General features: G+C 37.4%; 2 protein-coding genes and 1 pseudogene across 5 annotated transcripts; 2 read left to right on the top strand and 1 right to left on the bottom strand.

Moving 5' to 3' along the window:
• Positions 1–45,428: 45,428 nt before the first annotated feature.
• On the top strand, positions 45,429–46,469 carry LOC139125740 (tripartite motif-containing protein 2-like). Its single transcript, XM_070691838.1, has one exon. The coding sequence runs from the start codon at positions 45,429–45,431 to the stop codon at positions 46,467–46,469; it is 1,041 nt and encodes a 346-aa protein (XP_070547939.1).
• Positions 46,470–48,459: 1,990 nt separating this feature from the next.
• On the bottom strand, positions 48,460–53,820 carry LOC139125692 (protein AAR2 homolog pseudogene; annotated as a pseudogene).
• Positions 53,821–54,168: 348 nt separating this feature from the next.
• LOC139125691 (pleckstrin homology-like domain family B member 1) lies at positions 54,169–136,018 on the top strand. Of its 4 annotated transcripts, none has more exons than XM_070691790.1 (15): positions 54,169–54,353; positions 99,780–99,845; positions 103,702–103,825; positions 104,421–104,600; positions 107,427–107,552; positions 107,916–108,928; positions 112,476–112,595; positions 117,921–118,058; positions 121,753–122,037; positions 122,676–122,723; positions 124,090–124,200; positions 125,180–125,281; positions 125,870–126,096; positions 129,821–129,871; positions 135,862–135,956. In XM_070691790.1, exons 2-14 carry the CDS (start codon positions 99,837–99,839, stop codon positions 129,828–129,830), a joined length of 2,493 nt encoding a protein of 830 aa, XP_070547891.1. In that variant the 5' UTR covers positions 54,169–54,353; positions 99,780–99,836; the 3' UTR covers positions 129,831–129,871; positions 135,862–135,956. The 4 variants fall into 4 exon arrangements, with proteins under 4 accessions (XP_070547891.1, XP_070547893.1, XP_070547894.1 ...); XM_070691791.1 differs by lacking the exon at positions 54,169–54,353 and adding an exon at positions 91,033–91,051; XM_070691792.1 differs by lacking the exon at positions 129,821–129,871 and having other exon boundaries at positions 135,862–136,018.
• Positions 136,019–144,179: the final 8,161 nt, after the last annotated feature.

The raw sequence follows: 144,179 nt of genomic DNA, 5'->3' as shown, positions 1-144,179 counted from the left end.
AGAAACCCATTTCTGTGTCTATGAACCATATTTTTGTGTTCATAGTTTGTTTTTATGTTCATGAATCTCATGTTTGTGCTCCTGAAAACAAATTATTTTCATAAATTCGATGTTTATGTTCATTGAAAAATATTCATATGTTCATAGATTTTGTTTTTGTTCATGAAAAACAATTTGTGTTCATAGATTTCACATTTACATGTATGAACCACATTTTTTTCCGTAAAATCATTTGTGCGTTCTAAAAAACATGTTTATGTGATGCACTTTTTCAGCGCTAGGTGGCGCTCTGCAGTTTTCAGAGGTGGCCAATATGACAAAATCATATCGCCAAAACAGCGGCAACTCTGAAGTGCACTGTAAGTGGTGCAGAAATTGTTAACGTGCCACTGCAGAACGGGGTTTTGCGGCGTACTACTTTGCTAAGCCAATTTCCTGGAGCGGTTTGCATTAGATATGATTCAAATGGGGCACAAGTAGCTTGTGCTTATGATTCCCAAAATGACGTCTTTCTTACCAGCGGTTGACTCGGGTTGGGACACAACCAGTACAATTTACACAGTTGTTATACCAAACCAGCAAAACAAGCAGACGGGAATACTGAGTAAGTAAACTTTGTCAGACAGTCCACAAATACTTATAGATGTTATTACAAATCAAAAGCAGCTTGGATGTGTAGGCCATTGGTAGAAGACAGGTGATGAAATCAACCAGTGATCGCGAAGCCCTAGTATAGCGCAGTAGTGATTTGAGTGCCTTTGATAGTGTAGAAGACAGCAAGCATGTCATACTCGTTGTTGGACATAGTCAAGTCTGATGCATGTACACCTGCCTAAAATATCAGTCAGTCGGGTTGTTGTTATACCGAGAAAATAAATCAATTTTATTTGATTCTGTGAAACAAAATGACCTGTTAAAACGTCATGCTGCTAACACTTGCTCAGAGTCATTGTAGGCCTACCAGTAGATCAAGTGTGCATGTAAGCTATCTCCCTTAGATTATCTTCTGTGTAAGGCAGTTATTCTATATCTTGTATTATTATTGTTTTGTGAAAGATATTAGTGGTGGTCAATTGTGCTCAATATACCATCTACTAAAGAGTGACTTGCATATGGATCTGCAGCCATTGGAACTTCACTACGGTACTTCAAAATAAACAGTGCTCTACAGGGATGTAGTCCAAAGTACTTTTGTTTTCAAATATTTCAGTAATCCCCTTTCTATGCTTTTTCCTACACCAGACCGAGCTCGATCTGCTCTTGGAGAGCCCTCTGATTTGGCACAGGCAGTGACAAGCACGTTCAACCCACGCAGAGCATTAATATACGCTTCACACCCCAAAGAGGAAAAAAGTCACGAGAAATTGCAAGGCTTACAATTAATAAAAAACGAAGAGTTCTCAGTAAGCCCTTCAGGGTTGTTTTTGTCGTGGACTGTGATATACCAGTTTATTATAGCAAGAGCATCATTATTGCAGAAGCACAAATTGATATAAATCCAGAAGATCGTGAAATTGCCATCAGAAGTAAACTGAGAGATGTTATAAGAGTAGTGATTTCCATAATTTTCCAGGTAATTGAACTTCTGTTAGTAATCATTTTAGCCCCTTTTTAAATAAAACATGCATTTACTAACAGCAGCAAATAAAATGCATGTGTGCATATTACGGTATGTATGTTCAGAGTTCTCCCTAGGGTATTTTCACAAGAGGGCTCATATGTTGTGAATTAAGCACTGCAAACCAAAGCAGTCACACACAGAGGAAGAGATTTTAGGGATTGTTTGTTGCAAAGCATTTTCACAGAGGGGTCTCAGAATTTACAAAATTAGAGGGCTCCATGCCCTTGTTACCGTATATACAGGGAGAACTCTATATGTACCTTTGGCCAAAAAAAAAATTGAGAAAATTGATTCTGATCATTGACATGTGGCAAAAATGATGTGGTGATGCAATTTTTGTTTTCATTTTTTTATTTTTTGATGGAATTTGATATATTTTTCCTTTTTTCCAAAAGAGCAAGTGAAAAAAGGACTGACACACACATTGAAGTGATGCATGTGATGACCAGAAATGATTCGTTTTTTGCCTATAATGCCTGTATGTATGTGTGTGTACATATAAGAGCCATGGATGTATAGATGTCTGTACACTGTAAAACTTATAGGGAGTAACATCAGATGTACTTCATATTGTGTGTGGATATAGAATGTGATGCAAGTTTTATTGCTGTTGGTTTGTTGAACGGAATATATCAACAAGTATACATTACATCTATCTGCATTATGTACTCTACACATGTTGTGTCACATTTGTTCATTCATAATCAAATGATTTATTCCCATGCAAAATATTATCAATTTTGGCATAACTATATGTAATATCCTTATATTTTCAGTGGCCAACCTGAATCCTTCAGACTTGGGATCCTAGTTATGAATAACAGATATTTGAGTGTTCCTGTTCTTACTCCTGGTTATGAGTTGAATGGAAAAAGATTGAAGAACTTGGTTGGTCAGGGACGACGATATGTACAAGTTAGAGGGTTCAAGGCAAGTACATGCCAGGCTTGAAAATTGTCATAACTGAATAGAAGCAGTGGTTATGTAACAGCTGTCAGGTTCACATTACACCAAATAGTATGGGTACCACCATGGGCTGTTGACTGTTTAAAATGGTGTGCAGGGTTCTCCCCAGGAAAAAATCATAAAGTAGTGATTAATTTGCATAACAATACATGTAATTTATATGGTAGTGAGTTTATTGTTTGCCAAAAACATTAAAAGTGAAAGCCACCTCTCTAAAGTGCTCTAGGGAGAACACTGGACTTGGAATGGCATTATCCTTTCCAACGTCAAGGGATGAAATGTCATAAAAGACTTAAAGTTGTCTGGTCACTGTCTTGAGTATGAACAACTTTAAAGCCCCAGTAGCTGTATCTTTTCACTATATACTGTAAACTGGAAAAAAATTGCAAACTTTGGGCAACCAAGAAAAACACAAAAATTTTTAAAGAACAATGTGAAATGTAACACAGCTCTCAGCTCTATTCAATCTCTGACAAACACACACACACACACACACACACACACACACACACACACACACATGTATGCTTACTAGTTTTGGTTTATTGATTTCACTGTAAACTGCAACAGTTCTGTCAAATTAAAAGTTTAAGTTTGTAGATCTAAACTTTGATTTTGTCAATGGCAGCTGTGAGATTGAAGAACCTGTTCTGTCGAATTAAATTTCAGTTTGTTCATTTAAACTTGAATTTCTGCCTGCAGATACTAGTCAAACACACTCACAATAAAATTTTTTCAGTTTTGAAAGTGCAGTTAAACAATGAAAAATGGTTATGGTTTTATAGATAAACATGATTTTGCTACACATTGTGCAACTAAGTCACAAGTTACTTGTTTTAACATCATGGATTGTGGCTAAGAATCCTGCTACAAATGCGACAAGTAAGCGTACAACAGAATGTTGTGTGGAAATAACAATGTAGTTATTGATAAAATAGAAAAAAAATTGATGAAAATCTATAGAGAAATGAGAGATCGTCGTAAAATATTTTCCTCTATTGATATCATGAAAATTTCTCATCGGGAAATTATCCCGGTTTACAGTATTTAATTTTAAATTAAAAGCAACTAAGGCAAAAGCCATTACGAAAGTGTGACCTCAGATAGCTTCAATGCATCGGCTATGAACATATAACTTTATCAAGTCTAAGTGTTATAGGGTCAACAGAGCTGAAACCGTACCCGTAGCAACAATGGTTTGCTCTTGATCATGTGATACAAAGCTCCATTTAGCTTTGTAGTTTTCCCCCACACACTATGAAGCCCTAAGGAAACAGTTTTTTCCTCTGGATTTTTGTGAAAGCACGGAACTCTTAGTTGGCCAAAATGGCTTGTATTTTATAACCACCTCTTAGGAGACATAGATGTTAAAATCACACTTGCCCACTCATCCCTTTAAGTCCCAAGTATCAGGCCAATAACTTTAGCAGGTATAATCCTAGTATAGTCGGTACATTCCACTTGTTTGGTTTACTAGGGCATCAGATTATTTATTCATGCAGTACTGTGCAATCAAGCATGTTGGTCTCCCTAGCTTGACTTCACTCTGTGACATCTGTAGATCATTCTTGTCAGCAAATCACATGTATTCAAAACTACTAGCTTGTTTTCATAGCTGTGCCCATGAATAGTAAGATTTTTGGGTTTTAGCAAAGTGATAGAAAGTGACTCAGTGTGACTTGTTAAAACATTCAGACAAAGTTGTTTTTGCTGGAAATTTGGGAGACGTAGATTTTAATGCCTTTTTTATACAAACAATCACTTGTGTGCACATTACATTGGAAAAACTCTAAAATATTCAAATATTTTCACATGCTTACAGAATTCTGATGAAGATCAAAGTTCAGAAGGTGAAAATGATGGTGGACAAGATTGTAAAGGAAAAAATAACAGGTTTGTACGGTAATCTACTTTAGTGTAGAAAATGCATTAGAGTACTTTCTTTTCCTTGATTATAGCAAAAGAGTAATTCTTCACACACCAAAATTTGAATGTGTTTTATAGGGAAACAATACTGGAAATGTCACAACAGTAAATGTTTTTCAAAGGCTAATTTTAAAACCATGTTGAGGTGTGTATAACAAAATGTGTACTGTAATTACTGTAAAATCTTGATGGTTATGTTGTTTGTAGTTATGGTACAGAATTTGTTTAATCCTTGTTTTGTCATCAAACTTATACATTTGCCTACAGATTAACATGATACAATACTAGACGACATTCCAGCAGTCACCATCATACCAGGCCTGGCATCTGCCAGTATGTCAGTTCCTACTAATGGTGAAAGCCGATCAGTGGATCCCTTGACAAGTGAAGATATAATAATAATAATAATAATAATAATAATAGTAATGGAAGATTTGTGATACACGTAATCTCTGGTTAACAAAGCTCAAGGCACAGAATTATTGAAGGGGACTTGCACTGGCAGATGCAGTCTACTCATATCATTGCGTTGATCTCAATCAGGGTTCTCCCCAGGGCAAAAATAGAGTAGTGACTAATTTGCATAACAATACATGTAATTGTTATGGTAATGAGTTTACATTGTTTGCCAAAAATTGAAAAGTAGAAGCCACTACTCTATAGTGCTCTTGGGAGATTGATTATTTGCTAGTAGGTGCCAATTATGTCAAGAGAGGATGAAAAATACATGTGTGTTAACAAAAATCAATGTTAATATGGGCAAGCACTGATGGTATTTCTTTTCTTTGTATCACTGTAATGAGCATAAAAAATTGATTTTCCTTTGTGCAGATCATATGTCGACCTTGATATAATTCCTTTGAGTGATTCTAGTGATGAAGATGATGATGCAGCTCTGCAAACTGCCATAAGAAATAGCTTGATGGATGATCCTAATATTAACCTGTAAGTAATGCTTTATTGTGATGTTTTTTGTTCAGATCTACTGTATCAATGAAGTCAGAGAAATTTTTCCATATGTACCTCTTACAACATGTAGAGTCTTGTATTGGTATTATAATATACCTCATGCTCATGCTGTGTCATGATTCACAGTCATATGATAGGAAAATTGAATAATGACTATTTCCCTAGGGAAATAGTCACATCAACATGCAGTCACATGAACAACGTGAGTTCACAGCAGGTCTGTCATTCAGTGTCGTCAGACAAAATTGCTGCCACTGACAATGTTGTCTGCCAGCCTCAAGAGAAGTTAAGAGTAGAGTTGGTCATGGTTATCCATTATTACTACCTCGATGAGTTGGTGGAGATGAAAAAAGATAAAAGATCCAAATGTACACTTTCCAGTACTTTTCAAGCTTAGTTCATTGACAAACTAGTAAAAGATACAGGTGCTGCGTATTAGAACAGCCGCTGACATCACTAGCCTCGATGATGGATTTGTCGTGCAACTCTGAATGAACTGAATATTAAACAGGTTCAAAACTACAACAGGATATGCATGAAGTTCATTCTAAAACATATTGCCCGGCCAATGTTTGGCTATAGCACCTGTTCATTACCCCTTCATGACTGTGAGTTACCAGAATCACATACTATTTCCCTCTGCCTGTGGCCGTGGGAAATAGCATTCTTCTGGTAACTCAGTCCCTTGGGTGTAATAAATGGGTATAATCCCTCATGGCCAGCCAATATGTTTTCAATATATGACACTGATACACCAGTGTATGTACAGCGCTGTGTCAGTGTTGAATTTACAGGGCATTAAGCTGATACAAGTCTGAAAATTTGCAGGATTTCAGGGGTGTAAATTATCTGTAAAATGGGTCAATTCTGATCATAGAAGCGAATAGAAGCATTATTGTGTGAACTTTGAAAAAAATCAGACCCTGCCACAGGCCTGTGTCCACAGCACTGAAGTACAGTCCTATAATAGAGGTGCTGTAACAGGCAGAAATTTCAGGCCCTGTCACAGGTCTGTCTACAGCACTGCTATACAGCCATGTCATCACAGCACTGACCACACACCTGTATATCAGCCCCTGTCACAGCAATGGGACGTCTTTGCTGACACAGACCTGTACCACAGGGTTTTGTCAGGACCTGCACAGGGCCTAGCTGTCACATAGTAATTGAGGCTACCCACTATTCCCCTTGATTTATGCACTCAGACATTATTTGCTAAAGGCTTTTTCAATTTTATCAGTTTCTGAACAATTTGAAACTTAGAATTTAATTTAAGGATTATTTGTTAAACTGTCTGTGTTCGCGCTGCCCATTCGCCACGTTCGCAAATGCGAATTGAAATCAGCAGTGGCGAAGAAAAATGATCCTAATTCGCCACAGTGGCGAAGATGATTTTTGTTGAAAAAAATTCCGCAAAATAAGCAAAAACGTGGGGTTTTTTAGTCTTTTGTTGATCTGCGCTTCTCTTTCGGCGATTCGCGAAAAAACTATATCCACTTCCCGTATTGTTCTCTCCGACGTACGCAATTGCAATCGAGCCAAGTCTCGCGAGAGATCTTACGTCAATTTGTATAGTGTACAGCATGCACATAAATGACTATCGCGAGAATTGAAAATGCAGGCAGACGCAATCAAGCCCTAGTCTCGCGATAAATTTGACGTCATTTTGTCTAGTGTACAGCAAGCAAAGCGAACACTCGCGAGAATTGAAACTTTTGCTACAGCAGACACACGCATTTTAATCGTGGTCACAAAGTTCGGTGTTGAAATTTATTTGCATCGTGGTCTAGACGTTCCGTGTTGCGCATTTTAATCGAGGTCTTATTTTAATGGTGGTCGATTTGCATCGCGGTCCTCATGGTCCCCTATTGATGTTAATTAAAATTGCCATCCCAGCGACGCATTCCGTGTTGTTGTCGATTTGCATCGCGGTCTCGACGTTCCGTTCCGTTCCGTTTTCGATGTTCCGCGTATCCATGCTCAGTTGTAATTTTTTTGGTTGATTTTGCCGTATTGTTTTTTCAGAAACATACGAAATTCGTATTTTAAGAAACAATTAATTTCTCTAGGCGAGGACTATTCAAGCTCGTTGTATCCTCGCATTAAATTTACCGCTTTTCTGTAATACAGTTATTTATGTGGTTTACGGAAATTTTTGTGACAGCTTCAGGTAAAAAGGTGAATTGGACAACATTTCATTTCTGTCAGGAAATCTTAGCGCGTACGTCTTGTGCAGGTGAACTCTACGGAATTTTCTGATATCAAAGATGTTTGCTAATTTACAATGATACTCATACTAGTACTTAACGAGATTTCCCGTCTAAATTCCTGCAAATCACCATGAAAATCTAAAAATTACTACACGGAATTAAGACTACATGTGGAAGTGTCGTTTAATGACGTTCCGAATGTCTGTGCCACATTTAAGCTACGTCTTGTATGACGTGACAAAGACGCTACGTGTACTGATGGAACGTAATTACGTGTAACCAAACTTCTATTTTAATCGCAGTCCGAACGTTCAGTGTTGCTGTCATGCTGTTGATTTGCATCGCGGTCCCAACCTTCTGTGTTGCAGTTCATTTTAATCGTGGTCTCAACGTTGCGTGCTGCTTTCGATTTGCATCAGGGTCTAGCCCTGCGTACGATGCTGTGTGTTCCACTACAGCTAATTGCCACGCTCACGGGCGATTAGCTGTAGCGGAACACACAGCATCGTATGCAGGGCTACATCGGGTTCCAGAATCAAGCAATTTCCAGTGTTAAAATGAAGACAATTGGATACAAGGTTGATGTGTTGATAGTTTATTCTTGTGCATGCAACCGACATTGGAGATTATAGCATTATAGAAAGCTTTGTTTTCGTAAAAAATGTGTGGCTAATAAAATTTGTCTGTGGCTAATAAAATTTGAAACTATTCGCCACAGTGGCTAACAGCTTTCCAAACCCAGCGCTAACACAGACTGTGTTCCAAAATTATCGATTATGTTTAAAATTCAAGAGTAAATTGAATAAGAAGTCGATGTTTGGAGGGGCTAAAAATTGTACACTTGTCAAGCTAAAGTTATCAGCTACTAAGATGGTCTCATCATACCACCTGTCAGACATGCAAATTTCCTCTGTCACGAACATTAAAAAAATCAATACCCTTTCTTTTGCCAACACAGATGCAACTTATTCCCTTAGTTTCCTTGAAAATATTGTGTATGGCTGTCAAAAATCTATGTCGACAAAATTACAAAATTGCTATCTCCTCCGCGGAAAAGGGGTTATTCTTCTCATTATTCACAGTGAGAAATCAGAAAATTATGATTGTCAAAACTATGTTGCCAGAATTTTGAAATATGGACTGAGCTGTTCTGTGTACAGAAGAAATTTGCTTCAGTTCAGTGAGTGATCTCCGTGTGTACGGATCATGGAGAATTGTGGGTAGCCTCACTTACTGTGTGTCACAGGGGCGAATTTTTTTGCTGTGTATGCGCCCACTGTCTTCATGATAAAAAACTTCAAAATGCTGCCATAACTCCTCTATGTAATGTACTGTCTCATAATTGGATAGGCTGAATCATATTTACAAGTTATAAATGGTGGCGATAGAAATATGCAAACAAATATTGAGGGAAAGAGTTGTTTTGGCCAACCGGAAATGTGCTGTGACACACACACGCAGAACTCTGCGCAAAATTCCAAAATAACCAAGGTGTAATAGACCTTAAGGCTCACTTTGATCTCATTATGGTTAATTGCTTTGTTTCATGTATCTGGAAGTATTGCTACTGTAAAATACTTTAAATAAAATTTCATAGTTATTAGATTGTAGCTCTATATACAGAACTTGAGTATGATTAAAGCAAAGATTTAAGAAGTAAACTAGGGTTGTACTGTTTGGACAAGTATTAGTTCAACTGTCATGCAAAACATGTATGGTTTAATTTTCTCAATTAAAACTATTTGACAGTTTATACAGTTTTTAAATCTCAACTTTCCATTTTTAACAAAAATTACTTCTATAAGTATAGCTATGCAAATAGTAATAAAATCATCACCAGCGATACTTCACTTTGTGTATTTTTATAAGGCTACTAATCATTGCCACAATTCATCTTCTATTCATTGTACAGGAAAATTCACAAGGAAATGAGACTTCTTCAGCAACACATATATTGGAAAAGCTTGTGGAGAAAGTAGATTATGGAGAAAGTGCAGACAGTTGCTGTAAATTTAACATTAACAGATCTAATGTATGGGATTGGGCGGTCAGAGGATTTCAAACGAAAATCCTATAGTCCTTTCAACAGAATGTATGTAAGGTTTACTGATGATGCTGGAAGGGATGAGGGGGCTGTTGATACTGGCGGTCCGACACGAGAGTTCCTTAGATTACTCATGAGACATCTTCAACACTCAGTCATCTTTGAAGGGCCAGATAACTCAAAGAATTTATCAATGCACTCATTTGGTGAGTAATAACACATTTTATTTAGAAAGTTGTGAGGTTGTGACAACCCTCATGTTCTCCTAGATTTATTGTCTCACAAGCTTGTCACAAGGATATATTACAAGGATAAAATGGCCAGAACTTTTTCCAATGTAGTCAGGAGCTGGTAGACTCAAACTCTACCCAGCTTATACATATGGTGTATATAGTGTAGGCTCTGGTTACTGTATATTTATCTTTGTTGACATCCTCCATCAATGGGAATAGCCCTTGCCATTAAGCATTAGGAGTATTCAGCCCAAATTATCCCTTTAATATACTTTTTAGTGATAGTGCACCAAAAATGTGAAATGTGCATTCAAATCAACATTTTACATCTCCTAAACTGTAAAAAGACTCTCCTAAAACACCAATTGAATGCATACCAGTGTTGGTTTTACTTTGTTTAATGTTCATATATTTGTGACCTACCATAATTGCCATTTACATCTGTAACAAGATAAGCACTGTACAGTTACAGAAATGAATAATATCTCCAAACACAGTTTTTTGAACTAGCATAAGCAAACAGTGCAAAGTCAGAATTCGAAATTTTGAAACAAAGACATTTCTGAGAACTTTCCAGAACAAAGTGATCCAGAACTTTTATACACAAAAGAAAGCTGAAAAAATTGGCAAAAGTTACAGCTATAACGTTCTTTTAAAACTGAAATGTTTCATCAGTGACCTGCATCTGTATGTACACTGCTTTTACCATTTTTACTTGTTCTGTTATCTCTGTAGCTTTTAAGGATGACCTGTACTATTTATCTGGGAGGATGATATCAGTTTCACTGATACATGGAGGACCAGGACCATGTTTTATTTCACAGACGCTATATGACAGTCTTGTGTTTGGCCTGGAAAGAGTAACTCCAAATATATCTGATATTGCAGATTATGAAATAAGAGAACAGCTTTTGGCAGTAAGTGTAGTTGCATTATTCCACCATTACTGCTGACAGTGAACAAGTTTAAGAATGACTGAATACTGTATATAGCTCAGAGAGTATACACACAAGCAAATGCATGTAAGTTATTGAATCACTGATTTAATAATAATTGACAACATATAAGTCCTGTCAAGTCAAACTTTTCTTCTTTTTGTTTTTTTGTACATGCATGCTTATCCATGAATAATTTAAAAAACCCAGACCAAACCTGGTCTGGGTTTTTAAATCTGAAAGTGGCACTTTTATTTATTAACCATATCAAATGCCATTGTTATCCATGTAGTTGGTAACGAAACTTATTTACTCTGCTATCAGCAATGCAGAGCTTATCAGATAGATACTGGTAGACTGTCTGTCATCATCTGTCCATCCGTCCGGCGTCCGGCAACATTTGTCTTCATTTGTCTTCTTCTCTGAAACTGCTGGTCTAATGATTTCTGAAATGTCTAAAAATGAAAGCACGTCAGGGTTAATTCACCTGTGAGGGCACTGTTGGTGGGCTTGACTTTACTGCAACCTGTGTGTAACGGCTTTGTTCTGCAGCTACAAGACACATTTGTTGACAGCAGTGATGTTGTAATTTGATAGCAATGACATGCTGAGGTTAAAGCCTGAATTGTATAAATGTTCTATATAGCTGCAGACAGTGTAACCCCACTACTAATAAAGTAACAGCGCCCTCTGAAGGGAAGTTGCCCTGATATATTTTTGTTTTCAGATATTTCAGAAATCATTTATTGCTTTGAAATTTTGTATGCAGCTTCCTTGGGTTGACCTTAGTCAATTTTGTTCAAATTGTGGTACAATTTTCATATTTGTATTTTTGGGGCAATTTTTTCCTATTTTTTGGTCAAAAGGTCATTTTCTGTGAAACTGTAAAGCAGATTTCTTTCAAATTTTTCTTGCAGTTTCTTAGGAATCGTAATTGTAAGATATAGTCAAATTGTCTTGATATAAAACATTTAAAGACCTCAAGACATCTAAATGTTGCTTGACACACATGTCAGTTAGGTGTAGATATTCAGCTTGTCATCACAACCTGCTATACATTCCTGCTTACCTGTTACCTCACCATTTCTGGAACATATTACAGTGGAGCTCTTCTGATCTAAATTCCACAAAGCTTGCTACAGCTGTTTTTTAGCTCCGCTGTCAGCGACGTGGAGCTTATCAAATAGGTTGATTTTCCGTCTCCGTCGTCGTCCGTCAACAATTGCCTTCTCCTCTGAAACCACAAGTCCAATTGCTGTGAAATTTTATATGCAGTTCACTTGAGGTGACCTCACTTCAGTTTCTTCAAATCGTGGTGAAATTTGCATATTTGTATTTTTGGGGCATTTTTTGGTGTTTTTGGTAAAAAAATCTTCTTCTCTGAAATCCCTTGTCCGATTGCTTTGAAATTTGATATGCAGTTTGCTTAGGGTGACTTCAGTCAGATTTGTTCAAATCGTGGTGAAATTTGCATATGTGTATTTTTAAGGCAATTTTTGTCATTTTTGGTAAAAAATCTTTAAAAATCTTCTTCTTCAAAACTACTAGTCAGATCACTTTGATATTTGGTACAAAGGTCCCTAGGAATAGTCATTTTCAGATTTGTTCAAATTGGGCAGAAATATGCAAATTAGCATTTTAAGGCAATTTTTACCATTTTTGGTCAAAAAATGTGTTTCTCAAAAAGTATGGTCTGATAGCTTGGTATTTTGTATGCAGGTTTCTACAGATGAGCTAAGTAATATATATTGAATTTCTGATGAAATGTGTAATTTTGTATTTTTGGGGCAATTTTTGCCATTTTGGTCAAAAAATGTGTATTTCCAAAACGGCTCCTCTTATAGTTTTGAAATTTGTTGTACAGGTTCCTACAGATGAACTAAATGATATTTATTGAAATTATGATGAAATCTGCAATTTTGTATTTTTGGGGGAATTTTTGCCATTTTTGGTCAAAAAATGCGTTTATCAAAAAGTACTTGTCTAACAGCTTTGAAATTTGGTATACAGGTTTCTATAGATGAACAAAATTTGATCTTTTGAAATTATGATGAAATCTACAATTTTTATTTTTGGGGGCAATTGTTGCCATTTTTGGTCAAAAAATTTATTCTAAAAAATTACTCATCAGATATCTTTGGTTGACATGTTCTTAGGAATGATCCTATGTGATACATTCAAAGTATGATGAAATCTTCAATTGTGTATTTTTGCAGCTTATTTTAGCCACTTTTTTTCTGGCCACTGCATTGAGCTATCAAAGATTTCCACCTTCTTCAACAACATGTGTCTAAAATAGTTATTCTCAACATAAACACGGCGGAGCTATATCAGCCTCTAGGTCGCTTGTTTCATGAAGAGACTGACACTTGCATTTTCTAAGCAACATATTTAAGTTTTGTAATTTAGTGATGCAGTTTTGAAATAATTACCATCTGACTGTACTGTTAAACATGTAGCAATTATCTGAGTTAAATTACCATTCGATTTGCATATTTAGAAATCTTGTACAATCAACATTATGAATTCAGAGTTTCTTCTGTCTTTGATTTTTGTACCATTGCTATGTTGTGAACTGTTCTGAACCATGTCAACATATTCAGTTCATATTTGTTTGGTAATATTTTCATCAGGGGTCATATGCGTGGGAAAAACAGAAGTTTTTGAGTTCACAATTTTTTTTTTTCATTTTACAGATTTACTGTGTACTAAGTTTGATCAAATGCAAGCAACAGTGTAACATCCTTAGTTTTGCCCAATTTTTAATTTAAAAGATCATCCCTGAAACTGCTTTCCCACTGATTTGAAATTTGGAATATACGTTCGGGGGGGGGGGGGGGGGGGGGGGGGGGGGGTGTATTGTTTTTCAGCATAGCATACCAGCTGAACTATGTTGGCCAATAGGTTGCTTGATTTATACACCTTCTTACACCTCACGTATGATTCTGTACTCATGATTGGCTGAGTCTGTGTCACATGGCATGAAAAAAACGCAATAAAGCCCATTACGGTAACTGATAGTGCTCATTGCGAAGTGATAGTGCCCGTTGTGAAGTGATAGTGCCCGCTGGGCTGTCTCGAGCTTGTTCTATATGCGCTCGCCTTTTGTCTCTGGAACGCACACTCCAAACTTTCTACTTCAATGTGCACTCCATACTTTGAACTTTGGTAAATTTCCAAGTGAACTGCACGTGCAATCTACATAGAAGAAAGATGTGTTTTGTACGCATTTTCAATGTTCGGTGTAATAAAAATAATAACACATGATGCTCACGCAGGCACCAAATCATGATATTGCCCTCGCTTTCATGTGTTATTATTTAAATTATAACCCTTGGCCATAACAGATACTTCTCACATTCTTAAAAGTGAGTTTATGTAGCTTACACACAAAATCTGTCCAAATATATACGGAATTGACATTTTTGCACATGATCATTCAGGCTACACAGTGAAAAAATGCAACACAAACATACAAATTATCAATGAGATAATGAAGCTGTTTTTGTAACAAGTAGCTTTAAGATCGGAATTGCCTTTTTTACAGATTGCTAATTCTGGTTCTGCAACAGAGTTGGCCACAGCCATTGACAAAGCAAGTGCTCTGATCAGCATAGCCGGTGCTGATCATATTATGCCAACATTGGATAATAAGGATAATCTTGTTGATGGAATCCTAAGATTTCTTGTACTTGACAGAACAAGATCTGCATTTGAAAGGTAAAACGTATGTCTTGTATGTTGACCCTAACAGAATTTATTTTCTTCTGAACTTTAAGAATTTAAAAATGACACTAGTTTCATTAATTAACCACATGTCTACACTACATTCCTGCCCAGTGTATCACAGTAAGTGAGGCTTACCCACAACTCCCCTTGATTTGTTCACTCAGACATTTTTTGCTAAAGGCTTTTTTCAATTTTATCAGTTTCTTAACAATTTTTAACTTACAATTTAAGTTCAGGATTATTTGTTTAAAATATGTTCCCAAATTATTGAATATGTTTAAAATTCAAGAGAAAATTAAATGAGAATTCGATGTTTGGAGGAGCTAAAAATTGTACACTAGTCAAGATAAAGTTATCAGCAACTAAGATGGTCTCATCATACCACCTGTTAGACATGCAAATTTCCTTTGTTACGAACATTTAAAAAAATCAATACCCTTTCTTTTGCCAACACAGATGCAACTTATTCCCTTAGTTTCCTCGAAAATATCGTGTATGGCTGTCAAAAATCTATGTCAACAAAATTACAAAATTGCTATCTCCTCCGCGGAAAAGGGTTGATCTTCTCATTATTCACAGTGAGAAATCAGAAAATTATGATTGTCAAAACTATGTTGCCAGAATTTTGAAATATGGACCGAGTTGTTCTGTGTACAGAAGAAATTTGCTTCAGTTCAGTGAGTGATCTCCGTGTGTACAGATCATGGAGAATTGTGGGTAGCCTCACTTACTGTGTGTATGAGGAGCATTATCAGTGCCATCTGCTCTGTATCATGCTGTGTTAAATTTGTTCTCATCAGATTCAAAGATGGACTGTCAACACTTGTGTACTTGAACAAGTGATCTCACATCCAACAGCTTTTTGTGAAGTATTCACATATACTGAGAAAATATTAAGAGCCAAATATGTGGAGGATATATTTCAAATTAAATACAGCGAGGAAGGCTCCAACACCAGAAATGATGAAATGGCAGTAGTTAGTTTCTGGAGAGACTACCTAATAGATGTTGAAGGTAAACTATGTTTACCTCTCATTTGGTATGTAAAATAATAGAGAGAGCAGATGGGTTTGGGTGTGTGTGTGTGTGATGTACACACAATTGTGCAAATAAGCTCAGAAAATGTTAAAAATTAAAACTTCTTCAGTACCTAAGTTTGTCTTGTTTAGCTCTGCTGTCAGTGAAGTGGAGTTTATTAGGTAGCAGTATTCTCCCCAATTTTTCCACTTTTTGTCAAATGTCAAAAACTGCTGTCTGGTTGCTTTGAAATTTGATATGTGGGTTCCTAAGGATTACCTGAGTCAGGTTTTATTCAAATTGAGATGGAATTTCCTTATTTGAAATTTTTTGGGCAATTTGCTTTTATTTTTTGTCAAAAACACTTTTCTCGGAACTTAGTTTGCAGGTTCCTAGAGATGACTCAGTTTCTTAAAAACTTAATGTAGGTTTACTTAAATAGATTTATGATAGACTCAAAACAAGTCTAATAGTAAAATATGCATTTTCAAGCCTAGGGATTTGCTCTGGTTCAGTTTTACTAAACTTTGATCAACATTAGCAAAAGTCTCAGTTTTACTAATTGACATGCAAACCCTGATATTTAATTTTAAGCAGTATATAACAGCAGAGTTCTATTGGCCACTAGGTTGCTTGTAAAGTCTTTGTAATATCATTACTGTTTCAGTTGTTATGAAAAATACCTCAGGAGACATGTATAAATGTTTCCCCACTTTTAGAAAAATTTAGATGCTTCTTGTTCACATATGATGTTAAAAATAACAAATAAATCATATGTGTCAATTGATTTTGTCATTCTTTTAGTCCCCGCGGACGAAGTCCGGCGGGGACTTATAGATTGGGTCCCGTCCGTGTGTCCGTCCGTCCGTCCGTCCGTCCGTCATCAACAGTTTCTCAGACACTGCTGAACCAATTTTGTTCAAACTTGGCACAAAGGCATAGCACTATGACCTACAGATGCACATCGATTTATTTTGCGATACGATCCAATATGGCCGCCAGACGGCCATTTTATTACAAATTTTTCATGTACGGAGCCATAACTCAGACAAGTTTCAACCGATTTTATTCAAAGTTGGTACAAGGACATTGACCAATGTCATAGATATGCACGTCAATTTGTTTTGTGATATGATCCAATATGGCCGCCAGGCGGCCATTTTGTTTTGATTTTTTCATGTACAGAGCCATAACTCAGGCATGTTTCACCGATTTTATTCAAAGTTGGTATGAGGACAATGACCAATGTCATACATATGGCACAAGATCACTAATTCACTTCCGGGTTCGTTACCCACGAAGATAGTTCGGCAGAAAAATAGTGCAGACCTTGAAGTTTTGATATCTGCATGGATGCTTGTTTAGTTTGAACTTTAACGTCAAGAATTTTTGTAAAGATATTTTTCTGCCTGAATTAAAATGCAGACTGTTGTGAATAATGGCTGAAGCATTTGGTGGTAATATGAGGAGTTCTAGGGCTAATAGAAATCATAACAATAAGCCTGAAATTTGTCAAAAACACCACTGAGGGCGCTATTTTCATCGCTATCTCAAAATTTCCGTGGACTTGCCCACACGAAAAATTAATCAGTAGTTAAGCTGACATTGACCTAACACCTGTTAAGAGGATTCGTGCTGCTGAATGTTTTAAAATAGGAAAATCGAGCTCAACGCTACTGTGGTGGCCTATGGGAAATGAATTAGTGGTCTTGTGCCTAATTGACAGCCCATAGGAAGCCCTATAGGGGGACATATTTCAGTACGTATGATGTCCTATGCTGGAAAATAACAACCTTTTGCACTTTCTATTACTCCGAACAATACTTGGAAATATGAAGGTATGTGGAAACCAGCTCAGACACTAATTTTGATATACTTGGGGGGCCCAAATCCCTGCTGGCGGCCATATTGGACTCAGTCAGGAATAGGGGTATGGCATAGCTTTTTGTCAATTTCTCCCCTAATTCAACTTAATTTGTCAAACCAGTACTTTTATTGTTTAGACATACAATTTCTTTCTTTTATATCAAAAATTCGTGCAAATCCATTCATAGCGGTTTTCTACAGAGAAATTTATTATTCAAAATTTCCGTAAAAAGTCAATGAAATAGGCCTGGCCCCTGAAACCGGGGTTTAATTTCGGGGAGAGATACTATTTGTGAAATCATTATCTTTCTTGGGAAGAACACAACTAAGCAATTGTAAAAGTATTCTGATATGAGTGTTTGGGACACAAATTTGTTTGCCAGGAATGTGTTTTATGTCATATGGTGTCATATGGCTTGGTACAGAGGTGACGCAAATTGCTGCCATAGGGCCGATGAATGTATGTCTTGAGGTAGGTGTAGCAATTGAGTGTAAGGTTAAATTTTCTTTTATTTTAGTATTTGAGTCATGTCCACCAGTACTTTGATTGGTGTTAAAATTGTGCACTTTTGTCAATTTAAGGTTCACTATATTGGCACAAGATCACTAATTCACTTCCGGGTTCGTTACCCACGAAGATAGTTCGGCAGAAAAATAGTGCAGACCTTGAAGTTTTGATATCTGCATGGATGCTTGTTTAGTTTGAACTTTAACGTCAAGAATTTTTGTAAAGATATTTTTCTGCCTGAATCAAAATGCAGACTGTTGTGAATAATGGCTGAAGCATTTGGTGGTAATATGAGGAGTTCTAGGGCTAATAGAAATCATAACAATAAGCCTGAAATTTGTCAAAAACACCACTGAGGGCGCTATTTTCATCGCTATCTCAAAATTTCCGTGGACTTGCCCACACGAAAAATTAATCAGTAGTTAAGCTGACATTGACCTAACACCTGTTAAGAGGATTCGTGCCGCTGAATGTTTTAAAATAGGAAAATCGAGCTCAACGCTACTGTGGTGGCCTATGGGAAATGAATTAGTGGTCTTTTGCCATATGCACATTGATTTGTTTTGTGATACGATCCAATATGGCCGCCAGGCGGCCATTTTGTTTTGATTTTTTCATATACAGAGCCATAACTCAGGCATATCTCAACCGATTTTATTCAAAGTTAGTACAAGGACATTGACCTATGTCATATATATGCATGTCGATTTGTTTTGTGATACGATCCAATATGGCCTCCAGGCGGCCATTTTATTACGATTTTTTTCATGTACAGCGCCATAACTCAGACATGTTTCAACCGATTTTATTCAAAGTTGGTACAAGGACATTGACCAATATCATAGATATGCACGTCAATTTGTTTTGTGATATGATCCAATATGGCTGCTGTGCAGCCATTTTGTTATGATTTTTTTTCGTGTACAGAGCCATAATTCAGGCATATCTCAACTGATTTTATTCAAAGTTGGTACAAGGACATTGACCTATGTCATACATATACACATTGATTTGTTTTGTGATACGATCCAATATGGCCGCCTTGTTGCCGTTTTTTTTTATGATTTTCCATATCCTGAACCATAACTCAGACATGTATCAAGCAAATTTATTCAAAGTTGGTACAAGGACATGGTAGTATACATATGTACCTCGATATAAATATGTACTTTGATTTGTTTCTCGATATGGTCCGATATGGCCACATGGTACGTGGCAATTTTGTTATGTTTTTTTTTCATGTCGAGAGCCATAACTCTGGCAAGTCTCAACTGCATTAAACTTTATGAAATATGGTACCGGTGATAATCTATTAGTGTTAGGATAGTATGAAAAAATGTTTGGCAACATCCTTTCAACTAATTCCCAGTTGACTCATTTAATGACCTTTAGGATAGTGGCCTACATTGGTTTTATGTTTTTCATCACCATGGAACTCATTCTTGGCCATTGAGTGCCATCTGTATCAAAGTATTTTTATCACAGGACCTGTAATCAAAGTACCCATTAGCAATCGGGGACTGTGTCATCAACGATGACTTGTTCTTTGTAGAAAGGGATGCAGAAGTTACATTACAAGACATAATGGTGTTTGCCACTGGCCTAGAAAGAATCCCACCACTAGGATTCTGCCCACCCCCTGCATTAGAATTTCTTACAGGACCTGGGGATGGAAGAACAAAGAATTTTCCAGTAGCAAATACATGTAGCAATATTCTTAGGTTACCAATTGTAAAGTCATATGATGACTTTAAATTCTCAATGGAATTCGGTGTCAGAAACAGTCATGGTTTCGGCCGTGTTTAAAGTACACTGTAGTTGCTGTACTTGCACTGAACAAATGTGGTGCTAATTATGAAGTTTAAGTTAATGAGCAGCTAGTGTGTATGTGTGTCTAGCTTAAGTTTTGAATTAGTTTTGTACCAGTTAACTACAGGTTAGAACAACCAAGGGATACCTGCACACTGGTTACAGTTACTTTAATACTGAAAAGTGTTGGCCACAATGTTCACCCTTACAAAAAAGTCCTACAGGATCCCTGTAGGACCCAATGATCCCTGCAGGAGTCCTATAGGGCTACCTCCATCCTATAGCACTCGTCCTATAGGACAACGCCTGTGCTGAAGGATTTATGTGTCATGTCTTATGGGTTCGTACTAGTCCTATAGGCTCATATTTGTGCCCTATAAGATACCCTACAAGATGATTCTGCGTGACTTTTAGGACTGTAAAACTGAACAGGTAATGTTTGAGTAATGTTTATAATTATAATTATTCCCTTACGAAAATAGTCTGTAGAATTTCACTCTTTCTCATATGCCCTTTCTCAAAAGCTATTTCCATTTACACACACATGCCAGGAACATACCATATTCCTTTTGCCATTTGTACATGTCATGGCTGTACACAGACAAAGACTCTCTTTGTTAGATCCAAGGTCAAGTGAGCTGACCTGTGCCTTAAATTTGCTTTGTTATGTAAATAATTTCCTGCATTTACAATGGGCTGATTACATAATAGTACAGCCAAGCATTATTCATTTGCACTTGAGGCAGTGCACATGCATGGCTCTTGTTAATGTAAAGTACTAAAGTTATCAACTCCAAATTGCATGGAACATTAGGATCCAAGGTCCATTAGCAAGATTGTAACAGTGTTATGGAGAAGGGAGCTCACTAATATGTCACAACTGTAAGGATCGACGTTGCAGCATCAACTAACTGACCTCTTAATTACGTGAGTTAAGATACACATCTATTCAGTTAATAATGCACTTGGCTGAGGTGACAAGTCAAAGGTAGGCCTTGCATTCATATGTGTAGGTTGCTTTATATTTTGTAGTCCCTGTATGTTGCATTGATTTCTGTTTTGATTGATTGTTAATCTTAATTCCTTTAGAAATAAACTACATGTTTATAATTACTTGTTTTGTAAGTTGACTGACTTTTTGTGAGTTTTGCAGTTATTCATTGCATTGGTACCTAAAGCAAAATCAGGAGTTATTCCTTACTTAACAAAATTCCTGCACTCTTTTACAGAAGTTTGTTTGCCTTGTGCGAGTTCAATCTCTTAGAAAGTATGATAACAATATGTAAAGCATATTCTGTACCCTATAGGGCTCCCTACAAGACCCCCTATAGCGTTCCCTATAAGACCCCCTATAGGGCTGCCTACAAGACCCCCTATAGGGCTCCCTGTAAGACCACTATAGGGTTCCCTATAGGACCCCCTATAGGGTTCCCTGTAGGACTGCGTTCCAAAATCCTGTAAGACTACTACTGATTGATATCCTATAAGACCCTACATGCCTCTACCCTATAGGACTGGTATAGGATATTTTTGTAAGGGATGTTAAGAGTTAACTCCATCTGTCTGTCTGTCTGTCTGTCTGTCTGTGTCCATACATCCATTCCATCCGTCAGTGTCATGCATGCACCCACTCCATCTGTCTGTGTCCATGCACCCACTCCATCTGTCTGTCTGTATGTCTGTGTCCATGCACCCACTCCATCTGTCTGTCTGTCTGTCTGTCTGTGTCCATACATTCATTCCATCCGTCAGTGTGATGCATACACCCACTCCATCTGTCTGTGTCCATGCATCCACTCCATCTGTCTGTCTGCATGCCTGTTTCCAATTGCACCCCATCTGTACCCACCCTCTGCATCTGTCTATCTGCATGTCCAATCCAAACAATCCATATGGCCACATTTGACCATTTTTTTGTCCCCACGGACACAGTCCAAGGGGACTTATAGGTTCGGTCATGTCCGTGCGTTCGTTCGTTCACGCACATATCTCATAGATGCCTGGAGCAATTTCATTCAAACTCGGTACAAGGATTACTTCATAAGTCATACATATGCACGTTGATTTGTTTTGTGAGACAATCCAAAATGGCCGCATGGCGGCCATTTTATTATGATTTTTCATGTAAGGAGCCATAACTCAGGCACATCTCAACCGATTTTATTCAAAGTTGGTACAAGGACATTGACCTCTATCATACATATGCACATGAATTTGTTTCATGATATGATCCAATATGGCCGCATGGCGGCCATTTTGTTTCAATTTTTTCGTGTATGGAGCCATAAATTAGGCATGTTTCAACCGATTTTTTTCAGAGTCGGTACAAGGACATTGACACATGTCATGCATATCCACATTGATTTGTTTTGTGAGACAATCCAATATGGCCCCATGGCGGCCATTTTATTACGATTTTTTCATGTACGGAGCCATAACTCAGGCAATTCTCAACCAATTTTATTAAAAGTTGGTACAAGGACATTGACCTATGTCATGCATATCCACATTGGTTTGTTTTGTGATACGATCCAATATGGCCAACGTGCGGCCATTATGTTACATTTTTTTCATGTACAGAGGCATAACTCAGGCACATCTCAACAGATTTTATTCAAAGTTGGTACAAAGACATTGACCTATAGGATAGGATATATAGGATGCAAAAATGTTGGCAGCATTCTGTCGATGAAGTATTAATTGATTCATTTTGATGACCTTTTGTAATCTGAGTATGGCGGTTTACATTGGTTTTCTGTTTTCACCACCATGGAACTAATTTTTGGCCATTAAACCCCATCTGTACCACAGTATTTTTAATCACAGACCTAATTAATGAAGAGGACTCTTTCCTCTCAGAGGACTTGTAATCAAAGTACAAGTGGGGACTGTGTCATTGTCAATGACTTGTTGTGACTTACTACTTGAGCTTCAGCTATGTCCAAGCCAATTCTGCTCTAATTTGGCTGTTGGCAAATTAACCTGTGCAGGTTAGCTAATTTATTTTGCAGTACATATATACAGTTGCCTGTGACCTTAGTGGTGACTTTTGTTAGTTTTTTTCTTAGCTTTGTTAGACTTCCCTGAATTGATTTTGTCCAGGGTTAGGAGAAATTTAAGATATACTGTGATAATTATTTTCAGTAACCATTTATTATTTGAACTTGGAAGAAAAATAATGTGTTACAGTAACCAATATACCATTATCTGTCCAATGAATGTACTTAATAATGTTATCCAATATGGCTGCCAAGTTTCCATTTTTTTCCATTTCAATTAACAATTACCAAACTGTAGATTATTGACCACATTCCATTGAAAGAGGAAATGTACCATATGTGCAATCACAGTACACTCAGTGTGACAGTTTTCGGACAGGGTAGTGAATTTCGCCCAAAGTCGTTTCATAAATGACCAGCAATACAAAATCTTATTACCATACCTTTCGAAACTTTATTGTGGTTATCCTCAAACTCAGTTGACACGACGGGAGTGGTATTTCGGGGTCAAAGTTGCCAAAGTTTTGACCCCATGTTGAAGGCGTAATAATCGGACTGCAATCCCAGTAATCGGACGTCGTGTTTGGAATGTGATTAGGAGCTAAGTATTGATAATTTGAAACTTCAAACCACCGATTTTTAATTTCGATGTGTTTAGAAAACTGTATATAAGAACATTTCATGATAATATAGTTATGTTTAATCCATGGACGACTCAACTATATTTCGACGTGTATAGCGCTTAGATATCGGACACGGGCTGTCTCTATGTGTGTTGCTTTCGGCACCTTGTATCGTACGGTGTGGCTAACTTCGCTAAGTTTGTTCAGTGAGTATTACTTATAATTGTTTCCATTGCATATTTTGTTTGTATTAGAATCGCACTGGCATTATTTAATAAAAATAGCGAGTATATTTCATCGTATGGCATTATTTACCTGTCATGGTTTTACGCGGTAAGTCACTTACTACGTTTACACATGCTAAATATTGTCTGTCCGAAAACTTGTACACTTCTTACGTTCATTAAATGTACTTTTTTCTCGAAACAACTGCGCAGTTTTCGTTAAAACTACATGCAATTGTAGCGAACAATGGAAAGAATATTTTCAAAAATATTATTCACCCCCACATTCAAAATTCAATGCTAAATCAGGACTTTAGTCAAAATTTCAGTTACTTTGACCTGACGGCAGTATGTTGACAGTATCACTGACGCGGTGTCAGACGACAGTTTATGACCGCCGCTCTTAGCGAACTCAATAGCTTCTACCAAAAAATCTATCGAAAACAGGACAACAATGTCACCTGACTTAATATGAGGTCACATGACCTGTAAAACGCTATCGATACGGAGCGAAGTGAGTGTAACTAACAGCATGTCACTAAATGTCCGAAAACTGAGGTCGTCCGAAAACTGTCACACTGAGTGTACAGTCCAACATCACTGCAGCCAGGCAAGCAATATGGGGGAACTTAAAATGACTATAGTTAACCTTTATAATGTGTTTTCTTGTTCATATTTGGCATTGTTTATTTGTTCAACAGAATCATGATATACAATTGTAAAAAAATTAGAAATGCATACCTGATGGACAGATATCTGAGACAGCTAGGTGCTCATCAAAATATAGCAGATAATGAAAAAGCCTCATGGCTGTGATACTAAAAACAATGTTTGGCAAAGAACAAAGCAACCTCTACTGTTCACTGTTTTTGCGTTAATTGCAGTTTTTAACAAGAATGTGTATTTTATTCTGTGTTTTGCAAGCAAACGGACTTTTATGCATTTTATTGTTATGAGAAAGAATTATATTTAACATGTTGAGATGATACTGTAGAACTTAGAGTTCACACAGTTACTTATGCTAGCAACTGTGCAGCACCATATAGGATCTGCAGGGTTCAAAGTGAAACCATTATTAACCGATTCTGTAGTTATTTTACGGAATTGCAAATTTTTGGTGTTGCTTGTTTGTTTGTTTGTTTACAATAAAGAAATAAATAAAAATAATTGTTGACAAGCTTTGATACAATCAAGAAGACCCATGAAGATAGAAGGCAGGCTCTTATGTTGCTATATGTAGTAAAGACTGCTCTGTCCACCACTCTATTACATACTAGTAATACTGTAGACATATCTGCCTTCTACCTTCATGGGTCAACCTCCTCTATTGCACCAAAACTCAGAGCCCTCTGTGATAACATATGAGCAAATAATATGTGGTTGCAAGGGACTACTCTTTTTACTGTAGCTGTTATTTACTGTAGCTGTTAATCATGTTACAGTTTTATCAGTAGTTAATTGTAGCATATTTCGACCCCATGATCATTCACTGTAATAACACCAAAAGGTATACCCATCATTTATCTCATGGAAATATCACTTAAGGACTGTTTTCAAGCTCAAGCAGATTGTATACAAAATGCCTTACAGCAATATATATTGAAATACCATAGTCACTGCATTCTTCTGTAGGGTTAATGGAATCATACAGTTCTTCAAGGACATTGTCCGGTATATTTAAAGCCACATCTAGAACTGTAATTTCATAGTCTTCTTCTTCTAGAACTGGTGCATGAGGGTCCAAGCCATACTGTTCATACTGTTGTGGTCCACCTTCCATGATATCACATACTGCAGTCTGGTGTCTGTTATTTACATTTACCATACCATTCACCCAGATTTGAAATGGGGACCAACCTCTCTCTGTCTGTAAGCTGTGTTGGTTGTATGCACCTGAAAATTCATTCAGTGCTGTGTTCACTCTTGGAACAAACACATAGTGAAGACAAAAAAGATCAACTTCACTATCTACATCAAGGATATCCTGTGCTTCCATGTGGTAGAATAGAGCATAATATGTTTGGATGACAGCATAGTATACATCTCTCCAGAGGCGTTCAATTCGAGAATTATGGACTGAACGACCACCAATGAAGCTCCCGCTATCAAGACCCCTTTGTTGTTCCATGAACTCGCACACTCCAACATTTTCAGTCCCATAATCTGCCCGAACTCTTGAAGGAAGTCCATACTGGCCAACAGCATGTACAAACAGATCAGTCACAGTAGGTGCCCTGTTGTTTGTTGAACAATGAAGGTAAACAATCATTCGACTGTGGCCATCAATACCACCATGTGTTACTCCATCTTATCAGTGCCTGATGGCCATCAATATGCCACAGGCTGTTAGGCCCTGGGACACAGTACACCCGTCGTTGTGCCATGAGACCCCATCTTAGAGCACTATTGGCAGGATCAATCCTCCGTAATGATGACCGAACTCGCTCCCGTTGTACCTCTTGATCGCAGATGCCCTAGCATCATGGTGACGCCCGTGTGTGGATGATTTTGGTAAACTTCTGATACTATCTGATCAAGTTGAACATCATTCAGGATGTCATATCGTCTGTATTCAACAGGTGACTCTCTTATCCTTCGCCACAACGTGGTTCTATTTACAAGTAACATGGCTGCAATTGTTTTGAATGTGAATCCGGTAGAAAGAAGAAAATCCACTTGTTCTAAATCTATGTAAACTCGAGGTCGTCCAGGTTCATTAGTTATTATTATCTGTCTCTCACCAATTAATCCTGGGATGGTGCATCTTCGCTGCAATAATGTATGCAATTTTTCAGTCCAGATATCTAGCAGACAACGTAAACTGTAGATGAGCATGTCAATTCGGATCTTAATATCATCATCCAACAAGTTGTAAATTTGATAATCTAAAAGGATCGTCAGGGTTTGAAGACATTTTTTCATGTGGTCAACAACAGACTTTACCAAATCAACATCTTCACTCAGACAATTCTGGTCACATGAATCTATCAAGTGTCTAACCTCAGTTAGCAAAACTCAGTGGTTCTGTATCCCCAGCTGCAGCCATTTTGAATCGTAAAATCAACAATACAGAGTGCCCTCTTGTGTTTTGTTACGTGCAGAGGATACGAACAAAAGGGTGAACTCAGCAGTTAACGTTTAAACAAAATTTATTACAAAAAATAAAACTAATTGCTAAGTCAGGGATAGAGTACAAGCTTTAAAAGTGTACAGACTACTTATCTCAGCTGGGACGGCAAAGCTCCAGTCTCAGAGTTGTAACAGTCAGTTGGATGAATGAACAGTCCTTGCAGGCTTGAAGCTGCACAAAGTCCACAGTATAAATCCAGCGTTGGCAGTGAAGGTCTTGAAAAGTCTTGAGAATGACTACTGCTGGAGTTTAGTAACACACAAGAGACACGATCCCAAAAGTCTGACTGGAAGCTGTGCACGTCCCTTTTATAAAGGCATATAAGAACAATCTAGAACTTTTATTGACATGCTAATTACTGTTCTAAAATTATCTCCCTTACACAACTAATCACTTTCCAGAACATTCCAAACATGACTAATTGAATTCAAGGTTGTGAGGTCATCAAGGGCAGTGACCTTGAGAATGTTCTAGACTAATTGAACTCAGGTCATGATGAGTGTGGGGGAAATGACCTACATAACACACCCCCTCTTCAAAAAAAGAAAATTTTTCAAAGAAAATCTTTCTTTTACAAATGTAATCTTGAAAAGGATTTAAGTACTCAAATTTGTTTTACTCTAAAGTAAATTTCTTGAAAGTGAACAACAATAAAATTTCTTGAAAGTGAACAACAATAAACTCTAAATACGAGAGAGACAGTCTGCAATTAAATTGTCTCTGCCTTTGATATGTCTAATATCAAGATTAAACTCCTGTAACATTAAACTCCATCTTAGCAATCTCTGATTTTTGCCTTTAAATTTCTGCAGAAAAACAAGAGGGTTGTGATCAATATAAACCACTATTGGCTGATTTGAAGAAGTAACATAAACTTCAAATGCTGTAAAGCTAATATCAAAGATAAACACTCTTTTTCAATTGTAGAGTAGTTTCTCTGGGATTTGTTAAATTTGCGTGAAAAATAGCAAACAGGATGATCTACACCATGACTATCCTCTTGCAATAAACAGCACCAGCAGCCGTATCACTAGCATCTACAGCTAATTTGAATGGCAAAGTGAAATCTGGTGCAGACAACACTGGGGCACTTTGCAGTATGGCTTTAAGTGTATGAAATGCCTGTTGGCATTGCTCTGACCAAACAAACTTTACTTTCTTTTTAAGTAAGTTAGTCAAAGGCTCAGTAATTGTGGAGAAATTTGGACAGAATTTTCTGTAGTAACCAGCCATACCGAGAAAGCGCATCAGTTGTCGTTTGCAGTTTGGTATGGGAAAACTTGAAATGGCACTGATTTTAGCATCAACAGGTTTTACCTCACCCTGTCCTACAGTATGTCCGAGGTAAGTTACCCTTGCCCAACCAAACTCAGATTTGGCAAGGTTGACAGTCAACATTGCTTTGCTCAGTCTCTCAAAGAACTTCCGCATGAGCTTGATGTGTTCCTCCCAGGTGTCACTATACAGGACGACGTCGTCAACGTAGGCTGCACACCCGTCTAGCCCGGATATGACGTCGTTGATCATCCGTTGGAACGTTGCCGGAGAGTTCTTCATTCCGAATGGCATCACCTTGTACTGGAACAATCCGTCTGGTGTAACAAAGGCGGATATTTCACGAGCACGAGCCGTCAGAGGGACTTGCCAAAATCCCTTCAGTAGGTCAAATTTCGTCACATACTTGGCTTTTCCCACTCGGTCGATGCAGTCATCAATCCTCGGGATTGGGAAAGTGTCTGTCTTTGTTAAAGTGTTGACCTTCCTAAAGTCTGTGCACATACGATAACTGTGATCTGATTTGGGAACAAGTATGCATGGCGAACTCCAGTTACTTTTACTGGGTTCAATAAAGTCATTGTCCAGTAGGTATTTGACTTCTTCCTGGAGATATTTTGCTTTTGTGGATTCAGTCTGTATGGATGTTGTTTTACAGGCTTACTGTCCCCAACATCAACGTCGTGGTAGATGACGTTTGTCCTCGTTGGAACATCTTGAAACAGGTGTTTATATTCATGGAGCAGTTCTTTCACCTGTTGTTGTTGTTCTGGCTGGAGGTGTGCCAACTTTGTAGACTCCAGCTTCTCCAGGATTTCTGAGTTCTGAAGCTTGACCGAGCCCAGCTTTGAGTTTAGAGTATTTTCACTCAAGTCAGTTTCAGTATCACTATCTTCATAATGGTTTGAACTGACTGCACTGACAGGCTGAGTTATAGTAGGATTATCCCTATCCAAATATGGCTTAAGCATATTTATGTGACATAGCTGTTTTTGTTTTCGCCTGTCAGGTGTTATTATGATGTAATTTAAATCACTCAATTTCTTATCAATTAGGTATGGCCCAAAGTAACGAGCATGGAGTGGTTTGCCAGGAATTGGAAGTAGAACAAGAACTTTTTGACCTGGTTCAAACTTCCGTTTTGAGGTGCCTTTATCATATTGGTTTTCATTGACTGCTGAGATGACTCAAGATTTACTCTGGCTAATTCACATGCTTTAGAGAGTTTCGTACGAAAATCTGACACATATTGCAAAATATTCAGACAATCATCATCGTCTGATAGGAATTTCTCTTTAACGAGCTTAAGTGGGCCACGGACTGTATGTCCAAATACAAGCTCAAATGGGCTAAAACCAAGAGACTCTTGAATTGACTCTCTAACAGCAAAGAGCAGAAAATGAATTCCTTCATCCCACTGTTTCTCTGTGTCAAACAGTAGGTCCTAATCATGTTTTTCAAAGTTTGATGAAATCGCTCAAGAGCACCCTGACTTTCTGGATGATAGGCGGATGACGTATACTGTTTAATGCCTAGCTGATCCATTACTTGTTGAAAAATTCCAGACATAAAGTTGGAGCCTTGATCGGACTGGACACATTTAGGGAGGCCAAATAAAGTGAAAAATTTGACTAAAGCTTTCACTATAGTCTTTGTCTTTATATTTCTCAGTGGTATGGCTTCTGGGAACCGAGTTGATGTACACATTATTGTCAGCATGTACTCATTTCCTGATCTTGTTTTTGGTAGGGGCCCAACACAGTCTATTAGTATCCTACTAAATGGTTCTTGAAATGCAGGAATTGGCTGTAAAGGGGCCTTTGGAATGGTCTGATTCGGCTTTCCTACCATTTGACATGTGTGACAAGTTTTACAGAAATGTGCTACATCCTGCCTGAGATTAGGCCAATAAAAGTGACTGAGAATTTTGTGATAAGTTTTCCTGACTCCTAAGTGACCAGCCCAGGGGGTTTCATGGGCCAGGCGCAATATTTCAGCACGGTAGGGCTTTGGAACCACAATTTGATGTTTTATAGCCCAATCGTCATCAACCAAAACATCTGGAGGTCTCCATTTACGCATGAGAATACCAGATTTTGTATAATAGGAAACAGAGCTATCTGAAGTTTTACCTTCATCATCTACCCTGTCAAACAAAGACAAAATATCTGGGTCTTTGTGTTGTTCTGCAATGAGATTTGATCGAGAAAATGTCTGACTTTTGTCAGCAGAAGTTTTACTGGAAGTTTCAAATCCACGAGGGATAACGGAATGATCCGTGTCAAACACCTGACTGAGAAAGGTGTCATTTAAGTCAACATCTGTGACATTATTTTTGAGAGTATTTTGATTCTCGGAAGTTTTCTTTGACATGGCTCGAGTAATGGCACATGAAGGAAATAAATCGGGTATCTCTTGTTCAATTGGCTCTGGATCCTGATCTAAACTAGGATTATCAGTCACAAGTGGATTAGTAATGACCTTGTCCCCAGCAAGGTCGTTTCCAAGAAGAAGGTGAATCCCTTCAAAAGGCAAAAAAGGCCTAACACCTAAAGCCACAGGTCCAGAAACAAAGTCCGAAGACAAATAGACATTATGGAGAGGAACAGGAATGTAGTCATACAATCTACCCCTTAATAAGAACTTTAGAACCTGAAAATGACTTTTCAGAAAACGGCAGGGTATCTGCCAACAAAAGAGACTGGGAAGCCCCGGTATCTCTTAAAATTTTGACAGGGGTAGCGGAAGAAAAATCACTAGAAAGTGATATAAAACCATTATGAATAAATGGCTCGAAAATACCCATAATGCTATCTTGAGAAGAATTGACCTTGACCTCATTAATTGGGGATAAGAGGGATTTAACCTCAGAAAATGTGTTGCACACATTATTAGACTCTAATTGAGTTGATGAAGAAATAAAGCCGGTGGGCTTAGATCCACTTTGACCACTTTGACCTTCACGTTTTCTTCTCAATTTGAAACACTCTGACATTAAATGGCCGTCTTTCTTACAATAATTACAAGAAAGTGTACCGAACTGTTTGTCAGAAGGAGATTGAGACTTGGCATCTGATGATGTGGGAGTGTTACTTGAACTCTGTGAACTGTTGTCATTTGATTTTCTACTGTCCTTTGAAAAATTCTTGGATGAAAAGGAGGAGTTAAATTTACCTGCTTTGTTTCTGTATGAAAGGACTGGGATGGTTTGCTGAGAAATGAAGATTTGTGGGTCAATGAATAATCATCGGCCAAACGTGAAGCAACCTCCAACGTATCTGCCTTTTGTTCATTGATAAATGTTTTGATGTCACTCCGGATGCACCTTTTAAATTCCTCAATCAAAACAAGCTGTCGTAATTTGTCATAATTCTGACTGACCTTTTCAGAAGAACACCAACGATCAAACAGTTGTTCTTTTGTTCGAGCAAATTCAACGTAAGTTTGATCTTTCACCTTCTCACAATCCCTAAATTTCTGACGGTAACGCTTCAGGCACCAACTCATAACCCTTGAGAATTAATTCCTTCACAGAATCATAATTTGAAGCCTGCTCTACTGACAACTGAATGTAAATTTCTCTGGCTTTACCCACCAAAGCACTCTGCAAAAGCATAGACCAGACTCCTTAGGCCAATTCAGACTCTGAGCAATTTTCTCAAAATGGAGAAAATATTTGTCAACATCCTTTTCTTGGAAAGGGGGAACTAACCTGAAATGCTTAGTGATGTCAAACTTGTCTGAAGGGAAGAATTTTCCTGACTGTCCAAGCTCTAAACGTTTTATTTCTACCTGTAATCGCTGTTCTTCTAATCGCAATTCTTTTTCTCTCTGTCTTTCTTCCATTTCTAATCTTTCCTGCCTTTCTTTTTCTTTCTGTCTTTCTTCCATTTGCAATTCTTTTTCTTTCATTTCCTTTTCTAATTCCAATTTCTTAAGCTCCAAATCTGCCTGTATTTCTAATTCTAATTTTTTGAGTTCGAAGGAGGACTCAGGCTCATAATCTTTTAAGGCAGACTCCTCAAAATGGCCAGAATTAACTAAATGTTTTGCAATCTTGAACTGTATTTCCCGCTTGCGCATAGATCTTTTGACATCTACTTTAAGGAAATTTGCCAGTGCTATGAGGTTGTCTTTTCTGAGGGAATTAAATGTGTCCTGATCGAGGTCATCCATAAATTCGTCTGGCTTGAATTCCGCCATGATTGAATTTCGCTGAGTTCACAGTGTAAAGTAGTTTTGAAAAGGTAGGCAAAATGTTGTCAAACGGCTCAAAATATTCGTCTCCCGGACGAGCCCCCAATTTTGTTACGTGCAGAGGAACGAACAAAAGGGTGAACTCAGCAGTTTACGTTTAAACAAAATTTATTACAAAAATAAAACTAATTGCTAAGTCAGGGATAGAGTACAAGCTTTAAAAGTGTACAGACTACTTATCTCAGCTGGGACGGCAAAGCTCCAGTCTCAGAGTTGTAACAGTCAGTTGGATGAATGAACAGTCCTTGCAGGCTTGAAGCTGCACAAAGTCCACAGTATAAATCCAGCGTTGGCAGTGAAGGTCTTGAAAAGTCTTGAGAATGACTACTGCTGGAGTTTAGTAACACACAAGAGACACGATCCCAAAAGTCTGACTGGAAGCTGTGCACGTCCCTTTTATAAAGGCATATAAGAACAATCTAGAACTTTTATTGACATGCTAATTACTGTTCTAAAATTATCTCCCTTACACAACTAATCCACTTTCCAGAACATTCCAAACATGACTAATTGAATTCAAGGTTGTGAGGTCATCAAGGGCAGTGACCTTGAGAATGTTCTAGACTAATTGAACTCAGGTCATGATGAGTGTGGGGGAAATGACCTACATAACAGTTTGCATACAGTTATGGACATAAAATTGTCTATTTATGAACATAAACATAAAAATCATGAACAAAAAAATACTTTTTACGAACACAAAAATGATTTTCATGAACACAAAAAAGGTTTTCATGAACACAAAAATAGTTTTATGAACATAAAAATGGTTTTTCTGAACATAAACATAAAATTCATGAACACAAATATAGCTTTCATGAACAAAAAAATGGTTTTTATGAACACAAAATAGTTTTTATGAACAAAAATGTTTTTTATGGACATAAACATGAAATTCATGAACACAAAAATAGTTTTTATGAACATAAAAATGTTTTTTACGAACATTAACGTGGATTTCATGAACACAAAAATAGCTTTTATGAACCCAAAAATAGTTTTGATGAACATAAACATAAAATTCATGAACACAAATATGGTTTTCATGAACATAAAAATGGTTTTTATGAACACAAACATGGAATTTTTGTACACAAAAATAGCTTTTATGAACCCAAAAATGGTTTTTATGAACATAAACGTGGATTTCATGAACACAAAAATAGCTTTTATGAACACAAAAATGGTTTTCATGGACATAAACATAAAATTCATGAACACAAAAATGGTTTTGATGAACATAAACATGGAATTCATGAACACAAAAATGGCTTTTATGAACACAAAAATGGTTTTGATGACCACAAAAATATGGTTCATAGACACAAAAATGGTTTTGATGAACATAAACATTGAATTCATGAACACAAAAATGATTTTTATGAACACAAAAAATAGTTTTCATGAACATAAACATGGAATTCATGAACACAAAAATGATTTTTATGAACACAAAAATAGTTTTCATGAACATAAACATGGAATTCATGAACACAAAAATGATTTTTATGAACACAAAAATAGTTTTCATGAACATAAACATGGAATTTATGAACATAAAAATAGTTTTCATGAATTTTGCAACACCTGGCTTGCCATAACTGGATGCCAAATGACTAGTAGGTACCTTCCCTGCCATGGGATCAGGTAACTTACCTTTAATAAATGACATCAAATTGTACAAGGTATTTCTTCGTGAACTCACAGTAAAAGACTCGTAGCTTTCTCTAATTTCAGACATGAAAGAGCTTTTCATGCAGTAAGGGACTGGAGCATCAATAAACTGAGCTATAGTAAATTGTTGTATTTAAAGTTTGATCAGAGTGGGTTTGTTCTTAAATATAACTTCATAAATAGTCGATTTACCTTTGAAATAAGAAAAAGAGACAACCATGGCCAAATTGAGGATTTATATGTGATGTAAAGCTTTCATGCTATAACCCAAGTCTCTTCACTCATAATTTAAGTCTCGGAGTAAAAAGTCGAGCTATCAAATATGCCTGCTCAACCACAATGAAATAACACGGAAAAATGATTTTGTAATTATGTATAAGAATTCTGTCATATATATGTGGAAGTGATAAGAGTGTCCAAACTAATGTGTACACCACAACTTATGGAAAGCCAAACCGTAACTCTGAAGTAACACAATCAGGATCCCAAACATTTATTTTAATTGTGTTTGACAAGCTACGAGATCATCAAAAGATATAAACATTCTTTCAAGTTAAAAGTTGACATGGTTTATTATTTTTGTAGATATTGTATCGGATCATTGGTGTATTTTTCAGCAACTGTCAACAACCAATGAATTCAGTAAATTCTCAATCAGATTTGAACACCAGAGAGACGTCTGATAGCATGTCCACTTCAACACCACTAACTTTCCACCTTTTCTGTGACCTCTGATTTCTATCAAGTAATATGCAGATCATTTTTTAACTGCATGTTGGCATTTGAATTTATTTCTTGATAGTGTTTTTTTTTGCTTGCTGTCAGTAATTTTTGTGTCTTTCCTTTACATATTAAGAAAAGTGACTGAACACTTGGTCTGTATGTTTCTTAGTTGGTCACAATTAGGACACAATGCTTTGACTAAAGTTCATGTCAATTCGCAGACTGAAAGATCTGTCGCTCGAGGGTACTCTCTACGCCTCCACTCTTATGTAGAGAGTGCCCTCTGGTGACGGATTGTAGAGAGTGCCCTCTGGTGACGGATCTTTCAGTCTAATAATTCCGTCGTCATACAATGCCAGCGCATTTCATTTGTTACTTCCTTAATGCTTATGCCACTAACAGAATTACCAACAAGTACTTTTCAAATTATCACTGAAATGTAGAATTGATTGACAATTAATTGCATTTTGTGCATTGGTACAATCCAATATTGCTACTACATGGAAAGATTGTTTCAAGTCTTCATTATGCCCAGAAACCACTATGCCCAGATATATTTATCATTTCACTATAAGCAACTACAATAGTCCCTTCAACTGTGCTGTATGACTTCCCAACAAATATTTAAACACAGAATTTATTAGCTCTGCTTGGCAGGGCTGTGTGTTACCGGCGTTATATGTCGTATAACGCCGGTAACACAGCCCTGCCATGCAGAGCTAAGTATTTTTATGCAGCAGGAAATAAATACAAAGATTCTTTGCCGTGTAGAAACTATTTTATATATATATATATATATATATGTAGTAAAAAACTAGAGTCCTAATATGTAATGTCATGATCATCATTATTTTCCATTCAGAATCTCCAACAAGTGAATTTTTCTAAGGTCAAGATTTTCTTCTCATTGAAATCAGTTGAAGTACTGAATTATCTCTGGACTGTGTCTGAAAGCTATCAAATATGGCCTGCTCAACCACAATGAAATAACACGGAAAAATGATTTTGTAATTATGTAATAAGAATTCTGTCATATATATGTGGAATTATCTATCATGTTTATGTAAGGCAAACCAGCATGTACTGTGCGATGAGAGACTATTTATTAACCAGTTGTTTTAGACTGCATTTTAAGAAATAGAAGGGATACTGAGGCAGTGGTTGGTTGTCTGTTTGCAATGACGATATTGAATATTTTTATCTTACATACACTAGTTTTGATGGCAAAACTAGAACTAACCAGATGAAACAGATGATAATATATTTTTTTATCCAGCTAATCTTGTCAAAGCTTTTGTCAATTGGACAAATTAGTATATCATCTTCAACTGTCGGATGATATTGACTATATTATTCGAGCTTGTACGTACAAGGTGAAACTAGTTTAAACTGGTTCCAGCCTACTGCACATTAATGATTATTTACTGGTTATTAACCAAGATATCAGTGTACACTTTTTGGTAGCTATACCTGTACAAATTGTAATGATAGTTTACTCAAGCTTAGCATATCACCTAACTTAACCACCTGTAAAACAAAAATTATTTTTGGAAAATCTTCAATCTTGACACCAATAAATTCAACTATGACATTATAGATTTTTATTGTCTTGGTTGTCTTTCAGTGTCTGATGGTGTATGCCTGCCAGTACATGGATGTGTGTATACCTTTTGTGGGAGTTTGGTGCCCAAATATCATGCTCTGGCTTCGTTGTTATAATATGTAGCAGTATATTTATGGATGTTCATTAAATCAGGTGTATAGGTTAAAGGCCCAGTAGCTGTCATAACATTTTATGATTTTTTCACTGTATTTGTTTGTAATGTTAGCAGCAGTTTCTTGTTGTACTCCTCAAGGCATGTTGAGATACACAGTATTCAGCTTGTCAACTCAGCCTGTAAATGTAAATACAGACTGCATTATTACTGTTGATAACTGAATTCTAGTCTACACTAGAATTCAATGTACACAGTGCATATTTTACATTATGGGCACAGGCCTGCACTGTATTGAAAAATTATAGTAATGGGTGCTTAACATGACTTTGGGAGTAGAACAAGAACAGTGAAACAAATAAAAGTTCCAGTTACTGGCCATTTAGGAGAGGGTCATGTACTTTTCAAACAGGACAGAGACGGGTCACTTTATTTTCATAAGTATCTGCCCCGTCAAAAAGGAGTTTCGGTGTTGAAAGACATTCTAATGGAAGAAAAATGATTCGCTGCATGATTTCATTCTCAGAAGTCAATTCTAGATAAAATATTACCTTGACAACTCTGTGGCTTGTCTTATTGTAAATCGAGCTCACTGAGGGCAATGAACAATTCCAATTACGTACATACTAGAGATATGGCAAGTTTTGTCAGGAAAATATTTAATGAAAAGTGAAATAACACTTTTACATGAAATTCCAGTATCATAATTGTTGTCTGCATCTGAACATTTGTACACCCTATTCGAATCAAGTACATTTTTATCAATTATCAAACACCTATAATAGCTTAATAGACTCTGATGTACAGTGAATCAACATTTTGGTGAAATTTCAAATTCAAATTTCTTGCACAAACATCAACTTTTAAGCTCCCTAGTCCAATCAAGTACTTTGAAATGAATTATCAAACATCTATAAATACACAGATTTAGCTGGTTTTGTATGAGAAAAAATTATAAATAGTTTCCTCATAGACTACCATGTATAGTGAATCAACATGATTTTCGGCGAAATGTAAAAATCAAATTTCTTGCACACACATCCATTTGAAATTACCCTAGTCTAATCAAGTACATCAATACCAATAATCAAGAATACTTGAATACACAAATTTACCTAGTTTTGTATTTGAAAAAAATATTCATAGTTTCCTCATAGACTTCCATGTATAGTGAATTAAACATTTTGGCGAAATTCCAAAATTACCTCCCTAGTGTAATCAAGTACAATAACGTCCATTATCAAATGTCTATATATACACAAGTATAGCAAGTTTTTCACTTAAGGTAGTATGCACCTCGAAAGTAAAAGACTTAAACTTTTGCTCTAACTTTCCTCAATTAATCTTCCAATCATTTTCTTTCATAATCAAGAATAAAAATAGGGGGTCACCGCGCAAAATTTGGTACTAGAGAACAAATTACCCAAGATTTACCGATATTAGAAATTCAAAATGGCCGCCATCCCTGTGTAAACTCTATGGAGAAAAAAAAAAAATTCGAATTTCGAAAAACTAAGCCGGTAAAAAGTTTTCTTGTACGCTGTGCATTCCCTGTGTGCGTTCCTAACACAGCGTACACTGCGTACGTACGCAGGGCTAGCGAGAGAGTTGCCGACATCGACGGTTATTTACGAAAAAAGAATAAAAGACTGGCATTTTGGAAGCGATCGAGTAGCTGAGGTAGGCAGGGATACGACTTGGGCCCAAGAACGCTGAATTTCGGCAGTAATTTGGCTTTTTACGTCAAGTCCAAAAATGGATTTGAAGTCACCAACTCTACGTACGGGTCTTTGCAGGGCTGTGGTGAGCGGGGCTATTAGCTGTAGCGGACACACAGCATCGTACGCAGGGCTAATACGTTCTCTACCTAGCCTCATGGCATGGAAGTGCTGATGAATAATAACTTTGGGTCAAAGGTATTGAAGTGTCCAATCAGGTTCGTGCACAGAGTCCAAGGCCATGACCTACTTCATGTACTTCTGCACTGTTTTGATTTTGCTTCGCCAAGAAACGTATTCGTCATTGTCCATAGAAGTATGTTTGCTCTCCTTTGAGGTTGTTTGTGAAACAAATTCCGGGATAGGCCTTTGAATGCATACGATCGGCATCGCGGCAGTGCATGTAGCTAGCCCTACGAGTATGGCGAGAGTGTCCGGCTTTGGCTACGCCGCCTCCCACCTCCGGTAGGCGGCGTAGCCCCCGGCGTAGCCAAAGCCGGACACTGTCGCCATACTCGTAGGGCTATGCATGTAGCGTACCATGCTTGTGTAACTGCCGAGCTCAACGTGCATTCACGGTTGATACTCGTGTACAATCATGATGTGTTCAATTCTGATGAAGATTCATAAGTCTTACTTTTGCAGTCTTTTTTCCGTACGATAATCCCAACAATACGTTTACTGTTAGACGAGGTGGCCATTTTATGATAAGTTTCAATACTGCACAGCTACATAGCGTCACTATCGTGTGATCGAGGTACAGCGTTGTTGAACGGGATACAGAAACTCTGCAGAGGGAGAAACGATCGTTGACATGAACAGTCAATGTACTTCAGCACGTAGTCCGCAGATAGCGGATCGAGAAAATAAACGTGTCCCAGTAAATAACGGAATATTTATGTACATTAACTCGATATTAATCAATTTCCAGCTCATCGCAAAAAAAATGTATTGCAAAGATTAATTTGTCACTGACAAATACTGCACTGTATGGAAAAAACAGTCTGTAGAATAGTTCAACTTCAAGTGGTATTACCCGAGACAAACACTTGTGTTGTCAATTTTGATTTCATTTCATAAACTTCATACTTCATCGAGTATCGTGTATTTCAGCCTTTGTGAAGCCATTTTATTGATATTTTCAATTTTTGTCTTGGCTTTGTTGTGGAACATGTTGAATCGTCTCCGTGGACATGTAGGCAAAAGTGTGACGGGGTCAAAGTGACTTGGGTACCTGGGGCCGACCAAAACCAGTGTGAATTACTGGGGTCAAAGCGGACAGCGGCCGGGATGACGTGTTCCCCAAGCGAGCTACTATACCTTCAGAAGTCTGTTTCATCGCAAAAAACGTCAACTTTTAAAACCCGTCATTTATTTACTGATGTTATTCTCAGCATCACAAACATATACGCCTCTGCTATGTATCACAGCAAATAGTTATATTTATGGGATCCTCGTTTTTTTGCGAACCCGGAAGTGTGTCTTGCTCAATGCATTTCCTACCCATAGCGAGGGAAACTGCCCGCGTTCCCATGCTCCCATGCACCCTTTTCAATGCCAGTGCAACGCCATCTGTGCAAAATTTGTGGTGGTATGCTCCCGTGTTATGGAAAACCTCTCTTATTCTAACAATGACGTAGTTGACTTTGGACTTCGATTTCGTAAATGTGATGTCCATGCAGTGAGTTTGGGTTGGCGCGCTTATAATGCAATCTTCGCCCGCCTGCGGTCCGATATCCCGCATTTATTAGCGATATTTATCTGTTTTGACTTGACCAAAGTTGGCAAAACTTGCTATGTACATTAAAGATACTATGATACAAGATTATTGAAAGTCATTTGACATTTTTTCAGCCAATTCCCAATATGCATATTTAATGAACCTTCCAAATTAGGGATATATACTGGCATTTACTTGATAAAATTTGGCGAAACATGCTGTGTACATTGATCATTATACCAGGTTATAACAGTATTGAAAGTCATTTTGCATTTTCATGTCAGCTAATTCATAATTTGCATAAATAGCTAACAAGCTTTCACGGTTTGGCATATAGAGCTTGAAGGACTTGACCAAAGGTAATTACACATGCTATATTGTGATACAATGACAGTACTCAAAGAAATTAATTATTTTTATTTCAGCTAATTACATATTTGAATACTTAATGACCTTTAGAATTGATCTGTGGTGAAATTCATTGTGTTGATCATAACACTTTAAATGTAGCAAAGCATGTAGACAAAGGTTCAAACTTGCACATAAATGCAATATATAATGAAACACGTGAGCATTTTCAGTTCATATCTGGTTAGTAGGTGATAGCGCTATTTTATAGAGGTGACAAATAGGTGACAAGAGGTGAAAGTTTTGTGTACAGAGCTTTATTTCCAAGTGAAACAATGGATATCTACTTGAAATCTACCTACACCTATTACAAAACTACAAGCTAACAAGTAGGTCTATCATAGGCGATAAGTAGTAATTTCAGCGAAATATTTATGAGATGCAAATTAAGTCATTTAAATATCTACGAAAATCTACTGCACACCTACCACTTGCCTCATCTGTAAAAAAGGGTTTCAACCTACATGATACCTACAGAAATCTACTAGTCACCTACTGAGACACCTACCTTGTACCTAGTACAGACCTACGACAGACCTACTAACATGCCTACATAAATCTGCAACACACCTACTAAGATACAACTAGCACCTATTAGTGACCTATGATAGACCTATGTATGTGACCACAGTAACTACATTCTAAAAAGCACGGAAATGCACATTTGATCAAGTAACATTACAATTTATGAATTGAGAATTTTAGCAATCTTTGGTTCGAAAATTTTACAAGAAATTTATTTTTTTTATGTGCTTTTGGTTAGACTCCAGTTAACTTACATACTTGGCTTGTTTCTGTGGAATAATATCGTCCCTTGAACTTGACCATGGTTACGTCCACAGACAAACATCGCTCAGAATTTGCTTAGATTATAGTATACCAGTGATCATGGTCATGTTCCACAAATTCGACGAATTTTCCAAAGCTTGTCAATTGCAGGATCACCTCTTTTATGTATTACTCTGTCACTGTCAACAAAGTTAATTAACATGTCATGATAGGTCATGATAGGTCTATGTAGGTGTGCTTTACCTACACAAATCTATTTGTCACCTACAGTTGATCTAATACAGAAGTAGGTGTAAGATAGGTGTTATTAGGTACTGAGGAGATGCATAACAAGACTTATTCCTGAAGACCTACAAGTAAACTGACACCTATTTAACACCTCTTGAGACCTACCATAAACTCCTAAGAACCTACAGAAATAGCGCTATATCTACTATAAATAGCGCTATCTTTTTGGTAAGGGAGTTTATTTAAGTGACACACCTATGCAGAATGGCTGTTGCTTCTGAACGAAAAATTTTGAAAGAAATCAGCGAAGATTTCCTGCGTTGTACCTTCTGTCTGGAGCAGTTCAAGTCTCCTTAAAAATTCTACCACGTCTGCACACATTCTGTGAGCAGTATTTAGTCAAGCTGGTTAAGAAGAAAATAATAATGCATAATGTAGTTTTCCCATAGACTACCATGTTTAGTGAATCAACATTATCAATTTATTCAAATATCAATTTTTGTACACACACACTTTTTCTCCTACCACTGCAAGCAAAGTACATTTACATCAATCTTCAAACATGTGAAATTGTACAGATACTGCTTTTTTATATTGGCAAATGTTAATAGTTTGCCAATACACTCCCATGTATTGTGATTTGATATTTTAGGATGAAGCACTATATATCAGCCACATTTTGCCTTCTAATAGTTGCCAAAAAAATGGTGACTGAGACTCCCCTAGAGGCATGCATGAAATTTGATGACCCTTCAAAAATGCTTGCACAAAATCCCTTTGAGGGGTGAATAACGGTATAGCAATTACGTCAGAAGGGAGATTTGAATGTTTACAATTGTGTGTTGTTAGGAGGTCACTTGAAAAAATCTCAGAAACTTTTTATGGATTCTATCGCACCCTCCTCCTCCAGGCGTCTTTGTGTGTGCAGTTTTATTCAAGCAATTGAGGGTGGGGATGGGGTCATGAAATTTTTGTCATCTTAAAAGGGATCATCAATTTTTCGCTGTAATGGGTAGGGGGTTCACTTATTTTGACTGATGCATAGGAAGAATATGCTGGCCAACCCCGGCTATAATAGCTGAATGCTCCCTTATAACTCCTAAACAAATAAATATGGCCGTGATGAAAAGCTGTGTTAGAATAATACTGATGGTGTCACACTGAATTTTAGCTTTCATCAGCACAAAATTCAATTGATGGCTTGTCAGTGTAATGATATTTCAGGGCTCGAAATTAACATTTGCCCTGGTAGTCCACTTGGGCTACCATTTTCTGAAGTTGGTAGTCCAGTGACAACGGCTGGTAGTCCATGCATATTTAGTTTAGGGATATTTTTCATTAACCAGACAAGAAAAAGCAATTTTTCAAGATTCTGCCCATGAAGTGAAGTTTCTAGTCATTTGTAGTGGATATTACACACCTAGTACCAAAAGGAAACAGGTATAACCGCCCCCCCCTCCCTAAAAAAATGTTTCTGGCACTTTACAGTGATGCAAAGTGACGCGGTTTTCTTTTTTTCCCTTTGTTCCTTAACAATGCTGGTCTAGCACTATTGATGCAACAGTTATTGTCTCTTATCACTGGCTGCATAATACTTCGTTTTCTGTTTAGCATTTTTGGACATGCAAACAGGGATATCAAGGATAGCTGTACTGATCAGTATGTAACCCAAGAAAAACTGCCATGACACGCAGGTTCTTAAATGACGCATGCGGTGACCTGACACAATCTTTTTAGCCTAATGGACAACAGTGATACTAAAAAGTTTGGTGATCTATTGGCAACTTGTTTCATCATCAGAGTTGTATGAAATTTTGATAGTCGTCATGACAACGACAACGACCTTCGAAGCACACGAGACTTGACATACTGTAGCAGGGCTTAAAATAGGCCTTCTGTAGGGAGGAGGCATATTGCCCGTGATTGATACATTATGATCAAAATGCAATGAAAATGCGTTTTCATTGACCATCACTTCCAGTGCCTGTCATTCAAGTACGTCAGTTCAGATATTTGCCATTGCACGCCAAGTACTGACTGAATTTTATGTCCCGGTCTTTGGTAGTCCGTGTGGGCTACCATTTCATGGATTTTGGTAGCCCCAGGGAAAAGATGGTAGTCTGTGGATGCGGGACTACCGCTAATTTCGAGCCCTGTATTTTACACCAACAAGAGTTACTTACATACTGTATACTTGTCATTCCCTTATACCTTATAAAGGAAACATATGTCAGTAGTGGCACATAGTATTTGCAGTGCTCTCAGACTCAATAATTGGTGCATGACAAAATCAGGTGAAATTCTGTCAGGCAGGTATGAACCCCTTTCCTGAAGGAAACAGAGATACGGTCTCTTGCGAGGACATTGCAAATTGTACTCAAACATCACAATGCCACAGCTTATCTAAATGAAATAATTAGAAGATTTTGAACTAACCACACACAAGCACACACATACATACAGAACATAAAGTACTCCCAAGGCTTCAATGTTATAATATCTGCAGCAATCCTTTCATCTTTCTCTACCCAAGGAAACAAAGAAGCTATAGGTATTCAAATTGGTACACTCTAAATAAACCACAAATTTTAGTTTTTACTAAACTTAAATTTTGAGTTATGTTTGTAAGCAGGCATTATCAGCCCATATTAATAACGCAATGTTTGTTGCACGTAGGCAAGAATTTATGACACTACTTTTTATATGATCCTTGGCCGCGTTCCTGTCACAACAACAAAGTACACCTGAAGAAAACTGATAACAGAAGTAGGTCCTTGGTTAGCATTACCATATATGTACAGTATATGACAGGTGACATTTAATTCAACCAATTGGCTCATGACATCTCAACATATCAGTTTGTGCAATACTAATTAACCAAGGGAGCCTTCTCTGCTACCAATACTCAACAGAAGTGTTTGTAGTTTATTTAAGTGACACACCTATGCAGAATGGCTGCTGCTTCTGAACGAAAAATTTTGAAAGAAATCAGTGAAGATTTCCTGCGTTGTACCATCTGTCTGGAGCACTTCAAGTATCCTAAAATTCTACGATGTCTGCACACATTCTGTGAGCAGTGTCTAGTAAAGCTGGTTACGAAAACTCGATCTCTAAAGTGTCCAGAATGTCAGCAGAAATATCGGCTTCCTGTTGGAGGAGTGCCAGCGATAAAAGGCAACTTTTTTATGAGCAGTCTTGTTGAGGTATTCGGCAACGACTTATGCAGGTAGCTGAGATCAGCTGTGATGGTTGCCAAGAGAATACAGCAAAACACAGGTGTATGGAGTGCAAACAATACTTTTGCCGTAGTTGTACCAAGGTACATAGAAATGTTCTTCTCACTCGGAGGCACAAACTTATGACCATTGAAGAATATGAAACATCGAAATCAACAAGTCCAGTAACACTGCGAGCAGTGGATATTGCAGTGACCACAACCAGAATGAACTCAAATTCTACTGTGAAACCTGTCAGGTACCTGTCTGTTCAGATTGTATTATAGTCAAACATCGCTTACCAGAACATGTACACAGAGAGTTGAAAGACGCAGCAGATGAGTATCGTATAGAATTGAAAGCCATGGTTGACAAACTGAAAGTGAAAGAACAGGAAGCTGAAAAGAACAAAACCCTGGCTAAGCAGATACACAGTGATCTTACAGAGCAGTGCAGCAGAGAGGAAACAAAGGTGAGAATGAAAGCAGAAGAAATCATCAAGAAAATAAAGAGAGAAGAGCAGAGACTAATAGATGAACTGAACACAAAATGAAATTAAACATGCAGCAGTTGAAGTTGATGAGATGGAATTAAAACATGGTAACATTAAGAGTACATGCAGTTACATTGAAATGCTGATGCATCATGGGAATGCCGCTCAACTTCTCCCACAAAGGGTGATGCTGGAAATCGTATCAAGCAACTACTAACCTCAGAATCTGAACCCCACATGCAACATGATGAAGTTGTATTCACATCTGGTTGTGACTTTAATGAACACGGAATTCTGGGAATTCTTAGAGCTGATGTTTGTACATCAAAGTGCACTGTTGACAACATTCCAAACAACTTGTGAAAGGTGATTCTGCACACCTACTGGTAACAACCAGAGATTCCATGGGAAATCAAGTAGTCCCAAATCAACCAGTGAAAGCTAAGGTAAGAAAACCACATGAATCATGGGAAGACATCAATGTCTTGGACAACAAAGATGGTACACACAAAGTTACTGTCTTTGGACAAGTGGATGGAAAATGCAAAGTTACCATGACTGTGGGAGATCAACCAATACCAGGCTGTCCTGTCATCATACCTGTAGTAAACAGATCGATTACGACCATTGGCAGTGAAGGAATTGGTGAGGGTCAGTACAATGCCCCCTTGAGTGTAGCAATAAACAAAAATGGAGAGATTGTCGCTGCTGATACTGATAATGAGAGATTACAAATGACCACAAGAGATGGCACATTTGAGAAAATTTTGAACTTTCCGCAATTTGAAATGCCTTTCTCACCATATGACATAGCTGTATGTAATGACAATGAATACTATAGTTTAGATAACAACAATAAGCAAGTAGTTGTCAGTGATGAAGACGGAAATGTCATCAGAAACTTTGGACAAACTGAGTTGACAGATCCATATGGCATAGCTATCAGCCCTTTAGATGATAATGTCTATGTAACAGAGCATTGTGATGATTGTGTCAGGATTTATACAAAACATGGTAAATACCTTAGGTCATTTGGGTCAGCTGGTAACAGCGAAGTGGCATTCAATGGGCCCTGGGGTGTAGTTGTAGGAAGTAATGGAGTTGCATTTGTAGCAGACAGATACAACAATTGTATCCATGTATTCAATAAAGATGACAAGTATTTGTATTCTTTTGAATGTAAGAGTAAAGCTGGTGAGTTACTACTCCCAATGGGAATAACAATTGAAAATGATAAGTACATTTATGTGACTGCTACTACAGATGATGATTCAGAGGATGGTTTGATACTTAAGTTTAGGAGAGGTGGTAAGTTTGTTTGTCGCAATGACAGTGATAGCGATAGGCTAGGTCATCCCAGTGGTATTGCACTGACAGATGATGTACCTAGCAGGGTGGTTGTTGCTGATAGAGGCAACCACTGCATCAAAGTGTTTGTACAATGATACAAAAATATCAGATGCAGGCAACTTTGTGTAAGATGTTGACTGCAGTTACACATTGTTAGAAGTTTCACATGGTAAAATTAATTATGTGGAAACAGTCACTCTTCATTTCAAAAGTAAATTCACTTCTGGAAAAATCCTGTAGATTTCCTGAAAGAGATCACAAAAAAAACTATTTACAACACTGGAAATTTCAACATCTTTCTCACTCATGTTTGTTAAGATTTTTTCCTTCTTATGTAACAATTTTGTGCTAAATGAAATATAATAAAACTAAGTACATACAGGTAGGAATTGATATGTAAGATTTCAACTACCGGTACATATTTACCGCTATGCATCAATACCATGACAAGAGCTGAGTCAAATTTACATTCTAAATAACTATCAATGTTCTCATATTCATATCATTATCCGTGCGTATAGTTTAATTCATTACTTTTTGATGAGGTGACTCTACACAGATTACACTAAGTGCATGATATATGAGCACAATAAACATCATATCATTAAATCAGATCACATCATCAGATTATCAGATGACATCTTACTGAGATCTGCTTACACATCCTATAGGTTGAATTCAAATTGGTCCAATTATCTACAAAGCATATTGAACTCTTACAGTGGGTGTGATATATGGTCTTCTATTGCAATATTAATTCCACAGTCAATAATGTATATGATAGTTTATGTGAAATTTATGAACAAACATGGCTCATAAACATTCATAATGATACAAGGAAGTGTGGAATGCAGAGGAATAAGCTCTAAACTTACAGACTATTTAAGACAAATTTTGAAATTGAAAGTCACTTGTTAGATATAAAATATTTTACCTATAGGAAGTGGCTAACAAAGCTAAGAATTTCGGATCACAACCTTCAAATAGAATTGGGTAGAAGGTCAATTCCGAAAGTTCTTGCGAATGAAAGATTCTGCAAATATTGTAAGTCTTTAGCTGAGGATTAATTTCACTTTGTAATAGAAAGTCCATAACAAAGAACTTATCGAGACATTTTATTTTCATCCACAAGTTTGTATTATCCTGGCTTTCTTGATTTGAATGACAGAGAAAAGTTCATGTATATCTTTACTCACAAAGATAAACTACCTCTTGCCAATTTATTTCTTGTACTTTAGTTCCTCCCCCAGCAGCAGCTTCATCCAGTGTTTGCTGAGTTTTGTAATTTATTGCCTTGCCACACTCCCTGAGTGTGTTGTTGAGCAATAAAGTAAAGTAAAGTATTAAATCAGATTTCTTTCTTATGGCCTTTGTTCATCATGTGTAACATGACATAGTGTGATCAAGTTGTATGATGTATTGTGAGAGAGTGTGATGCAGGTACAGACATTGTGTGTATCACAGCATAATGTACCGGTAATGTGGTGAAAAAAACATGTCAAACAGATGTTGAAGTTGTATTGTGTAAAGTAGCTCTCGTCAATGTTAAGATGTTATAATGTTAACTTTTCAAAAGTCTTTGCATCAGTTGAGACAGACTAAATGTCAATTTCTGATCAGGCAAATGTTTGGCAAGGGGAGCCCTATTCTCATATTGAAAAACTACTTTGAATGCTGTCCTACCAAACAAAACGTCAGAATGAAGGGAATCAAAATGGCCAATGACATACTGGGTAGGTCCAGGTATCCACTGCCACTTGGAACCCTGGGAAAGCCAAAAGTGGAATCAAAGAGACCAATAATCACCTTGTTTACTACAGAATATATTGCAGCCGTAAACTAGTATCATGGCCCCTAGCAATAGGTGACACCCTGTCCTGTATATGGTGACGTCACCATAAACATATTTTACAGAATATTTATGTATTTAATATGTATTCAGGGAAAGTCCATGTGAAAATGAATAGTTTATATTTCTCATTCATCATGTTTTAATATTAAAACTTATAATATTAAATGAAGTCAAGACACTTTAGTCTTGTGCATATATTTCCAAAGACAGATTTTATGCAGTTATGGGGTTATATATCAACTAGTACAGCTACATAACATGATGTGGCTTTCTCCTGAAATACCAGGTCTGCATTTAACATCTAGCTAACACATGCAGCTTGCCTCGCCTTTCCAAAGGCAGCAACGAAACAATAATTTTCATTCTGCTAACAGTGTTTATGGCATGCCTTCATAGATTTGCCAAAAAATAGTTTTGCAAAGAATATCTCTATGTACTATGTGCACATTAAGCCTCATGACTCGACTGGAACTGCGATGCGTCATTACTGAGCTGTTAAAATGATGGACAGTATCCTCATTTGATTCTTGGGAATAGCTAATTACACTTGCATTCGTATATACCATACTCATACGAATGAACACATGGTAGAGAATTGCCTGTCTTTCCAAGGATACATTTGTACTGCAGCGTTTAGGTCTCAAAATTAAAATTACATGCAAGAACCAACATCAACCATTCGATTTGAAAATTTATAATTTCTCATTTGCATGACCATATGGTCTATTTATGTAAGATATATATAGAGCATGAGCTCTGGCCCTAGCACGAGTTATCATAACATCTCTGTCACGTGTCTCTGAAAGTTTACCATAGGTCTGTCTATCCTAAGTTAAGTAGCCAAACCAGTGCTGACAGATAAGCTGTATTCCCAATAATCACTTTGAATATTTTTATTTGGCTACATGAAGTGACTCCAGAAAACTCCCCAGAAAATTGTGTCAACACTGAAAAAATTTACCCTTGAAAACTCCAGAGAAATTTGTGACAACTCTTGAAAAATTTTACGCCAAACAATCACTTTTGTGGAGCAGAGTGTCAGATGATGTTGTCATCAATATGGTATCTTGACATCCAGTAGTGGAGTAGGCTACTAGTTACTATTTGTACATTCTCTCCATGATACAATGTTGTCGACAGGGATTAAAAGCAATTTACACATGGTACTCAATTTTACTGCAAAGTCTGCTTAACTTGATCAATTAAACGTGCCAAAAATATGTGTTCTTACCATGTCAGTATTCTTCTTAACAAACCGGTTTTGAAATAAGAAATTTACCAAACATCTGAATTGGGATATGAACTATCACAAAGTATTACACAGATTTGAAAATAAATCTTAAAGAGGTCATGATCAGTCACTCTTTTTTATCTTCATTATTCATTTCCACTACACCAAATCTTTAACATTGTGTGTTTTCAAAACAGAAATTTGACAATGTGCGTGGCACATAATTTTTTAATTTTTTCTTCTGATACAACATGCTGTGTTACGACATGCAGATTTTAACATTATGTATTGCCAATATCAATGGTGAAGTACAAATAGGCAAAAGTTGGTTCTGGAGTGTACCATGTACAATCCTGACAATCTGTGGTACATTTCTGCTAACTGATATGCCAATTTGTATTACCAAGTGCCAGAGTAGGCCAAGGTTTTGAAGCATTTTAAATACATTGTAATATAAAAAATAACAATACTTTTGACATTGGTTTGTAAGCTATTAGGTAAGCTTCCCTCTCATAAGCTCAAATACTTTTCTGAAGGCTAAAAATTTGTCTTACAGTAATATGAGCTGGATAAAATCAAATGCACTCTGTATCTCTGTACGATATACAGTGAATCTCGAAAAATATCATGGGAGCATTACTTTTTCTTATCATATTTCTTGTCCACGACGGACTACCTACAACATAAGCTATATGAAGAAAATGACATTTTTTTTTCACTTTTGAACTGTGACGAGTCATTCACCTTAGGGCTGACGATTGATGCAAGTGCATTATTGCAATGCTATATATGAATACGAGTGTTTCATTCATGACAGATCTACGACTGTTGGTGCATATTCGCCACTCTCAAAGTCGTCAAAGTCCCATTGAAACTTATTTGTTAGGCTCTGCTTTAGCTTGCGACCTCGCGACTTCAAGTGGTGCGTTGCTTCGGAGTCGTCCAGATTGCGAAAAAAATCAGCGAGACACGATGTGAGAAAATTGTTTCTTGTCACGATGTCAACAAAGAAGTCCTTGGGTATCTCAGCGAGTTGGAAGTATATTGTGGTCATGAAGGCATGGTACAGATCGCCGTGCTTGTCAATCGCGTCTTCGCAGCTGCACAGAAGGTGAAACAGATGCTTCCAGTGTTCGAAGGAGTCGTACACTTGACCAAGGAGGAAACAAACAAACGCAAACTGAAGCTCTCCAATCACACCAAATACATTGTCATTATAGTGCGTCTTCACAAGTGTTTCTAAAGCATAACTTGAGTCCATGCTGTATTTGGTTATTTCGGCTGGGTTTGCGCCGCTCGGATATTTCTTCGGTATTTCTGAAAAGTGAATCTGAGTGTCCGGATTGGTGTGCATTTGTGGCAATTTGTCCTCCATCGACGCATCATCTGCGACACTGGCATGAATTTCTGCCCTCTGTTGGGTAGTGCGAGACTCCTTGTCACACAGCAGCTCTGTAGCTGATGTAATCTTGCCACTGTTTGGCACCAGAGCCTTCATCAGTGGTTCCGTTATCCGGTTAGTCAGTGAAACCCAACGTTTCAAACTTTCGTACGGGTACGGGCCAAGATAACGATCCATTTCTTCACGGTTGCATTCATAGCGGTGCATTTCATCATCTGTTGGTGTGTAGTCACTAATATCTTCCTGTCTAGGGTCCCACTTTTTCACAAGAATCTCACGCTGTTTAAAGTTGTAGAAAAATCCACTCCGGGGAGCAGTTTCCTGCAATTTGCTGACAGCGCTGTAATAGACAAAGTGTATCCCTGGCGGTATCATTTTCACCCCTCTGAACTTTGACCCGACAGTCCATGAATTGTAATCCATGCCAAACTCGGTGCCTTCAGGAACATTCAAAAACACCAGAATAGCGCCCTCTTCAAACAGTTTCTTAGCTGTGTTGGGATCCATTTCAGATGCACCCTCCATGTCTGTTTCTGTCTTACTGTGTTTTGATGCTGATGCCATGATTATGCTTGGTTAGCTGTCTGAATATAAATAAAATAAATAAATAAATAAATAAACAAACAGAAGAACATCACTGAGTGAGCAAAGTCAGATATCAGAACAGTGAATTTTGATCAGCAGTAGAACAAACTATAACCTTTTTGAAAGGAAAAGGGATAAGAGATACAGTAGTACATGTCTACAACAAGTAGATATATCTGCTTGAGCTGTGCCTGGACAGTTTCTAACTGGATGATGGCCTATGTTTCTGTCTTGTGATCTTACTTTGCCATGGAAAAGAACTGGGGTACCTTAAAATTTGGAGGTGAAGTTGTGAGTGACTTTCTGAAGCTGCCGGGGGCAGTACCCTGTATTAACAACAACTGTTGTGTACTATGGTTCACAGAGGAAGATGGTAGCACCCTGTCGTGGGAGACATGGGTAAAAAACAATCAAAAAAGCCTGGTATGATGTTACGGGTACCCGTAATACCAATATGATAACAGTTGTAGACTTACTAGTAATAATGTCGATGTCAATGACAGCTGGTAAATGCATTCGTTTCAGAAATTATCCCCAAATTACCATAAATGTATGAATTACGCAAATGTTTAAAGCCAGCACAAATGTAATTTTCCCAAACCATACCGTTATCTACACGACATATACATGTAATGCCATACAGCGTCTCTGTATTTTGCTTTTCAGACTCTGTACTTTTGAAGAAAGTCTAATTCAACATTGATTTCACCCAATCTTTTACATACACATGCAAAAAGGCATCTTTTACATAAACATATGTACAAAGGTTAGCATTGTTCTCCTTCATTCCTTCTGACTGGTTAAGACATTACATTATGTGAGACTAACTACTTGCATAGCATAGGTTATGGTAGATGAATCTGTCAGACACCAGTATATTGATGAGTATATATTTGCACTCATAATCTCATACTTGTAGAATTATGAGTACTTACACAATACACGTGTTGGAGTATATTTCATGCTCATAAGCTGGCTGGTTGAGACATGGGAAACGTTTCCCTTTATGCCGTATATGTAAAAGATCAAATCATATGTGTGGTACTGGTTGCCCCTTACTGATTTGTGATACAACAACCATCAATCTTACATTTAGAACAAGCTGTTGCCTTTACATATATATATATGTCCATAAAGGGGTCGTCTGACTTTGTGACTTTTAGTTTGAAAACAAGGTATTTCATGCACAATATTTAGATGCATCATGCATCATGTCAACATTGCTTCCACAAACATGTTTTAATTTTCATCAATCGCCAACCCTACGTTGGCTAACGTGTTACATAGGTCGTATGAGTCCCATACGATAGGTCGTATGAGTCCCATACGATAGGTCGCATGAGTCCCATACGACTTTTGAGCAAGTAAGTTCTGATGACCTCTCCCTTTCAAGGGCCTGTATCTGTAACTTTTGATGATTTTTTCACTATTTTTGTTTCATGTCAATTAAAAGTTTTTATTCTACTCTTAAAATCATGTTAAAACTAGCTGCTATTTAGCCTGTCAACACAGTGTATATACACATGTAGAATGCAATGTTACTGTTTATAATTGAACTCTTCCTTGACCAGCATTCACTTGTAGACGATAATACTGTTTCACATTTACAGGCTGAGTACTGTGTAACATGCTTTGGTAATAGAAAAAGAAAATATGGTTGCAATTAAAAGCAAATTAGTGAAAAGCAAGTTACACCTAAATGCACACAAAGTACATAAAACATGATATTCGGTCAAAAAATGCTGTATTGGTATAGTTTCTCTAATATCTATGGTTTGGACAAAGTCTATTCTTGCATGGATAAAGGCAGAGGGGTAGAAACCGGTACTTGCACATACATGTGTGAGTGCAGTAGTATAATGTTACTGAGCACATCCCTCCACAAAATTTTGTGGAGGACCGTGGTCAGCACAGTCCCTGGGCTGAGCATAAACACACTTTTGGTAGTTTAGTCATAGTCCCTCCACTTTGGACAGTGGTTACATAATTTGGACAGTTACATAAGTTTAAATCAAGTCCCTGAACCCACGGAGGGGCTGTAGTATTGTAGTTTGTACACTACAGAAGTCACTGGCGCAATCACGAAGACGGGAGCTTCGTCGCCATCCGAACCCTAGGCCCCTGTAACTCCCGGACACATGCGGTTTTCTGCACTTATGGGGTATGAAATAGGCCTACAACTTGCATGACAAGTTGTTCAAAACTCGTTGAAAATACAATATACGGTCACCATTACCTTTTCACTGAGAGATCGCTACATTCATTTCATAACATATCGAAGATTGTAAAGTCCGTGACCTTCTCAGAACGCTCGGCTTGGGTAGGTTCTTGTGACGACGCGAAAACGTTTCTCTAACGTGTGCAGGTAGGATAGATGCCTAGTGAGTCACAGACAGGAAGTGGCAAGCCAAGCGCTGTAAGAGTGCGCCATCTAACGGTGATATTGTGCACAGATTTTTCAAAGTGTTGTTTGATGTTTCAGATCTTGTGCTATATCAACGAAAAGCTACATCTCCTTTTCATATCTCCGGGGATTATATGATTTAGGTGGAAACATTGCAATTTTCGATAGATGAACTTCTCGATTTAACATTCAGCTGGCGTTGGGCAGGGGCGCTGAGTTACGGGCAAGTCCTGGAGCGTGGACCCGGGAGCGTGGAGGCAAGTTTGGAGTTCACGCATGGTTTTTTTCACAAAGCCCGTATGAGGGCGTACTCAGTGACGTCACAGGGATCGGACAGAGCTAGAGAAAACCCTCCAGTGGAGTGTTATCGGTTCATCTGTTCATAGCTCACCCACATCGTTCTGATTCAGTGATTGTACTGGTGCCGTAAACTGTCAACTTATCTACGTTCAGTCGGTCGGCTATTTCCCAGACCAAATGAATATAGGAATTTATATATATTGAGGTAAGTAATCTACCGCATATTAAGTTAAAGAAGTTAACCGGTTTTCGTCACTTTCGGCATAACATTTGAAAGTAATCGTCCGTCCAACTCGTTGTAGAGTGAATTAATTTAAAACAATGTTTAAACATTTTGCAAGTATGCAAATCTTTTAACTTGCCCGTTTACTTAATAATGAAAAGGCGTTTCCGTCAAAGTAAAACAATAGTGATATTAGTCGCAATCGAACCGGTCCAGCTGTTTTCAGGCAGTTGTGTCCAAATTCTCACTCACGCGGATTTTGCTGTTCGTTCACGGTTCACATGTCAGTTGAACGGTCACTGGACGAACGGTGGTTGGTTCATTGTGTTTACATCGTAATCTCAGGGATCTTATCTCTATCTGGTAAACAATCCCGCGCCATTTCTGGTAAAGCCCTGGACGAAATCCCTGCGAAACTGTCAAGTAGCTCTGACTTTTTTTTTGGGGGGGGGGGCAGCCGCACAGTAAAAATCCTTACATGAAATATTTCCACATAGAAATTTGCTGTGCTCGCGATAGCCTTCACCAGAACCGACTCCAGTTCAACCTCACACAGCATGAGTCATTACAGCGACCTTGTGAGTACGTACGTACACACCGACGACGAGCAGAAACCCCACGCATCGGTTTTGTTAAAAAAGCATGAGTGTGTACATCCACGCATTTTACATCCATGATCCACGTCAAGACTTACTGCGAGGAAGTGTCATAGACGTGTTGTGTTTGACCACTTGAAAATCCGGTCGAAAATCCCTTCCTTGTGCTTGTTCCATCACAAATGTTGCAAAATGTATGGGCATGTTTTCTGAAGCCCTAAATGTTGCTCCCTTTCAAATTGCTATAGTTTTATATTTCCTTCAAAAAGGAAAAATCATACATCTAGTGATCTACCGTTTCCGATGGACGCTAAAGATACATTTTTAACATCTTAGGATCATAATACCATCCGGTGTTTACGTTCGCGTCAAAATGTTTACGTTCCCATCAAGTGTGATGCCTCTCCAACATGTTTATTTATCCACCTCCCTCTACATTCCAATCTTCCTGGGGACATTTTGGGTCAGGAAGTTTTCCAACTCGTACTCGCCTGCAATTATAATTTCTAAAACCACCTGGCATTTCAAAATCCACCTAAAATGGTCCAGAGCATGTTGTTGTCAGTGTTACTTGCCGACACCATCATGACGATAACACTTCCACAACTTTTTACTAGAGGTGAGCATTTCTTGGTTTGTTAAAAGAGCCAACAGTTGATAGGGGCAGGGATCTTATCAGCTTTATCTCTGTGTAAATTGACTCACTATGCACAACTTTCAAAGGAGAATAAACTACTTAGACTGTAGAAAAAATCAATATCAACAAATGTGAGAACCAGGGATTGAGGACTGCCCCTTTCAAAGTCACAAGAGATCTGTACAGTATAGCAGAAGCACAAACTCTGCACAAAATGAAATAAGCTCCGTAGTTGCTGTGTTTCAATGTAATAACACAAAAATCACATTTTAAATACATCAAATGCATTTCCTCAGACTTAAAATAGCAATACACACTTGGTGAAAAATAAAATCATCAGTAATTTCACTAATTAGGTCAATTACTGAATTGAATTGGACCAAGATATAACGAGCTGATTATTTAATTAGATTAATGAGTATTCTTTTGATGTCTAATTTGTCACGTTAATTAGATACAGCTTATTAATTACAACAGCAGTGAATGTAATCACATTTTATATTTCATGCTGACCTAATAATTGTGGATGTTGGTTTCAATAATTGATACATCCAGACCTTCAATGTCACATACAGCAAAGTATAATGGCAGCCAGTTTTAAGTCTCTGTGTCTATCAAGGCTATTTCCACAAAACATGGTATTTTGAGGCGTTGTCGCTTTGTTTATCTCACTTACAAGATTGATGAATTTGTGAAGTCATAGCAGAGATAAAACAAGTTCAGATGAAAAATAAGTGAATCTAACAGCAGTTTCACTAAATTTATCTCACGTTGTATTGAAACGTACTACAGAGTATTAACCTTGGAAAGGTTAAGGATTGAATAGACGGCATTGATCTGTGATGATGACCTTGCAGGTGCTACATACAGTAGTGCCTGTCAGATAGGTTCTTTGTAAATTGTAGTCCATACACGTGTAAATAGTTGTGGTTTTGTCAGTTTAGCAATGGATGTACTGTGATCCACCTACTCTGACCTTCACTGTGTGTGGATGTCAGTCTGTGTGGGTGGACTTGGGAACTCACAGGTGGTACTAGATTATATGGACAATGGTTTCAATACATTTAAATTCCTTTTATATGGCAAATTAAAGCATTTACAAGAAGGAGATACTAGTATAGCGTATGGTGTTGCCAATGTGGTATACACACAGAAATTGAAAATACTTTACTATAAGACAAATGTACGACTTGAAGTGAGTTCCAGTAGTTGAGATACACTTGTGTCTTCTTGTAGCAAACTGACCAACTTCTAAGGTACCTGTACATCCATCTTGTTATAGCAAGTTGCAAATAAACCATATATGCACTATAGACTATCTTACGAGTATGCACAGTGGAAGAACTTGGTCTTGTCAGTTCAAAGCCATGATCATGGTCACATTCTACCATACGTTCGTATTTCTGTAAATGTACTGCCTTGATAATTAAAACATGACAAACCAGAAGGTGATTCAGTGTTTTAGTAAAGCCAGTAAATGTAACTTGGGTTCCCCAGTCAATGCAATCAGATTAGAGGACAGCAGAAATTTACTTAGGTTCACAAATCATTTACCAAATGTTCCCTGACCATAGCCAAAAGACTGACTTTTATCTAGGAACTGTTTGTATTTTTCCCAAACTACCGGGTAACAGATGACAGATATATCTTTTATTTTGACATGGTTGTGACAAATTCTGATATCATTGATTATAATGTCAGCTGTATGCTCACACTGAGATTCGGATTCTGTAAGAAAATGTTCATTTGAATTGTTCTTGTTTTGAATCAAATGTGGGATGTCCTATGCAAATATTTAGAGATGGTAATATTTACCCCTGTTACAGTACATGCAGTAAATGTTTGTTAACGTGTATCTGTCTTGGTTTTGAACAATGGAGTCATGGTTTCTCAACCTGGAAAGCATTAGACTAAAAAATGAAGACAGACTGAAGGAATTCTTGTGGCTGTAGATTAGCGTTTTATACAACTTGTTGACATTTCAGTCAGCTCACCAGAGATCCTCTTGAAATGCATGGAGATTTGTAAAGGAGGTCAGGATGTTTGCACTTGGATGTGACACTTGAAAGCTGCTAGGGTGTGACTGTGCTGTATGGGAAATTGTCAGATAAAATGAAAATACTATGTACTTCAGTGATTTTAAAGTGTCTTTTCATTTAATTCAAAGCATAGTGCATGTGTATTGATTGTTAAACACAGCTAAAGTATTACTAAAGCCATAGACACTGGAGTCTTTCACTTTACTCCACTGTCTATGCTCAATTTGTATGGTGTCAACTCTTTGAACACATGTAGCGGTATGTGTAATAATAGCTTGGTGTTCAAAGACTTGAATCTTCACATTTCTTGTATCTATTGAAACCCCAAAACCCTAAACAAAGTAGAGAAAATCAAATAATTGACAAGGTATGATATAATAACCAAGCCAGTTTATTTAAAATTAATGGTAACCTTTATGTCCCAAGTGTCAACCACTTCCTTGGGTAAATTCTCGATATCATATACAGGCTGCATCTATTGGAATACATTACCTAAACAAATTAAAACAAAAACCACTAGAAGTTTGTTCAGACACTCCCTTTCAAGTCTCCTCATACACGGTTAGTGTTTTACATGACGAAGAGTTATATTCAACTTTACAAATATGTATATCATAGATATATAAATATATATATTTCACTATACATTTTGTTTTTTGGTGTTTTTTTTTTTTTTTTGTTTTTTTTTTTTATTTTACATATTTTCTACTTATTCGTAATGTATTTTATGTAGTTGTTCTTATTTACTTAGTTAGTTACTTAGCACTTTCAAGTCTACTTTTACACGATTGTTTTTTTGTTTGTTTTTTTTTTTTAAGTGATTCGATGAAGAGTTATATTCAACTTTACATATATGTATATCATATTTAAATATATATATTTTATATACGTTTTTTTTTTCTCTCTTATCGTTTTCTTTTTTACGCATTTACTTACTCGTAATGTATCTATTTAGTTATAATTTATTTATGTAGTTGTTCTTTTATTCACTTAGTTACTTTGTTAGTCCCCACGGACACCGTCCGGGGGGACTTATAGGTTTGGTCATGTCCGTGCGTGCGTCCGTGCGTGCGTGTGTGCGTCCGTGCGTCCGTCCGTTCACGCAGATATCTCAGAGACGCCTGGAGCGATTCGTTCAAACTTGGTATAAGGATAGTACCCTACCTCATACAGATGCACATCGATTTGTTTCACAATGCAATCAAATTTGGCCGTGTTAGAGGACTTTTTAGTTTTCACCTCCATAGACTCCCATGTATAAGGCAGTCCATAGACTCCATGTATAAGGCAGTCCATAGACTCCCATGTATAAGGCAGTCCATAGACTCCCATGTATAAGGCAGTCCATAGACTCCCATGTATAAGGAAGTCCATAGACTCCCATGTATAAGGCAGTCCATAGACTCCCATGTATAAGGCAGTCCATAGACTCCCATGTATAAGGCCAAAAAAATAAAAATTTGTTTCTCATCGTATTCATATTGCAAAAAGGATGCAGTTACACAGTTTTTAGTCCCCAAAGATAAAGTCAAGGGGCTTTTAGATTGGGTCATGTCCGTCCATGAGTCCATCCATGAGTCCATCCGTTCACGCAGATATCTCAGACACTTTGACAAAATGTCACGTGACCTTGGTGACCTTTGACCTCGAATATACATATTTGTCCATAACTCAGTAACCACAAGTCCTAAACCTTTCATATATGGTATGATGGGACACCCTATGACACCACATATTGTACCTCATTAATTATGTGCATATCTAATTTTGAGTGAGCCAATAGAGCTAGAGGTCTGATTTTTTGTATATATGGATAACTTAGCAATAAATTTTTTTGACAAAATGTCACGTGACCTCGGTGACCTTTGACCTCAAATATACATATTTGTGCATAACTCAGTAACCACAAGTGCTACACCCTTCATATTTGGTATGATGGGACCCCTTATGACGCCACATATTGTACCTCATTAATTATGTGCATATCTAATTTTGAGCAAGCAAATAGAGCTAGAGGTCTGATTTTTGGTATATAGGGATAACTTAGCACTACAATTTTTTTGACAAAATGTCACGTGACCTCGGTGACCTTTGACCTCAAATATACATATTTGTCCATAACTCAGGAACCACAAGTGGTACACTAGTCCAGTCAAAATAGGGTTAGACCCACCACAAATTGCAACAGAATTTTTTCTTCAGAATGCATTTTGGAGAGGTACCCAGAACAACATATCAAAAGTTTACTCGAATCTACCTTGGGGAAATATGTCTAATTTGCATAAATCAAATATGGCTGCCAGCCGTCCTACAAAATAACATAATTGGCCATATATCACATGTTAAACAAGCTATTTCAGTGATTTCAAAGTCTGACACTACTTATTTGGCACGGGGGATCATTTTGGAGATATAATGTTGTGTATAGGTACTTCGTTAATTTGCATAATTCCAATATGGCGGTTAACATTCCTAAAAAATACATTTTTGGTCCTATAGCACGTATTATACAAGCTATTTCAGTAATTTTTAAGTGAAAAGTATATTTCTTTGGCATGGACAAACAATTTTGGATGTACAATATTGTACACAGGCACTTCGTTAATTTGCATAAATCCAATATGGCGGCCAACATTTATACAAAGTACATTTGAGGTCATATACCACGCATTAAATAAGCTATTTCAGTGATTTTAAAATTTAAATATATTTCTTGGACATGAAAAAACACTTTTGGCGTTTCGTTGCTTTGAAAGATGGTTTGACAATTTGCATACATTAAATATGGCTGCCAAATTAATGCCCCATTGCTTAATAGTTTTTAATATAAATAAGGTTCTTGTATAGTTTATAGCACTAGGAACCTATCAAAAAGAAACTTTTAAGTCCTTGGACATTTGTGTTTAATTAAAATGGTGGTTTTTCTATATATATATAACGACTATTAAGGATTGTTAACCGTCTGAATGATATTTTTCTGAATAACATTGAATTCACCTGTATACGACATTATTTGTAAGTTGTATGGGTGTTTAACACTATAGAGTGTTAAAACACGTAATCTGTTATGTTTAATGTAAAGAAGAGACATTTATATAAAAGAATTTAAGTTTTTAATGAAGACTGAACCTCCTTCTTATGGACGAGTTCATCTGGAAGTACATCTGGAAAAATGACACTTTTGTGTATTATGTCACTTAAACAAACGGTCTGATAGTAATTGTGTTTGCTCATTTTATATGAAGTCAGGGCATTTGGTTGGATTGAGAGTTCAAGTTATTTCTGAGTGTATTGTTTGTATCATAATTAGTTGTTTTGAGAAGAGATTCTTTAAACTTTTTCTTAAATTCAAACCACTTTTCAGTCAGGGCTTCTTTGATTCTCTTAGTTCCGATGTATGGACTCCATTGTTGTGAAAAATAGACTCTCTTCTTCGGTTTCATTTGCTACTTTTCGTTCCACTTGCCTTCTTGCTTTACGCACTTTTTCTCCGATGATATGTTCTAGTTTCCGCTTTTCGTTGTGTCGGTCTTGTCCGTTTTTCACTACAGTATGTCACGTTCTGTGTAAAGTCATTTCTGTTTTTTCATGTTCTAATGTTTCCAAATGTTTCACTTTTAATGAAGCCCTTCAATGTTGCCGTAGAGTGACATGGTTTTCTGTGTTTTAACTGGATTGCATTAGTTGCTTTTGTGTATTTCGCTGCCGAGAATTTTCTTTGTTGTGTCGGTGACCTTTATAATAGACAATTAGACCCGAATATGTTATTTCTTGATAAGAGTTTCAACCGAAAATTTAACAGTTGGTGCATTTTGTTGAAGATGTTCGATTTAAATTCATTGAGCTTGTGTTGCATTCGAATAAAGAAATATTCCATCTCAGAATGTCAGCAAAAAGATATTTGTTACCCATGTTGCTGTATTATTCCTATTTCTGTATCGTGAAATGCAATATCAGCAATATCCAGTGAAGCTGGAGATCCCATACAGCACCGTCCCAAATATTTTTTTCAGAATTCATTGTTAAATTCAAACCTGTTGTCTCTATAATTTATTTCTAGCATGGCTGGCATACATTTTTTGTGGTTTTCCGATCACGCAATCGTTTCGTAACGTTTCCAGATTTAATGCCCTGTTGACTGAGTCAAATGCTTCGTTATGTGATGAACTAGTACTTCCATTTACTCTCTGTCTAATGTTACCAAAGTCGCATTGCTTAGAACTTTGATTTTCTCAATTTTCTGTATAAATATGTTTATGTACGTTATGTATTTTTGTTGTATTTCCACGTTTGTTTCGAAATGTGAAAAGTTAAGACTTATCGAGCTTTGTTTGAACTTTATGCTTCGTGATCGGGTTTTGTGTATTTTTGGCAGGAGGTATGAAATTGGTGTCTGTATTTACTGTTTAATAGACTAAGATATTTATGTGATAATCGATCTGTTTTTTATCGTACACTTTGTTGTTAGGTTGTTTATTTCTTCTGTTGTTCATTTTGTGCCTTCTGTTGTTAACTTTGTGTAGTATCGCTGCTCTCTCATTTGTTGCTGACATCAGCATCTAGAGGTGCTGTTCCCCTATGTTTATCAAATGTTTAATTGCTATCTTCTTATTCTTTGATAGAATTTTCAATGCTTTGCATTCTGTAAGTATCATGATATCCTTGGTTTTTAAAGGGGATTTGCACAAGTGTCAGTAACTTAGCTTTCAAGTAGTTTTCTAAACATTATGTTTTCTGTTGTCCTGTGAGGTCCATTTTGATTTCAATATGAATGGGAATTTCATGATTTGTTTAAGTCTCGTAATATACCGAAGTGTCGTTTTTTTACAGATGTACATGTTTGCATCGCGTAACAGTTGGATTCTATTGTGCTGTTAAGGTGTTTGAATGAATTTTAAGCCTTTGCTAAGCATGCAGTTTTCATTTTTATAAGTTTGTGTATTGATAAGATTTTTATGAGTCTGACATTGTTTGCAACAATGCTAAGTTTAATTTGTGTGTATTGTGGCCTTTGTTATTTTTGATCAAATTATTTCTGTATATGCATTTTTATTAGCGATATTTTGTTTACTGTAATTTAGCTATTATATGTGATGACTCCTTGCCTATCATCTAGGGGGTCTTCTAAAGATGCACTCGTCCATAAGAAGGGAGTTCAGTATAAATAAAACACTAAAGATTTTGTAAATGTCTTTGTAAATAAAAACCCACTAAACATTATATACAGATTACATGTTTTGACAAAGTACAATATGAAACATCAATACAAATAACAAATAATGCCGTACACAGATGAATCCAACGTTACCTTCAGTAAGAGAATATATTCCGACGACTAACAACCATTTACTATTTCCATATACAGAAAAATCACAACATTAAAATGGCATGACTTTCTTACTCCTCAATAGTAAAAGCGCATCAGCATATACTTATGTAAATCCATTTTAAGTCATAAAAGTAAGTCTGCCAATGCGCTTTCACGTTTTTTTTCTTCAAAATATACAGTATATTTATGGAGTATTTTAACACATTCAGGTACCACAAAACACCTATTAAAATAAACTTTAATTCTGAAATGGATAGTTACTATAACTTAATTTATAGCGTACTTTTCCCATTTCTTAAATATAATTGTCTTAGGACTTAACAGTTTCTTCTTGATAGATTCGCAGTGCTAAAAATTTTACCAGAATCTTATTTATATTAAACCTATTAAACAATGTGACAATTTGGCAGCAATATTTAATTTATTCCAATTATCAACGCGCCGATTTAAAACATTGAACCACCAATAGTGTTCCTAAACTTTAAAACCACTGAAGTAGCTTATTTAATACGTAGTGTATGACCTCAAAATACTTTGTAGGTAGGTTGGCCGCCATATTGGATTTATGCAAATTACCAAAGTGCCTACTCAAACCATTGTATCTCCAAAATTGTTTGTCCGTGCCAAAGAAATATACTTTTAACCTTAAAATCACTGAAATAGCTTGTTTAATACGTGCTATAGGACCAAAATGTATTTTTTAGGAATGTTAGCCGCCATATTGGAATTATGCAAATTAACGAACTGCCTATACACAACATTATATCTCCAAAATGATCCCCCGTGCCAAATAAGTAGTGTCAGACTTTGAAATCACTGAAATAGCTTGTTTAACATGTGATATATGGCCAATTATGTTATTTTGTAGGACGGCTGGCAGCCATATTTGATTTATGCAAATTAGACATATTTCCCCAAGGTAGATTCGAGTAAACTTTTGATATGTTGTTCTGGGTACCTCTCCAAAATGCATTCTGAAGAAAAAATTCTGTTGCAATTTGTGGTGGGTTGGGTGCCAAAATCTCGTAGATTGACTGGACTACACCCTTCATATATGGTATGACGGGACACCTTATGACGCCACATATTGTACCTCATCAATTATGCGCATGTCTAATTTTGAGCGAGCCAATAGAGCTAGAGGTCTGATTGTTGGTATATAGGGATAACTTAGCAATACAATTTTTTTGACAAAATGTCATGTGACCTCGGTGACCTTTGACCTCAAATATACATATTTGTCCATAACTCAGTAACCACAAGTGCTACCCTTCATATATGGTATGACGGGACACCTTATGACGCCACATATTGTACCTCATTAGTTATGTGCATATCTAATTTTGAGCAAGCAAATAGAGCTAGAGGTCTGATTTTTGGTATATAGGGATAACTTAGCACTACAATTTTTTTGACAAAATGTCACATGACGTCGATGACCTTTGACCTTAAATATACATATTTGTCCATAACTCAGGAACCACAAGTGGTACACCCTTCATATATGGTATGATGGGAGACCTTATGATGCTTCATACTGTACCTCATTAATTATGCATATATCTAATTCTGAGCAAACCCATAGAGCTGGATGTCTGTCATACATATGCACATAGATTTGTTCTGTGATACGATCCAATAAGGCCGCCATGTGGCCATTTTATTACGTTTCTTTCATGTCCTGAACTACAGCTCAGACATGTATCAAGCAATTTATTCAAAAGTATTTTATCACAGACCTAATGAAGAGGACTCTATCCTCTCTGAGGACCTGTAATCAAAGTACCCATTAACAAGTGGGGACTGTGTCATCAACGATGACTTGTTACAATTAGGTTACTTTGCAATCCCACTACTTTCATGTACACTACCCTCGATATACTTTCATTTTCTTTTTTCTTCTTCGTTTCCTTGCTTTAACATCAAATGGCTTTGGGAACGGACTAGACTAGCATTTGCTATTTCCGTTTCCATTTACCCTTTATCACAGCACAACTCAGATGTACATTCATCATTGAATTGTAATATTATTATGATTAAGGGTAATAAAGATTATTATTAGTAGCTGTGTAATAGTTACAGGCACTGCTAACCAGTGGTTATAGCTAAATGCACACAGCTACTAATAATGACTGGCTTGGTTATATAGCCCATGGACTATGTGATGAGTTTTGTGGCCGGCTGTTGGCAGCTTGCGTGATGCATACAAAAGCTGCCAACAGCCGGTCATAAACTCATTGTACAACCCACAGGCTAAAATTATTACAGAACAGATGATATGGGTTTGTATTCATGTATGAGCTGGCTGGACAATGAATACCTTTCACAAATGTGGCATATAATTTGGCTACTGGCGTATTTTGCTACTGTTTATCTGTCTGCCATCTTCTCAGTGCTTCCTGAACAATACCAGAAGAATCCAGTGTGCCATGTGGTACATGTACATACCGGAAACAAGTAGGAAAGATACAGGAAAGATGTGGGAGAGTATTTGCAGTAATCCCTTGAAATGTGTAATTCCATGTTCCCGCACAGCAGTACATTGTTATGAAGTGATTGGCGTTTTTGAAATGATCAATCAAGATTTTTTTGCCATTGCCATGAAATTATACTGTCAGTCATAAATTTTCTATTTGAATATGATTTACCTGATCAGCCAGTATTTTGCTTCAGAAGAAATTTCTGTTACAAAGTTTAAAAATCACGACAATCTTGTACTGGTAATTCAGTTATAAAAGCTGAACATTTCATTAGGATTTTACCCAGTAATTCTGGTGTGTGTCCTACACAATACTGCACTAGAAAATGTTGTAATCATAAAATTTATGATATGCTGTATATATATTTATCTATACCATAGTTTAATAGTTAAATATATCATATAAGTTGTTTAATGATATAGGCATCGACACCTACGCAAGCAAGACAAACTAAAATGCAGTGAAACATACAGAGTGTGTCAGCTGGCAGCTTATACAGTCGTAAACGGTACCATTACAATCTTGTGTAAATTCCAATTCAACCATGGTTTTATCTCAGCTACTGGCTGGTAAAGGTTCACAGGGTCAACTGATAAACCAGGTTAAATTCAGATTGTCAAGTAGTTATTTCATACTGGGAAACTATTCAGGGCTATGGTATTTATACGGTATTTAAAATGTGTAGTATTCAGCTTCTTGTCCTTGTAGAGACCAATCAAGGCTACTTTAACAGATCTTGTCATAGTTAAATATAGTACTTGCTATGGTTTATAATATTTCTTTTCATCCATTTTCCAACCAACTCAGAGATCAAGTTCCCGTCTGTCAGGTCAAGTTTAGAGTTTATCAAGAAGTGCACTTACTATGGATGGTTACATTTACAATGTTGAAATAACGCTACCTGTTACTCATTCTTTGAACTTTTGGAAGTTGTTATATTTTAAGGAAATATCATGGGCAATATTCAACAGTCTTCATTTTGGTGAAAATAGAGGTATTAACATCTGCTTTCTCTTTTAAGTATCCACAAGTGTATTTATAGTGTTAGCCATGAAAAAAGTGTTTTCTAAAAACTGACGTATAGTTACAAAACCAAATGACAGTGACCCCGCACTTTTTCCCCAATTTTATGAAGTACATGTATTTTATCAATTATATGTGCTTTGTCTTAGGGATAGAGCTAGAAAAATATAAAAATTGGCTGAATTGATGTAGTTCTGAACAGCCTATATAGTATTTTTGTAGACTCCAGTTCCTCAAAGAAAAGTTCGTCTTGTTTTCAGTTTGGTCTTCCTCAAAAATAGAATGCTAAGAGCTATGGAAGGAGAACTAGAAGAGGAAGAGAAAGCGTTTTATTGTCATGTCTCTTTCAATTCTTTATCCACAAATTCAATCCATGATGTGTGTTATTTTCAATGGCAGTGATTGGTCCATGCAAGGGTCAAAAGACAGAAGTTGTGTTTGGTTTTCTAAGATCATTCTTTGTAAATTCTTCGGTCAAAAAAGACCTGCAGTTTATGATCTCAGCCTAGGAATCATCAAATGTGTATGTGTAGGTGTTCATCATTATGTTAAATTAACTACGGCAATAGACCTCAAATGATACATTGATTCACCAAGCACCATATAAAACTGTTTAATAACTAAAATGGTAAAAATGATTTAATGTCACTTACAGTAGTAAATATAATTCTGAGCTGTTGATTTGTATTTTGCTAAAGCTTTAAGGCAAAGGAATTTCTGTGTAGAGTTGAACTTCTTTGAGAATTCTGAACATATATGCAAAGAGAAAATCTCACTGGCCGATATTTTGCAGTGGACAAATCTCAACAAAAATTTCAACTGACAAATTTTGTAATATTCTGTCTCCACGATGAAACTTTCCTTTGTTGTGTGTCCATAATCATGGATTGCTGAGCAAAACTGATCAATAGGCTATAAACAGCTATATGTATAATATATTTAGACAATTTTAAGAACCTCATATTTACAATGATGGTGAGATAATATGACCTGGCAGCATCCGTATAATTAAAGTAATTAGTATACCACATATTAAAAATGAAATACAAGTACATAGATCTACATGTACAACTATAACGGGAAGCTTATGGGTCCAATCCATGCCAAAATTACTACTTTGATTTTACAACACAACATGCTATTTCACAACTCAACATGCTATTTGACAACACATCATGCACTTCCAAATCCTATTTTACAACTCAACATGCTCTTCCAATTTCATTTGACAACACATCATGGACTTCCAAATCCTATTTTACAACTCAACATGCTCTTCCCAATTTCATTTGACAATTCAACATGCTATTTCACAACTCAACATGCTATTTGACAACACATCATGGACTTCCAAATCCTATTTTACAACTCAACATGCTCTTCCCAATTTCATTTGACAACACATCATGGACTTCCAAATCCTATTTTACAACTCAACATGCTCTTCCCAATTTCATTTGACAACACATCATGGACTTCCAAATCCTATTTTACAACTCAACATGCTCTTCCCAATTTCATTTGACAATTCAACATGCTATTTCACAACTCAACATGCTATTTGACAACACATCATGGACTTCCAAATCCTATTTTACAACTCAACATGCTCTTCCCAATTTCATTTGACAACACATCATGGACTTCCAAATCCTATTTTACAACTCAACATCCCATTCTAAAGCTAGCTCTGCGGAGCAGGGCAGTGTTACTGGCTATCGAACAAGATTCAAAATGGCGGACGCGAAATGGTCCCCTCGCACAGAGAGAGAAATGCGAACTTTGCACAAGTCTAAAAACGCAGCTTAGTACATTGTGTATCTAAACAAAATGAGCGTGCTCGAAAACTAGGATCGATCACGGTTATAAATTAAAAAATTGGCTGTTTTTGGAAAAGAAACTGCGCGCTGCAATCAGCAGTTTTGTCTATTGTGCACCGTGCGTGGGAGGCTTATCGTGAACGGATGCGCTATTTTGCGGGTTGCGGGCAGCGGGCTGCGGGCTGCGGGCTGCGGGCATGAAAATATGTGTGATTTTTGGTATCATTTTCGCTAGTAGATAGAATAAATGCTAAAATAGTATCTAGATGTATTTGTTTATGGAATAAAAGCCGTGAACTTCTTGAATAATGCCGTTATTTTAGCTTACATCTGGTAAAGCACCACCAACGTCAGAATAGTCCATTTCCCATCCAACATTCGCCGTTGCACAGCGCACCTGCCGATCGAAGCTTTCGAAATGATATGACTGAACACGGATGAGTAATAATATGAACACAAGACAGATTTCACAACAACTCGCTATAACTCTATATTAACTTTTTATGTAATGATTAGGACGGATAGTTTAAAAGTAAGTTTCGGATCGTTGACAGCACAGATGAACTGGGAGATGAACTTCGGTTCGTTGAAACTCGACACGCCTAATAATTTGTTACTTTTTCATAGAATGCCATGCCCTTCTCACACTTCAGATTAGTTCAACCGCCGATAAAAGCACAATTTTCAGAATCGTTTTCAATGCCGTTTAAAATTATTTTATTGTGGTGAACACGATAATAGTCCTAGGAAACTTTTCATAGTCACGCTGGATCAAATGCATATGGAGCGACTATCATGCTGCAGGTGCAAGTCATAGAATATGTTCATGATATTAGGAGATACACAATTATTGAGAGCTGCAGAACACAAACTCATCCAAAAAATATTCCTATTAGATCGATTCCTGAAAATAAGTCAACGCACCGACGTGTTTTTCCCGCTGAAATTCTCGCGTAAAATGTTAGCGGAATGTCGTTCTCTGTGGTCGTGACCTCGGTTGAACCGAAACGGCAAAGTAAGCTAAGTCCATTGTCGTACGTCTTTTTCTTTTTAAAGATTTCATGAAAATACACGGCATTTAAATACACAACACTTCTACGCTTTTTGAAGTCAAATCTTTCCTTACACATTGCATTTAAGTAGGCATTGTTTAATTTTCTGTATGTGTTGCCCTAGAACCGAATTGTGAATAGATGCATTACAAAGAATTTACTTCCTATGGCCTGATACTAGAAATGTAACAATTTTCATTCCGCGATAAGTGGCGACATTTCCGAGGCGCGAATTTTTTTTGTCAGTCTGGTATTATTTCTCACTCACATCCATGGCAAGAAAGAAAAGTGATTTCAGATCCCAAATTATTTGTGATGGCCAGGCAGCTCGGAACAAATAAATTGGTCCTCGGAATCGCCGCTTTTAGTTTAGCAGATTTTGATTTTTTTTCAGAAACATGACGTATTTTCACACCCACTTGGTATGGTCTGTTATAGCATCTTTAGTCCAAAAAATCAATTTTACAGCATATATGTTTTCAACAGCCTTCAAATGTACAGTATTATGTTAAAATACACAATATGGAATATGTTGTGTTTCATTAATTTTAACCATCTTGACCTGATGTTGAAAATATGGACTTGGCAGGAAAGGGATACTGTACGATAGACCTGATCATGATTATTGATAATAGACACTTCTAAAGGTTTTATTTCTTATATACTAAATGCCATATTACATATATTAGAAATCTAGCCATAATTCTAAAAACCCGCAGCCCGCAACCCGCAACCCGCAACCCGCAACCGCAACCGCAACCCGCAGCCCGCACTTTAGCAGATACCTATCGTGAAAGACCGAGATTTACTATATGGCGCATCTGATACGGATATGGTCCCATCGCATATAGAGAGATGAAAATAGGCTTTGTGTAAGTTCAAAAGCACAGCTTACCTCATCATGCATCTAGACAAGTTGAGCGTGCTAAATAGGAGATCGATCACGATTTTGGGTGAAAATAACCGAGTTTTCGGTGAGAGACCACAGTCGTTTGGAGAGCTATTCAGCGCTGGGACTATTCGCCCCATAGACGAGTGTGCAGAAGCGAGAAATACCCCTCGCTTCTGTACACTCGTCTATGGGGCGAATAGTCCCGCGCTGAATAGCTCTCCAAACGACTGTGGAGAGACTGCGCGTTGCAACCAGTGGTTGGTTTTGCCTATGGCGGTCAGCAGGGCTGTGGTGGGAGGCCTTTAGCCGGCAAGGGGTGGACCATTGGGGAGTGGAAAATTTTCGAAAAAAAAATTCCCCACAAATTTCAATAAAAATAATCAGCCAAAGAAACTTGAGAAAAACAGATGACGCACTTTGGTAAAAGGAAAAAAAATCCGTCAAAAGTTACTTTCTGAAACATTTTTATTTCAGTCTGCATCAGATATACTACGATTCTTTGGCCAAGAAGGGGGGGGAGGGGAGATCTGAAAGGTATGATCGTGGCCAGTAAATGAAGTAACTTTTTAGCTCCGCTGTCAGCGACGCGGAGCTTATCAAATAGGTTGATTTTCCGTCGTCGTCTGTCGTCGTCCGTCGTCGTCCGTCGTCGTCGTCGTCGTCCGTCGTCGTCCGTCAACAATTGCCTTCTCCTCTCTCTGAAACCGCAAGTCCAATTGCTTTGAAATTTTATATGCAGTTCACTTGGGGTGACCTCACTTAAGTTTGTTCAAATTGTGGTGAAATTTGCATATTTGTATTTTTGGGGCAATTTTTGGTGTTTTTGGTAAAAAAATCTTCTTCTCTGAAACCACATGTCCGATTGCTTTGAAATTTGATATACAGTTTACTTAGGGTGACTTCAGTCAGATTTGTTCAAATCGTGATGAAATTTGCATATTTGTATTTTTAAGGCAATTTTTGTCATTTTTGGTAAAAAAATCTTTAAAAATCTTCTTCTTCAAAACTACGAGTCAGATAGCTTTGATATTTGGTACATATGTCTCTAGGGATGATCTATTTCAGATTTCTTCAAATTGTGCAGAAATATGCAAATTTGCATTTTTTTAGGTAATTTTTTGCCATTTTTGGTCAAAAATGTGTATTCCAAAACTACTCATCTGATAGCTTTGAAATTTGGTATACAGGTTCCCATCGATAAACTCAATGACATTAATTGAAATTATGATGAAATCTGCAATTTTGTAATTTTGGGGCAATTTTTTCCATTTTTGGTCAAAAAATGTGTATTTCCAAAACTACTAATCTGATAGCTTTGAAATTTGGTATACAGGTTTCTATAGATGAACTAAATGATATTTATTGAAATAATGATGAAATCTGCAATTTTAACTTTTTGGGGTAATTTTTCCCATTTTTGGTCAAAAAATGTGTTTCTCAAAAAGTACTGGTCTAACAGCTTTGAAATTTGGAATACAGGTTTCTATAGATGAACTAAATTTGATCTTTTGAAATTATGATCTGCAATCTTTATTTTTGGGGGCAATTGTTGCCATTTTTTGTCAGAAAATTTTATTCTCAAAAAACTACTCATCAGATAGCTTTGGTTGACATGTTCGTAGAGATGATTCAATGTGATATATTCAAAGTATGATGAAATCTTCAATCGTGTATTTTTGCAGCTTATTTTAGCCACTTTTTCCTGGCCATAGCATTGAGCTTTCAAAGATTTCCACCTTCTCCATCAACATGTGTCAAAATAATTATCGATCTCTACATAAACACAGCGGAGCTATATCGCGGCCGCTAGGTCGCTTGTTTATTTTATAACTTTTTGTTCTGTTTATCATATTTTTTCTTTCACTGAAGTTTGGCATCGTAAAGTAATTCGAGATATAAGATAATGTAAAAATCTTATCTGTGATATCGATTGTTAACAACTGTATTGTGGGTCTTTACACTATGATTAATTAACAAGAATTCAACAATTCAGGCAGCTTGCATCGGTACATAAAATGGGAAATATTCACCAACCATATGACAAACAATCACTTTCTTTGTATTTCACTATTCAACGAAACTGATTTCCATTGTAATGTTCTAAACTTTATTTTACAATTAAACATTACAAATCCGTATTTTTCTTTTCAAAATTTCATTTGTACACTTGTCTTGACGGTTGAATACCGTGCGTGTGAAATGCAATAGTGCAGAAGAATACGGATAGCGACATTACAGCGACCTCTATCGGTTGTTATCCACACAGTCTTTCTCGCGAAGTCCGTTCCAACAGAGCTTTGACCCTTGTCTGGCCCTATATTCGTATTTTACATCTCCGCTTGCTGAGGCTTAGTTGTCAGTTGTCATGGCTGTAATGTCGCTATCCGTATTCTTCTGCACTATTGCATTTCACACGCACGGTATTCAACCGTCAAGACAAGTGTACAAATGAAATTTTGAAAAGAAAAATACGGATTTGTAATGTTTAATTGTAAAATAAAGTTTAGAACATTACAATGGAAATCAGTTTCGTTGAATAGTGAAATACAAAGAAAGTGATTGTTTGTCATATGGTTGGTGAATATTTCCCATTTTATGTACCGATGCAAGCTGCCTGAATTGTTGAATTCTTGTTAATTAATCATAGTGTAAAGACCCACAATACAGTTGTTAACAATCGATATCACAGATATGATTTTTATATTATCTTATATCTCGAATTACTTTACGATGCCAAACTTCAGTGAAAGAAAAACATATGATGAACAGAACAAAAAGTTATAAAATAAAAAAAGTTACTTCATTTACTGGCCACGATTATACCCTTCAGATCTCCCCTCACCCCCCCCCCCCCCCTTCTTGGCCAAAGAATCATAGTATATCTGATGGAGACTAAAATAAAAATGTTTCAGAAAGTAACTTTTGACGGATTTTTTTTTCCTTTTACCTAAGTGCGTCATCTGTTTTTCTCAAGTTTCTTTGGCTGATTATTTTTATTGAAATTTGTGGGGAATTTTTTTTTTCGAAAATTTTCCACTCCCCAATGGTCCACCCTTGCCGGCTAAAGGCCTCCCACCACAGCCTTGCTGACCGCCATAGGCAAAACCAACCACTGGTTGCAACGCGCAGTTTCTCCACCGAAAACAATCGTTTTTTTTCACCCAAAATCGTGATCGATCTCCTATTTTGAGCAAGCTCAACTTGTCTAGATGCACGATGAGCTAAGCTGTGCTTTCGAAACTTAGACAAAGCCTATTTTCATCTCTCTATGCGATGGGACCATATCCGTATCAGATGCGCCATATAGTAAATCTCGGTCTTCCACGATAAGCCTCCCACGCACGGTGCACAATAGACAAAACTGCTGATTGCAGCGCGCAGTTTCTTTTCCAAAAACAGCCAATTCTTAATTTATAATCGTGATCGATCCTAGTTTTCGAGCACGCTCATTTTGTTTAGATACACAATGTACTAAGCTGCGTTTTTAGACTTGTGCAAAGTTCGCATTTCTCTCTCTGTGCGAGGGGACCATTTCGCGTCCGCCATTTTGAATCTTGTTCGATAGCCAGTAACACTGCCCTGCTCCGCAGAGCTAGCTTTAGAATGGGATGTTGAGTTGTAAAATAGGATTTGGAAGTCCATGATGTGTTGTCAAATGAAATTGGGAAGAGCATGTTGAGTTGTAAAATAGGATTTGGAAGTCCATGATGTGTTGTCAAATGAAATTGGGAAGAGCATGTTGAGTTGTAAAATAGGATTTGGAAGTCCATGATGTGTTGTCAAATAGCATGTTGAGTTGTGAAATAGCATGTTGAATTGTCAAATGAAATTGGGAAGAGCATGTTGAGTTGTAAAATAGGATTTGGAAGTCCATGATGTGTTGTCAAATGAAATTGGGAAGAGCATGTTGAGTTGTAAAATAGGATTTGGAAGTCCATGATGTGTTGTCAAATAGCATGTTGAGTTGTGAAATAGCATGTTGAATTGTCAAATGAAATTGGGAAGAGCATGTTGAGTTGTAAAATAGGATTTGGAAGTCCATGATGTGTTGTCAAATGAAATTGGGAAGAGCATGTTGAGTTGTAAAATAGGATTTGGAAGTCCATGATGTGTTGTCAAATAGCATGTTGAGTTGTGAAATAGCATGTTGAATTGTAAAATAGAATTCGGAATGGCATGTTGTGTTGTAAATCAAAGTAGTAATTTTGGCATGGATTGGACACCATAGGAAGCTAGTGTTTGCCAAGTAGTGTATGATTGAAATATTACAAAATTTAGAAGAAATCTTGTATTTTAATCAAGATAAATTTAACTTTTGTACTACATTTATTGTACCTGTACATATAGGTCTATGGTATCTTAGACATGCATACTTCACATGTACAGGAAATTTAGTACTGCCAGGGTCAAATTACTTGATGTCTACCAAATGTGATTACATAAAACCTTAACAGACTGCAGAGTGGCTGTACTTCGCTGTACAGTGGCTATCATATATTACCCATGTGAATTGTACAGGAAATCTGCCAGTCTTGCAGTGGTCGACCTGGTTCTACACCAACAGTGTGTGGTTGTAAACAAAAAACAGATAAAAGAACTCTTCTATCAGAGTTGGTTGCAAGCAATGAGGAAATTTCCCAGCCAGCGACTGCAGTGCATGATAAAATGCCTAGTCTCAAGGCTTTGATATATAACGAGTTACACCTGTTCAGTGTGTCTATACCAGCCATGTATTATTTGATACCCCCTTGACCATAAAACATCTTTAACCTCAAAGTCAAGGTCACATCTGTTAATTTGCATAGTAGTCCACCTATTTAGACTGAAACCCTGCTACTCTGCATGTGGTAGAACAGTAATTCAGTAGCTGGGAATGTTTATTTGATGTCTTCAGGAACACGCCTGATATGTCACTTTTCTTTTAATATGCCCTAACACTTATTTATTCACACAAATTATCATGGGATGTAATGGGGTCTACATTTATCACAGGCTCCATACCATTGGCTTGCGCTACCTACACTGTGCCTACAGCTCTTGATACTCACAGACTTGTAAAGCATTCAGGCAACCAGTATTTTCGTCAGGTAATTTACCTGTGAAAGCAATTGTAGGCTGAGTATTGTGAGATGAGAGAAAAAATAAAACAGACTGGTGATTTTATTTTAATTTTATTTTAATTTATTTTAGCAGAGTGTAAGTATACAAGTACATACATGTCAGTGCTGCTATAAACTACTTTATCTCACTGTATAAAATTCAAAAGGTGTGTGCATCTTTCACCCATTGTTGACAGAGTCTGCAGGTCATTCCCCTGTGTTGCCTTCACCATTCTGTGTTGAGGTTGATTGAACAGGCATTTTACAGTCTTCCTAAAAAGTTTCAATGCCAAACAAACAAGGTAAGGGCTAAAAATAGGTTGCTTTCGCAGTCTTGTACAGTGAAAGTCAGGTAAACAGAACCAGATAAAAAAACCAGGTAACTTCTCATAAAATCGTCTACATGCTAGACAGTTGCTACCTGAGTCCAAATATTTGAACAATACGTACTACTTGCCAAGCTGTGGAATTTATAGTTGGCTTCCCTTTTACACAAATGGATTTCTAGAAAGTGAAATTTCTTTGATAAATTTCAAAGTTGAAACCAATAATTAATAGTTTGTGAAGCATGTATGGCAACTACTGAGATCAACTTTGCAATTGTGAAAGGAACATTTTATCTTATACCACCACATGTACAGGTAAGGGAAAGGGACTTTTCATCACACGATAACGTAACTGTTGAGTTATCTGCAATACCACACTGGGTTGTTACAATGTACTTGTATTAAGCTATTGAAACGATGGCATGTAGGTTAATTGCACTGCCCTCGTCTCAATGATTCTACATCTTTCACCATTGGCAATATTGTACTCAACCATAAATTTATTTCTGCTGCATGAAGACAGCTCTTAAATAGCATAAATATTAAAACTGAATCACCTAATACCCTTGAAGGGTCAGTTTAGCCTAATGACCCTCCTCTCCCATGTTATATGTATGTATGGTCCGTTGACTTCTTTAGAATACCTTAACCTGTTCACCCCCAATTCCCTGTAAACAGTTCCATGAACACCATTGATAACAATGGGTTTGGGCTAAACCATGGTGGTGAAAGGGTTAAGCCACTGATCAGGTGGAGTCTGGATTGCTCTACATGTACATCGGAAATTGACAGTAGCACACTATACAGTTGTCTAATGCAGTCAGTCAGTCAGTCAGGATGCTGTATTAACTTCTCATTTCCTTGTTTCTAAGCAGAAAATATTATCTGAATTCAATTCAACTGTTAAGGCATAGGAGCTATTGATGGCTAAAGTTAATTCAATTTTCAGTGTACGTAAATTTACATGTACACACATGGAGTTGATGACATGGACAATAATTTCTCACGTGCTTCTGGCATTTAATCATTGAAACAGGTAATTATTCTGCCACCTGCAGAGGGATCAAGGTATTTAGCTTGCATTGATCAGTTTAGACCAGAATATCTGTCCTATACATACAAGGGACATGAGCTCCCAGTCACTTCCTCGAACATGTACATGTTGGACTGACTTGGTTTCTGTATGTCTGGTTTGTAACTGGTGTGTCATTCTTCCACACAATGGCATCATGACTGGGTCTGTGTAGCCTGTTTCTACAGTTGGTCTGCAAGGTTGATTTGATTGGCAGTCTCTGATAGACAGTATGATTGATGTCAAGGCAATAAAAATTGTATTCAGCCTACTGTACTGGTATTTCGACAGTTCATGTCAGGACTGCCAACCTCTTGTGAATATTTTTACACTGGACTTAGACTTGGTTCAAGTCTGTGATTTGTGAATGTTTGAGTGGAGTGAACGCAATGATTTGTATTCTGCTTTTATGTGAAACGCGCGCGTGAGTGGACGCGATGAGTAGGGTGAACGCGATGAGGGGAGTGAACGCTATACAGCGGAGTTTCACCCGGAATCACAGACTTGGCTTTCTTGCACGATCTGCGTTGCTATAAATTATTCATGAGATGACGTTTTCTTTACTTCATATATTATTCAAAGATGACATCACTAAATTTTACACATTGGGAGGAGTTACCAATTGACCCAAACGAGACGTGCATAAAACTCACATGGCGTTGTTGACAAAATGTCGAGTGCGATCACTCCCACAGAAGTCAGCACGACCTCTGTTGTATCACCGAAAACGCGTGAAAATATCTGTGTTGTTTGTGAGGCCCATGTTGCAAAATGCGAAAATCGTCGCCGGTTATTCAAGGATGGAAAAAGACACCGTCCTTACAGTTGTAGCCTGTTCTATTACGTGCCCAAAGCGATGGAAATCAAAACAATGTGGGGAGACTTCGTATGTCAGTGATTTTCCGCTGCCGGTTGGTGCGGAGACGAAAACATCTTTTCCCTCAATGTAACTCTCAACAAGCTTTCTTTGGTAATCTCGCATGATTAGCGATGGTCGACCGATCAGTTGTGAAATGCGGTTGATGTACGAACTGGATGCCATTATTCGCCCAGATATAAAACGTACTCGATGTCTAGCTTTGCACGGAGATGACAACAAACTTTTTAATGCATGCAGAGGTTTATTAGCATGCGTTCTTCTTATTGGCCAGAATAACGGCGGGGGCTGTCAATCATTTTTTATTTGCTTACGTCACTGTGTACACAATCCGTCTCACCGCCTGTACTTTGCAAGAAGTCCAAGTCGGTGAATCCGGCAGAAACTAACTCACTACTGCGCAGACTCAAACGTGACGCATTCAATCGCTAGGAAAACCTGGCTGAGCTGCCAAATTCCGGATAGGTTTATACGAATAGAGAGACACAAGAGATACTATAATAAATGATTTAATTTTTTCAAAATTCACCGACTTGAACCAAGTCTACACTGGACTCTTCTTGATTAGAAACCCACAAAGTGACCTTAGTAATGTGTCAAGTACTTGGTCACCAAGTGAAAATTGAAGTCACAGACTATTAGACTTGATTGCCCATGTCTGCAGGTGAGAAAAGCAAGAGCCTGTAAAATAATTTACTGCCCATCAACATTCCAATAGACAGTATGGGGAATCTATTGTGGCTTGCACTCATGCTATCAATCTGAATGGAAAGTGTCTTGTGTATGTGATATCATTGATGAATTGTTTCCCAGTTGAATGTGGTAAGATAATGCCTAAGGTGTCACCAGGGACATTGGATGGACTGTGTGATTTATGGCCACTATAAATCTATGGATATGTAGCAAATTCTTTTACAAACTTTACTGAGATACTTGTTAAATAGACATTCTACGGTGTAAAGTGTGTTCAAAGTTAGTGCGGAATTACTGTACACATCCTCCATGCTGAAATCCTTGGATAAAATATTTTACTGGTGCAAAGCCAGGAAGAGCTGTTTTACTTACATGCCAGTATACATGTACAGTATGTGGTATTTTTAGTTTTCAAACAAACTGATGATAACAAAAAAACTGAATGTAAATTATACACATTTGTATACCAAAACAAAGACCAATGTGGCAACAAACAGAAAGAGATTTAGAAAACCTGATCAATGACATTTTAACATTTGAACTAGTTCGTAGGATACAATATCTACATGTAGGTAAGTGATGAATGAAAGTTGACATAGTTGGAATATTTTGGTTCAGAACCAGACAATGATTTATGTATTTTAGTTTGGCCGATTGTTAAACAAGTCAGTTTTACAGCTGTTACACGTTGAGGCAGTGCTCACAGACCGTCAGTCATGCAGGCACACTGGTACATGTACTGTCCTGTTCAATGAAAGAAGTTGCCTTTTGTATTTGTTTGATGTGCATGTGGCACATGGAATAGATAATCGGTGAGTAATAGACACAGAGTTAATATTCAGCAGGAAGTTGATCATCCAGTGTGCTATTTCCGGTATATATTGGCTCATTTCACGGACGGTGTCCCACTGACATTCTATTGCAGTCACTGAGTAAGGTAATCTGAGCATTGTCTTTCATTATGATAATTTATTTAATTGTACAGGTGTGTGTGTGTGAGTTAACTAGAATGTGTCTCCTTTTGCCTACATGATGAATCATTGAAATCAGTTGGCACAAATTGTCCTCTTCTGTTTTCATGCTCTGAAGAACTTGCAATAGAGCATACTGAATGAGTTGATTAGGGATCAACTCAAAAGTTTTGTACAGTTTCAAGTTTGCTGGTAGAGGATAGGGGCAGTCTCAAAAGTTTGCATATTGTGCTCTCAAAACATTTGTATATGCAGTGGTATACTTTTTAAGGAGGCAAAACCCAAAAGATAAAAAAGCCTTTGATTTCACTATGACATACTAGTGTCTTGATTCATACAAAGAAGAACATACATGTAGCATAAATGTGTGGGCTCAATATTCTACACAAAATGTCCACAGTAAAAAATAAGTTCTGTCTGTCAAGGTATGTGTAGAGACATATATGTTTTGTATAATTTTATGAAATTAGTTAATTAATTGCTGAAATTATGGTTCTTAAGTTTAGTAAAAAAGAATATCATTGTTTGCTGGTTTTACCCAATTCTACCCCAATTCCCTATAAACAGGTCCACACTAACCATTGACAGTGATGGGTCTAGGTCAAACCATGGCGGTGAAAGGATTTAATAATTATGTTCTCTGAAACACGATGTAAATTGTATTGAATCATACAATGTATGGCTGTACAGTTGCTGTTCTGTCTTAGTATGTTGTTGTAAGATGTGAACATTTATGTGATGTGAACATTTGGTGTATGGATCGTATTTATAAAGGAGAAAATTTCTCCAATGAATACACCTATGGTACTTCCGTTTTGACTTGCTTCAATTGTCAGCTCACAGAAACACATTCGTCAAAAAACATCAATAAATTTTCTCCCTGACTGCTTTCAGCATTTACATCCGAACAATAAACCTGAATTGATGGCAGAAATCAATTGATTCATTCATCGCTGACTGGTTTCAAATCAAAAGTGGAACATAAAATATTGATTTGCTACGTGTGTGAGGTTGTGAATTTGACTCCACTCTGAGGTAAAGGCCACATATGAATTAAAGTACACAGTAGCTAGGCATTTTGATGTGAGGAAATAAAATATTTATTGAAAGAATTGTTAACAATGTGAAGATTCTTGATGGAAGCTAGTTGTGTCCACATCGGCAGCCAAGTTATGGGTTGGAAAGTGGTTGTTCTCAGATGAAATTTTATTCAAAATAAACAGATGATGGTTGACAGATGATGTAAAATTTGACAGCGAAGTACATGTAATATCTTAAATGATATATGCCTTCAAAAATTGATATTCATATTTTTGGGGAGAAATTTGTATCATTATAATATTTTCAATTGGTGTTTTTATGTGATATTTCAGTAAAAAGCAAATCTTTCAATTCCATCATGGACCTTTGCAAAATCATGTTCTTCTGGTTAAAGTAATAAGAGAATAATTTATTGAAATGAAAGGCAAGTCTGTTTCAGGCACGAATTCATCAAAGCAGAGTACAATTTAATTGATGAATTTATACTTCAATAATGGAAAACAAAGCTACTGTACACAAATGTAGGAAGTCAATCTTTTCATTTTTGTAGTAAAAGGTGGATGTTCCAACAATTTTCCATTACATTATGAACACTGACCAGTGTACATTTTATAGAGCATCAATATTGATGCATTCATATTGGCCAGTAACGCCCCCGCTGTTATTACTCATTCAGTTCAGAAGCCATATTTTGCCGCTTTCAAATATGAAATCAATAAAATAACGTGAGATATTGTACCGGTAGATTAAAGTTATGAAAAATGACAGTCCCACATGCATCAGATGTGAACCAGTTCTAATAATTCACACCATGGGATTCAATTGCTACAGAGGTCACTGCACTTTGCGACACAAACCTGAATCTTCTGCCGTCTGAATTTGAAAATGATGAATGTTTTTCTCATGCACAGTGTACATGCACAATTGCATTTGATAATTATAAAAGTGTCATTTATCTTTCCGTTGAATCTCACTGAAGAAGAAATTGTTGGAAAAATAGATACGAGACACAGCGAGACAAAGATTAGTTTTTATGAGTTCTAACTTGCTGATTGTGAAGAAAGTACCAGTATTAATGATTTTTCACAACTATGTATGAATTATGTAATGATGTGTGATTTGAGAGAGAAATATTGAATAACAATACCGTACATATATCTAAAAATTGAAGATTTTATGTATGTATCACAGTACTCTTGTCGTGTTATGGTCTGTATGTTGCTATGTCTGTCTCGCCTTCTAGTCTGTTTTTTTCATTGCTTGATACCAATAAAAGGAAAGTGGTGAAAACCATTGTCACTAGCCATTAAACTGTCATCAACTGTAATGACAGATTGACAAGACAAGTCTCCAGTCACCAGACATCAATTTTTTATGGCAATTTAATGGTAGTAATACTATATGAGCGTAAATTTGTCTGATATTGAGTAACATGTTGTAAAATTTGCAATTTCCATAATATTGAGTGACACATTGTAGATTTGCAATTTGATTGAAATACAGGGTGTAAAGTTAATTGTCCACTATCTATAAAAGCTATTTAGCAGTGAATGAAGCATAAAAGGCTACTGGTCCATTACAGTAACATCAAAGGTAAATCCAATAGCTTTAATTTGCTACCAGTACTATTACTGGTAGTATAGCGGGATAAGCCTTGCTTTCAGAGATAACTCTGGGTATGAAATTGTCATTGTCAACCCTGTTAGTGTTTCAGAAAACCATGCACACACACTATCATGCACTAGATGTTTGTATTTCTTTGGGTCAGTGTGTACAGGTGTGGGCCAGGTGTAGGCCATATCATGTCACCTACACTGTTGTATACTGTGTTGACACACATCAGAGTAATCAGCGTATAGTCAACTGAGGTATGACTGTGTGTGTTACATGTATGGTGCATATATAGCATAGAACATGGAGACACGGTTGTGCAAACTATACCGGTACACAACTTTATTCAATGTGATATATAGTCATCATGATAGTTGTGCTAATTGTTTAACGTGACATCACCAGACAATATTGGCCGTCATTTACCTACAAGCATAATTCACATAGACTTTTCCATATCTGGCTGTGCTATCACAGGTAGATATAACAGTGTAATTTAAATAACGAGCCAAATATTAAGGAAATGATTTACGATGCACATAATATGACTGATACATGTATATTAATATGGACTGATATTTGTATGTAACCTGTTTAAGCATAGACAGTAGAAGCGAGACCGTGTCTTCGACATTGACAGAGTGATATTTTGTGCTCAGTATCAGCTGAGTCAATTTTCCCACTCACTTGAACAAACATGTTTAACATAAAAAAAGACGTGTAAACAAAAAGCAAGTTGTATCAAAAAACTTCACATGGGAAATTTTATAGTATCTAGCTAATTTAGTAACTTTACCTTGGTCATTATGGCATTTAATCATACATAAATCAATAATAGCCATAAATCACAGTCAATGTCAGAGTAATAAAATGCAAAAAAAAAATGTGCAATTTGAAAATACAGGTGTGTAGTGATGAAGATGGACAATCCATTTCATCTCTGTATATCATAGTTTTTTGTGAGCTGGCTAGTGTGTAGACATTTTAAACAGTAACAAAAGTGCATAATTTTCAGAGCCTTTCTCAGACACTGATTGTAAGTTGGGGTTTAACATTTTTAGGTTGTCATTGAGTGGACAAGTGTACATGTGATGAAACATCACTCATCACAGGGTTCTTCACAGAGAAGAATGTTATTAATAACAACACAACACAAAAGAAAATGTATTAATGACAGAGGACTATGTAAATTTTGCCTTGTTACTGAAATTGGACTCCGCCTCTGATTTTCAAAGTTCTGGAGAACACTGCATCAGTTATTGCAGTACTACGTGTACAGTACAGACAAAGTGTATTATATGCATGTTGTATATGCATTGGTCTGATAATACAATGTATGTACATGATTGGTGCCTCTGCTAAGATTTGGACACGTACCGCTGTACCAGTTCTGACGCCCCTGATATGTGCCGTGTACCATACTGATATGTATCGTACATACGATACATGTACATGTACTGTACCAGTGAGAACCCCAGTAACATGAGTTTTGGGAACCCTGGTCGAATTTGCCTCGTTGCCACCCCTAACAAAATTATTGTATGTGTATTACAAACATGTACATATTGATGTCCAAGAAATGCTTATTATCACTAATACTGCTGGCGATCATGTCACAATCATGTGACATGACGTGAAAGAAACTCCTTTTATAGAAATTAAGGCATTAATCTTCCTTTCCTAACCCCAGTAGAGTAATTTGATCTCAGACAAATGCATACATGTACAGATATTTTTGAATAATAATGTCTGCCCATGTTGGAATGCAGCGTACCGACAGCTATTTATCAAGAATGATAATAATTCTGGAATCTAAAATCATATATTTTTATCAGTCAATGTGCACTAGAGGCTTCTTGGTTGACCTTTACATACTGGTACGTAGGAAAGCAGTGGCTTTGTGACTTTCTCTGTACAGTGCAGTGAAACTGTGAAACCAAATGTACCTCTTTTTAGCTTGTTATTATTATGTCTAAATTAATATAGAACTTTAGACATTTCTGTGTGTTTATAAGCTCCAGTATCCGTGCATTTATCCCCCATGTTATTCCGTATCATACCAATATATTGATAGCGCAAATACTGCAATCTGATTGGTCGGGACGTGAAAATAACCATGCAATATTTGTCATATGGCATGGTTGGTATAAGCTCAAGCTTTCAGCTGGAGAAAAATTCCCATTTTGATGTTCCATGCTGTAATTTCAATTTAATATTATGATATCATAGCAATTAACCACCTCAGCAATGAGTATACCTCTCAATTTTGACCAGCTCACTCCACATATATATGCACTCGCATTGCTTGTGCATATATATTGTGAACTGGCCACACTGTTAACCTATCTTCCAAAAGAATAGCAGAAACACTGTACAGGGATCGATACATGTATGGGATGAAAGAATTTTAATAGTTGATGAATACTTCATTACCACTGCCAGTACATGTACTGTAGATGTGCTGCCTTGCTGCAGTACATGTATCTGAGAAAGTATAAGAAGCTCTCTCACCCTGCCAAGAATTCATAGCATGCCATGAGCTCCGTTGCCTGACGTGATGGCATCAACAGCTGCCGGCAGACACCAAGAGAGACATTACAGAAGCCGCAGTTGAGATCATGGAAAAATTGGGAAGAGAAATATTTCCTGACATTCCACCTGAATCATTCCATGGCTTTGCCATACCAAGATACTGTGCTCCTGGTAACATAGGGAAGTTGTCAGATCCATCTCTACTTAGTGAATAAGATTTGTCGGCATAAAGAGAGCTCTGCAATTTGATAATCCAGGGTTCGTAGAGTGAGTCATATTCCATAATAGTCTGAGTTATTTGAACAGCTCAGACAATACTTGAAACTGTCTGTGGAAAAATGATCTGTACATCTTGAGAGAAATATGATGAATACTGCAAACAGCGGGTGATATCGTAATTCATTTCTACTCAATTGTGTTGTCATCTTGTCAAGAGGTCTTCCCAGGGGTTAAAAGATTACGAAATGCCGTAGTCGGCTAAGATGTAATAACTCGTTTCTTAGGAATGCAGGCAGATATCTTGTGAGATTAACGCTGTTTTCTTTCTCTTTCTTAAAGCTGCAGAACCAATGTAGATATATTATAGAAACTTGGGTCAATGGAAAGTATTTATGTTAAGTAACTATGACTCAATAAAACTATGGTATGCTGTTAAAAAACTCAAGAGTATGTAATATTGCGTACATGTATATTATGTAATATCAAAAATGATACCAAAAATGTAATGGCTTATTTCCTTAGTATACATGAATCAGTTCAGTTGTGTGAATGAAGCCATAGGGGCATGTATAGACATCATGGCTAGAGTGTAAATTCTATCCCTGATGTCTGTATACGTCTAGTAGTGTAAAATCCTACTCTGTAATTTCTAAGGGCAGTGTTTGTGAACCGTCTGTCTGACCTCTGTTCATTGATGGCAATTCAGCAAATAAACTACGGACTTGAATGCTGTATCATTGGTGCGCACTATACATGTAGCTAGCTGACCATTCATACATGATTCTTGTTTATATCCGCGTCCTTTTCCACTGTGTACAATATGTGTGAATTGAACAATATACATCATGTACATGTTGAATGCCTATTCTCTGTGAAACAATTGTTTGTATTGCCTGCATTCAACATGGTTAACCCCAGCTGCCACCCTTTTTAGGTAATGCACAGGTCCTGACTTGTCATTGGATGTACAAGGGTTACACCATCACATTCATTGCTGGAGGGAATGACAGCAAATGTGTATTGGTAAAAGGTGTAGCACCCAGTGTTTATATAAACAGACTGCAACTCTGTGATTTTAACCTGGTCACCCCTGTTTCCTGTAAACAGGTCCACATTTACCATTGATAACACTAGTAAGTGTGGATCAAACCTTGATAGTGGAAACATTGTTGTAAAAGGGTTAACCCCCTTTGATTTTGCTTTAATTTTTCCCACCAAAATTTTAGTGCAACATTTTACCAGTTTTATGAATTTTTCTGTAATTTTTTTAATAATTTTGGACCAGACAGATATCACATTTCATTGGCAACAGTTTTTCATCAAAATTTTGGCAAAAATCTGAAAAAATTGTGATTGGGTACATTTTATAAAGGCACAAACTTTGACATGGCACTCAAGGGTTAATCTTGGCACAGAGGTTGGAGGCAATAATTCAGGAAAATAAAGTTTTTCAAACTTTGGCAAACTTCAGTTCATTCTGTCCAACTATTTCCTCCCAGATTAAGTAGCTTAGCCTTGTTCTACGTAGGCTGTTAGACCAAGTAGAAGTGCATGTACATGTGTGATGGGGAAATGTAAGGTTTGATTTCATGTGGTACATGTATGCTTACAACCTTTTATCTTAAATTGCAAAAGGGCAAAATGTTACAACTTGGATTTCTCTCAAGAAAGATTCTTGTGTATGTAGAACTAATAGTTCCTCAGTCCCTGAGCAGCCAAAATCTCTTCAAGATGGTGCACTATTGTAGAATCAATTGTACTCTGCATTTCAAAAGTGGACATGAATTGAGCCGGATTTGGCTTTACAAACACACATTGTAGGCCTGGTATACAGGCTGTATATTGTCTGGTGACTTACTTGAAGGCACTTTACTCTTGAGCGGAGCATTGTGACTTGAAAACCATCAGACAAACGCATTATGGTGTAAAAACAAATTGGAGGTCACATTTCTTTTCAGCCAGTCTGACCTACAGAAACCTCAAATCACTGACACCTGTAGTATATTGTCAGCCAAGTCTGTACTGCCGACTATAGGAGGCATGTCTACTGAATTGCCCGCAGTAAAAACCACTCCGATAAAATAAGCAATGACTACCGTATTCTGGCTTACAAGTATTCCGGCACTACAGTGTGTAGCCGCATTAGTCGCCCACATTTGCTTGTCGTTGTACTGTAGATTGTATGTAAAAACCCTGCCTGGAGGCTTAACCAGTTACACATTTGCTTGCCATTATAATGTATATTGTGTATGTAAAAACCCTGTGCCTGGAGGGTTCACTGGTTACGACTCAATTCAATGTCTTTTCCCATTACAAGCTCTGATTTTCATAGTCATAGAGTTTTCAAAACGTGACATCTCAGAGCATCACACACTGAAAAGCAATGCCTGTTTCAAGATATACCGTACATTGTTGAATGGCGGTTTGGTTGTCAGACCTGCAGACACACTAGCTTTCCAGGGAAGAAAAGTTTTCTTATATCATAAGTATAGCAGGATATAGAAAACATATTTTCATGGTGTTTTGTATATATTTCATGGTATTACTGTCTTAGATAAGAGGTAGCCTAGATTCCTTTTCCGTCCGCTTGCCTCCGTACCTCCGTCCCCACTACGGTAGTGGGACGGAGGTACGGAGGCAAGCGGACGAAAAGGAATCTAGGCTAGATAAGAGGTGTCTGAGAAAATGATTTTCACCCTCCTTGTGACAGCTATACTGTTTGTATTTTCATTTCCAGCAAGGAAGGTACCTCCCTTTTCTCAGAAAACTATGATGCGTACCAATGTGTGCCAGGGCATTGGTTGTGCTGACTTTGATCCGTGGGAAAATCACTTTCGCTAAACAATCTGTTCAACAAATTGTACAAACTGCATTTTCTTCAGATTTGATCAGTCAGACAGTGTTCATGATGGCACTGACACACCCTGTTTTATCTTTGACAGACCTAATTTACATTAAAACAACAGGCTTTTCCTGACCTGTGGTGGCATAGGGATTTCAGTAGCAATTGTTTGTCCCTGGCACAGGAAAGACCCAGCCAATAAAGCTGCACAGTTCAGTTTGTATTGGCCAGACTCACCAATCAGAAAATCCAATTACCCTGAACATAAACCAATTACCATGCTAAATTATCTATTATTTTTATCAACAGTTTCCCTGGGGTCTGAGTAAATAGACAATTACTCATAACGTCATACATACATGTTTTACAGGACTAATAGCACACCAGTAAAATAAATGTAGACACAGGGTGGTACCCTGTGATATAAAATCCTTATGGCATTGAGAATGAGACGGTGAGTTCAATAGTTGTAGAAGTTCTATCATTATGAATGTGATAATGAAGGGAAATTATTTTTACTGCCAGATTTAATTAATTGGAAGGCAATTAGCTTGTCTCCTTGACAGGAGACAGCCTGGGGTGAATGAAGCAGGTCTCCTACTGGCAAGGGATTAGCAAGAAAGTGAAAAAAGTCAGTAATGATCTCATTAATTAATTAGCAAAAGGCTATCTGTCTCCTTGCAAGTAGGGTACAAATTTACCAAGTACACATTTACAAGGCGTGCTATTTTCATATTATTTCGATCTGCACCACAATTGTGTTAAAAGGTAGAATGTGCCTCAGGTACAGATATTCAGATACTCATGGTTTTACAAATCTTTTTAAAACTACAGCTAGTAGGGACTCATTTTAAAGCTCTTGGAGTAAGAAAAATTTTCAGCATCTTACTTTTTCAAAAGTTGAAAATTTTTTCTCCCAATATGGCAGCCATTTTGAATTTCTATGTTGGTAGATGTCACTGTCAGGCAGTTTGTTTTTCTGCATGGTGAACCTTGAATCTTATTCTTGGTTATTACGTAACAGAATGGTTGAAAGTTTCATCGAGGAAAATTTGACCAAAAGTTTAAATCTTTCTTGAAGTGGTGAGGATGCCCTCTGTAGTAACTCTGCCATTTGTAATGAGTCATTGACACAGCAACCAGATAATTCCAGATAATTCTGCTTCTCTGTGTCTGTCACACTCCATGAACTGCTCCTCGTCTTCCCTTCAGTTGATCACAGTCTATCCACGAAGGACAAATACCACAATTTCACAACGAAAGGCCAAATGTGATCGCAAAATAGTTTTCTATTTCAGATAGCAAAAGTTCCAAATGTCCTTCAGTATTTATCTGTGATAAGTACATGTAGTTGACTCAGCTTAGCTATTCCAAGGACAGGAAATCACAAAACATGGAGAAGTTTTCCTTTAGATTCAGTGCATTGGTAAAACCTGGGGGTAAAAAATGCCCTTGATGATAGTACATTTCGGTAAATTTAAGCCAGTAATCCCTACCATTCTGTTTACAATACTGAAGGGAAACAAAATCTTACTTTATAATGCTTTGCTTTCAATTTTAATCTACATTTCCTCTTGATGAATAAGTTTCTTTTCATTCTCAACAAATTGCCAACTGAAAATGACAGGGTATGTGTAGACTTTGAGATCATCAAGAAACTGACAATGAATTAACAATCTGTTGACATTATAGTATTTGTTCTGTGACCTTAGAATTGGAACCAAGAAGAAACATTTGTATCTTTATTGTAATAATTTATTCTTTTAGCCGTAGATGTCGTACTTGGTGCAAGTACAGTATACGGTAAACTTGTCAAGCTTTACTGATTGTGATCAGAAAATAACGTGTTTACACCTCTCTACCCCTCCATGCTAAGGTGTAGAGGGCCAATGTGCTACTATTGTAAGCAGGCAGGGTCTAAACTTAAATTATTCAATGAAAACGTGCAATATCCACATCATTAAAACACTCCATGTTTTCCCAGATTGTTGATGTAATTGGTAATTAACATACAGCTTTGCTGTGTTTCATACAGATTAGTTAGATGCTCAAAATAAACACATGGGTAACAATACAGGGATGAAGTTGAGTGGATGTCAGCCAAAGGTCAAAGTTCAGCATGATCATACTGACCCCCACTGGTTCAAATTCTACATTTTGCATGAATTCCTACCCAAGAATCCACAACTCAGTGTGTAGAATTTTTTCTAGTTGTTTACTTGGTGGCCTGTTTGGAAAAACAAACCCAGCTTATTGCTGATATAAATATGAAAGTATGACATAGTCCATTTTCAATGTTTGCCCAGACATGAATATCTCAGCTTGCGGGGGAACCATGCCGGATGAAAGGACATATGTAATATGGTCCCACTGGTGCTCTGTGTGATATAGCAGGTAAATATAAACATGGTAGCCTGAAATATCACATCTGATGATGAATCATCAAAAGAGAAATTGTTATTGATGTGGTGCTGTGTCAATGAGAAACAAGTGTTGAAATTTTGATGGTGGCTTTGATAACATGAACATTATGCTGTTGCTTCATGGTCGCTTTGAGTTGTACACAGAGTGTACACACTCAGGCAGATGGAATTCACCCCATGGCTCTATGGGAAACATTCCTAAGTACAACAAGTTACACCATGCTACAGAACTGACACATAATTTTACAGAAGAAATACTGGCAGTACATGTGAATTGTATATTGTCTTCCTTGTGGACTTGAAACAATGTGATGACACCCATCGAGGACACTTTTTTCAGCAGAAATCTTCAGAGAGATACCCTAGGGTTATTCACTGATTAGTTTCTTCTGAAATTAACCAGGTCACCTCTGGGTTTGAGAAAAGAAATCCTTCCAAGTTAATAGGTTGACCTAGAGTGTATTGAGGCCAGGGGATGTTCTATTTGTGTTTTGAAAACACTGCAGGGACACAGGCGACATTCCGGCATACTTTCTAGGAGCAATTTGTCACCGTCTGTAATTTGTCCACCGATGCTGCTATACTGCAGCTGTATGACAGAATGGAGCCAGCAGCGGTTTGAAGTGTGGGTGACATGCGCCGGCCAATTAAAATGACATGTCTAGGTTAACTCCCTCCATTTACCTGAGGGTGTCCTCATCAAAGCAGAGCTGGTTACCGCGCATTGCCAGGGTGTGAAGATCCTTCCAGTAGGTTTAGTTACGGCGGAGAAAAAAACCTTCTAGTTGCACAACTGCATTGAGCTGTAACAGTCAATGCCAACATATTGGATGAGTTAAAGAATATCGGATGACCCAGGCCTTGTGAAGGTCACAAGCTATCCAGAAAACCACCAGGGAACTGCCTACCGTAATTGCACATTCTCTACTGACCTTACAGAACTATCAGCTACACTCTCAACTTTATACAAAGACATTCTCCTCTGGGGATTTGCCGGGCTGTAACCTCCAGAAATTCCGCCAGTGTTGTAAACAAGATTGGACAAGGCACAACGTGCAGACACTCTCAGACATCTTCCAATTTTCCTCAACTCTAATCCAGGACCTGTGAGTATATGGCTTTGTTTAATGAATTAGGACAACATGAACCATACGTTTATGATACACATGTAAGCCTTTTCACTTACGTATAGCGTATCAGCATTACAGTAATATTTGTATGCGGTAATTGTACTACTGTAATTACAAAACTATATCACTGTCACTGTCATATACCACGCCACTGAATTACCATGTATGGTAGGATGCATGCAGAAATTACAGTTGTCTTCCGAAGACCAAAGGCAGTTACCGTACATGTATTGTACATGATCTGTAGAACTTACAGCGATATCATTGGTGAAAGCACCAGGCACTTTATCTGCATGATTCATGCTGTATAGAACATACGACAGCAACCAGTGTCATGTATCGGTACTTTGTAAAACTCTGACTCAGTATTACTGTTTATATTCTCTCCGTAGACTGTATAATATAGTAAGTCTCTTGTATCGGTATATTGTCTATACAGTGTAAGTGGAATACCGCTGCATTAGATGTACCACTGTCTTGCAAAGGACAACTCCAGACTGTCTGTAGCACTACCTGGCACTTGTCCATATGTACATGGTAGTGAGCAATATTACACAGTCTGTATCAGTATAAATATTTTGTTCAAAAACCTGAATAAGCTTGATCCACACTGTACATGCCTGTGTGATGCTACATAGATGTTGTTGATATAATATATGTCTGCTGCAATAACCACAGGGTGACCCTGTTCATGTACAGTATGGCCTATACAGATGCCAGTCTACAGATTTTATAACAGACCATATAGACAGACTGCCCTTTGCCACAACTTGTGTCTAGACTACCCTGTAATGGACTGGTTTTATCAGGATGGCTTGTGCAGATCCTAGCTGGATTTTCCAAAACAACAAACCACAGTGCTTATGGGAGACAGAAAAATGCATACTCATTACATGTACATGCTAAACTCTACAACACAAGACGATATAGAAGTGTCTTGTTAAAAAGTACAAGGTCTGCCCAAGATCGTTATCCGTCAAGACTATCCAGTTGAGACACACATTCCACTACTGCCTAACTCCTTCAAGAGTATCAGTCTAAATTACACCACTGGACCAAAACGAAGGTTTGTCTCAGTTGTGTATAAAATGAGTTAAAATGTACGTACATACGCCAGGCAATGAAACCCACACTGGTATAACATCAGCAGTCAGGAATTTCCAATTCCAATGAAGTCTGGTCAAGTTCCTTGCATTATTTTCCCAATTGAGTTGCTTGTCAGCTCACAATGGGTTCCATTGTGTGGAGTATTTTATTCAGTGGACCAGGGCTGTCATTGTCCCAGTAGCTGTGCCTGTGATCAGTCCAATCGGTTTTGCCAGCGTGTGAAAGCCACCGTCACGGGCTGGCTGGATTTGAACCTGAGCTGAATGGACAACTTGAACTTGTTTGGTGGAATTGATCTCAGTTGATTGAGTGCTGGACATGCCACACATCTGGACTTGTGGAAAGTTTTCACTGGCACAGAACAATCTATGCTTGGTTTGGATCTGTGATAATTTTGCTGATCAGAATAGTGTGTGGTACTGGTAGGTCTAACTTTCTTTCCTGATGTCCTTTTGTAGCTTTGCATGTACGCTGTACACTGTATGTCACATTTCCATAATCAGATGTGATCAAACTAGCCACTTTAATATCTTTTGGGATAGAACTTGTCAAGTCTAACTTCTTAAAGTGGCTCTTTCGTTCGTAAATTGTGAAATCCTTAAATACTGAACAATTCCTCGGCATATCTACTGTTACACTACTATATATGCTGCTTGGGAAGCAAGAGTTTCACAACGCATTAGCAATTCATTTGAAACAGTGATTGCTATCGCATCGAAAAATTTACTGTGGACTCAACAGGCATTTCACCATCAAGGTATAATTTTTGTGTAACTGTTCATTGGTCTAAGACTACACAAAATGAAACTAGTTACAAATAGCTGTGTCATCCGTATTTGCAGCATCATGATCCAACTCAATTCCAACAAGACATTTATATGTAAAAGAATAGCATATTGAATCATCTAGACTTGGTAAAAGGATTTACACAACGGGTCAGTCACAATCAGGGTGCGCTAGAGTGTGTCACTTAGGTCAAAATTTCAAGTTCATGATACTGTCCAGTTAAATAATATGTTGAAAGGTTATGGTATGGGACATATCTTCCTAAATTTGGTGAAGCAAACGTCATTAGTTTTACCACAGTGCACATTGTTTTATATGGTCGACGCAGTGTCACGGACGCTACAGAAATGTTGTACATGAAACACAAATGTCATAAAAAATTTTAAACAATGATTTGTTAATGCTTTCTTATGTTATTACAATATAAAAGATGCATATTGGCATTAAAATAAGCTATACTTGCTATGATTTACTTAATTTTTCCATGAATAAACACAACCTCAAGTTTAGTGAGAAATACAACAATATTGATCATATTTTTTTAATAGGACTTTCACTTCTCTATGTCCTTCCGCTGGTATGCTGTACTTAAAAGTTTTATTGTCATGAATTAACCATGCTATAGCAACAATATTAATACCATTTAGTGTAATCAAAATGAACTTCTTTCTAAAATATTTTCTGTTTAGTATGACATGTAATTTTGTCACGGACGCTACCAAAATCAAACTTGAAAGTTAGGTCAACTTGAAATATAAAAAGCAATTAACAATCAGGTTTTTACTTTCTCTTTTCTCCAAAACCTTTCTCTATCAAACATTTAAATTGTGAAAATTGTGTCAAAACATTGACAGTTTCTTTTAATTGAACAAGAAAGCTATAGCAACTACTGCAAAAATCAGTTGGAGTATGTGAAAATGTCTATACCAGTAATAAACTTTCAATACATCAAAAAACACAGCAGTTAACATTGCTTGTGCCTTAAAGTGTAAAACCAAGATAAAACAAGACATCTAGATCAGACTAGAGCGACAGGTTGTTAAACTTTGACCTGTGGTCCCACAATAAAATTTGCTACAATGTATCTGACACGTCACCACCCAAGAAATCCAAATGGCTTGCATCTGTTCTAACACCTGTCAGGATGGGGTGCACACACACCTAGGTGAGGCTGGAGATCAGAGACGTAGTCTGCCAACCTTTGACCTCTGTTCTATAATATGTCTGTACTCTCTGACGAGCGTAAAGTTGGCGTCATACTCATCCTCATCCTCATCCTCAGGGGCCACACGAAAATGAGGATGAGGATGACGCTACAGCGTCAGCTCCACCGGCGTCAGATCCGATTATTCCCGAATGCGTCTGATGGAATGATAAGTGTAAAAACGACTTTAAAAATGTGCTCCAAGTTTCATATCACTGTAAATGTTAATTAAAACACAGTGGGATTTGCATTTCATAATATTTAGTTACCTCTATTCTCAATATCCGTTATAACGCAACATTCTTAGCCCTTAATTTCCTTAAAGTTCAAAGGTTTTATGTTTAATACGTTGACTTTTCAGGCCTCAAGTCATAGTTATACAAGTTAATTGTTTTATATGTCCTCTGAATAATTAGGGCTTTCATATCGCCTCTCATGGTGGCGATTTTTACACATTTCGGACCATGTATACCTTTTTTGCACCAATATTTGGAAAATCTTAAACAAGAGTTGAGAGGATACCAACAAACACATCTGCGGATCCATGGACTGAAAATTACGAACATTTCCAAAAAACTAGTCCATATGAGATATTCTAACGATAAATATTACCTGCGAACCAGTTTTAGGATTCAAAAGAAAGTTTAGAAAGAATGGAGTTGTTATTTTCTTAAGTTATGGGCGAATTTTATCATTTATCCATCATCGGGTAGCGTAACCTCGGCAATCTTCGGATACGACGCTGAAGCTGATGCTGAGTAGCGTCATTTTAGCGTCAGCTAGAAAGGTCACCTGAGGATGAGGATGAGGATGACGCCAACTTTACGTTCTTACTCTCTGCCTTCTAAATATGTGAAAGTGGTAGAGACAGAGTTAACACAAATGTCATTTCTTACCCCCTTGATTTTTTAAAATTCAAAATGTGATAACAAAACAATAAAATGTGGTGGTTACTTCACATTTAGATTGGCTGATAATCTGAAAAACAATGTTTGCATTTTATTGTAGCATCCGTGACATAATGAATTGAAATGGAATAAACAATAATAAATGCATATACAGCACAGAATTCATCGTTCTTTTCACTAGAATTCTAATAACATATTCAATATAATTACTGCATTCTTAAAAACACCAATCTAAGTGTTACAGTTGAGGCTCAACATAACTTTTTGAGTGTTTTATTACTTTTTAAAAAATCAATTTTGTGCAAATTTATAATTTTATGCCTTTAAGACATTTTGTAACCCAACTCCATGTATGTACACACAAAACACACTAGTATTTATATGTTTCAGTGGATAACTGCTTTAAAATGTTTAAATAGTTATTAATTATGACTATGTAGTAAACACCGTCACGGACGCTACACCGTCACGGATGCTACATTTCCATATTTTAGGAATATTAATAGTGAATGCAAGGGACAGTAATTATACAATTTGTTTATTTAAGGTAGGCACCTATTGACACTTAGGCCTGTGACATCAGATCTTTTATAACTCCTGTTGTCTTTAAGATATGAGTGTGTCACGGACGCTACAAGAAATTCCGACCACAACGATCTCCATTTTCATTTATTCACAAAACAATACAATATGCAATTTTATTTAAATTTTGGTGTATAAAATGCTTGCCATGGATGTTGAGGTTGGAATTAAATTCAATATTACAATATTTTATCCATTTTTCTACATATAAACTAAAGGTATATGTACTTACGGTCATAAAACACAAAAAACATAACGATGTTACAGTTTTGGTAAAAATACCACAGTTTCTGTTCCGATGCACATAATCACATGAAATAACTTGTGAAAGAAAGGTTAGGTATTCTGCAATAACATATGTAAGCTAAAAATTCCACAATTTTAACACTGTGTTCCAAAAAACATTTTGAAATTAAGTATATTTTGAAGTGAAACAGCATAACGCTACTTTTTACAGTTTTTAAAGGCATTTTTGTGGATGTACAACCAAACCTGCACAATATATGCAATATTTCTTTATGTGACCAAGTTAGTTACAACTATTACTATTTATTAGAAACAAATAAGCAATATAATATCAGTCTGAATAGCAGATATATGTCCATAACAAATGAAAATCATCTAGCGCACCCTGATTGTGACTGACCCGAGAAGGAAGCCACAGAGTATTATAAACTGAAAAAAAAAATGTTCATTAAAATTCACTCATCTTTCTTCAGCAAGACGAAGGAATATTGGGTTCATTTCAGGACATTTTACTGTTCAATATACCGGTATGTTTGGAGACAGCATTTGTCTGTTTATCAAGAGGCACCCTAAGACAAGAAAAAAAACACAGGAAATTGGACCCAGTATTCTACAGTTTCTTTGCATTCCTTTGATGACAGGAATCAACAGACTCTGGTAAAAAAGTTTAGGGTTTGTTTATCTACCTCCCACAATGTGAATCAAAATGAAGTTTCTGGAAAAAAGTTTTCAGTTGCAGTCTATACAGTGTACTGTACAAGCTATGTATAGACTGTAGTGAGGGATGGCAGAGGCGTATGTATTTCACACTGCTGTAAATCATGTGCAGTCAAGTAGGTATTGACTAAGTAAACAAAAGCTTTTTAAAATAGGTCAGGACAATCAAGACTGCTACATTCAGCCGTATACTGGTACTAGGACATAGTGCGTAACTGATGTGATGTGTGTGGATTATAACTTAAGGAACTATCTTCAGTATGTGCCAGCTTATCGTGAAAATTTGCCGAAAGAGTGGAATTATCTCCAAGTGTGTATGTCAACTTGACTTTTCAGACGACTTGTTTCAGATAAGTTCTTTACATGTAGAGCATTATCAATGAGTGTCAAGTTCATTTCATCAAATCGTCGCTTGTCGGCCGTGTACAAGAACTGATACTGTTGAATGTCAAAGGGGAGAAAGTCTACAGTGAACCATGCACACATGTTTGCGATTCACGAGTGAGTACACATTGTGTGTGTCTATCATTGACACAATATCGTGACATTCAGGGCCTAGCATCGTCACACACACCTGTAACAGTACACCTACATCATAATGGCTCTTGATAACAAGGCGTTTCATTTTTCCGTGCGGCGCATTGACGACCAGCGCCCACCTACTAGACAAACACAGGCACACACACAGCCAGCCGTGTAAAGTTGTTACACATGATACATCGGCTATTGATTGTACAAATCAAAGTCTTTCCACTACCTGTGGTTATTTACAAAAAGGACCTGAGGCCTGAATAAGTACCACATACAGCACCTACGCACACCAACAAGACCAATACATTTACATGTACACTTTGCGTTGAGTACAAGTAGTGCGGTTACACCCACTGATATCTCCAGGCTCTCTGGAAAGTCAGGTATCTGCAACTTGCGAGTAATTCAGAGTACATATTCATCCCTTTGATCTCCCTCTGCACAGCTACAACGACATACAGTAAAACTGAAAATAATCGGAAGAATGCAATCTTGGCACAGATTTTGCAGACTGTAAAATCTATCACAAGTCTGCAGCTTGTATGGACTTTTTTTTGAAACTTTCAGACATAATGGAATATTGCACTGCCTTACTTCGGAAATTTCCTCCATAGATTTTAAGGCACAGAATTGTGGCCATTTTGTATAAGAAATATCGGTAAATTTGAAGTTGATGGCTTCTCTCTCCAATGGTTATTCTACTTCTTGATTACAAATGAAGAGCATTTTATAGGCAAAGTATGAGAAAAAGTTTAAAATTTCACTTTTGGAGTCTGTTTTAACGTAATACAGAATTTATTTATTTTCTGAATAGATGACTAGCAAATGAGAAAGAAGGTTTTAAAAAGAAGGTTCAACGTTTGTTGAAATGGCTCATAATTAGGTTTTGTGTATTTTCAGTTCTTCATGAACAGTTGATCTTGTACTGGAATCATGTAAACATCACCAGAGCAGTACAAGGACGCTGCGCCAATGCGGCTGTCTGTATCTGTCTTTCATATACCCTTCTTGTATCCATACATCAGTCTGTGCACAAACATACTTGACATCAAACATAAACAACGTCTGTGGAGTTCACACGAATCTGCTATTACTGAGATACAAAGTGACTGTCCCGTGACATTAAACAATTTACCAAATTTCTCTATATGGTGTTGGCTGGCAGTTACATTTAAAGGCCCTCTGTAGAGAATAATGTACCATTTTTGTGGTTTAAAAATTATTGTGTTGTGATAATAGTTACCGTACATATGTCTACTTCCCACAAAAATGTTTAAAATAGTATCAGTGTTTTGGCAAAATTTATCTCAATTATCACAAAAAGTCACTGTGTGACTGGCAGTGTATATCGGACTTTGTTCCGATGGAATTCCAGCAACCACCACACCTTAGGCTGTATTGCAGTGTACAGTTATAAATAGCAATATTGGCACTTTGATGTATGGATGTATTTTCGGGCGTATTATAATGAAGTATTAATGTCTCTATAAGTTTCCTATTTACATTATGGAAAATATCTGTTTGCATACACACTCATGTTCATATTGACATAATGCGAGGTATGGTATGCCATTGAGAATATTGTAAAATTTATGACCTTCCATACATACCAACAGGTATTCACTCTTTTGCATATTACATCCATTTATGTGTAAAGGTACATTTGTACATTATGTAGGAACCCCAGATAAACTGTATAAATACTTGTAGTTACGAGTTAATTCATTGGGTGCATGTCAAAGATCTATCCAGCCACATCTCAGAACATTTTACTCGTTGTATACTTTTTTTATACAGTGCATATTATACCACTGCTACGGGCTACAGTTGTGCACTGTAATGTTCCATAGATAATCTGTTTGATCATTCAAAGCTTTATCAAACCATGCAGTATTTTAATAAGTCAAACAGTTGCTATACATAAATATTTTCTTTCCTACATGACAACATATCTATAAATACCATCTCAGATTATGTTTGGAGACAAGTTTAAGCTTGGCCAAATTCTTGCAGTTCAGAATTTCACTGTAAAGTTATCATATAAAAATAGAGAAAATTACACAGAGTTGGCAATGCTTATGCCTTGCCAATGCTTTTCATGTGCATCCGCGGAGGTTATGTGTCGATACCAGTATCTGTCCATATATGATATGACTGAGTCTGTAGATTGTTGTATATGCTGTACTGTCAAGAAGACCAATAGTCTCCACATGATGTTGGAGTTAAAATTTGGCACTGTAGGAAAGAAATAATAACCAAACATACTGTGGACTGGGAAAGTAGAGAACTAGCTGGCAAGTTCAGTCTTCCCTTGTGTACTCATTATTCTGTGATAAAAATATCAAATTAGAGTCAAAATCATTGTTCTCAAAGAAAGATAGTGGGGAAGAGTTCTTTCTGGCAAAAGTCAAGAGTGTACTAATGATGAGATGTGAAGTCATTGTATCTTGATACTGACTTTCCTGTAAGCTACTACTGGTTTTACTCTACAGGGAAAAACAAAGACCATTATGGGACTGATTTCCATTGGTGTTATCCAGAAAGAATTTTACAGGTCATACAGGAGAGAAATGTACAGATCACATTGTTAAATTGTTTCTATTCTTCTCTGTTCTTTTTGCAGATTTTTTGAATGGTTTTGTGTAATCTCTGATTCAGGACTTGACAAGCATTTACCAACATGATGCAGGTAAGTAACGTAATGTATAGGAACAATTTAAAAGCATCTGTAAATTTTTTAGAATCAGAGAATTTAACCTTATTATGAAAACTACTATTAATTGGTAGTCATATCCAAAATACATCATCAGTATGGTTTATTTCATTACTGAATAATCTATTACCATGGTAACTTCACTGTTAGAACATACAGTTACCCAACCCTGATGTTTACATATAGGAATTCTAATGGAAAAATTGACACCCAGCTGTTGACCAAAGTTAAATAGCTATCATTAGAGCAAGAAATGAAGATTTTGTGGTGATAAACAAACTATATGTATCGGTATGTGATAGAAAGTAACCTTCATCATGGAAACATTGGAGAGTACAACCTCTTTTCACAGATCAGGGCTTGCAGCATTAAAAATGATTAATTATATTATACGAAAATTCATAGAAAGTGTGTGTGCATCTCTGTAAAGTGACACACCAATTTTCATGTTACCGGTAAATACCGGTAAATACCGGTATATCATCAACTCGTCACCAGTGAATCAGAATTTTGAAAATAGTCAACAGGTAGTAGATTGGTACCATCAGTGTAAAAGATACTTGAGTACATGCCCTGTTTAGTCAGAGTTACAACAAAGGAAAGTGAGTGACTCATCAACACAACAAAACACAATAGGCCCTCTGGGTCTTACTCTGTAACAATGCCTACATGCAAATCTACCAGTTGAAAAAAACACAACAACACACAATGCAACAATGACAGAGGACATAGTCAATTCCTGTGATGTATCTGTACAAACTGTGTGGGTAGTTTGATCATCAGCAATGATTCACTTTATTTTTCACTTGGTTTTTTCACCTGATATTCTGTCTGGTGAAATTGTCGTCCAAAGCAACTGAAATTATTGCATTGGTACATTTACCCACGTTTTGTGGAGGGACCGTGATTACCCTGTAAATACAAGGACCATTTAAAGTATAGAAGTTAAAGGACCAGGAGCTGTAACTTTTGATGATTCTTTCAGTATTGTTTACATACCAACAACAGTTTCTTGATATACTCCCCAAAGCATGTTGAGATACACAGTATTCAGCTTGTCAACTCAGCCTGTACATGTACAGACTGCATTGTTATTGTTGACAAGGGAATTTTGATCCAGACTGGAATTCAAATTAAATAACAGTGCATATTACAGTTTGCTGTGTTGGCAATCTAAATAGTGGGTATCCCGACACATTTTGGGGAATAGAACAAGAACTTGTCATTGATGCTAAAAAACATAAATAATAAAGAAATCACCTAAAGTTGTAGCTACTGGCCCGTTATTGGTGAAAACAAGTTAGCAAGCATATTGGCAGTTGCAGGTTATGGTTAGCATCATACATACCCGGGAAGTCACTATTGACCAAGTGAAATTCAACAGCAGCGGACCAAAATCATACAAATCAATTAATAATGTTATATCAGAAATTAATAGAAATTTACATTTTTTGAATGGCGTGAAGCACACATTGTGTGTACCAGCACTTTTCTGTGTTGACATAACATAGTGTACCGGTGATACCAACACCTTGCAAACAAATAATGTCTGGTGATCAATTATATTACGTAAAATGTGTATTTCTCATTACAGAGCTCCATTTGTTAAAACCTTGGGTGTATTTTTCATCAATTTTGATCTGACTGTTGTATATATGTATTTTGTTCTATTCCAAAGACTATGTTGAAATGCCGCGCCAGTGTCTGACAGTCACCACAGTCTGTGTAATGTTCAATACAGTACATGTAACTGTTCAGTGTTGTTGAGAAATGACTTCTGGTCTGGACTAGACATGATTTTTCAACAACAACAACATTGCATATTGTACAAAAGTTGTTGTGTACACAAAACTAGTACATGTACTTTGCATTTCAACAAGTATGTGGAGAACAAAATGTTTTTGTCTTCTTGAACAAAAAATTAGTGAAAACAAACCATCAAAGTTATAGCTATATTGCCACCTTAACTCCATTGGTTTTACCAGTATGGCTGTGGCAAATGCACTGTTATAACCTTTATTTATGTTGAAGCCATTCTGTACAATCTGTTGGTGGTTTTTCTTTTGCTTGGACTTACATGTATTCCAGGCGAGAGGTCACTGACCCTGTCAGTACACTCTGCATGTACATTGTATTTATGACAAAAATACCCTAAAGGTTGTGACAACTGTATGGCTTCATATCTCACAGTAAACAGTGCTGGGGTTAGGGAAAAAAACATTACAATGACAGATAGAAAACCACCCACCCCGCCTGGATATCAACTGTTTTAGGTAAACACTTGTGGGTGGTTAATTATTCTCCTTCAAGCAATATAGAATTGTATAGTGCAGTGTAGTTGTATCTAACAGCGCTGCAGGCTGGGAACCTCCCCTCCATGGTATATGTCTACTTTCATTTTGTGGATGCCCAATGTCACATGGTGCACTTTGTTTCCCTCTGACAACGTGATCTATTTGCCAGTTTGTTTTTGATCTCATGTGAGTTTGGAGTGAAACATATGTTGATAAAAGGACACTTATTCAGATACTTAGGATTCCTGGGTAGTCATGTGTACAACCATGGACTGTAGAGGGGAGTCTTTCACTGCACTGTCCATGGTACCACTGATATGTGTTCTAATGTGCACATAGTTGAACCTGAGTAAACGTCATTGAAATATTTGAACATCAAGCTAGGGAGAGATGGGAAAGATGTTGCATTACCCTAATTTACATTGAAATATACATTCTATATTTGGTATCTGTCTATGTTAGTTGGCTAAGTTCTGAACTGTCACTCTGCAAACCATGCTGTATACCATGCACACTTAGAGTTCATGTAAAGATTTGTCAATGTACCACCACTGGATGGACTCTTTCACAGCCCCTCGCTGGCTATCCACAGAGTTACGCTTGTTGCACCACTTTGTGCTGAGCCAAGCTACATCAGTCATAGTGCACAGCAAGCAAGGGGCTGTGAAAGAGTTGACTGGTACATGTATATCACTGGGGATCTGCAGTGCAGACATTATTGGTGTGACAGATTGCCATAGAGGGCACAGTACCAACCTGATATTTTTAAGTACCTTTGTAAACAAAAATAAGCAAAACACAGCAGCCTGATCCAATACCAGAATGGCATAGGATAGCAATGACCAGTCTTCTTGCTTTGGAGTTGAATTCACAAGATAAATAAGTAGCTTCCTAAATAGAAGGTCATGTCTATGGCATACCATTCATTAACTTTGATATTTTACAAGATGATTAATAGAATAAGTTAAAATGTCACCACTCTGAACTGTGTAAATATGAACTCTGTTGTAAACCAGACTGATATCTGACAGATAGAAAAGCAATAGCTTGATATTGTGAACAGAAGTGAAATAGAACAGATTGTAGTATATATACATGTACCAATACAGCAGTGAAATATCAAGCTGATTAATATATTGCAATCACAAGGATCAATAAACCAAGCATATCAGAGAACGAATATTCAGTATTCTATTGACCAAAATATTACAAAACTTTGATATTCATACAAGAGTATATTGTATATTTGTCCTTTACTGAAGAGCCTTTATTCCATAGTGCCACGTGTGAACTGAAATCACTACTGAATGGTTCCACTCCAGAGTGAAAAGGATGTTAGTAGTTCTACAGACTCAGTGCACCTGACAGATGACATGATTCGTGGTATAAACAAACCCACGTGTATAAAGACGCATGGAAGTAAGCGTATTTCTGTGCGTGTTTGGGTGCACATGGTTTTGTTTGTACAGTGGTCCAGTCAAAATCTTGGTTTAACCTATGGCTCCAGAATAATGGTAATTATTTTGTGTTTCGTACAGGACGGTAGTTTGGCGTACACCAACACTGGCAAGGCCATACGTGTACAGAGTGAGAAACCACATCTAGTGAGTCTTGGCGGAGGCAGACTTAGCACTGCTGTCACACTACTACCTCTACCAGAAGGTAAGTTTTTGCTGCCGAAATTCTGGCCAAAGTAAAAAATGTAGACATTTATGAATTTGGCATGCTTTCATCATTCCATAGAAAGACAGACGCAGTCTATATGCTGTACAAAATTTTACAATTCGCTGTGATGTAGAAAGACCGCAGAACCTACTTAATTTAAAATTTTGGCACATTTCACCACCTTTGTTTTCACTGGGGCCATTGGAGACATCCAAACACTTTCTTCCACATCTTGCTCACAAGCATATTCCTGTGTCGAAGTATTCTTACTGTAGTGGTACATGCACGCATATTTTGGAAAACTGATAAACGCTGGGCCCATGAAAACATGACCTACAATTCAGCATTGCCTTAGGGGGTATGTTTGTACCAGGTACTAGTATTTATCCACATTTAAATGCACACTAGGTAAGCATTTGGAAGTGTTTTCCAGGTGCGCTATATATTTTTTTTGGCATTGATTCATGTGGAATATTCATATAAAAACATTGTATTCCTCACAGGTTAACGTCATACATCTGTTCTTATATTTTACCTTTCTTGAAATGTTATTTGAAAAAAAAAGAATTGGGTATTTGTCTTTTGTTTGCAGGTAAAACTTACATAGGCAATGCCAATGCAGGCAGACAACCAGATATCGTCATCACTGGTACTGGAGTTGAGGCTGAACATTGCTACATTAAGAATGTAAATGATGATGTCATCTTGTATCCTATTGGTCCATGTCAGATTGATGGAGAGACTGTGACCACACCCACCAAATTAACACAAGGTATGTTATGTACACACACGGTTTAGGTGTATGAGTTTAGGGAGGGGTAGTCTCGTTTACCAGACCTCGTCGCTTCGCCACTGCAAAGTGCGCCGCTGGCGGTAGGACATGGCGAGTCGCGGAGCGACGAGCGCCGAGTCGCGAAGCGACGAGGGTCTGGTGACTACCACTGCATTCCACTGTGATGACGCATCAGGACAGGCGGAGAACCAAATTTAAATATGACCCTTGACCTACTTATTCATTCCGAAAAACCAAGACAAATGCATGTGTTTTCAATATGCGATAGTCAACATCGAGCTCGTCGCAAATGTCGGGGCAAATGTACTCTGTAGACAGTGACCATGCTGAAACTCCCGTGAAAATATACGGAGAGCATGTGAAGACAACAGCCAACAGACTTCCCGTACCCAGTTGGCAAGTTTACGAAGACGTCATTCCCCCGTAGAAAAGCTGCGATTGCTTCAATTTGCTCGTCTTTCAGGCATTCTATGGCTAATTTTTCTTTGCCACAATCGATTGCTTTCCTAAGTTCGGCTGTCAGCCCCATTTTCGCCAGTTGAATTTACGCACGTCCGCGTACTGTGAATGCCCTGTGCGCTCTATATCAGCGGCGCGGACCGCGTCGTTTGGGGAATCCGAGGGAATCCTTTTATGTATGTCATATCATTGCGTAGTCGAGCTTATTGACGTTGTCAGTCACAGAAGTTCCTCATAGTTGTTGGTAGATATTTTTACAAGCCCCTCCTTCTATTGAATATGCATCAAAGTTTGCCTGTTGTCGTGGTTGTCGATTGAGCCATGTGATTGGTGGGGTATAAATATCTTGGAATGCGGAAGTCAGTAGTCTCCAGACCCCGTCGCCCAGCCAGTGGAAAAATCACTTCATGTTCCTACCGCCAGCGGCGCACTTTGCACTAGCGAAGCGACGAGGTCTGGAAAGCGAGACAAAGGGAGGGGGGTCTTGAAATGTAATTGCCAGTACCAAAGGAAACATCTTCAGTTCCATATATTGAAGATTTTGACCACTTTGATCTTGTCACATATACCTACAAACAATTTGAATTCCTTTCATGAAAATACTAACCCATCTTGAAGACCTACGTCTTGTTGGAATGAGGTATTAAGGTTTGGTTTGATATTTCAAATCAGGGAAAATGTTTGACAGGAAGGTGATGATTTCAGTGCGGGATGATTGAACTTGTAAGGTGTTTGCTGCAATCACTGAGTCTCATGTGAACATGGCTGAATTCCTTCAGCCAGATACTGAGCTCTTGTGTGCTTCAAGAAATTGGTAGATACTGGGCTTGTGAAAAGTCAGTGCATATGTCATTATGCACCGACAAGTTTCACTTTGGGACCACCTGAAGTATTCTGAGCCCAGCTTTAAAAGTTATAGTACCTGCTTGATGATGTCTTTCATAATCAATATGTAGAAACATACTTATCAGTACAGTTGTTACGGTAGAATGCATCTATTGAGACATTCAAATTTTATAATGCCTCTCTGATGTACTGATAGTGTGGACACATTTTGAAGTTCTTGGAATGAATTAGATTTTCACAGTGATGTTTCTTTTTAATTAAATCTTTAGCTATAGCAACCACTTTGGATTTCAAATATTCATTAATTGTTTATCATTTGTTTCTGTGGTGCCAAACTTTGTATGGTGACATTTGAATTTTATTGGATTCCTTGATTTTTGAAAGAGAATGGTTGAAAGTTTCCCTGAGTAAACTTAAAGTCTTTCAGTTTCAAAACGCATACTACCTCAATCTTATCCCACTCATACTTTTTTCAGCTCTTTGTCAAACTCCCCCACGTAAAGCAAATGTTTGGTCTTTTAGTACAAATTGACTCATTGTCCACAAAAACTAAAGAAACCGTTTCAAACAACTCTTTAGCTTAGCATCTAGCAAACAGATCACAGTTGACTTCTAAGAGAATTCACCAGCTTTGACATTCCTGTTCAGCTTAATGTAAATCACAGAAAACAATAGGAAAACCAGCATGACCAGGGCAATTGAACTCAAGCTGTTGAAATATTCAGTGGTGTCTGTACTGTGTGAAAATCCAGACAGAATGTAATCAAGATTCTGTCTGGCTGTTTTGACCTGAATGGTTCCTGAAGTCAACATTGGATCAACAAAGGTGATGGCCTTGTGTACAAACTACTTACAACTCCCAAAATAGACCTGGCAAATATTTGTATAGAGCGCCCTCTTTGTTTACCCGCAGGTCTGTTTTGAAATGTGCCAATTTCTGCCCCACTGAGCAGTATCTGTATACCAGTAACTCTTTATGTGCAAGCATAGAATAATAAATAATGTACAAGTCACCAAATTATCTATTCATTGTTATAACTTTCTCTACCAGTAATCTACAGCATTAGCTCATCGTTAGACCTAAAATTGCTCATCATATAATGGTAAACAACAGTGCATTCTCAAAAACTGAATATGTTGAAAATTGAAGCACACAGTTCCTTTGTAATCAAAGTTTGCAGGTATTACACCTGTTGCACTTTTTGCAAACTTGAAGTGGCTAATTTTGCCTATCACTTTCCGTAAGAAGCTAACATGTATATTCGCTTTGTTATATATCCTATCAAACGCTTAGTTATATCCTCACAAAAATGGCCGTCATCCTATGTGTAGACACAACAGGGGGATTTGCCTGACTTTAAGAAAAAGTTATGTTTACAAAAGACATTGAATCATGGGTAATCTCAAGCTGTGTGGCGTGAATACGAATGTGTGTCTGATCCTCACTGACTGTCTGACTGCATCTGTCCAAATCTGACCTTTCACCTTTCCTTCTCATAGGTGCAATGCTCTGTTTCGGGCGTTCCAACTACTTTCGCTTCAACCATCCCGCCGAGGCCAGCAAGATGAAGCGTGAGATGCCAAACAACAACAGGATATCAGTGGCTCCCATTGGCTTCATTCCAGGTAATACCTTCCCTAATATGCAAATTATGGAGAAAATCTTGGTGACTTTGGAAGTTAAAGATTCAAATAAAATGTATTACAGACCTTGTGAAAAAGTAGAATTGTTGCCATGAAATAATTAATGAGATCAGCATGCAACATCGTAGGTCACCAGAGGGTCAGGATGCAAAGGGTTAACCTGCTCATCCCTAATTCCCTGTAAACAGTCCCAAAGTCACCATAAATAACATTGAGTATGGGCCATACCATGGTGGTTAAAGGGTTGACAGACAGTGGTTATGGTGAAATCTATTTGTTGAGATGGCTGTAGTAGAGGCACTGACATTACGATGCACTTTCTAATGATGTATTCCATTATTGTAGGTATTGAACACCGACAGACTTTCGTGTACAAGGACACGATTGTAGAGGCACCGGAAGTGAAAAGCCCCATCGAAAAAAGTATCGAAGACGACTTGGAGCAGATCCTGAAGAGCGTCACTTTTAACGATGACATTGAAATGATTGCCAGCCCACCAGAGTCGCCAATGTCGCCGATTTACACCGCACCGGATGTCATCAAAGAGACCGTGATGGTCGACGATGCTGATTCCACAAATGCGACTAACGATTTCCAACCGCCTGTGAGCGCCATCAGAGCGCGATTTGAGGAACCGCCAAAGTTGCCGCAGTCGCCAACCACTTGCCTCAGTCCCAAACTTGTGCACAACGGCTTGCCAGAGTACAAGAAGCCGACGTCGCCGAGCAGGATAAAACTGGGACAGAGCAGTTTGTATGCCGGTAGGAGAAGCCCGTGCACGTCGCCTACACAACAGTATCACTCGAGAATTGAACCGTCAGAATCGGACAAATCGTCGACGAGCTCAGTAGTGACCTTATCCAGCTCGCATTCGGGTGAGCAAGATGTATTTGTGAACCAAAGTAGGTCACCCATTACGTACGACGATGCGTCACGGTTTGAAAATAGGAGAACAGTGCACGTGGACCCCGACGACTTTGACGACGAGCTTCAGAAGGAGATGTGCGTCAGACATGAACAGATGATCGCCGAGCGCAAGCGAGAGCAGCAAATGGCGACGCTGGAAAGGCAGCGTCTGGAGGAAATTCTCAACATCTGTGCCGACTACGAGCTGGAACAAAAAGAGGCTAAGTCTGACGAAACTGATACTACGAACCAAATGAACACGGAGAGTGAAGCGGCCAGTAAGCCAGCTTTGAGTGTAGAAATAACAGAGGCTGACACTGTGGATGTCTCGAGGGGTGCGTCTAAGAAGAGCAGCGCCCCACCTCCCAAACCACCGAGAGTCAGCAAAAAAGCGCACTTTGCTCTGAATGTGTCTGGGGACATTGTTTATAAACCAGCCATGAGTTTGCATGTAAGTATAAACACATTTCATCATTTCATGGTATTGGACTTTGGTATCTAAATGTATGATTTTTGAAATATGCAATTTTTGCTCAAATATGAAAAGACTCAGAAATCCAGTGGAAGGATACAAGAATAGAAAGTGTAATGGCTTATGAAAAGTGAACTCACAGACACACATCAATACTCTAGAGTGCGGCTGGCCTTGCCTGTGAACAAAACAAAAGTAGAGGCATCTACTTCAGTGTGCTTTTAATAATCTGCATCTTGAGTATTATACCGGTAGAAGACAGTTTTACTACTTTTAAAAACTTTATTGGTGATTATACATCAATATGTCATTGTTTGTTCTTTTGTTCAAAGAAAGCAATGAAAAAAAAGCCTCTACAATGTAGATCCCTTTCAGGACGGCTTTATTTGTTTCATTTTAAAAAAGTTCTTGATCATGCCCATGATACCATACTATGGATTTTTATGAGTCACAGTCAGGCTGTGATATAAAATAAAACCTGGAGAGATCAATACAAATCAAGGTGACTTGCAATTATCAGAGGAAGTCATGATTCACCCTTGATGGAAATAAAATGTACCCGAGAGATCTCTTCTGTGGCTGGCGCTGAAAGAGCGTGGCAGGAAACGTGTGTGTCAAGTCATTGATGGGTGGTCTGTGGGGAATACGGGACTGTAGGAGACCACTTTTAGCTGTGTAAGGCGACCATGGAATTGCCTACAGCGGAGCAATTAGTTGACAAAACAGCGCAGACAAAGTGATACCCTTGGGGTGAATGAGATGACAGCGGGAGATAGGATAAAAAGGAACAAATTGATAGATGACGTCAAACGCTACCAAGGTCTGGATGCAGAGTTTGCCTATAGACGTACATAGTGTTTTGAAAATTTTACAAATTTCAAATTTTTTTGACCAGTTTCCAGATTAATGCATTTGCATGACATCACATAGGCTAGCTCTGACAGGCTGTGACTTTAAGTAAATTCTGGCAACAAGAGGAGACATAAACAAGAAAGTTTGAAAATAATGTGAATAGGGATATACCGGTAGACAGTGCAAAATCCTTGAAAGTCAAATCAACTGTGTCAGCTGGAGACAAAAGGAGACCGCTATGCTGTGGGTGGAAGATTGACAGTTGCAAATTGAGGGATGGGGGAGTTATTGGCCTGAAAACAACGACAACAAACCCACAAGAGAGGGGTGGGGGAGTTGATTGACCTGATAATGATGACAACAAAGCCCATCCATTACTCCATGATGATGCATTCAGGAATGAAACCAGTCAGGTGTTTTGGTAATTTAAACACACCACTATAACAGTGTTGTTTGATACAGTATGGAAAGGTAAAATTGAAAGTCTCTCTGTATGGCAGGACTACCTGACGGCACACTACACAATGCATATTGATGATACCTTGGTGCAGGTAGACTTGAGACCAAAGTGCACACTTTACATGTTGAAACAGCAGTCAGAGGTCTCGTACCATTTCAGTAACCAACACTGCAAGACTTATGACACAACATTCTGTGACTGCCATGAAATAGGCTTTCTGTATTAACACTAATAGAAAATCATGATTGAAAACATCACAACACTCTGGCTTTAAATTGGAAATTTCTACATGTACACTGGTGCAGGTGAAGTGTGGAAGTCACAGCCTTGCTTCTGCAAAAAATTCCCTTTGCCTGCAAACATTGATGTTTAATACACCTTGGCAAAGTGCGGAATTTCCAGAGTATTGTTCCGGACAAGAAATACAAGGCACTCATTCACGTTTAGTCAGTTGTTCAACCTGAGGTAATACTCAAATGACTGCAGTCGCTTCTCTCAAACATGAAAACGCTATCGTGATTTAATTAGTTAGAATGGTAAGGTCACCACACTGTTTCAGCATCACCCTTCCACACCCATTCCAAAGTAGAAAGGTCCAGCTTGGCTGAGGAAAGCAATTTGGTTTCACCAATGTCTGTTTCTCAAAAACTGGACATAGGAAATGAATGATACAATGTTGTGGGTAACATGTCATTATTATTGGTCAATTGTTTTGTACAATGGTTGTCATCTCAATTGGTGTGGTGTGACTTTTCTGTCATTTAGTATCACAATGAAACCCTGACCCAAAATCTGATGAAGTGTGTAATTATTTTATAACTCACTGCCTGCAGTTTTGTAGCATCTATCGGTAGAAAATACAGTGATGGGCACAAACTTTGTAATATCTGGGATCATGAAGTTTTCTCAATAACAGGAAAGCTTACCTTCTCTAAATATGTAATTATTTACATACCAGCATGAGCTGCAGCAAGATTCCAGGGATTATGAACTGATACTGTGCCATTGAAAGTTTCCTGTTGATTTCCATGGAATGTACAACAGTTGAGATGATATCACATTGGTATGCTTGCTAGGGGGCAGAATATATATAATGTGTAGATAGCAAAAAATGATAATACATTCTTTGCGGCTTTTTCAGTTTATTGGTCAACATTATAACTGAGGAAGGACGATACCTTTTATGAGTTGAGGTGATAGAGATTGTGTATTGATGAATAGGTTAATGACCCTTGTCATAAATGGGTCATGACCTTTGACCTAGGCTTGTGTTCTTTTGTCCTTTGTCATGAATTGTATTGCTACTTTCATGATTGATTTTGTCACAAGTTGAACAATTTGTTGATGACAAAACAGCCATGTAGCTTGCAAGAATTTATCCATGTTGCTACTCTCTGTACCACATACCAGCTGGCTTACCATTGCTAGAATATTGAAGGAGGCCCTCTAGAGTTGACTTCATAAGCTGATGAAGACACGTCGTGCATACAATAGAACTTGATTCATTTATATTTGAATGACCTTAGATGTTCTGCAAAACCAATGACTCACTTTCTCTTGACACAGTTATGAGAAAAAAACTTCACCACAGGATTATTTCATCACTAATGGAATGAATATTGATCAGGGTTTACCTTGCCAGCTTTATGCACAGCATGTCCTTCCATCAACAGTTTAATTCCCTGAATTGATTTTGTCACTTTGATGATGCAAAGGGTGTGTACTTGCTAGGTCAGGTCACTGCTCAGGCTTGTCGGTATTCAGTGGCCTGGTCACCTGTCACTCTGTGCTTCAACGTCAAGAATTGTTATTCGCGGGAAACGACAGAAATATTATTGTATGTAAACTCCAATGCCCTTTGTTTTCCCTTTGTTTTCATGGAGTATCACTTGCTACACTGCACCACCTTTCAAATTGAGGTAAAGTCAAACCAACCATTTTCAAACATTTTCTTCTATAAATTTAAGTGATGTCGTGTGGAATGTGGAGAGACAAAATTATCACAGGTTTGCCGTTTATGATAGTATCTTGTCATGAATCACTACTGTGTTTTGTAGTGACTAGTTTGTTTATATCACTAGAAATATTTTCAATGGTATTATATCAATGAAAACTGATTGCTGCATTGTTATCATTGTAGGTTTATATATTTGATATCTTCCCTGCTTGTCTCAGTGTGAACACTCTGTCTCTTTCTGTTCTTGTTTCGATCAGGAAATCACGTGTGAAATGGAGAGACTTGAGATGAGCAGGGAGCAGTGTGTGAGACGTATGGATGCTTTGGAACTGCACAAACAGGAGTTGGATGTGGACACAGAGGAGGTACTGAGAGAGGTGAGTTAAGTCTACGTTAGCTGGACATTTTGGTGTATTTTATTCAGTAATTTTACTTTGTTTTTGAAGTACAGTTCTTTGTTCTGTTGGTATTATCCATTCAAAATGCCCAGGGTCCAGCCTGTCAGCCCTTCCTGTGTGCATTGTCCAGTCTTATTGTTGACAACTGAATTTCAGCCCACACAAAATACACTATGGAGACGGATAGAAAGATAAACTCAGTTCGCAGAATAAAAGTTGTGAAAGTACTCTCAAAAGTCAAGTACTGTCAAAAGTCATAGCTAGTGTGCTAAAATTCCTGTAAGGCTTTTCTAACAAAAATTCATCCAGCGATATCAGACTGTTGTAAAATTTAAGTGAACATGTAAAAATCTAAATAATTGGATTATGTTTTGGTGTGTAAAAGGTAATAACATCCTTGTTCTGGTGAGTTGACCAAGGTTAATGGTGTTGTATTGGTTCTGTTTAATCCATTTTAATGTTAGTTTGCAACCAGAAGGAAGTATCTTCACATAAAGTTTCTCACGTTATTTCCTCTATTCTCTGCTGTGTTGATTTTTGTTTTGGGCATATTTCCTCACCTGTTCACCCCCAGTTCTCAATAAACAGTCCAAAAGCGGCATCGATAATAACAGATTTAGGCCAAACCATGGTTGTGGTAGGGTTGAACAGCTGCCACATTTCAAAAGTCAATGCTCCGTAGTGCATTTTTTGGAATAAAATGCTGTATTACACGTAGTGAAAATCAGAGCCCTGCAGGCAGTCCTATCTTGTAGAGTATCAATTTTCCCTTGAGTCTGTAATGTCTCTGTTAGGCATTTGTAGTGAAACACTAGATCAGTGAAAACAATATAAAAGCATGGCCTGCAACAAATATACAGTACCTTTTACATATTTGGTTGCTTTCTTCTAATTTCCGTAGTTAGCAAAATAAAACACAAATTGAAAGTCCTTAGCCTCAAAAAATTGCTAATTTTACTTAATTTTACTTGCTGTAAGTCAAAGCTTTTAGCAATATTCGTTTTATATTTATTTTACTGAGTGATATGTTAATTTGTTTGGAGAATACAAAAGTCTCTGAGATCAGGTTGTGTGTACATATTAAGTGTCATGTGAATTAGATAGTGTGCAACATTTTACAAATTTGTGAATTTTTCTGTAATTTTTGGATCAAATGAACAACGCATTTTATTAGTTTCAGATTTTTATCAAAATTTCAGCAAAAATTAGAAAAAAATTGACTGGTGTCTATATTTTGTTAAAGGCTACAAAAATTGACTTTGGCGCTGAAAGGGTTAAACAGTGGGTAGTTCGACCTGCTCATGTCAAACCATTCACATTCCTAAATTACAAAATAAAGACTGAAAGAAGCAAATAACTAGAAAATGTTATTGCACATGTCATAAAAATCAGAACGCTGATGAAAGTCAATATTTACATACCAAGCTGATGTGGTTTGTACTTGTACGGTTGAAGAGCTCCAGTTGGGTGTAGACTGTAGCCAAACAGGAAATCTCCATTGTAAACATGGAGCTGTGCAGGTCCACTGCAACTGGGGGTCGCTTTGATTTCATTTCAAAACAATGACAGCCAGGATTCATGTCAACGCTCGTCCACAAAATCAAAATGCTCCTCTGCCACAGCAGTGGGGTTTTTGTAGGTCATGCTGGTTTCAAAACATCGACACAGTGGTGTTGGATAACGTGTGGGTAGTGTATATATTGCAGAACTGCTGTGATTTAGTTTGCCCCTGGTTGATGTCAGCCGGGTGAAAGGTCAGTGTAATGGATAGCTTCCTTATGCAGTCATCCGGAAAGTACCTTAGCAGACGGAATTCTGATATCTTTGATGTTGTAGGAATAGCTGCTTTAGACTTTAAGTCAAGTTATTTTAATGTAGGACAGAAATGCAGAGGGCTTTATCTGTATAACAGCTATTTACAAGGTGTCACACCGACGACTAAAATATACTATCACTGCCAATGACGAATGACTGGAGCGTGTGCACCACAAAGGGCGCCACCAAGTGGTGGAATTAATATCATCCTACAACAGCCAGCGTTCTATAATTGAGGAGGCTGCAGGGGTCCTTGGCTTTTTGAATGCACTTCCTTAACTTGTTGATGAAAGTTTTGCCCCAATGGAAAACAGGCACAGCTGTGCATAAAAGATATCACTGACTTTGCATGTTGAATCTACCGTTGGAGGTAGCTGCACGTAGAAGAACCGGCAAAAAGCAAGTATTTCTCTCTGAATTCTTTTGACCTGTACCCCGGTATTTTTCTCCATTCCTGCAGTAACTTTCTGGCTGGACCCTTTGTGTGTAGTCTGTCTCCATTGCTATGATACGTGCGATTAGCATTACACACTATAAAGGAAATGAAACAGGGTGTATCGGAATGTGGCAATCTGTCGTGTGGAACTTTCATTGCAACATGGCTGTCTTTTGTTAGTCTTATATTTTCCGTTTCAGAATGTGAAGATGTCCAGTGAGTCATTTTATGCTTTTGTTGTTGTTGAGATATATTTCAAGCACTTGAAAAAAAATACTTACCTATCTCCAAAAATATTTGTGTTCTGTGATTTATTGCTCTGCTATGGCATTTTCCTGGCAAATATTGCCTTATCACTGTCACATACTCACTGCTAGGTCAAGGGACATATATGGTTTGATTGGTTGCAGGAAATCCATGGAAAAAAACTGGTATTTTCCATTCCTCCTACCCCTCTCCCTCTGTCTCCTTCTCCTCGGCTGAGTGGACATGACTATGTGCAGATTGCATTGCTGTATTACACAATGGCTTAAATTCAAAGCGTGACGTGAGAAACATAAGAAATCACTGATTCTGTATTTCATTCACTTAACACTTTCCCTGTTAAATGTACATTAGAAACGGACAGAATCGAGGTCAAGGTGGAATAAAACAATCTAGTTCCCAGACATTTGTTTTGAAAAGTTTGGTATTTGCCACTCCATGTTGTCAAACACTAGCAAATGCAGCCTTGAGACTGGGCAGTAGCTTGTAACGTGTCACTGATTAAAATGTATGTGTATCACACCGTCAAACTTGAATGGTTCTGAGTCAGCTGCTACCAGCATCCCCAGTGATGTATGGAGTGTGTTGGTGGATGTAATTTAGGTCTGTCAGTGACGGTAATTGCCCCAGCGGGACAATCCAACTTGGCTAATTGGGGTGTTCAGTGTAACTTTACTGTCCAAATATGGGTTGGTTTTAGTGTTAAAAAACACAGATGGTTTTAATGGTGAAATTTGACTGCAACTGTGTAGGTTTGCAGAATGTCTGTCAAAGACATCACTGAGATTATAATTAGCACCAGTAGCAGGGAAGTGTGGGTCCTCAGTGAGTCAGTTCTCCATAAAGTCATACTCATTTCTTGTGCTTTAGAATAAAACAGGGTGGTACAAATTGTTTTGAGATTAAAGGAATTGTTCATGCTTTTAGAAATGTGAGATCGTTCGGTGCATACAGAGTGTAGCCTTGGAACGAGGTGAATATAGCAGTTTACTGCATTATATGCCTTGAGTTGCCATGGCACACTTAGTTTGCATTTACATGAATTTCTTTTTCTATGTAGCACGTACATGTCTATTCTCATGCATGTAGGTATTTTATAGGCAAGGTTGTTTTTACTATAAAAACGTGATATTTATCACAGTGTGATGTGTTACCCTTTCAAACTGCCATGCTTTATAGGCAAAGGGAACACTCAACATAGCAAAGAATTTGAATGAAAATGAGGATAATTCTCAGGTGTAAATTGAATGCATTTATTGTTCAGTATTTACACCCTACCAGCCATGGATCTATTGCTTCTTATACTTGAATTATATATAATGTTTACAGATGCATCCGTTCCATAAAAAATACCTGAGATGGTTAAATTTTGGCATTTCCAAAATATTCAATATAGAATAAAAATACAGAAAAAGCTCTTTTGTGTTTCAAAAGTTTAATATCCCTTTTTGGTTACGATAATAAATTCATTATCTATACAAGTTTTTAGCTCATATTTGGTTTTATATATAAATACCAAAAAGAGCTTATATGATGAGTCTAAGTGTCTGCATATTTGTGGGTATGTGCGGATGTATGTCCGTCACACACAAAGGCTCCCATACCGCCAAAGCTACTGTCTTAGTATTTGGTGTACAGGTAGATGTAGGGGTTGAGATGTGAATTTGTTCAAATGAACACATCAGTGTCAAAAATGTGCAAATGAGGTAAGAAAAAGCAAAATTCTGAAACAGGCTTGAAACAATCTTACTCCACTGACTTGAGTCATTTCCTGTCATTGTTTATGAACTGTTACATATTAACAGACCTGCTCAAACCATAGACAGTAGAGGGGAGGAAGACCGTCAGTAGAGGGGAGGAAGACCGTCTATGGTCAAACTAAGAGGGGCTAGCTGCCTTTCTACTATGCATATCATGTTGCTAAAGTTGACCTTCAGTACCTAAAGTTTCAGACCTTAATTACTTTTGTCATTCTTGTTTTTCTGGTTTAAATATTTCTTGTTGTTTTTCTGGTTGTACTGTGCAGAAATCATTGTCATAACATCAACGTAGAATTTTCCTGCACTGAACAGATAAACAACATTTAATGTTGATAATTGGTAACCCATACTGGTATATACCAATTCTGATCAAATTTGAGCGACACCGTATAATTGCGGTATTTTTATGCATTTTTCATGCGTTTCATCTGTTTGTCTACTTCCAAAATCACATTAAAATACATTGTATACAATTTGCCAATTCATGAATATAGGTTGTTATGAACCCTGTCAATGCTGTTTTGTGAAACTGAAGTTTAGTCCAGACCAGAATTAATTTGTCAACAATAACACATGTATATAGTGAATAATGTTTACAGGACTAATACTGTGTATTCATACATTCTTTAAGGAGAGAAAGAAAAAAGTACCTGTCATATGGCCAAAAAAAATAGATTAAACTTTATCAAAAGTGACAGCTTCTGTCCCTTTCACAGTGCATAGCTGAACATTCTTGTAATGCTATCGTACACCCATTGGTATCATTATCACCAATTACAGTTTGCAGTTTCAGATATTAGGATTTCAAGTTTCACAAAATAAGACTGTGGCACTAGAGTGTGCTTGGCATCACATGTACAATTGACTTTTTTGTCACTCCCAACTTGATGGCCATTGAGGGTATAAAAAAGTGTGCAAGACACAGATGTTGTCAACGTTGACTTCACTTCCCAGAATGCATTGTGGCAACTGAGAATATGTGGTTTGACCGATGACTGATTGATTCTGTATATATGTGTTTAATTTCAGATTGAGATTGAGCAAGCCCTGCTGGAGGGTGAACACAAGTCAGAAATGGATCAGTTACAGCAAGACACGGAACAGATGCAGTCTGTTTTGAAAGTCAAGAGGCAGATCAGTCAGACTGCACTGGAGGAAAGAGAAAGGGTGAGTCTATACATATATGCAACACTACTCCTATTTTGGGTCGTACCAGAATAAAAGTTGAACACACTTTAAGGTAGTATGCGCCCCAAAAGTGAAAGATTTAAACTGTTATTCAAACTTTCCTAAATGAAACTTTCAATCATTCTCTTCCCAAATAAACAATAAAAATCAGGGGTCATGGTGCAAAGTTTGGAACTAGCGAAACAAATTACCCAACATTTTGCGATATTTGAAATTCAAAATGGCGGCCATCCCTGTGTTAATTCTATTGGGGAAAAATTAAATTTTGGATTTTTGAAAAAGTAAGATTGTGAAAGTTTTTCTTTTACCAAGAGCTTGCATCAATGTAGAGTATTTTGATGCTTTCTTGAGTTTATTGCTCTGAAAAAAATTTTATGATGTCCGCACTAAGTTAAAGTTTATAGTGTTTTGAAGAAGAGCTCAGATCACAGTGTATCACACTGAACAGTGTATGCCGTTTTTTTTTGTTTTGCAATAACATAAGTTCATCTTGGTCTTCCTGTAACAAGGCTGTTGACATATATACTGGGTATCTGCTGGGCCAAATGTCAATGGTTTCATAGCAGAAGCAGTTTCAGGGTGCGACTGACAATTACAAAGCTGCAGACTGTTCATCCAGGACCATTTGAAACTTGCTTGTCATATCCTGAGAGTTTGAAAGAATTGTTGCCAGGATTGTGTTGATACAGAGACTAAAAGTGTCAGTGTTTTGTGACCTGTCAGGGCTTCATTAAATTGTCAAATGATATTTCAATCGTATCAAATTCTTGTCTTGCCAAACTGTTGCAAATAGCAAAAACATACTCATATATATATATATATATATATATATATATATATATATATATATATATATATATATATATATATATATATATATATATATATATATCTCTGAGAGATTTCCTCAGTACATGAGGGAAACAGTTCTGACCATTACTGCTTGATATTCAGGATGTTTTCAAGCCCCTGACCATGCGTTATTATAAAATGGATCTTGTCAAATATTTGCAAAATATGACCAGAGCTTAAACTTACATTCATTTAATCTAGTATGCAAATGGCATACAATACATCTGAATTTATTAAGGTCACTTTTAAATGCATGTTTACAATTATTGGATTTAAAATTTTCTCCACAACAAAAGAAGCAGCAGGAGAAAATACAAAGACTGTACTGAAGCAAGCAGACTTTGCTTTCACTATTGTACTGGCCATGTGATAATCTTGAACATAGAGCAATTATTTTGTTCAGTTCTTAAGAAGAGTGATCCACCAGACAAATGGTATTTCATCGGCTACTTCCTCCTAATAAGTCACAAATGAAGACACTACATAAATGTATTGATTTGAGTTATGGTCTAATATCATTCTCGCTCACACTGTGAGCACTGTGAGCGAAAGTGTCAGTCACTTTCTTGTTTATTTCAAGGGCAAGCTGGTGTTTGGCACACTTAATTCTAGGAAAAAAATTAGGATTGTCTGTAATTTGTTGGTATTATTGAGGAATAAAAGGCTGTACATTACCATGAACGTTTAGTAATTAGATTAGGTTAGGATAGACATATTAATGTTCTAGGCGCCACCTTGCTAAATTTTGCTTTCCTGTTTGTGTTTCATGAATGTTAAGTCGGTACTTTGCCCAGTGTTCCTTTTATAACACAGTTACTGTACAAATCCTGTATGTTAATATACATGTACAGAATGTATGCATTTATGGCACAGTATCGCACAATTGTGTACGTTGATATACATTATACATAAATTTACAGCACAGTTGTGTATGTTAATATACCTTGTATATACTTTTACCACACATAATGTTAATTTGAAGTTGATTTGACAAAGATATTTCCAAATATCTAAGAGAACTAGATAGTCGCTACTAGCTTGCAAGCTATCCCATGTCTTCTCATAGTCAACCAGTGGTATAACAATAATCAACTGTCAGTGAATGGGCTTCTATGATAGAACTTCTATTAGAAGTATTGTGTACTTCTTTATTTGTCCCGGTTTTCCTTATCTTCACATTGTCAGTGAGTGAATTTACAATGACATGTTTGCAGATTGAATGTTAAGTGTTACAGAATTTCCTCTGTCAATGGCTGTTGTAAGCTCTCTCAGCTAAACAGTGTCATGTCTCTGACCTCAACAAATGTGTCCTCAGCTACCTAGCCAAGCCATTACCAAGACCCCTATGAGTACATACATGTACGCCTGGCTGGCTGAGGCAGCTCACTGAGTTTGGATGAGCCAGCTTAAAATCAGTACAGCAGACTGCCAGACTGTAGCTAGTGAGTGAAGTGCTGTGAGAGAGTCTCTGGCTGTAGTTGATATATTTTATCAAATTGTAAATTGCCCTCTGAGGTAAAGACATAACACGCCCACAAGTATTCCACATCTGTAACTCTCTGATCTCAAAATACATGACTGTGTTACTATAAATATTTTGCATAATCAGCGTTTTTTGACTTCTATTTACAGTAATCCTTCTGGCTCATACCGGGGAAACTATGAGTCATTCAGATTCAACATTGTCACCAGGGTATAACCAGGGTATAATAAACTAAGGGATCTTGAATAAATATAATGTATGGTTTGAGTTTGAGTCAGTTGGTTTGGTTCAGAAAATTTCTGTCTAGCCAAAGCAACATGTATTTTTCTAGTGAAGTCAAAATCTGTAGGAATTACAGTTATGTACGTCAAAAACATATGACATTTTTACAGGGTTAGGAAAGATTGAAGCAAATTTTTTTAAGGGGAGAAAAGCTGTATAACCATTGAATAATGTCTTCATTCTTGTCCAAGCAATCAAGCACTTTTTTCTTCTCCCAAAAATGTTTTCAAAATAGAGAGTGTTGGTTTGCAAACACCTTACATTTTGTATTTTTGGCACAACTAGTATGTGCAATGTTATTTTTGACAAACAAAGTCCTTTTTTTGTGCAGTCCCAGAGTTTTTGTTAAGGCCAGTACCCCGGTAAATGTTACTGGGGTTCCCCAGTCATTTTAAGGTAGAACGCACCTCGGGGACAGACATTCGGACTCTCAAACTTTTACAATTCTTTTCTGATATACCACTTGTGGGGGTTCATTTTAAAGCTCTTTGTGAAAGAAAACTTTTCACCATCTTAGTTTTTCGAAATCGAAAATTTTTACTTTTCTCCATAGAGTTAACACAGGGATGGCGGCCATTTTGAATTTTAAATATCAGTAAATCTTGGGTTATTTGTTGCTCTAGTACCAAAATTTGCACGATGACCCCCAAATTTTACTCTTGATTTAGTAAGAGAATGGCTGAAAGTTTCATTAAGGAAAGTCTGAGCAAAAGTTTAAGTCTTTCACTTTCGAGGCACATACTACCTTAACAGGGTTCCCCTTGGTATATCAATGCAATCAGATTTAGTGACAGCAGAAATGTTACTGGGGTTCCCAAATCTTTACCAATGTTCCAGAACCTTAGCGAAAACACTGAGCCCTTTTGTAACTGGTTGTGCGAATTGTCTTGAATTCCAAGCATTCTTACATGATTTTGGGAATAGAATAAGACATATTAATACTTTGTTGTGTTGTAAAACTTTAAACAAAAGCCCGGGAGTTTAATAGCAAATCCTATTTCAAGCTGACCTTATTTTAGGGATCTTCCTTTACAAATGTACTGAATTATTTTCCAGGAAAGAGAGGGCTTGGAGACAGCGAGACTGAAAATTGAAACTCTTGAACAAGAGGTGGAGGAGTTGAAACAAACGCTACAGTCGTGCAGCGAAGACGAACTGGAGGAGAATAAAGCCAAGCTGAAGCAGAAGTCGGAAGTTCTGGATGTCGAGAGAAAGAATTTTGAAGACATGGAGTTCCACTACCTGGAGACTGAGGCCAGGATGGAGGAAGAGCAGGAGATCATTGAGTTGCAGCTGAGTCGGGAAGAGAAAGAGAAACAGCAACAGCTGCAGTCCAGGGTGGTGAGTATGTCTGCCTGTGAGGGCGCTGTCAGTGACTCAGGCAGTCACACTGCGATTGAAACGCACAGGCTCCCATGGTAGCTGTGAACTGTGAACAATGAAAGTGTTGGGAATTTGCAGCTGACATGCAATTGGCAGTGATAAAAATTATTTGTGTAGAAAATGAAAATGAAACTGAACTAGTTCTGTGTTTCCATTTCAACGGATTTTGATAGCAGCACGCTGACTGTTAGGGAAATTTAGCTAAGCGCATCAAACAACAATTAAACTGAAATGAAAGACTGAAATACCTCACATTGTGCATACACAAATATGTAAGAAAAAAAATTCTGCTCTAATAGTAAAAATAGTTATCGGATGCTCTATATTAAAGATATACCGTAAAGTTTACATTAACATTAACTCATGAGTCCTAAGTCCCACTAACATAGTCCGCAATAAAGCAACCAAAAAAAAAAAACTAATATATTTGTGTGCATTATACTGATGAGCCACAAACTCATAATATGCAAATTAAATTGACCATTCCTCGCCTATAGAGGGCGTGCTTACAGTGACACAAGAGATCAAGGAAATCATCATAGCCCTGTTAAAAACTTACCCGTTGCTTTTTTTCCCTACCATCAATGTTTCAACAGAGAAATTTGGGAAGCCAAGGAGACACAACTAATATAAGTACAAAGAAGGTAGTATTATATTACTCACAGTCAATATTATCTCCATGTCTGCTTTCTACTAAAACAGTTTATCAATCATCTGGAACTTTTTTTATTTTAATTGTTTATTTTATTACTAGCTTTATATCAGTGTGTATTTTTAACATTACTCTATGCTGTAATTGTAAAATAAAATTTTGCTGCAATCTGTACGTTTATTTTATTTTTATATTTTACTGCACTTTTTCAAAACATACACCAGCACAAACACAGACATGTTATGCGTTTGATTTCAGCCATTCTACTCAGCTGATCACCGCTGACGTGCGCCAAGATTTCGTGCGTACGGCTTTCATTCCCCTAGTGGGTCATAAAGGAAGTTTTGCTTTGCAGCTTCCCCACCCCCTGACCCCCACCACATAATCACTTGCAATGATCCTTTGCAATGCTTTTTGGACAATTCAACTTCTGGCAGAGGGGGTTGATTTAAAGCTACACACATTTCCAGATTATTTGTTTCGTTTGTCGGACCATAGACAGTAGAACCGAGAGTCTGCTTCAATGACATTGAAATTTGTTGTAAAGAAATTCATTGACTACTGTGCAGTTCCTGCCATGGAATGCCACAGAAACAGCAAGTTTTGAATTTTTCCGATAATCAGAATTGAATTCAAATTATCTTAACCTGCCTAAATGATATCAAGGTGAATCAATTTGACTGGAATATCACAATTAACATCCTCCCCTCTCCATTCATCTCATTTTCTTCCTCATTAATCAAACTCTGACTAATATCCTTTTGAATTTTAGTCTCTTCCAATCTTATACACACACTAAATTTACTTATTCTGTTTGTTCAAGGTGATTTTTACTTTCCTTTTCATCAAATTTCTGCCTGTGTCATCAATGTTTTATTATGTGTCATATAGTTTGCAAATCTAATTTCAACAAGAAAAGAATAAAATACTGAAAATTTCCAGCTTTATTTTGTACTTTCTGCCATTTCCAACATTGGCTGTCATGCAAAATTTAGATCCATCTTTTATAAAATTTGATGCAAAGATAACAGCTTGTTGCTAAAACATTGCTATTATTTGTATTCATTCTGGTTTCTTCATTATATTTAAAAAATTTTCATCGCTAGAATTAATCAAAATTACTTCTAGCTTTAAAAAAAATCTGATCTTGTGTGCTTTTTGCTGTAAAGCCTTTAAATTCAATATTTACATCATTGCTACCCTATATTTCAAACCCTTACATACCCATTTCTCTGTACATGGGTCAGACCTCACCATTGTTGAAGACAGTAGGGTGAAACCACTGTTCACAGGTCAAAGGGTAGGAACAAAGGCTGTAAAGTATTCTTGTTTTGATATTCATGTATGGTTTGCTGCAGGAAAATGTGTGTGATTTGGAAGGGCAGCTGAGCAGTGTCATGGTAGAGGCTAAGGAGAAGAAAGTTGAGATTGAAAACAGAAGAAAAACTGTTGAGGAACAGTTGATGAAGGTAGTCTGCCTCTGTTATTGTATTGTTTGTTTGTTTGTTTATTTGTTTGTGTGTTTATTTCTTCATTATTGTATTTTTTGTGGTATATTTGAATCAGTCTCCATATCCATAGAGATCAAACAAATATACAACAAGTTTCATCAAAAAATAAACAAACCGGAAGTAACAAATGTCTGAAATTTCTGCTGTAAATTGAATCTCAAAATGTACGCAGCCAATAATAGGTAGCACTATATTTGAAACAAGTCTCAGCGAATTTATCATAGTTGAACAATTAGTGTATGAACTGCACTGTAGAGTGTCGGACAGTATCTCAAAATCAATCATCAATACCTTCTTGTGCCGCAGAAAAGTCTGAAGGACAAAGCAACTTTGTTTTATAGTCATGGATTCTTAGTCATTTACAAAACAATGTAGCCAGCTACCTGGTTACAAGGTATATGCTTTGACTTCTGGTACCATCACTGGTTTTGTTCTGGTAATGTGTGCCTCGTAACTCAAAGACCTGAAGTTTTTGCTTAAATTTTTCTCTACTAAAACTTCAAACCATATTGCTTTGAAAATCAAGAATAAAAATCAGGCGTTGCTATGTAATTTTTAGTGCCATAGAAAAAATAACCTAATATTGACTGATATTTTAAATAAATTCAAAATTGCCACTATTGCTGTGTTAATTCTATAGGGCAAAATTAAAATTTTTCGATTTTCAGAAAAATAAGTGAATGAAAAGTTGATTTACTCCACAAGTTTCAAAATAAGTTTCAAAAAAGTGGTAGACAAGAAAGATATTGTTAAAATTTGAGTGTTTGAATAACTTGGCCCCAGAGGCACATTCTACCTCAAAGCTTTAGATTTGCCATTCTTCAAATTGTGGACATTTTTTCAACTCCAGGATATAGGCATTTACAACTGTATACACACACACGTAAGATTTAGGGATTTGTTTCATTTGGATGTGTTTGCTTTTGAACCATTGCAGGCCAAGGCAGAACTGGAGACAATAGAGCATCAATACGATGTGCTAGTCGTCAAAGCCAAAGAAATGGAGTTGGCATTACAAAATGATGAAGTCATTAACAAGGTCAGTCAATGAATTTTAAATCAATACTATCAAAGAATTGTTTCTTTGAAAGTTTATCAGGTAGACAGCACACTGAGTTATTGACAATCAGCCTTTGTGAAGGAATCACAGTGTTTTTGACATCACTGAAATTTGCCTTCACTGCCCAATATTACACTATTTTTGGCTTCTTGGTGTCACTGAAGAATTTAATCATCACAAACCCACTGTTTTCTATGGCAAAATCGGACTTCCACATGGGGTAATGGGGTTTGAGTTGAAAGACTTGAAAGGTGACTTTGTGACAGGGTTTAGCACTCTATGTCAAATGTGAAACAGGAGTTCGTACAATAAACCAGTCAAATGTTACACCCTTTCTGATATTAATTTATACAAACAAAATCCAAAAAAGAGCAACTCCAATTTGAATGCCAGACAAAACTGTTTTATTTCTTCCTTCCATGCAAGCCAATACTGTTGTATGCTGTAGAAGGACCTGTACTTAACTCAAGAAAAATTTACATTCAGTGAGATATTTCTTCCCTATTTTCCTTGCTTTGGTGTGCATTTCTTTTTGTTTTTCTCACATTTGAAATATCAACTCAACAGGAGAAAATCCGAGAGATAGAAGAGAGACGGCTCAAACTTCATCCCGACGTGTCACTTAGCGATGAATATCTGGCCAGGAGAAAGCTGTCGGGAAGCCTCAGCTCCACAACCTCCACTGTATCAGTGTCGTCAAACGAGACAAGGTTGATGATTCCAGCCTGCCAAGGAAGGTGTCCACCACATGGAGTGATATTGAGAGAAATAGGAAATACATCTGGAACAAACTGGTAAGACAGAACAAGATATTGTGTCCGTATCATGGCATTGTCGCAATCATGAACTCTCATTTTAGATGACAATGTAGCACAAACTGATTCCTGTGGTGCTGCTTGTACATGAGTCAATGAAGGAGATTGCATCAATGAATGAGATTGTATTAGTGACAGGGTTCGAAATTAATTTTTTTGTTTGGTGGTCAAGTTTGACCACCAGATTCAAATTTTGGTGGTCAATTGCAAAATTGGTGGTCAAAAAAATTAGTAATACCAGAGTGTAATTCTGTGGAGGTTGGGGTCCATGGGGGTGAATAGTGGGCTGTACACGCTGTTTTGGAATCATTTCACCATGCTGCTACACATGTTAAGTTGGTTTACATGTATGTGGATGCCCAGTAAATCCACTGGAAAATTTTCAGTCATTTACAGATCAACTTGACTACTGCATGAGTGACTGACTGACTGGTTATATGCAAAGGACTTGAGTTACAGATTATTTTAAGTTTTGACAGAATTACTGTGTAATAAAGAAATGACAATTACTGCTTGTATAACATGACAATTATTGCATTTTTTTGGACTATTATGAAGTTTTGTATGTGTCACTTTAATGACTATAGACGAAATTTGCTAGGAGATGTTATTCAACGTTTGCAGATTTTATCACAATAATCATAGCAGTAAACAGTAAAACAAAGAGAGACATTGTCTATTTAAAGGAACACTCAGTTGAGTAGTGGAGTGGGGTTGAAGGACTGACATTGAACCACAGTGGAGGGACTGTGATTGAACAGACAAGACATGTACTAGATAATTGCTAAAATATCTATCTCTGAGGACAATATATTGTGTCTAGATACTCCTAGCAATAAACTGTGAGAGGCATGTAAGATTTACAGCTCTGCAGTGCACTATTGTGACCTCCAACAGTGTTTCATCTAGGATGCTACACCAGGGGGGGACTGGTCCCCCTCTGCAGGAATTTTTGAGGGGATTTTAAAATTTTGGGGGGGATTTAACTAAAACATATAACCACGGCTTTACAGGTAACTTTTAATGTTGCAATGATGTCACTTGTGATACACATACTACAAACCATAAATCACTTGCTTACACAATCCAAGCAGCGCTGGCTGCAAACACCATCCTATATAAGATGTTTTCAAAAGTCAACAAATTTGAGTATCTCTGTTGTGAATGTATGTAGAGCTTAGAAGAGTGGCGGATGGCTCATTAATATTCGTAAGCATTAATATTCCTGGAAAACGTAGCGTAATTTGTATGCTACAATATTCTGTATGTTTGTTAACAGCTAGCCATTCCACTGTACATGAACCTTCAAGGGATTTTTTTCATTTTTAACTGAACTGTGTGTACTTACACAAAGCAAGAAAAATCTTTAGTAGTTATAAAGGAATGCTTTCCTATCTTCTGAAAAAATAATATATGTTTGTTTGTCACGTTTTTACTGTGCTTGTATCATCCCTAACCACAGTAGAGTTTGGATCAAGATTGCCCTATACAAACCTGTTAGCTGTATTTTTCTAGTGACCTAGCCGGTCTTGTAGTCTTGTGCGCGAGACTCAGTAAAGTTAAAACGAACAACTTAGGAGGTCTCTGTCTGCCGTGTTTTGAATGTGGAGTTTCTCAATGTCAGATTCGCTCCAATTGCTTTTTGTCAGTCATTTTACAGTGGGAAAATAACAAACAGAAATGTTGGTTGTCATCAACAGTTAACTTTAGGGTTTATTTGCCCGAAAAATAAGTCAATGTTTGTTCACTGAATTCAAAACCGGGCCCATCGACACTACAGCTTGCTTGTGACTCTCATTGCATGCAATCCCGTCACGTCACAGTGCCAATGCCATTCACTGAACTGAAAACGTTTCTGTAACAGTAGAGTCAAATTTCCGAGTCAATTTTTGCTACCAGAATTATTTTCATAGTGTTACGGACATTCATACTATGCACAAAAACTTCAGTTTGTCTCCTGTTCTCGATCGTACAGAGATAATGAGACAAGGGCAATGAACTTTTGTGAACGTAACTCTCAATGGGCTGACATGCTTTCATATGCAAAATCAGCTACGGAAAGTACAAAAAGTATCAAAATCGAACTAAAATTAGTTCCTTTCATGTAAATGTTCTTGCTACACTATACAATGCCTGTTGCCAAAGTATTAACAGGTGCCGATAATGGGTCAAAAGCATCGAAGTGTGACACCCATGATATTTGGATATGCCATTCCAGCCAGCTCAGTGCAGTGCGCGATGGGTCGCCCCTTCTACGTACACTTGGCGGCGCGCAGCACACCATACCAAAATGGGGGAATCGCGCAATCGCGCAGCCTAGATGAAACACTGCTCCAAAAACTTGGTGGTCAAGATTGACCACCAAAAATAGAATCTGGTGGTCCAAATTAGATAATCGGTGGTCTTTTGACGCATGACCACCGGGTATTTCGAACCCTGGGTGAAGAAACTTGTTTCAATGAGTGAGATTGTATCAATGAAAGAATTCAAATCAATGAATGGATTGTGAATAGACTGAAAAGGGTTGAGAGCAAATCTAATGGTCCTTGGTCCAGGAGAACAGATCAGGTTTAATCCCAGTTGATGAATTTGCATTTGCAGTGTCATATATGGTCCAGCTGACCAATTTATTTTAATGGACTGAGATTACAAAAGTGTGTACAGGACAACTAAGCTAGCATTGAGGAGCAAAAAATTATGTCTTAAATATCTAATCAGTTCTCCTTAGATCACCACCAACAGTAGATTTGCTCTTCCTCCTGCTCATTCTGACTTAGGCACCATTTCACAAGTGGTATAGCCACAAACTGTTGATGTCAAATCGATGTACACAAAACATAGACGCTTTGTCATTATGGCACTGTGTATTGTATATGGTGATTTGACGTCATCAGTTTGTGGCTATAACACTCGTAAAACAGTGCCGTTACTTACTGTAATATGTATGTGTGTTTTGTCCATCATGAATATGGTATGGCAGCTTTAGTAGTAGGTCATTTGTATTTAGTGTTTGTATTAGGTATTCGGTGGAACCTCAATAAAAGGATCCAGACCTGAACAGTGGCTTCAAAGTTGACCTGCTGCTATTCATAGTGATTGAAAGAATGTGACCTTTTCATGACCTTTTCATGACCTTTATACCCTGGTCTGTTGTGGAAAGTTCGTTATCCACAATGCAACATTTTAGACGAGACAAAAATGCTAATATAAAATTGATAATCAGTGACAGCAACAATTCAGGAGAAACCGAAATAATGTGACTGTATCACAGTTACACATAACGTGTAGGGCCTTGGTAATGAAAGTACCAGGATGTAAAGATCCTGTGAGGGTCATGAAACACAGCGCGGTGGATGCTGTCTGTCTGATCAATGTAGGGATGTACTCATTATCCACAATGTGCACGTTTTAATTATCTACAATTCCTAATGTAAAGATACTGACCCATTTATTTGGCTTGTGTTAACATTTGATTTTGGCGTTGGCCATGGCAATCTTTTGCTATGGACGTACTCTGCATATTGTCATCACTAAAAAAATCCAATATGGAATAAAAATTTTACGTTACCGATAATGTTGAACATACAATTATTAACACTTGACACAAGACTATAGCTATTGTAATATAGGTCTATGCCAACAACGTAAACGATCTTTGATACTAGTATCTCTTTTCTTTGGTGAAATTTATTTCATATTACAGGGCATTGTAACACAGACACTACCATAGATTTGGAGTTACGGTTAGCAAGATGTAAGTCCAACAATTTACCAACAAAACAACCCCAGCACCTCGGCATCTCCTCTTAGCATACACTCTCGCCAAATCAAGTGCACGGCTGACTTCTGCCAACTGCCCAGCATCAAGCTTCTTTCTACTATATTAAAAAATGACAATAGAATAGTTGAGTATGCGTGTGTTTACATGTGCGTGTGTGTGTGTGTGCAGTCTATAATCCACTTTAAGCTGAAAAGTAGTAGTATTTTTACACAGTATTGTAGCCATTAGCAGTGCTTTGCTATGTTAGCGACACAAATCACCTGTGAGCAAATTCATTTGGTATGTGGTCATCCCAATGTATTGGTTAGTGAGGCTGCGCTACATACAATCTAGTTTGAGTGCCCCTGAAGAAACTGGACCCAGTCTTTATTATGAAGACATGAGGAGTTACCTAAGGGGCCTCCCACAGTTTTATGAAGCAACTGGACCCCTTAGGATTATGTCAATTTGTACGATGGTCCAGTGTGGGCCCAGGTTTCTTCAGTCGTGCCTAAATTTGGTAATCCTCCAACAAAAGTTTCGAGGCACAGTGCCATAACTCACTGAATACCCTAGTAGTTCAATGGTAGTCTGATTTGGTGTTGATGAAAATAAATGCTTCTTCTTGACCTCATACTAATGGATTTGTTAGCTTACAACCCTTCTTGAACCAGAGTTTGGTGTAACCCAATTGTTTTCCATGGCAAAGGACTTTTACACTTTTTGAATGGGGAGGGACATGCAAATGAAACAAGAAGTGTATGCAAATGACACAAAAAATGGTATTTACTTTATGGTATAATTTGCAATAAGCAAGATCATAGAGACAGAACAAATATAACTATTCAAAAACACTTCAGTGGGTTTGTGTCAAATTACTACTGAACTGCCAACGCAAAAGTATGATACATTTATAATGTATCCTCCTATGATTTTGTATACCCCTGATTCATTGCCATTGAAATTCAACTTGGTTTGCTCAAATTTTGCCGCTGGAAGGGTTCATTGTGGAATGATTTGATGATGAATAATGGAGAAAATCAGCGGCTAACTTGCAGTGTGTTTGCAAGGTTATATCTGATTGGTCGATTGTCACTATTCACAGCAACTTAAGGAGTATACCGGTATTTTTATTATTCAATCATAACAGTAAGATTCTGCCAACCAATCGGATAGCAGCTTCCAAATCGCTGTAAGTCAGCCCAAAATCAGCAGAAATCAGTTCTGTTAAGGTGCTACACATAGCAAAACACAAACATCTTGTCCATTGTCACAGCCAACTGGGTGACTGACCTGTACACAGAGGTCAGGCATCCAGACTAGGTACTGTAGACACTCAAAGAATCACATGACCATTGCATGAATTCACACTGTACAGTAGTTGTAGCAGGGTGGGTAATGTGCAAGGTGTGTTACTAAAATAACACTTCTCTTTCTACCAGGAGAATGGAACTTGAACTTCTTCAGTTTTTTTTTTTGTGCTGTCCATATTGAGAAACTGAGAGCAGCTGCTCAGTTGAAAAAAATGGTTTTGTTCTGTTTATTGCCGTATCTAATTTCCAAGCTTCACTGTCCTAAGCTGTTGGAGCTTAGTTGGCCATCAGGGATGTCTTTCTGGCTATGGACAGTATTTGAAAGAATTTTAGAACGTAAACTACAGGTAGATCAAAAAACAGAGATAAAATTAGCCAATGACAGCTGTGGGAGTCATCTTTCGTACCTCAATCGATGTTTATTCACAGTCTGAAAGTGCATGTTTTAGCAGTGTATTAAAGATGCAAACTTCACGTCTGTTCACGATGTGTTTAGCAGTTTTGCATTATTTTTCATTTAGTTCATACCATTATTAAAACAGTGCATGACAAAAATGTTCATAACCATCTTTTAAGTCAAGTAATTTCTCTCATTGCATATAAAATGCACCATCCTACAACTGCGAGTGCCGCTGTTGTATAGTCAGGCAAGATAAAAGTTACACATAATAACTGACTGAAGAATACTTGGGCCCGTACAAAACTTCACTACAATTCAACATCATCTTAGGGGGATATTTGTATTCGTTAACCATGAAAGGGACCCTCAGACAAGCTCTCGTTTCCATCATGAGAAAAATGTGGTCAAGTTTTCTTCAGGTGTACCAGTACCAGAGATTATACGGTATATGCATGGACAAGTGCATGTTTGTTAAGCAGGTCACATGACAGCGCAATGACCAATCACAAGGATCTTTTCATGTGGGCTGTCACAGAGCATTGATTGATTTAAAGTTGCATTATTTATACCACTACTGCTCTACCGGTACTTTCAGCATGTGTCAGTATCTCTTTAAACCATCTACTGTTCTGTTTTCTTCAGGAATAAATATGAAAATGCATATACATGTAAGCGTATGTGTGTTTGATATCAGTACTATAATGAATATTTATATCATACCATCATTTCTTCTGTGCTAACAAAAGCTTATTTTCCTAGCAGTTCAATGGTTGCATGCTCAACTATTTAAAAGATTTAACGATGCGACTCAGGTTCAAAGGTCAATTTTAGGATTTTTTTTTTATTTCAAATTTCGAACCACTGATACGTGGTCTTTCTTTTGGGTAAAGGAGTTGGGTCACATCGTACCGGGAAATTCCTGAAATATTATTAAAATGACAAACTATCAGCTACACCGCGTGCCATTATTTCCCTTTTGTCTTAACGGTCGCGGATTACCGACCACGATATCTTTGATAAACACGCAGAGTTATGTATAGGCTTTGCGGTATAGTGCGCATGCGCTAGCTTCAACGTTATGCTCAGCGTTTTGAACTCCGCATGTATTGGTACGGCAAACACGTCGAGCAGACCAAAGCCGGTGCTCGCGCTCCGTACCGTCGAAAAAGCAAGCGAGGTCCACAAAAGCGGACCTGAAAAAGACGGCAACGTGCGCAAAGGTCGATTCAAATCTAAAACAGTCCGACTTTGGCTCATACTCCCTGCAATAACGATCAAGAATGCAGTGAAGAGTCAGATTTGGCCGAGGACGCAGACGATAACGGAGACAACTATGAAAGTATTTGACACGCTGCTTTTCGAACATATTAGGCTATGCTGATTGCATACCCGAGTCAAAAAATTAGCCTGAGCGAGATGAAACTTCTGTTAGTTGCGATAATTTTATCACTCTTGCTGTACATGCTTGGTGTTAGTATCGTGTTCTTTTATATTTTTAAACTCGAGTTTTCTATCGTGCAGTCTTTTCGTGTCTGCTGAGAAACCTTGAACAACACCGTACCCGACAACAAGTGACATTTATGTCAAGGAGTTTCCCAAGCCAGTGCAGGAGTTCATACACACATAATGTAGATTCACAAGAGCAAGTTCACCGATCTGCTAATTTTTCGAAACGAAATGCAAATATATTTTTTTATTTCATGCCTTTTCTTTCTTTAAATATAACTCAGAAATTAAATTACGTCAAACGTGAATTGCGAGGGTTCACAAATGATTATTGTGTGCGTGTTGTCTAAACTTATCAATTACCCGCAGACTCGAGATCCACAGCTACTAGCTGGACCTCAACACTGAACGTAAAACAAACCCGGCTCAACTTCTATAAGTGCTGAAACTAGCAATTTTTGCTATATGAGGTCAGTCATCGAAAGTTTGACTAAAAGTAAAAATCTCCGAAATAATTATGTGTGCTCTGGTATTGCGCAAGTCGAGGGACTCCACTGTAGACTAGTCCGATACTCTGTCTCTCGGAACACGCTGTCGATGACAGCCTGCACTGTTTTACGCTACAGCGTGATTATTATTAGTTTGATAAAATCGGTACAAGAACACATATAAATAAAGTTTGTAAAAATAACACGAGTCAATCTCTCCCGTCGTACCGAAGGGCGACAAGTTTGCAGTGCGGTGCAAAAGCTAAGAAAATACGACAGACATTTTAAAAGCTAAGAAAATACGACAGACATTTTATGTTGTCAAGAGTTACATGTGTTCGTCTCATCTTGAGGTAGGAAAACTAGCAACTGACGTCCCGTTCGCACAGTGTCGGCGCTAACATGAACTTGACAATCACTTTTCACAAAAAACATGCATAAATTGCCGATCGCGAGACAGGAAGTAGACAACTTGAGTCAAGAACAAGTGAATGCCCGACGCGATCGCGCGACGACAGCACACAGGTCTCGATCTGATAGACTTTTTTACACAAGTTTCGACGTCTTCGTCTTGACTGTCACAGAGGGACTGTGTGACTGTGAACACTGGTAACCAGATTGTAACCGTTGAGTTAACAGTATACAGTTAATATGCTAGTTAAACGTTCCAAAAATGGATTAAATCGCCAAGTACCCCTCTGTGTTAGTTGTGTAAATACCACCCACTGCTGGCAGTAAGCATTTGCCAGTTCAGTGTATAATTTCTTTCTATTTTCACACGATCTGCAATCCTAAACATATTCAAAATTCCCAAAACTGACTCTAAATACTTCAACTTATTCCTGGTATAAGAAAATTCGCAGAAAATAGTGCGCGAGTCGGACTTCTTGGTCACAATGTGTGACGCATAGGTCGTTTACACAAATCGTCGATTTTCTCAGTTCCGTTTTTGGCAGTGCGTACATTATTCAAATAAGTATAAGTCGGCGGCGCCTGGACAGACTAGCCTGATTTTTCACCTGTGGACAGTGAATGAATATATCTGAAAGACCGTGTCTCAGATTTCCGATAAAGGGCCTGGAAGTGAAGATATCCTGACAAACGTGAACAAAGGCCGATAATTTATGCAAAAAACGTCAAGTTGACACTTTGAAGGTGCATTGTGCGAAAACAAAAGCGAATTTCAAAATCCGGGACACGGTTTTTTGCCCAGTATACCCAGCCGTCGATTGCCGTAAACAGATCACCAAGGCCGATTGGAGATTTGTACTTACACTTTTTTGAGTAAAAAAACTAAAAAACACGTGTTTTGAGTAAAACAGCAGTATGCGCACTGTTTTTGAAAAAACTAACAAATTTTCTGAACTCTTCGGTGACCGAGCAGATAAAAAAGTACCACGTGTCGGGTGTGTGACCACGTCTTCTTTGTGAAAATGAGGATTGAAAATAAGTGACAATGAAACTGAGTCGCTACCTTAAGCGTTTGTATATGAATGCAATCATGCACTGCGTAAAGGCCATTCTTCAATTTTAAATATTACAGTAGTAATTCTATTAATCTTTGCAATTTGCATGCATTAATGACATTCTTTGACTCAAATTTTCTCTAGCTAGCAGTCACTGACAACAGCCCTTTCTTCCAGGTTCCTCGGCAAAGCAATAAGATATTGATTCCTTTGTTGTGACTACCCTTTTTTGATTTTCTGTTTGAATGTGTGCAGCATGACACCAGATAGAGTTTTTCTTTCAAGTTTGACCTGAAATAATGATCCTTTTTCAAAAGTTGTCCGTAATTACTTTAGCTTGGAATGGCCACAAAGTGCCTTTAAATTCATTTACAGGTGTTTTGTGAAGGTCAAAATTTTCTTAATCCACATATTCAGAGTGGTATTTTATGAGATCTTGCAGAAACAAAGATTGTTTCCTAAGTTGAAGTTTAATACATTTGTAGTGATCTTTTTGGTAATTGCTATTAGTGTGTGAGCCTGTCTTTCTTTCATCCCTAAATTATTCTGTGTTTTCTCAATTTTTTAATGATCTTCAAATTTCGACATGATTTCTGTGTTATTAATGACTGTGATATTTGTTTGCTACCTGTCGTGTAGCCATTTAGAAATGTTGAATATCTTTATCAGGCATTGGTGTGTTGTGGGATCTCTTTTGTGAGATGTTGATGTTTTTTGGGTCATGTCTGAAAGTATAGGTGATGGAATCTATGCTTTTTCAAATTTCAGCTTGCCTTGGTACTAGCTGATGCATCTATTTGCGGGCTTCGGATTTTCTACCGATAGTTTCTCATCTTATCACCAAGATTTTGTAAATCTGTTTTCTCACCAGGTGACATGGTGATAGAGGAACAGAAACGCAGACTGCAGGAGCTGAAACAGAAGGCGGCTGACGAGGTGAAGGCAGAGTGGGAAGAGAAGAAGCGCAGCGCCACCCTGCCAAACAACCTGTCCAACAACAAAGCCAACAACAGCGGTCTGAGCTACAGCGACGCGGGAAGTGTTTCCAGCTTTGAGAGTATAGAGGGCGCTCTTGAGTCCCCAGCCAGGCAGTTCCCAGGAAGTCCAAACCTCACCAGAGTGCCAAACGATATAGATCTATCAGTTGTGCCACCAAGTCCAAAGCATTCTCTGAGCCCACTTACCAAAGAAAGGTAAGCGTATCACACCATTCATCCCCATAATGCATGATCTGGTTTGTCCCCCTTTTCAAAAGGGAATAATCCACTGTCACTTGGGTGAGCATTAATCCAGAACTAGCAATTGGGCACTGCACAGGATATGCAAACTTATTGTCTTATGATTTTATTTACTGAACAGTCATTTGTTGCTTAACCCTTTCACCCCATTTCCATGTGTATGGTTTCACCCAAACGATTCAAACAACAGGAATTTACCAAAGTCTGGTGGTGAAATGGGTCACTAGTAGCAAGATGAATATACTGGTTGACATGAAAGTACTCACATTTTGTATAGGTACTTGTACAGGCATCTATGTCAGAAGACATACCCATAAATATATACAAATACTGAAGACTTCACACAGCACTTCATCCTTCCGTTTCATTGATTTTAGTTCCTACAGGGATGAAATGGAGAGACAAAGACTTGAGGAGATGGAGAGATTGCTCCAAGCTGCACAGGCTGAAAAATTATCGATTCTGGAGCAACAGGTGAGAGAAAGTTTCTAAAAGTTTCTAAGGTTCCTCCATGTGTAGTAACTGGGAACCACAGTGATCAATTGTTTGATCATATGCATGTAGAGATTTTACATGTGTACTGATTTGGATATATGCCTGTTACCTAAAGGAATTTTGGAATTTACACCTGAAACAGCAGCAGGTCCTGATTTGGGAAATTTTTTGTACTATTTTTACACCCATTCACATTTAATAAAATTGAATTCCTGCCTCTCGTGGCTTGTCCAGGCTGTGTTGCTAATTAGCTTTTGAAGGAAGAGTTATGTTGACTTTTCTGAGACATACTCTATGTGGGGAATAGTCTTAATGTCATAGAGGAACACTTTACAGCTAACAGAGATGGCAACTATTTATGATGTGATTAAGAAACTTGTGTTTCACCAGCGTATCATCCCATGATACTCATATCTAGCTTTGGGAGTTGAATTGCGTCTCTGATTTTTGCCATAGCCTGATTTTCATGAACACTGGTCACAGGCAGGATTCACATGCAAGCCATTGCCTAATTTCTGTTATAAAAAAAATTAGTTATCTTAGAGAGCCCTCCAATGGCTTCATGAAAGAACCAGACTAGACTCCCTAGCACTATGTTCTTTCCGTCTTGTCAGTGTAAAATGATGTCACTTTTGTAACGCTGTCACTTTACCAGGAGAAGCAGAAAACGTTGGAATTGAAGCAGCTGGAAGAGGAGAAGCGGAAACGGGAAGAGCTGGAGAAGAAACTGATGATGGAGACGACAAAACGGGAACAGATCATTGAAGAGGAAGTGCGGCTTAGAGAAAGAGAACGGCAGAAGGCTAAACAACAGGTAAAAAAACATTTCTTTAAGAGCACAAGTTGCTCAGAAATTTCCATATGATCAAATTTTCCCCTATGGAAGCTTTGATACATTCTCTTTCTAAATCAAGAATGAAAATCATGGGTCACCATGTAAATTTTGGCACTGGAGAAAAAAAATTTACTGATGTTTGGAATTCAAATGATGCCATCCTTATGTTAATTCCAGAAAAAAAATTAAAATTTGTGATTTTCATGAGAACAAGATAGTGAAACTTAATTTACTCCATAAGCTTCAAATTAGTCCACACACATACAGCTTTTGAATAATTTGAAAGTCTGAATATGTCACTGAAGTACATCAACCATTTACCAGTATGATCATGTCTGACTTTATATATGTTATTTGGTTTCAGTCTCGTCCACTGACAAGGTATCTACCAACAAAAGTGCAGATTTCAACCTTCGTCAGCATGTCGAGTCTGCCGGACACAACATTGAAACCTGCAAAGACATCACACTGACTAAAACAACCTGTCGGGGCTACATGATCAAAATGGGTGGCCGCATAAAGACGTGGAAAAAACGCTGGTTTATATTCGATCGGCAGAAACGCTCATTTCTGTACTACTCTAACGAGAAGAACGAACACAAACCCCGCGGCGGAATGTATTTCCAGGCGATTCAAGAAGTTTACTTCGATCATTTACGGCCACACAAGAGCCCGAACCCTCGAGTTGACATTCTGTGTGAAAACCTTTGAGCGGACGTATTTCATAGTGGCGCCCTCAGCCGAGGCCATGCGTATATGGATGGACGTGATCGTGACGGGCGCTGAAGGATACCAGCAGTTCTAGGAAAGATGGCGTACTCAGCAAGTTTTGATTTTTTCAAATGAAATCCATCACCTTGTTCTTATCTGACTTCACTACGTGACTCATCTTACATGGTTGGGTAATATGGAGTACATATTACCAGTCTCTGTGTACCAATTTCAATTATAAGCTACGGTGTGTTCCCCCTGATATGCTGCATTGTTAACACAGCTCTCCATCAGCGCTGGGGAATAGGTGAATGGTTTTTGAAACCTTGCAACATTTTAGGCTGAGGCACATTCGCTTGTTGGAAGATGTCTTACATTGGGTGAAGGATTCGTGGACCCGTGAAAGAAATTCACAGATTGGTCTGACAATGTAACAAAGAATCAACCTATTGCAGACAACTTTGCAGGAGAGCTGTGGCCAGTTCTCAGTATCACTGCAGTCCATTGGTATTGCAGTGTTGATATTCCCAGGGCAACTCTCATCTGGTAAAATTACTGGAGCTTTCCATTAACCCTTTCACCACCATGGTTTGGTCCAAACCCATTGTTATCAATAGTAAGTGTGGACCTCTATACAGGGAATTGGGGTGAACAGGTCTAATGTTTACAAACTCCATCCCTACAACAAAGACTGTATCTACCTGAAATACAAAGTATACATGCAGGTTTGCAAGTATATGAAAATCCTATACGTCACCAAGACTGCAGAGGACAGGGTACACGGTGAGCCGTATTACAGTCAAGCATCATCCTAAGGAGTCTGTTTCTATTTGTTCATTGTAAAAGTCACCCTAGGACAAGCAGATTTCTACCCTGTGGATGATAGGGCCCTGTGTGCTTCAGGTGAAACCATACATGCAGTCACGGTTACTGTAGAGTGACCCTGACGCAGTACAGCTTTTTTTTACTCATTTGTTCTTATCTGAATAGAACCACAATTGTCGGAGGCTGCAGAAATGAGTCTTTATAAAAATTTCACTCAAATAATTTACGTGAAGTAGAGGTTGCATCTCCCATAAAACCATGATGATTTCACAACTGTCACTGAACTTACAGAATGAGAAACCAATGAAGCTACAATTCAGTCTAATATGTTGCTTTTTTTCTTTCCATGTAGCCAGAAAGAAGTATTTACAAATTTTATATGGTGTAGATGGTAGTACATTTCAATATATCTTTGCATTATTGAAATCTGTTAACGTTAGCTGTTGTTAATTTCTGGCATGTGTGACAGTGTGCTTGCTAAGAGTTACAGATGCCAGGTGACTTGAAAGCACACAGCAACTCAACCTTTACCAGTTTCTGTAAGGATGCAGCTGATTTGCCAGCATATCAAACGAACTCTGGAAACAGCCAATGAGAAAGTGCCTTGTATTTTTTTTTCAAATCAGGTGTCAATGATGTATAGAAATGTATTGTATTTGTTAACAAGAACAAAATCCAAAAAGTATCAAAGCCAATAGGTATGCCAGATGGTCAGGTTTATATCACGCCAAAAAAGTGGAAACTTTTATAGCTCAATCTTTTCATTCAAGTGTACATTAATGTAAAATATTGACTTTCAAATCAAAATAGATCTTCATATTCATTGATTCATTTGGTATATTTTTCGTTGCAAGTTATAGTTTTAATATGTTATACAGCAAGTTTGGGCAAATTTTATGTGACCAAAATTTTGTGTTGTGAAAAAAATCTTATTTTAATGATATTTCTGTTCACAGCGACACTTCATTCACACAGTTTACATTTAAAGAAACGTTGCAATTTTGATAACCATCGCTTGTTATTTTGTAGTCTCATGATTTTTCTTAACTTGAACAATATATGTGCTATTAACAACTCACATACAAAGCAAATGAAAAAATGTGTCAGATTCTAAATTTATATGGCTTTCCAAATTGTTAGAAGTTCACTCATAATGTAAACTCCATGAACCATTTACACTCAATAAACTCGTGGAGATAACTCACACCATTGCAAACAGTAGGGTTCACCCCTATTATCTAATGTACTCATCCAACTTTACCATACAGAACAATAGGGTTGTACCAAACTTATGACTCACTAAAGAATGATATTTTTCTGACCTATTTCCTACAACTTTGCCGTTTTCCACACACTGAAATTTCTTCCCGTGTCATATGTTGCTCTCATACCAAAATAGTGAACTTTGTTTTCTTGTCCAAGACTTTCTTTCCATTTGAAACATAAAGCATTACATTGCAAGTTGGTCGGTAATTGTCAGCAAAATACATCAGCATATTTCTGCACTGTTTGCATCTACAGTATTTGCCATTAATGGCCTATTACAAAATTTGATTTGATCAATTTATTTTGAAAGAAAAAGATCTGCTCTGCCATGTATAGGAACATGATATTCTTTGGTCAGACCTGTATGTAATAATGAACAGGTTCTGTTTACATGTATGTGCCAACTCCATTCATTTCACTATCATGTTACTTATGAATCTTCTATACAGTTTTGTCATTCCACTTTAAGACCATACCGCCATCTGGTGGTACTCAAAATTAGACACGCTGTAGAGCAACAATTTGCTTAATAAGATATCTTCATTTCTCTTATATCCGGAACCCCCAGAGGGCGCTCTTTCGAATTGTTGGTTTTGCTCGTATTCTTTGGAAATTTCTTTCTGTGTAAATTTATGTGTGTGCTAGAAATCTCCTAATGGAAAGGTGTGCCAAAAATACCTAGCAGCAGATGTGTGATTAACGTTTTGTATCAGGAAATAATATGGATGCATGTTGTCATGCACTGTGGCTGGATATACTTGAATTCCACAGACTGTAATGTGTCCGTCATAAAATATGTTGTTGGACCCAGAACACTAATGGAAAGGTTAGGGAATGAAATGCATATTTTAAAATCTGGGTTTATACATGGATCAGCTTCTTTAACTTGGTGTCCTAAACTACTGTCCATGATATGGTACCGCATAAACTGAAGTAAGCCATTGATTCAGAAGGTAAATCAATTCTGAATCAAATAGTTTGCAATTTGAATGCTGATTGTCTACGTCATCCTTGGCATGTTAAAGACATCCAGTACGAAATCAGTGTCCAAGCTGAATGCCTACAAATGCTCACTCCCAAATCACAGTGTTGTCCTACAATCAATAAACCCCCTTTCAAACATCCAATAATACAAAGAATGGTGAAAACCTGACAGTGAAAAGTTAAAACTGCATCAGTGCAGGATGATATAATAAACAAACTTTGCCAAGCAGTGAGTAAAAACAGTCTCATCCTGTCTTTATCCTTCCATGGTGTGTAACTCACTGCTGGTTTGATTTACTCACAGGACATTGAATCTCTTGAACTGTATGTTACCACTCTGAACTCAACAAACACTGTATTAAGGATGTGCATATATGAAAAAACATTTGACTGGTGCTCCTTCATTTGTGAAATTTAAGGGTTTTGGTTTTCGGGACAATTTATATAGTAGCATTTTACCTGTACATATAAGTAAATTAATTATTTCTGTAAAACCCGCATATTCACTCGTAGCGTTTCAGTTGTACGCTCTGTTACAGTAATACTGCCAAAGTTAGAAGCATTGTACATTTTATGTATACACAGAAACTCAATATTTTTTAGAAAGGTTACAAAAAGAAAAAAGGTTTTAATTGTTTGGGGAAAAAAAATTATTGCAATGGATTTTCTTTGACTAATATTTGATACTGATTTTGTAATTGGGCCGTATATTTTTTCTGAAATACAAAACTTTCTATGGTTTTCCTTGTGTCTTGTGTGTTATTGTTCTGTGTGATTGCATTTGCGTACGAAGGAACCATATTAAGGTAGTGTGTGCTTTGAAAATGAAAGACTTAAACTTTTGCTCAAATTTTCCTTAAGGAATCTTTCAACTATTCTCTTTCAAATCATAAATATACACTGGGGGTCACCATGCAAATTTTGGCACTTGTGAAACAAATTACCCAAGATTTACTGATATCTGTAATAAAAACTGGCTGATACCCCCATGTTAACTCTATGGAGAAAAAAAATAATTTTTCAATTTTCAAAAAAAACCTAAGCCGGTGAAAAGTTTTTACACCAAGGGCCTTAGAATGAACCCCCACAAGTGGTATATCAGAAAAGAATTGTAAAAGTTTGTGAGTCCGAACATCGGTCTCTGAGGCGCTATCTACCTTAATTGTCATAGAGTTCTGGAATTCAAATTCTACGAAGTATTTACTTGCACCACGTTTATTTCCAGACTTCAGTAGAACATGTTGTTTCTGTATGGCCAACCAGACTGATGAAGCCAAAGCTAGTCAAAAAGATGTGGGCAGTTTTCCAACTTCTCTACTTTTCAAATAAACATATAATGAACTGGTGAAATTTTCCCCGTCAGAAAGCATAACTTTGTATCTCATTGGAAATTCCTCACCTTTGGCAATAACATGACATTCTCTAAGCAAATGTCAGACCTTATTAGTTCAAGTTATCATATCTGGCAGATCACTGATGCCAATGCTAATCAGTCTGATTGGAGTATTGGATATCAATTACCAGTGACTGTGGACACATGGCTGGTAGACTATACGGTACAGGAGTCCGTATTTCAGGTTTTGTCAGAGTGTAGAGGCATGTGTGCAAACAGCACTGTGTCCAGCTACCTGAATCTCAGCAGAGCATTAGTGAAAGTGTTTTGGATCAATTTGATTGTGTGCAATGTATTCTTTCTTCTGTTTTGTGTTTGAGAGCAGCATTAATGGTAGAAAGAATGAAGTCCTATTCAAATATTTTAAAAAGTACATGCAAGAGCATCTAGAGTTTAAGATATGGCCAGGTCACGGTTTTTGGTGCAAATATTTTTGATATTGAAGCAAGTTGATACCAGACAGTTTCCATGTGATACAAAACTTCCCTTCACTGGAATCAAAATTTCAAATAATTGACCGTTTTGTGATACAAGAGTATATGCTCTCTAACCAAAGGTCCAAGTCATATTCAGTACAATGTGATATAGTGAAAAGGAAAGTATTTAACGAGGACACAGAAGACAATGCAACAAGACAACACTGAGGAGCCCCTCCCTACACCAAGGAACTTGGGCCTGACCATAAATAGTCAACAAGATGGGACTTGAATACTGGTATATTCCTCAATCTTGAAGAGGGGCACACTAATTAAAGTGTGGTATTGTCATTTGGGATTTGTCTTGAGATATAAATCAGAAAGATTCAGTCACATCTTATTACAGCCACCGTTGTAAAGTTTAAAAGCTGATACCAGTACAGATCCCTACTGGAGTAATATATGCCATTGCCAAAAATCATCGACAGTTGACTGAAATTTCACTGTGTGTACAAAAACTATCTTTTTCATCAGTGTTAATGCTTTTAATGCTTTTGTATTATTGAGATCATGCCAGTCACCATAGCAACTAGCTAAGAATCAGTGGAATGCTGCTACATTGTACAACATTAAATACTGCGCTGCAACAAAACCCTTTGCAATTCTCCGCTCGTTTCCTCAAACACCGGGCAGGTTCTGATCACTGAATGAAATGACAATTATAGTAGAGTAAAATAGTTTGTGACCATGAACAGATTGTTCTTTAAGGTTTTCAGACATGGCTGTGCATCACCAGAAAACTGTTGCTGTTTCTCTTGACCTTTAGCCCTTGGTGAGGCAATACCTTAGCAATGTATATCTGGTGATGCATGGCCTCTTAGGATAATAAACAGGAAACTACAGCCCTTGTGACCAGACCAGAGGTGTTTATATATAATAATACTCTTTAATGAATCTTTCTGTATGAAGAACCAACCCACAATAATGGAAGTCAAATTTCAAAGTAAAAATTTAAACAAATATTTT

Source organism: Ptychodera flava, assembly GCF_041260155.1.
Source record: "Ptychodera flava strain L36383 chromosome 3 unlocalized genomic scaffold, AS_Pfla_20210202 Scaffold_26__1_contigs__length_13983176_pilon, whole genome shotgun sequence".
Lineage (NCBI taxonomy): Eukaryota > Metazoa > Hemichordata > Enteropneusta > Ptychoderidae > Ptychodera > Ptychodera flava.
Note: the sequence above shows the minus strand (reverse complement) of the source record. Positions and strands in the feature narration are given on the sequence as shown.

Excerpts from the sequence above, each read along its gene's own strand:
- LOC139125740 (XM_070691838.1), top strand. The coding sequence starts at position 45,429 with ATGGGAAATCAAGTAGTCCCAAATCAACCAGTGAAAGCTAAGGTAAGA.
- LOC139125691 (XM_070691790.1), top strand. Across the intron at positions 118,059-121,752 it reads CACTGGAGGAAAGAGAAAGG|GAAAGAGAGGGCTTGGAGAC; the intron begins GTGAGTCTATAC and ends ATTATTTTCCAG. Across the intron at positions 124,201-125,179 it reads TTGAGGAACAGTTGATGAAG|GCCAAGGCAGAACTGGAGAC; the intron begins GTAGTCTGCCTC and ends GAACCATTGCAG.